The sequence below is a fragment of the Dermacentor andersoni genome, chromosome 10, assembly GCF_023375885.2.
Source record: "Dermacentor andersoni chromosome 10, qqDerAnde1_hic_scaffold, whole genome shotgun sequence".
Taxonomy (NCBI): domain Eukaryota; kingdom Metazoa; phylum Arthropoda; class Arachnida; order Ixodida; family Ixodidae; genus Dermacentor; species Dermacentor andersoni.
The window spans coordinates 132,355,063-132,470,498 of NC_092823.1; the positions used below are offsets into that span (position 1 = coordinate 132,355,063).

General features: G+C 44.1%; 2 protein-coding genes and 1 long non-coding RNA gene across 5 annotated transcripts; all 3 read right to left on the reverse strand.

Annotated features, from left to right (window-relative positions):
- Positions 1 to 28,335: 28,335 nt before the first annotated feature.
- On the reverse strand, positions 28,336 to 105,083 carry LOC126545089 (venom metalloproteinase antarease TserMP_A-like). 3 transcript variants are annotated; one of them, XM_055078214.2, is made up of 14 exons: positions 105,009 to 105,083; positions 104,730 to 104,896; positions 102,979 to 103,071; positions 102,193 to 102,349; positions 100,102 to 100,158; positions 96,812 to 96,969; positions 96,068 to 96,139; positions 95,624 to 95,748; positions 95,396 to 95,445; positions 91,566 to 91,674; positions 91,405 to 91,494; positions 81,587 to 81,752; positions 76,790 to 76,900; positions 28,336 to 28,406 (listed from the first exon to the last, which is right to left on the reverse strand). In XM_055078214.2, the coding sequence occupies exons 1-14, from the start codon at positions 105,055 to 105,057 to the stop codon at positions 28,359 to 28,361; spliced, it is 1,452 nt and encodes a 483-aa protein (XP_054934189.1). In that variant the 5' UTR covers positions 105,058 to 105,083; the 3' UTR covers positions 28,336 to 28,358. The 3 variants fall into 3 exon arrangements, with proteins under 3 accessions (XP_054934189.1, XP_054934188.1, XP_050048748.2); XM_055078213.2 differs by having other exon boundaries at positions 91,357 to 91,494; XM_050192791.3 differs by lacking the exon at positions 100,102 to 100,158 and having other exon boundaries at positions 91,357 to 91,494.
- LOC129388119 (uncharacterized) lies at positions 30,697 to 41,167 on the reverse strand. The gene is made up of 3 exons (XR_008615148.2): positions 40,828 to 41,167; positions 39,590 to 39,695; positions 30,697 to 33,628 (listed from the first exon to the last, which is right to left on the reverse strand). It is a non-coding gene; the product is annotated as an uncharacterized lncRNA (long non-coding RNA).
- Positions 50,422 to 68,777, reverse strand: LOC126545090 (venom metalloproteinase antarease-like TtrivMP_A). The gene is made up of 10 exons (XM_072284933.1): positions 68,628 to 68,777; positions 68,356 to 68,522; positions 66,238 to 66,330; positions 65,087 to 65,243; positions 59,125 to 59,181; positions 56,900 to 57,048; positions 55,870 to 55,941; positions 55,249 to 55,373; positions 54,643 to 54,701; positions 50,422 to 50,600 (listed from the first exon to the last, which is right to left on the reverse strand). Exons 1-10 carry the CDS (start codon positions 68,743 to 68,745, stop codon positions 50,422 to 50,424), a joined length of 1,176 nt encoding a protein of 391 aa, XP_072141034.1. The 5' UTR covers positions 68,746 to 68,777.
- Positions 105,084 to 115,436: the final 10,353 nt, after the last annotated feature.

The window sequence follows — 115,436 nt, forward strand, 5'->3', positions numbered from 1 at the left end:
TTAACACCACTCCACGAGCACGCACGCGTTTGGTGTTACGGAAAGCAGATGATATTTGTTCTTTGCATAAAACTTCGGCAGCGTGTTACACTCCTGTAACACGTGAAGGTGAAAGCCTGCAGCTGCACATCCGCTAATATGCGGCGTCTCGTATCGTCGCGTTCGCAGTTCGGCTTCTTCGGTTCGTTTTCGACTCTTATCTGCGGCTTCGCGCTCTCGTATAATCGGGGTCGGAATCGCGCCAACGAAGTTTCTCTTAAACTTTACGTTGCATCCTCTCAGCAGGGGATTGAAACACATGCTCTTCTGTGTGTTGTACAGGTGATTTCAATGAATGTATGCACTGTTCGCTTCACTTTGTTGAGCGGTTGCAGCCTCAGCCTTAAGGGGGTATGAGTCATTGCATTTTTTTGCTTGCTTACGCGGGGTATGAGCCATTGAGAAGCTCACGCGGTTTTCTTCTTGTACCACTCGACTAGACGCTAGGTTTCTGTGCATTGTATGCATGATTTCCAATGAACGTATGCTACTCTACTTTGATGAGTGCTTTCAGCCTCTGCATTACGAGAAGGATGAACCATTGCATTTTTGCTTGCTTAGGGGGGCTTGGAGCCATTGTTGTTGATGATAGTTTTTGTACCGTTGGACCAGACGACGCGTTTTTTTCAGGGCTATCGGGGGTATGAGCCACGTAATGCTCTGGCCTTAATATTTTCCCGACAGCTCGATTGAAGAAAGTCCAGTGGAATTTTATGTCGCATTAGGATGGCCTTCGACGGATTTAGAGCTGCTTTTAGTCAACACTTAAACAAATATAACCATTTAGCAAGGAAACCTTCTATTTCTTTTGGTCAAGCTGTCCCCGAAAATAGTTGGTAATAAAGTGTGCTCTATTGTACACCATGTCCGCATAGTAATAGAAAGAGCTCTTGCAAGATTATAAACGTCGTAAATGTATCTGCAGGAGCAATTTATTGTTGTTTGAGATAAGTATACGACTACTTCGATGATGGTCAAGACTCCAAGGCTTCCTACATCGACGGGTTCCAATACCACGAATTTGGTGATACTCGAAAACGTTTCATGACGCATGTTTCTTTTTATTTTGTTCAGGTAAAGCCGAAAGGTTAGGTTCTATATAATTATGTGTTCCTCGAAGCGATCCGGCATTGTAGTAGTGTTCTATATACATTTGTTGGTTACTTTATAAATTGAAAATATTTTTTTGCGTCTCAGTTGAAGTACAACAGATGTTTGTGAGAAGTAAACCAATGCTAAGTAGTCGTTGTGCATCTATTTTTATGGTTCGCTTTATTTGCAAACAAGGCAATCTCGGAGGCTTATTCCTTGGCACCCGAGATTTATGACTCCATGCTCAAGGAAGTGTCGATGCGCACATCCTCGAAACATTACGACCGCCTGCTGCCTGATAAATACGCCACATTGGACAAGCGACATTGCTTGTAAATTACAATATAAACTGTATGTGCGTTCCTCGAAGCCACAAAATATTTGCCGTGTTAATTTCTGTCTTTTTGCTATTGTATTTCTCCAAAATTATTTTTGATGTGAATTGTATGAAGAATACTTTATTTATTTTTGATCAAAGGATCAATTCATCTGAAATGACTACTCAATCGAATTATATCCTTCGGTTCCATGTTTCAAATTTCCTGGCTCTTCGGTTCATCCTTGTAGTTACTATTGTTTGTTCCTTTCCTAGACGCACCCGATGCTTGGCCATTCCTAAATATTGGTTAAGGGCATGTTTAAAGTTCATTGTTGCTGTGATAATCATCGTCATCCCATGATAGGTCACATCACAGCGCATTGCTGGCGTCGCTACGTCATGCGATTGGGTTCTTGGCACCGGAGCTGCTTAGCGCAGACTTTGACTAGGGCTGCGCCCTCTCTGTTATAATATATCCACGCTCACATAGATAACATCCTCACATTGACGATATACTCACGCGTAAAGCAGGAACGTGCGGAGCATAGAAACAAAATTATGGCAATCATTACTCTCTGAACGAGACTGCATGATCACGCTCGCTAGCTAAGTTCGTCTCAATTTCTAACTTTTTATGTTGATATGCAAATGCCTCACTTAAATGTTGCGGCGCTAAAAAGTTCAAGTGAAGGTGGAAGGCACGATAGCAGAAGGAAACAAAATTTAATAGCATCCCAGCATCTGCTTATGACTACGTGCTCTTCGTGATTTTAAGGTCGCTCATTTTACTTATTTCAGCATGGATATGTAGTGCTCTCCGTCTTACCGAGCCAAATGTTCCCTTCGACAGCTCTACAGTGCATATGTTCATTGTCCACTAGAAGATCGCTCAACTTATACTGCGGTCTATGTTCAGAGCTGTTATGTTATTTATTAGTTTGTTTAAAGGGGAAAAAATGTCCTTTTAAACCATTGTCTGCATAAAAGCAGAAAAAGTGTACAATGACCTGCGATCGAGAACGCATGCATACTATTCTCGCGAAGTAACAGCAGACGCATTTGTGTGACTCAGGTGATGTTAAGTGGCCTTACTTTGCAGTTAAATGTCCTTGCGAAAAATTAAGGCCGTGCAGTGCTACTTCGATAGAACGCTGCATAAAGAACAGCAGTAGTAGGAAGTGCAAATGGCAAATTAAAGAACGAAAGGTTGTGCAATATTTGTGCTATTTGCAGAAAAATATTTGCTTAAACACAACGATCTTTGTCGTTACGAAGGGCTAGCGGTTTAATAATACGACGAAAATTACCGGTGAAATGTTACTGGTATGTACGTTGCCGTCTCCTATTATTTTTTGTGCAATTCTCTAATGTTTGCATAGAATGCTGTGCATACATCTTTATACTGTCTATTATTCATGTATGTATACTATGTTCTGTAATATACCCCTTATATACACTCTTTCAGTCATTCTGTGACGCCCCCGCCTCCCTTACCCAATGCCTCACTCGAGGCCTGTAAGGAAATGTTAAATAAATAAATGTTTAGCTGGCGTCATTGGGCTCTGGTGGCAATGATTTCTTATGGCGCTTGGAATGATCTGTTTGCGTGCAATCTGTTCATAGAATGAGGGAGAAGCGGCTGTGAGGCCGTGTAGGGTAAGACTATTCTTTTCGGCATTTATTCCAATCTCCTCGCGTCAAATTTACGTAACCGCCGACACAAGCGCCGGGCGGTGACCCGCGTCTTTGCTGCTCTCCTCGTTTATAGGAGGTCACATTTGTTTGCGTTAATAGCAAATAGCATGGTCTCCTTGGCAGATTTTTCTGATATGATTGGCTGACAAGAGGCGAGGAGCGCTCAGAAGTGGAGAGGCTCCTGGTGGGTCAGAGATAGCGCAGCGAACGCATACAGAACCAGTCGAGAAGGGCAGCGCCAGCGTCTTTGACTGATCCACTTAGGCGCGTCTAGTTTACTGCGTGCGTGGTGGCTGGTCAGAAATTGCGGCGGCGCGTGCAATGAAAGGTTAACAATGCCGCTAAAACGGATCCTCAGCAAATAAAAGTTAGCAAAGCGATGTCGTGTACGTGCCGACAGGGCTCGAAAACGTTATATCTTTGAGAAATAATTTTATTATACGCAGAGAAATTAATTCTCCCTGGCAGCAGCGAGTAACTGGCGCCAGAGCACTGGGTGGTCAGCCATTTGTTATTCCTTTTGGAAAGGGGGAGTTGCCGGCTATCCACCCTCCCACAAAATTTCAGCCTTGTTCGGTAGATTAATGCATCTTTTGTGCATACACGTCACTTTCACGTAGTGAGTTTTTGCGGTTTTGTCACGTCGCGTAACAGACTGGCTATGTGGACGCAGTAAGAAAAAGATTGATCATCCATGGAACGCTAATGACGAAAACGGCACAGAAAGGGAAATAACAATAATTTTTTTGTTCGGCCCAATCATGCCGAAGCAGCGTCTTTACGTCATATCGAATAGGAACTTTCACGGTATTCGTGACGCCGCGTGTGAGGCAGGCGAAATAGGTTGTGTCCTGGAAAACGTTTCGCCAATCGTGGAAGGCTGATTGCAGACTTGGAATAGAAACAGTATAGAATAGCTTTGCATTATAGCACCCCCAGTTAACGTGCGTCATTGTAGCCTAATGTTTGCACAGGCGCACTATGGAACTACGTAGAAGGCACAGCATGACGAAAGTCTTCCAGAAAACTGCGATCTTCCCGCTGTTGCTGATTGGGTAATAAAGTTTTTCTTTGTTCAATATTAAAAAAAGAAGTTTTCCAATGAAGTTCTCTGTTGGCAGTAGGAAGGCTGCCAATGTGGCCATTTGATGAATACTATGATAGAAGTAAAAACAAGATTACCTGACAGATGGCTCCGCTTGCAGACGTACAAAGATAAATGAGGACGTAGTTAGCCTACCCGAAGTCTTGAGCGTCTTTCATTTTAGCGGAAATGTGAATAAATGTAGGAGAAGAATTTTAGAAGACGGCATCAACATTAGTAACGCAATGGCACGGAGTCCGCAATTTTAGAAGACACATTTTTAGGGCAATAAATTGTTACAAGCTTGATGGTTACGAATTATGTCTGCTAAGGTGCGAAAATAAACGCCGAAGAAAGTGAAAAATATTGAGCTTGATGACATCATTAACACCCTGTTCCAAAGGGGGCACTCATAATATTTATACATGCATTACCTTACGCTGCAGGAAAATGAAACTAATAATGTTATTCTATATTTCAGTGCGCATAAGATACGAGAGCACGAAAGGGAGGATCACACAGACTGAATCATTGACCCGCAACTCACTTTCTATTTCAAAGAAATCACAATGCTCAAATGAATTTGTTGCGTGTTGCATACAGTTTGCCTCTTTATTTCTTTGCACTTCCTCCTATTCTTTGTGTGATTTCCTTGAAATAAGTATGATATCAGATAGGGTGCTTCTGCTTCCGTGTTCCCTCCTGTCATGCTTTCGTCACTTGAAGTCCTACACGAACATCAATCTACACTAAGAGCCCACCTTTCCGTTCCACTGCAGAATGGAAAGAAGAACGCACTTTATTTTTGTACACGGGCATTTGTAAGCTTATGCAGTAAACAGCCTGCCCGTGAATAATTTTCCTGCGTCTAAAATAGCAAGCTTGAGTTAACCTGGTATACCTGCATTGTCAAACAGCAACGCTCAGCTGCGCTAAAATCGCACAGCCATCCTCCCAAAGACAGTAAAATCCACGCCCTTCTATGCTTTGAGAGTGCTTCCTATGCAGCGGTATCGAGACGCCATCATACGTGCCTTTGTCGGGTGAGAAAGCGAGCACGTTTTTCGAAAAGGAAGCAGGTGACTCCTTAAAGGAGTCCGCTCTCAAAGCAATAGAGTGTCCGTAAAGCAGCAGTTACAGCGGCTGCGGCGGCGGCATTTCCGCCCAATTACACAATCATGTGGCATTTATAATATGGATATTAGCATTTTGCTATGAAAAACAGGCGTATATATAGCGAACACAGCAATGCTGACAGCGATGTTGTCCGTCCTATGCTTTACTTTGGTTGAGACAGATGAACCAAAATGACGCTATAAACAATAGTTTGAACGCTACAGCTTTGTAACACTGTTTGTCACTTCATGAGCTCTCACTCTTAAAACAGTTGCACCCTTTGGGGTGTATATCTGCCCTACAACGATAATCCTCATCTGCCTTGCTTGCGACTCCATTTTTGAAAACCCTGCGCTCGCTGCTTTCTTGTAGAGAAGGCTATGGCACGCTGGTAACGCGCATGCCGTTCGTGACCTAGAAATACCAGGCTCGCAGCGCTAAAGAAAGGAAGTACAGGCAAGTAAGAGGACGATTATCGTTCTGGGGCAAAATACGCATCAAAAGGAGTAAATTTTTAAGAGTGCTTTACTATGCTCCCGACAGCAAATAGAAAACTTGTCTCCTGTGTACACCGCTTAAGTTCCGCATCGCCTTTCTGACGGGGCGATAGGGGCCATATACGAGCGTGAATTCGTAGCAGGGATATTTCAGGCCATATTATCTAAAGATATGCTGGTCAGTGCCATCACAACAGTGATATGCGCCAGCGTTCTCACTGGTGTGCACCGGTGAATGGGCGTTCATGGTTTTATCGGAAGACTGCGTGGGAGGGCGCGCTTGCATTATTTGGCCAAGATAAAACGAATCATAGAATTTTACACCAATAGCTGATCGAAGCGTTTCTTTCAGCATATGTGACGTGCGTAGAAGATGCACTCTTAATTTCGTTACACATAAGAGACACTAAGTAAGTGGAACATTAAAAAAAATACGTTCCACCATCCTAACAACCTTCTCACACTGCTGTCACCTTGCCGTCATCTATGTTGTTGACGTCATCGTCATGGTGTCCTGGCCGTCGTTGTAGTCGCTGTGCCATTGTTCTTGTGGTCGTCTCCTGTTGAATTACACTAAATACAGCGGTGAGCTCCCGTTGTATTTAGTGGCAATTAGGGCTTTCCTGGCAGCTACCGGTTGGTTTATGTGTTCCAGTAAGATGTGGCTCAAATACACGAAGCGCGCTGCCGAAATCTCTCATCATAAGGCGCCTTTTCCGCTTGCCGGTTCATCGAAGCTTCACCTAAGCGAAATTATATCCCTGCCAGAGATCTGTATAATTTTTCAGAAAGAAATATTCTGGGAAAGTTTTTTCCACTGTTGTAAAAAAAAAAAGCAGTATACCCTGAAGAAAGCTTCACAATATAGTGCTGGCCTCAGTATCCACAGTATTACATGGTATATTGTCACATTCCTAATGTTATAAATGTGTTCAGTAACCTCCACAGCGCAGCCATCACCATGATGATGTAATCCACAAACTGAAACATTTTTTTTCACTGAAACAGTCGCAGATCGCGAAATAAAAACTCCGTTTGCCCTTAATTTCTTCTGTGTTCAGTAGCTCTAGACGAAGCACAGCTCATATAGATGCTGCAGCATGACATTTGCCTCATGTCAATGTATGTAGCTAGAACGAATGAAACTGAGCTAGTTGGTAAGGATTCATTATGCAAAAAAGGGTGAGGCGTGCAGACAGGACACAAGAGAAGAGAAGTGCACAACACGAACGCCGGCGTTCGTGTTGTCCACTTCTCTTCTCTTGTGTCCTGTCTGCACGTCTCACGCGATCTTGCAGTATGTAGGTAGCCACGCCGCTTCATAAATGCCCCATGAACACGGCAGAATATATGCGGTTGAATGATTCCCTGTCCATAACCTGCTCTTCCTATGTAGGGGCGGGCGGCGACAGCTATCGAGATTTAACGCGACAAGCTCTGATACGACGTCTGTGGTCTGATGTGCTTTTATAGCCCGCTTAGCTGCTTCAAGGGTATTTTGCTTAGCCGTTTTTTCTTCCTTGTGATTTTCATGCGAAACGCAGAGAAAGAAATAAGGTTCTCAGTGCGTTTGGGAGAACTTCGGTCAGTCTTTGATATCGTGTATTTGTTGCCTAACATTTATAAAGGGCTAGTCATGCGCTTTGTGCGCCAAGTCGCCGATAATAGCCGGACGCCAGGCATAGTTCTATTTTCCTAGACAATGTAGAATAAATTTTAAACTGGACTTCTGGTGATCAAGATCCAGATCCAAGTCCAGAACTAGGCCATCCTCTTCATTAAACAAGCCAAACTCGGTGAGCTGGGCAGACGTGGTCGATGGCGCGCGCCCAGGTGCTGGTGGGGACAATCTTATCCATAACGAGATAAAGGACCAACGCCTCCTAGCTATACCAGTCGTGGTGTACCTCAAGGAGGAGTACTCAGCCCTACCCTTTTCAACCTGGTGCTCGTTGGCCTCGCTGATTCGTTACCGCAAACCGTTCAGCTCTCCGTATATGCAGACGACATTTGCATGTTGGCTTCAGGCGTGACACGTGTACAAGTCCGCGCACGACTTCAGAAAGCCTCAACGGCTGTGTCAACATACCTAAGAAGACAACGCCTGGAGCTTTGCGCTGAGAAATGTGAACTCGTTGCTTTTGCTCGCAAAGCGATGGCCCCGTATGCTTTGCGGATTAATGACCAAATTATACGATATAGACGAACGCACCGGTTTCTTGGCGTCATAATTGACAGAGACTTGTCTTGGAGCCCTCACATCTCGTACATGACAAAGCGTTTGGCCGCCATTGTGGACCTTCTTGCGTTTCTCGGCGGGAAGTCCTGGGGCGCAACAGTACCGTCAATGTTGCAACTATATAAAGCACTGTTTTTGGGTTTCCTGCGGTACGGCTTACTTGTACTAGAAAATACTTGCACTACGAATATCCGCAAACTCCAGAGCGTGCAAGCCCAAGCACTCAGGACTTGTCTCGGTCTTCCCAAAACTACGTCATCGATTGCGACAGTGGCCATAGCCAGAGACGCTCCTTTGACAGTCTACATTGATACAGATGTCCTGAGAGCACACATCCGACACCTGACTCGGATTCCCTCACACCATCTTGCTTGCTTGCCAGCAAAAAGGCCATTTTCAACTTTTGCGAAAACAATTGTAAGACATCAGTCCTACTTGCCATCAGAATTTACGCCCACTACACGATCGTCAGATCCATTGTGGTGTCTGCACCGGCCGCAAGTGCAACTGACAATTCCAGGAATCAGAAAGAAAGCCCTCTTCACCCGGACAACTGTATATTGTCTAAATTTCAATAAAGTCAAAGTCAAAGTCAAAGCTGGAGCGCCATTGCAAGCTTTGAAACAAGCAACTTTGGAGCACATTCACAACGTGCGCAGATTCCGGCAACATGTATACACAGATGGTTCAGTAAAACTCAACAGACGCCGCGCCTGGGCTGCGATTGATGTCCCGTGATTGAACTTTGCCCCTGTGGGACTCAAATGTTTTCACCATGTGTCGGTTGCGTTCATTGTCTCCGGACATACGGATGCACCTACCGCTTGAGTTACCACGACGGGAACAGACCATGCTCTACCGTCTGTGGCTAGGCGTTGCCTTTACGAACTCATATGCTTTCATCATTGGAATGGCCAACAACCCCACGTGCGGCACATGTAACATCCACGAGACGCTCGCACATATTATCTGTGTCTGCCCGCGATACAATGCTCAGAGACAAATGATGTGCAGAGTACTGGACCAGTTTGACAATGGTCCACTATCAGAACTAAAAGCTTTAGGCCAATGCTCCGAAAGAACATCCGCGTTGAAGGCCTTACTCGCGTTATTAAGGTTCCTGCGGTCTACGGGGCTTCACGACATACTCTAAGAATGCCGCCCCCTACCGCTTTGTAGCGTACGCGCTTTGTTCGTGCTTGTCTCTCTTTTTATCTACCCCTACCGCTCTGTTTCTCTTTTTATCCCCCTTAACCCTTCCCCCTGCGCAGGGTAGCCAACCGGAACTTCCTGCGGTTAACCTCCCTGCCTTTCTCTGCATTATTTTCTTTATTTCTCTCTAGAACACGAGAACACAAAGTTGAGAATTATGCTAGCACGCATGAGCGATGAAATAAAATAAAATTTCAACGAAGGATAAAGCCAAATAAATCGGGTAACTCCCGCTCCACACGCGAGAACTAAAGAGCCGACTGAAATCCCGGACAATAAGATGGACGAAGGGGATGACCCCCTCCGCTCAAACGCAAGGCCCAAACCGGAAGTTATAAGATAATACGGTGGTAGTTAAAGCATTTGCCGGTATCCAAAAGGCTCTTGTAGAGATACAAAAGTCAAATGAAAAACGGGACGAAATGATGAACCAAATGGCTAAGGCAAAAGCAGCAATTATGAGTAGATTAGACATCCTAGAAGCAAACCAGTCACCAGGTAATGGACTCCCCTCTGGTGCATCAGAAGCACCACAATCCTTACCCACTTCACGATCACATAATTATTTAAGGTCAGCTTCTCTCCAACTTCCCGTCGCCCACCCTTCCCCCCCCCCCCCCTCCTATGGTCGCACCTGAAATGAGGAGCGCTAAGAGGGCTCAGGATATGGCAGTCGAACTGTATAAGTTACAAAAGCAAAAAGTTAGTTTTGGAGCAGTATTTAAAAGAAGAGAATACACCAGAAGTCATAGTTCTGCAGGACACACATGGAATCGCAAACCTAGCAGGATAGATATCTTTTGGCTATGCCGAAGGGGAGACGAGAACACTAACCACGCTTGTAAAACGAAACATAACGTGCGTGAACACAATGCACGCATAGCGCACATTGACAATATTTTATTGGCACGCATCCTGCAAAAGGAGACAGGACGTAGCTTAATTATTTTCACCATTTATAACAACCCCGCGCTACATAAGCACAAATTCACGAACCTATTCCAAACACATTAAAGCCCGCTGGAGAAAATCCTGTAGTTATAGGAGGAGACTTTAAGCCCCACAGACCATGTGGCGATATCTATATACCAGACCAAAAGGGAGGGACTTATGGAACGACTCGCAAGAATTAGGCTTCGGACTCGTCACAGACCCCGGCATAGGCACGGCGCTAAGGCCGGACACAAACCCAGACCTAACCTTTACCAAGAACATTGAAAAGGCGGCGGGGCGCAACACGCTGGGAGATTTGGGTAGCGACTACCGCATATCGGAGTTACAGGTCAGAGAAGAACCGAATAGACCCAAGGACTCACAGATCAAACTACTTCGTAGAACGTGAGAGACGACACAGCAGCGATCCATCACAGGTATAGAACAATGGACTAAGGAGCTCAGTGATGACGTCAAAGCTGCCAGAAAAATAACACCACCTGAGTCTAACTTGGAGAAATGCGACAGCAGACTTCTCCACATGCGGGAAGCTAAGCAGTCGCTTCAAGTTAGACTTAAAGGTCATATAAGCACAATACAAAGTTAAGGAAGCGCATATAGCGCTCTTAAAAAAAGTAACATATGCTAAACAGTTGACAAAACAAGAATGGGACATGTAATTCCATGGATGGGCAATTAAGCACCGCCAAAACCTGGCACATGCTCAGGTTCCTGCTTGACACAGAGAATAACAAGAAAAACCACAGGCAAGCCATTAATAAGTTGATACACGCATATGAGGGCAGCGACGAGGAATTTCTCAACGAATTAGAGGCAGAAATACATAACACAGGCACCCCTTTGCAGCTATCCTAGCTACAACGGGGAATATAAACGCAATATATGACGAATATGACGTATGCCGCAAGGCGCTGTCATCTCCCTGATGATGTTCAATCTCGTCTTGATGGGACTCCTCGAAAAACTAAATTACATACAGTACTGAATCACATAATCTACGCGGACGATATTACTATCTGAGTGTTTGATGGTAGAGACGGATGAATAGAACAACGACTCCAGACCGCAATAAAAATAGTAGAGGAACACCTCATAGAAACAGGCCTCACAGGTTCTATAGAAAAATCAAAGCTTCTCTTATACCGCCCCACACTTAGGGGCAGGCCTCCCAAAGAATACGACAGAAACATGGCTCATGAGGAAATCAAGCTACACACCAATAACAGGTGGAATATCCCAATAGTCAACCAGCTCAAAGTGCTGGGTCTAGTAATCGAGAAGAAATGTACAAACGGGAAAACCATAAAGAAGTTAGACACAAAGGGAACAAACACCATGAGATTAATCAAACGAATTACTAACAAGCACCAGGGATCGCAGGAAGAAAGTATCATGCGGCTGATACAGTCATCAGTAATCAGTCAGATCACATAAATAGTAGCCTTCCACATTTGGTTTGCAGCTGAAACGACCAAAATTAACAACCTGATAAGAAAGGCACACAAACTAGCACTAGGGATTCTCATTAGTAGGAGCACAGATCTCTTGCTAAAATTAGGACTCCACAACACAATGGATGAACTTAGAGAAGCACAACAAACATCTCAGGCGGAACGACTAACCAAAACCAAAACGGGACGGCATATACTACGCAAGCTAAAAATGAATTACCACAATCTATACGGGGAAAGAGGACGGTAACGAGAGAAATTTGTGACATACTCCTAGTACCAAATGCACCTAAGAGCATGCATCCAGGTTACAAAGGCAGATGCACGAGTAGAGCAGAGAAAATGACCTGAAGCTATGGGTCAGACGACAGAGCAACCTTCATAGACAGTGGCTGAATACCAACACAGAAATAGCTACGTAACAGTAGTCTTAGATAACATCAGAAAATCCCTTACAAGAGTGTCAGTTAATATACTAGACATCTGAGGCAGCAGAGGAGGTAGCCATTGCACTAGCATTGGTCTCCACGAATCCTCAATACAGCGTTAGCGATTCTCAGGAGGTCATTAGAAATTATGCTAAGGGTAGGATCTCTGCCGAAGCGTGGTACATCATCACAGTCAACGGAGCAATATTCTCCAACGCAGAGAAGAACGGCAGGCAATTGCTCTGGTATCCAGCGCATACGACTCCAGGCATTCCCACAATCAACCCCAACGAGGTAGCACGTGAAGATAGAGGTCTTACTCGCCGAGCTAAGCAAGAACTGACTTCCATTGGTCACGAGAACGCGGAGGAGATTTGGAGAGAAAAATACAGATTAACAAGGTTTAGCAATATTACCAAATTCTATAAAATCGGAGACGAATATTACCACTGCCTCACACTAAACTGAACAGAGCTGAATCCGTTACTTAGAGGCGATTACAACCAGAAACCTATACGAGTCCCGTGCAACTAAAGACTTTCTACCCGCAGGTTTACGAGAGCGATATATACAAGCTATGCAACTATGCTAGAGCCACCCTTCAACACATATTGTGGGGATGTAAAATATGTCAAGATAAAATGGCAGCCTCCCAGGAAAATCTACGGGCGCGGTGGTCGGCCGCACTGCTCAGCTCACGACTCCAAGACGCCAACTTTGAGTCGTCCAGCAAGCCATGGAGGCCGCACGGGAGCAACAGCTCCCAGTGGCCATCTAAGCGGCCTCAGGCCCGAGCCTCCAATCCCCGGATTCCAAATAAAGTTGTCTCACTCACTTGGAAGACAATCTGAGAGAAAGCCTTAAAGAGCGAGTGACTCATGTTATAATATTCGCAAAAAAAATCGCAGATCGTGTCGTGTGTGACAAACACGAGAGAGTCTACAAGTTTTCTATTGTGCCATTAAATCTGCAATGCCATTACGGTTCAGGCGCTATTATTTTGCTGGTAGAAATGGGTTGATCAAGAGGAGGCGTAATTTAAGGTGGAGCATTGAGCCTTCGTTGATCCTGATGCTTCGCAAAGGTAAATCCAAATCTTTATATTTAATTATCCCTGTAATGACGAAACGCGAAAAAGAAACGCATTCCCCCCCCCCCCCCCCCCCCTCCCATCAGCGATGTCTATTTGGTCACCTGTTATTGGGTCGCAGGACAGCAGTTTTCACTACTGGGCTAATATGCGATCCTTTATTAACGGAAATATGTATGAAACAGGCAAAAATGTTCCGTGAGTCATATGACTTCCGACATCCGAACAACAGACTGATCGGTGATTGCGCCTGACATATTAAAACAAAAAAATGTGGGGAGAAAGTACCCGTCATTGCGACATATGCAGAGTTCTTCGCACATTCATCTACAAAGTACTAAAACAGAACAAAAAATGCGACAAGTGCCATAGGTACGCCTAATTGTATAGTTTGCGCTATTGCTTCCTTATTTCCTTATGTTTTTAAAGTGTTGTTCTCGAACTGGTGTTCTCACGTCACGACTGCTAAATATGCATAGGCTAGAATTGAGCTTAAGAGTTCAAGCTTAAGAGCTTGAACGTCGACGCAGGAAGGCTGTGTCTAGGCGTCTATGCACTGAAAGGGTAAAAATTATGTGCACCAAATATTTAGCTATTGAACGTGACACCATTAAATAATGAATCGCAAGCGAAAGGAACTCGTTTAATGGGGTGCACTAAAAAGCGTCTATGTTAAAATGCTCAGAACAACGGCAGAGGAGAGCTGGCTTCCAGTTTAGTGTATTTATTCATGCTATTCAGCCTATTAGCATTAAAATAAGAAAGAATGAGCTCTGTTTCTTAGTTTATTAATTACCATGCCAGAATCGCGACGTGTGAAATGAATTATGCCACATTAATATTACATGCGCGAAAAGCTGGATGGTTATCAGAGCAAAACTGCTTAGAAGCTATATAAGGGAATATTCATTTCCAGGCTCCCTTTGATATGCGTGGGAATTTCCTCTTAATAAATTTTCTTGGTCATGTGTGGTTTACACTAATAGCTTCTACGGTATTCTGCATGTCTGGAAAGGCATGCGTGAAACGCATGTTATTTGGTCAGCCTATGAAAGCGCGTATACCGGCTAAGTGAGAATGAGCTGTTTTTCAGTTCTAATGGCGACAAACACGCGACAGCCAATTTACGCATTCTACCGTATTGTTCAATTAACGCACCAGTGCACCGCTGCTTATTTTCCCCGTTATTCAGCTAGGTGACCAATTTCTGGCTGCTGCCAATATTTTTTCACGTCCTGGCATGGCTTTACGCTGTTTTATTTTCTCCTCTGTCTAACGCAGTTTAGAATGAGAATGTCTTTAGTTGATAGTTCTCAGCGCTACGCGAGTTACTAATGAACGGCGTGAAATATGCCCTTTTCTTTGAAGGTGGTGTACCCTAGCATCGCCGTGTAGTTTGATTGAAACACACTTAAAACAAACGAAGTGCTAGCGAATTTTTTTCGCAAGTACAGTTAAATATCAATATAAGGGACTTCAATATAATGAAATTCTGGACATATCAAAGTTTTTACATTATTATCACTTCTTGCTTCTGTAAACACCATGTATTTTAAACCTCAATATAAGAAATATACTGTTTCAATATAAAAAATTTCGTTGCCGCCGCGAAGGATTATCGAAGCCATAAAGAAGTCGGAGGACGCTTAAGCTTGGTCTTTAACAGTGGAACGCAATAGCATTCGAAGACCACTGACTGCTTTTCATGCTTCCCGGCAACTGTAGCTTATCTAACCGTAAGGTTTACCGGGAAAAGCTTCCTGGTAGAAACGCGGCCTTTTACGTGGGTCAAACTCTTGTTATGGTGTCGCACTTCTAATACTTCAATCTGAGAATACCTAACATAAAAGACACGCACTGTCGCTGTGTTTTTTTTCCTATTACATTTGTTTGGGGGCTGCCGTTCTCAAAATTCCAAGGAATAACTTTGTAGAGAATGAAAGACAAGGTACGATCAACTTTAGTGGTGGAAGAGTCGTGGTTCGGAATTCGGTTAGAAAATAGTTTTGTCGAAGCGACGTCTGACGCTGGACGCCGGATTCAATCCGACACGGGGTCCTTAACGCTATCACGTTAATACAAACGTCTGCGGGAGCAGCTGGGCAAATGGTTGAATTACGTGCGGCTGCTTGCGAACTTGTCTCTTAGATTACGCGCCGCGCGACCAAGAGCGACCGCCGTGGCGTAGGAACGTTATGTTCCGTATAAGTCTAATGAGCAAAACGAGAAGAAGGTAAAAAGTTTCTACAAAGTAGAAAGTCCACTTGCAGAAGCGTTGGCTCCCACTTTTACTTTGTTCTCGTTTTGCTCATCGTCTTGAATTGCCATCTCGCGCCTTCCCCGTGTTTTCTCTGTATAAAGTCCAAGTGCGATAAAATTCGAGGATATCGTCGACATGGTATGAAGTAGTGCCTTTCGTCGCCGACTCTCCAATCCAATAAAATATTTTTTGCTCATTCAGATTTGCTTATTACTGTTGCCTGATAATACTGAAGATGTTGCGGCCCTTTCCGTGTAAGAAAAAAAAAACAGAACGCGCAGAGATGGGTTAGCGGCTATGGCGTTGCGCTCCTAAGCACCAGGTCGCGGGATCAACTCCCGGTAGCGGCTGCTGAATTTCGATGGGGGTGAAATACAAAAACACCCGTGTCCCATGTATTGGGGGCACGTCGAAGATCTCCCGGTGGTCAAGATTAATCCGGAGTCCACCAATACGGCGTGTCTCATAATGAAATCGTGGTTTTGGCACGTAAAACCCTAGAGTTCATTCATTCATTCCGTGCAAGAAATATTCATTGGGGAAGGTACTTATTTCAATAAAACGCTGAGTTTCAATATAACAAAATTTTGATATAACGAAGCAAATTGCCTTGTTTAGCGACTTCGCTATATTGAGGTTTAACTGTATCTGCCTTATCCATATTTGTGTCCGTTTAAGCGCCTTGCTGTCATATGACCCTGGGTGAGCGAACAGATGCACACTCCATGGCTGCCTTGGCTGGGCAGGGTTCCACCGTTGCTCAAACACAGTGCGGCATGTCGCGCAACGTTCACCAACAATAGGCACTGCATTGCATTGGTTATAATAATCACAGGGTGTCATTTTTTAGACTATACAGATTACTTAAAAAATGGCACGAGCGTAGTGGAAGTGGTGTTCTTGCAAGAATTCTTAGGTAAAGCGGGCTTACTTTGTCGTTAGTAACGAGAGTGTGAGAAGACTAATAAAGAACTTGTAATTTAGATTTTTTTATTGAAAACTTGAGTGTTGTTGATTATAAGGCAAATTTTGAGGCAGCCACATTTTATTGCACCCCATTTTTTAAGATCTTGGGCATTTAAGCTCAATAAAGGTATTCATCGTCGAATTTAAATGCTCAATTCAGACAGTATCGAGATTTAACGCGCCAGGAGTGCAGAGTTAAGGCTGCCCGCTTCATAGCAGAGGGGGATGGCCCGTAAAGAAAAGCACCCCGAATTTTGAAACCGAACTTAGCGGCCAGTTGCTTAAAATGTCCATAAGGCATGTTTTGCCTGGCTGTCATCTGCCGAGACGTGTCGTAGCAGTATCTGCCGCAGCGGCATGCGATCATTCAAGCTTCATGACAAACAACTTTGTCGAGCAGCTTTTACGTCTGACGAAGCAGCGAGGCTATAATATATATATATATATATATATATATATATATATATATATATACATATATGCACAGCTAATACATGCATATACATATGGTGCTTGGAAACTTAATGTTTGAATGTACAAAGCGAAGAAACACACTAAAAATGAAGCACGACAGGCAATTACCAGGGGACCGCACAGGAAGTCACCAAATAGATTCTATATTACCAAACAAAAACAAAACAAAAATAGTTACGTGCTAGTAAAAAGAAGGAAAACGAAGGAAGATGTGACCGGGTTGTACCAAGACAGGCAACTCAATTCTCCTATACTCATTCATACTAGACGCGACGGTGTCAAACTTATAGAAAAGAAAGCATTCACGGGCTTCTCAATTATAATTTGAACGAAATGCAGATTCAAGTAACATGACTTTCATCTTATCAAATGAGTGGTCATGGAGGTGCACGTGTTTTTAGATGGGTAGGTTGGCCAACGTGTTAGCGCGGGATTTATTATTGTTAAAGCGCAATCTAAAAGACCCTTTTGTTTGTTCAATGTACTGTTTTTTGATAGCGTACATCCAAGCATATATATTACGCTTTTATTGCTGCAGTCGAAATGGCATTTGATCTTAAAATAAAACTTTAAAGCCCTACTAGTCCACTGCTGCAATGCGCACATGTGGGCGCATAATTTACAACGCAGTTTTTGGCAAAGATGGCATCTGATGGCATCAGGACAGTCAGTTTTAGATGATGATGATAGTATATCGCGAATATTGCTAGCTTTACGATATGCTACTGTACGAGGTTCAGCGAAAGTGTTTTTGAGGCGTTGACTTTGCATTAAAATATCATGGTATTTCTTTAGCCCATCCGAAACTCGCGGGACTGGCGAAAAATGGGTTAGCACAAGATTTGTCTAAGCTGAGGGATTCAGGTTTTTTTGTAGTTTTATTTGAGTAAAGCGTTTTTTTAGTGTTGCACAACTTTTTTAGAAATCCTAATTGCTCAGAACAAATGCCTTTGAAACGTAAGGCCTGACTATAAGAAATGCTTGTCTTGCAACGTTTAACGTGGCTACTTACTATTGAAGTGTAGATATTGATGTTGGTCTGTCGTCTTTTTGTATAGGGCCGTAGATAGTTTATTATTTAGCACTGAAACGCTGACATCAAGGAAGTTAACAATATATGCAGAGAACGTGTGATAAACTGATATGGATGGATTGATGGATGGATGGATGGATGTGCATTGGTAAGGTCAGATATGAAGGAAAGCAGCTCCTGTTCACTATGCTACCAAATCACAAAAACAACATCGTCAATGTAACCTTTGTAATAAAAAGGCTTTAGCGCCTGCGTTAGCAAAGATTTATTTTCTAACTGATTCGTAAATATTTTCGCACAGTTATGGCCAATCCGCGTAATCATTGACGTTCCACAAGAATGGACATAGTGTTATCTTTAGAATTGGAAGTTGTTTAGATTTAAAATAAGATTTAGCAATGTAGCCAATGGGTTGCTATAGATTAGTTTCTCATGTATTGTCTGGAATTGCATGACGGTAACTGTAATTAAGACCATTTGCTTGCGGGTAGTATGTTGAACCATAAGGGTGCTCCATTCCTGCTTGAACGAGGTAGGTGAAGAGCATGGAACTGGTGAAAGTGCGTGTCCGATCCAGAATTTTTCCTCTGAAGGCCCCTCGCCTAAGTTGAAATCAGTCTTTCGAAAATACTGTCATGTAGCTGGGTACCAGGGAAGGCACGGCAGCTACCTAAAAAAATTGGATAGGTGTCAACAGCAATCAGGATGCCGTGGTTGGCAGCCGCTCTCATGGCTAGAGGGCAAACAGGGTCGACGCAATCCATGTGAACGATAGTAGCGAGAGACGTAATGGCTGTGAGACGTCCTGGTTGGCAACCTGGAATCCGCTGGTGTCACAGGCTTATACCGCAGCTAGCGACATAAGAGCGAACACTCGTACCCATTTCTAGCCATCAAAAGTGCTCATATACTTTTTCAGCGTCGCTCGCTAATAAGTGGCCACCCTGAGTTGTGTCGTGAATGGCGTGAAGAATGTCAGACCACAACGAAGCAGGGATGACCGGAAGGCTTTCTTTATCTTGGCTCCTAATTTTTCAAGAGATCACGCTATAGCGTCGCGTTGGGCATGCCAGCTTTGCTTGTATGTTGCGCGTCCTGAGATTGAGCTGCGATAGCTGTAACATCAGCGTCTTAGCATTGAACCTCGGTGAGGTCCTTCTGAGAAAACCATTGTCAGGCTTCTTTGATTCCAGACAAGTCATCCCCATTCAAAAGGCGAAGCGCTACTGGGACGGAGACAAAGAAACACAAACCACAACACAAGCGCTGACAGCAATCAGGTTTGCACAGGTCAAGGCTAAACTCTATGGCTGGATCAGTGCGAAAAGTTCCAGAGAGAAAAAGGCCCAATGTAGAAGAAATATGTTGCAGTAAAAATTTGATTTGGGCGAATTGGTTCATAGCTCTTCAAAAGGCGCAGCGCGACTGGGACGGAGAAAAAGATACACAAACTACAACCTTGGCCTGTGCAAACCTGATTGCTGTCAGCGCTTGCGTTGTGGTTTGTGTTTCTTTGTCTCCGTCCCAGTCGCGCTACGCCTTTTCAATAGCCATGAACCGACTCACCCAAATCAAGGTTTTACTGCAACATATTTCTTCTACATTGGGCCCCTTTCTCTCTGGAACTTTTCGCACTGATCCAGCCTTGGCCAGTTGAAACCTCATTGCTGTCAGCGCTTGCGTTGTGGTTTGTGTTTCTTTGTCTCCGTCCCAGTCGCGCTGCACCTTTTCAATAGACATGAACCGACACACCCAAATAAAAGTTTTACTGCAACAGATTTCCTTTACATTGGGCCCTTTTCTCTCTGGAACTTTTCGCACTGATTCGGCCTTGGCCTGTGGAAACCTGATTACTGTCAGCGCTTGTGTTGTGGTTTGTGTTTCTTTGGCTCCGTCCTAGTCGCGCTGCACCTTTTCAATAGCCATGAACCGACTCACCCAAATAAAAGTTTTACTGCAACAGATTTCCTTTACATTGGGCCCTTTTCTCTCTGGAACTTTTCGCACTGATTCGGCCTTGGCCTGTGGAAACCTGATTACTGTCAGCGCTTGTGTTGTGGTTTGTGTTTCTTTGGCTCCGTCCTAGTCGCGCTGCACCTTTTCAATAGCCATGAACCGACTCACCCAAATAAAAGTTTTACTGCAACAGATTTCCTTTACATTGGGCCCTTTTCTCTCTGGAACTTTTCGCACTGATTCGGCCTTGGCCTGTTGAAACCTAATTGCTGTCAGCGCTTGTGTTGTGGTTTGTGTTTCTTTGGCTCCGTCCTAGTCGCGCTGCACCTTTTCAATAGCCATGAACCAACTCACCGAAATAAAAGTCTTACTGCAACAGATTTCTTTTATATTGGGCCCTTTTCTCTCTGGAACTTTTCGCACTGATTCGGCCTTGGCCTGTTGAAACCTAATTGCTGTCAGCGCTTGTGTTGTGGTTTGTGTTTCTTTGGCTCCGTCCTAGTCGCGCTGCACCTTTTCAATAGCCATGAACCAACTCACCGAAATAAAAGTCTTACTGCAACAGATTTCTTTTATATTGGGCCCTTTCCTCTCTGGAACTTTTCGCACTGATTCGGCCTTGGCCTGTTGAAACCTAATTGCTGTCAGCGCTTGTGGTGTGGTTTGTGTTTCTTTGTCTCCGTCCCAGTCGCGCTGCACCTTTTTAATAGCCATGAACCGACTGACCCAAATAAAAGTTTTACTGCAACAGATTTCCTTTACATTGGGCCCTTTTCTCTCTGGAACTTTTCGCACTGATTCGGCCTTGGCCTGTTGAAACCTAATTGCTGTCAGCGCTTGTGTTGTGGTTTGTGTTTCTTTGGCTCCGTCCTAGTCGCGCTGCACCTTTTCAATAGCCATGAACCGACTCACCCAAATAAAAGTTTTACTGCAACAGATTTCCTTTACATTGGGCCCTTTTCTCTCTGGAACTTTTCGCACTGATTCGGCCTTGGCCTGTTGAAACCTAATTGCTGTCAGCGCTTGTGTTGTGGTTTGTGTTTCCTTGGCTCCGTCCTAGTCGCGCTGCACCTTTTCAATAGCCATGAACCAACTCACCGAAATAAAAGTCTTACTGCAACAGATTTCTTTTATATTGGGCCCTTTTCTCTCTGGAACTTTTCGCACTGATTCGGCCTTGGCCTGTTGAAACCTAATTGCTGTCAGCGCTTGTGTTGTGGTTTGTGTTTCTTTGGCTCCGTCCTAGTCGCGCTGCACCTTTTCAATAGCCATGAACCGACTCACCCAAATAAAAGCTTTACTGCAACAGATTTCCTTTACATTGGGCCCTTTTCTCTCTGGAACTTTTCGCACTGATTCGGCCTTGGCCTGTTGAAACCTAATTGCTGTCAGCGCTTGTGTTGTGGTTTGTGTTTCTTTGGCTCCGTCCTAGTCGCGCTGCACCTTTTCAATAGCCATGAACCAACTCACCGAAATAAAAGTCTTACTGCAACAGATTTCTTTTATATTGGGCCCTTTTCTCTCTGGAACTTTTCGCACTGATTCGGCCTTGGCCTGTTGAAACCTAATTGCTGTCAGCGCTTGTGTTGTGGTTTGTGTTTCTTTGGCTCCGTCCTAGTCGCGCTGCACCTTTTCAATAGCCATGAACCAACTCACCGAAATAAAAGTCTTACTGCAACAGATTTCTTTTATATTGGGCCCTTTTCTCTCTGGAACTTTTCGCACTGATCCAACCTTGGCCTGTTGAAACCTGATTGCTGTCAGCGCTTGTGGTGTGGTTTGTGTTTCTTTGTCTCCGTCCCAGTCGCGCTGCACCTTTTCAATAGACATGAACCGACACACCCAAATAAAAGTTTTACTGCAACAGATTTCCTTTACATTGGGCCCTTTTCTCTCTGGAACTTTTCGCACTGATTCGGCCTTGGCCTGTGGAAACCTGATTACTGTCAGCGCTTGTGTTGTGGTTTGTGTTTCTTTGGCTCCGTCCTAGTCGCGCTGCACCTTTTCAATAGCCATGAACCAACTCACCGAAATAAAAGTCTTACTGCAACAGATTTCCTTTACATTGGGCCCTTTTCTCTCTGGAACTTTTCGCACTGATTCGGCCTTGGCCTGTGGAAACCTGATTGCTGTCAGCGCTTGTGTTGTGGTTTGTGTTTCTTTGGCTCCGTCCTAGTCGCGCTGCACCTTTTCAATAGCCATGAACCAACTCACCGAAATAAAAGTCTTACTGCAACAGATTTCTTTTATATTGGGCCCTTTTCTGTGGAACTTTTCGCACTGATTCGGCCTTGGCCTGTTGAAACCTAATTGCTGTCAGCGCTTGTGTTGTGGTTTGTGTTTCTTTGGCTCCGTCCTAGTCGCGCTGCACCTTTTTAATAGCCATGAACCGACTCACCCAAATAAAAGTTTTACTGCAACAGATTTCCTTTACATTGGGCCCTTTTCTCTCTGGAACTTTTCGCACTGATTCGGCCTTGGCCTGTGGAAACCTGATTACTGTCAGCACTTGTGTTGTGGTTTGTGTTTCTTTGGCTCCGTCCTAGTCGCGCTGCACCTTTTCAATAGCCATGAACCGACTCACCCAAATAAAAGTTTTACTGCAACAGATTTCCTTTACATTGGGCCCTTTTCTCTCTGGAACTTTTCGCACTGATTCGGCCTTGGCCTGTGGAAACCTGATTACTGTCAGCGCTTGTGTTGTGGTTTGTGTTTCTTTGGCTCCGTCCTAGTCGCGCTGCACCTTTTCAATAGCCATGAACCGACTCACCCAAATAAAAGTTTTACTGCAACAGATTTCCTTTACATTGGGCCCTTTTCTCTCTGGAACTTTTCGCACTGATTCGGCCTTGGCCTGTTGAAACCTAATTGCTGTCAGCGCTTGTGTTGTGGTTTGTGTTTCTTTGGCTCCGTCCTAGTCGCGCTGCACCTTTTCAATAGCCATGAACCAACTCACCGAAATAAAAGTCTTACTGCAACAGATTTCTTTTATATTGGGCCCTTTTCTCTCTGGAACTTTTCGCACTGATTCGGCCTTGGCCTGTTGAAACCTAATTGCTGTCAGCGCTTGTGTTGTGGTTTGTGTTTCTTTGGCTCCGTCCTAGTCGCGCTGCACCTTTTCAATAGCCATGAACCAACTCACCGAAATAAAAGTCTTACTGCAACAGATTTCCTTTACATTGGGCCCTTTTCTCTCTGGAACTTTTCGCACTGATTCGGCCTTGGCCTGTGGAAACCTGATTACTGTCAGCGCTTGTGTTGTGGTTTGTGTTTCTTTGGCTCCGTCCTAGTCGCGCTGCACCTTTTCAATAGCCATGAACCAACTCACCGAAATAAAAGTCTTACTGCAACAGATTTCTTTTATATTGGGCCCTTTTCTCTCTGGAACTTTTCGCACTGATTCGGCCTTGGCCTGTTGAAACCTAATTGCTGTCAGCGCTTGTGTTGTGGTTTGTGTTTCTTTGGCTCCGTCCTAGTCGCGCTGCACCTTTTTAATAGCCATGAACCGACTCACCCAAATAAAAGTTTTACTGCAACAGATTTCCTTTACATTGGGCCCTTTTCTCTCTGGAACTTTTCGCACTGATTCGGCCTTGGCCTGTGGAAACCTGATTACTGTCAGCACTTGTGTTGTGGTTTGTGTTTCTTTGGCTCCGTCCTAGTCGCGCTGCACCTTTTCAATAGCCATGAACCGACTCACCCAAATAAAAGTTTTACTGCAACAGATTTCCTTTACATTGGGCCCTTTTCTCTCTGGAACTTTTCGCACTGATTCGGCCTTGGCCTGTGGAAACCTGATTACTGTCAGCGCTTGTGTTGTGGTTTGTGTTTCTTTGGCTCCGTCCTAGTCGCGCTGCACCTTTTCAATAGCCATGAACCGACTCACCCAAATAAAAGTTTTACTGCAACAGATTTCCTTTACATTGGGCCCTTTTCTCTCTGGAACTTTTCGCACTGATTCGGCCTTGGCCTGTTGAAACCTAATTGCTGTCAGCGCTTGTGTTGTGGTTTGTGTTTCTTTGGCTCCGTCCTAGTCGCGCTGCACCTTTTCAATAGCCATGAACCGACTCACCCAAATAAAAGTTTTACTGTAACAGATTTCCTTTACATTGGGCCCTTTTCTCTCTGGAACTTTTCGCACTGATTCGGCCTTGGCCTGTTGAAACCTAATTGCTGTCAGCGCTTGTGTTGTGGTTTGTGTTTCTTTGGCTCCGTCCTAGTCGCGCTGCACCTTTTCAATAGCCATGAACCGACTCACCCAAATAAAAGTTTTACTGCAACAGATTTCCTTTACATTGGGCCCTTTTCTCTCTGGAACTTTTCGCACTGATTCGGCCTTGGCCTGTTGAAACCTAATTGCTGTCAGCGCTTGTGTTGTGGTTTGTGTTTCTTTGGCTCCGTCCTAGTCGCGCTGCACCTTTTCAATAGCCATGAACCAACTCACCGAAATAAAAGTCTTACTGCAACAGATTTCCTTTACATTGGGCCCTTTTCTCTCTGGAACTTTTCGCACTGATTCGGCCTTGGCCTGTGGAAACCTGATTGCTGTCAGCGCTTGTGTTGTGGTTTGTGTTTCTTTGGCTCCGTCCTAGTCGCGCTGCACCTTTTCAATAGCCATGAACCAACTCACCGAAATAAAAGTCTTACTGCAACAGATTTCTTTTATATTGGGCCCTTTTCTGTGGAACTTTTCGCACTGATTCGGCCTTGGCCTGTTGAAACCTAATTGCTGTCAGCGCTTGTGTTGTGGTTTGTGTTTCTTTGGCTCCGTCCTAGTCGCGCTGCACCTTTTTAATAGCCATGAACCGACTCACCCAAATAAAAGTTTTACTGCAACAGATTTCCTTTACATTGGGCCCTTTTCTCTCTGGAACTTTTCGCACTGATTCGGCCTTGGCCTGTGGAAACCTGATTACTGTCAGCACTTGTGTTGTGGTTTGTGTTTCTTTGGCTCCGTCCTAGTCGCGCTGCACCTTTTCAATAGCCATGAACCGACTCACCCAAATAAAAGTTTTACTGCAACAGATTTCCTTTACATTGGGCCCTTTTCTCTCTGGAACTTTTCGCACTGATTCGGCCTTGGCCTGTGGAAACCTGATTACTGTCAGCGCTTGTGTTGTGGTTTGTGTTTCTTTGGCTCCGTCCTAGTCGCGCTGCACCTTTTCAATAGCCATGAACCGACTCACCCAAATAAAAGTTTTACTGCAACAGATTTCCTTTACATTGGGCCCTTTTCTCTCTGGAACTTTTCGCACTGATTCGGCCTTGGCCTGTTGAAACCTAATTGCTGTCAGCGCTTGTGTTGTGGTTTGTGTTTCTTTGGCTCCGTCCTAGTCGCGCTGCACCTTTTCAATAGCCATGAACCAACTCACCGAAATAAAAGTCTTACTGCAACAGATTTCTTTTATATTGGGCCCTTTTCTCTCTGGAACTTTTCGCACTGATTCGGCCTTGGCCTGTTGAAACCTAATTGCTGTCAGCGCTTGTGTTGTGGTTTGTGTTTCTTTGGCTCCGTCCTAGTCGCGCTGCACCTTTTCAATAGCCATGAACCAACTCACCGAAATAAAAGTCTTACTGCAACAGATTTCCTTTACATTGGGCCCTTTTCTCTCTGGAACTTTTCGCACTGATTCGGCCTTGGCCTGTGGAAACCTGATTACTGTCAGCGCTTGTGTTGTGGTTTGTGTTTCTTTGGCTCCGTCCTAGTCGCGCTGCACCTTTTCAATAGCCATGAACCAACTCACCGAAATAAAAGTCTTACTGCAACAGATTTCTTTTATATTGGGCCCTTTTCTCTCTGGAACTTTTCGCACTGATTCGGCCTTGGCCTGTTGAAACCTAATTGCTGTCAGCGCTTGTGTTGTGGTTTGTGTTTCTTTGGCTCCGTCCTAGTCGCGCTGCACCTTTTTAATAGCCATGAACCGACTCACCCAAATAAAAGTTTTACTGCAACAGATTTCCTTTACATTGGGCCCTTTTCTCTCTGGAACTTTTCGCACTGATTCGGCCTTGGCCTGTGGAAACCTGATTACTGTCAGCACTTGTGTTGTGGTTTGTGTTTCTTTGGCTCCGTCCTAGTCGCGCTGCACCTTTTCAATAGCCATGAACCGACTCACCCAAATAAAAGTTTTACTGCAACAGATTTCCTTTACATTGGGCCCTTTTCTCTCTGGAACTTTTCGCACTGATTCGGCCTTGGCCTGTGGAAACCTGATTACTGTCAGCGCTTGTGTTGTGGTTTGTGTTTCTTTGGCTCCGTCCTAGTCGCGCTGCACCTTTTCAATAGCCATGAACCGACTCACCCAAATAAAAGTTTTACTGCAACAGATTTCCTTTACATTGGGCCCTTTTCTCTCTGGAACTTTTCGCACTGATTCGGCCTTGGCCTGTTGAAACCTAATTGCTGTCAGCGCTTGTGTTGTGGTTTGTGTTTCTTTGGCTCCGTCCTAGTCGCGCTGCACCTTTTCAATAGCCATGAACCGACTCACCCAAATAAAAGTTTTACTGCAACAGATTTCCTTTACATTGGGCCCTTTTCTCTCTGGAACTTTTCGCACTGATTCGGCCTTGGCCTGTTGAAACCTAATTGCTGTCAGCGCTTGTGTTGTGGTTTGTGTTTCTTTGGCTCCGTCCTAGTCGCGCTGCACCTTTTCAATAGCCATGAACCGACTCACCCAAATAAAAGTTTTACTGCAACAGATTTCCTTTACATTGGGCCCTTTTCTCTCTGGAACTTTTCGCACTGATTCGGCCTTGGCCTGTTGAAACCTAATTGCTGTCAGCGCTTGTGTTGTGGTTTGTGTTTCTTTGGCTCCGTCCTAGTCGCGCTGCACCTTTTCAATAGCCATGAACCAACTCACCGAAATAAAAGTCTTACTGCAACAGATTTCTTTTATATTGGGCCCTTTTCTCTCTGGAACTTTTCGCACTGATCCAACCTTGGCCTGTTGAAACCTGATTGCTGTCAGCGCTTGTGGTGTGGTTTGTGTTTCTTTGTCTCCGTCCCAGTCGCGCTGCACCTTTTCAATAGACATGAACCGACACATCCAAATAAAAGTTTTACTGCAACAGATTTCCTTTACATTGGGCCCTTTTCTCTCTGGAACTTTTCGCACTGATTCGGCCTTGGCCTGTGGAAACCTGATTACTGTCAGCGCTTGTGTTGTGGTTTGTGTTTCTTTGGCTTCGTCCCAGTCGCGCTGCACCTTTTCAATAGCCACGAATAGACTCGCCCAAATCAAAGTTTTACTGCAACATTCTTACTTTGGGCCCCTTTCCCTCTGGAACTTTTCGCACTGATCCAGCCTTGGCCTGTGCAAACCTGATTGCTGTCAGAGCTTGTGTTGTGGTTTGTGTTTCTTTGTCTCCGTCCCAGTCGCGCTGCGACTTTTGAATAGCCATTAACCGACTCGCCCAAATCTAAGATTTGCTGAGTCCGGCCCAGTTGGATTTCGCAACAATGAGTCCGGCACGTGGTTCAAAGCAGAGATGCGACGCCGGATGCGATAGTTTTACTGTTGTAATCGTATTCTGCCGCACGCGAACTTACCCTTGTTGTGTTGGATTTCTAATACCCCAAAAATTGCTGCATCATTTGTTACAACTGTAAACTGGACCCGCCGTGGTAGCGTACTGTCTTTGGGGGTTAAAATAAATACATTTTGGGGTTCGTAATTGCTTCCTTAAACCACTATTTGATTATGAGACACGCCATAGTGACGGACTTCGGATTCATTTTGACCACCTGGGGAGCTTTAACAGTCACCCAATGCACGATACAAGGGCGTTGTATTTTCCCCTAATCGAACTGGAGCCGCCGCGGCCGGGATTCGATCCCACGCCCTCGGCTTAGAAACGCAACGCCATATCCACTTCGCCACCACCGCGGGTAGGCCGGGGTGGAGAAGTGAACTTAATGTGCCTTAGGTGGGCCCATTGAAGAATTGCATCATCACAAGTGTTCATGATAAGATGTTGAGATCGACTACACGGGAGAGCCCGCTTGAGCTTTTATAGTGTTTATTCATACTGTTCAGATGGTTTGTATAATAGCAAAAAATTCCAGCTTATTTAAACATTTCATTAATGAGAACATTCCATTTGTGGCGTTCAACTTAAAATACCGTAGAATCTCCCATGTAAGGCGCTTTGTTTTCTGCGGTATTATAAAGGTGCTGGTCCTCTGAAGTGTTTACGTACTGTATGATGCAAATATCACCAAAAATAAAATGTTGTTTTTTCTATTGCGCATTCGCATTTTCCTTTCGCCATGCCCAGAATTGACGCTTGCATTTCATTTGATTCTGTATTGCCGTGTGACTTCGGTACATTATACTATTAACCAAACAGGGAACGTTGTTGGCCGCCAACGAAAGATGTTCAGAAGCAACATCAGCAGAGAACCTGCTTCCATAAGTTTTCTGCCGAGAGCACTGGACAATTTATTTTATTGACTATTTTTCTGCCCAGGTGTGGTTTCCACAAACGCCCTTTCTGCATGTCTGGAAAAGTAGGAAACAAGTCTGTATGAGTGAAGTTTATGTAAATACATGTGCGGCTGAGCCAAAATTAACTTTTCTATCGAATGAAAATCGCAGGCCCATCTAGGGACAAGGAATGCACCATGCAGCACTGTTTACTTAACTGCAGCAGGGCACAATTAAGCTACCGGATCTTGTTAGGAAATGAAATCGAGAATAGGTTTAGCAGTACTATACGCAAGTAAAGTGGACTATATTTAAGCTTTGTTTACAAATTTCTCTGACAGTGAATAACGGGAAGTAAATAATCAGACACTGATCAGCTATGCAGCTTCGAACGCATCTTGTAACATACTTTTCATGTACTTTAAGTTACGTTAGCAAAACAGCGAACGCATTTGTGTGGTTGTGCATTTATTGGCAGGATTTTGAAATAGTATATAGATAAGCATCTTTAGGGGGCGACAGCCTAGGTTTGATTGTAGCTAACTTCAGCTCATTTTGCAGTTAGTTTAGTTACGTACGCCGTTTATTCTACACACTAAACAAAAATAACGCGAAACGGGAGTAAACCGCTCGTCCTGTATCGCATTCCCGTTTCTGGGTTTTTTTTACTACGTACCAGTCGAGGTAAAAATTTACTACCATGCTGACCAAGTTTTTTGCATGTAGAAACGAGAGTAATTTTTTAATCTGTGGGAAGGTTTTTAGGGACGATAGTGCGACTATATTTTTACTCCCATCACGAAGTTCTAGCGGCTATTCCTGAGAGTTATTTTTCAAGCCCATTCGCGAGTTTCTTGGGTCTGATGTGAGAGTATTTTTTTACCTCCTTCATTAACTTTTCTCAGCTTTATCTGATAGTAATTTTTCAAGCCCATTCTGGAGTTTTTTGGAGGTGATGTGGGATTACTTTTTTACATCATTCATCCAGTTTTCTAGGCTATTCCTGGGAGTTATTTTCAGGCCTATTCTCGAGTTTGTTGGTACTGATGTCGGGGTATTTTCTTACCTCGTTATCAAGGTTTCGTAGCTCTACCTGAGAGAAATTTTCAAGCCCATTCTGTGGTTTCTTGGAGCTGATCTCGGAGTATTTTTTTACCTCATTCATCAGGTTTTCTCGGTTCTTTCCGAGAGTAATTCTTCAAGCGCGTTCTGGAGTTTCTTGGGCCTGATGTGGAAGTAGTTCGAAGACAATTGAAAGATTACAAGGATGATTTCATGGATCCCAAGCATGAGTGATTGTTTATTAGTTGTGACATGTTTCTCATAAAAAAGTCAGGCATGAGTTAATCATCACAAAACTATAGCCTTACAAAATGCTGTGATAAGCATAATAAATATTTGTACTAATACAAAGACCGGGGGCTGGTAACTGCCCATTAGATCTCTCATAGCAAAATAAAATACATCCCAACACATTCAATGTGCAATCCCACTAAAGTACAGTGAAAAAAAAAATTAAATTATAGGGTTTTACGTGCCAAAACCACTTTCTGATTATGAGGCACGCCGTAGTGGAGGACTCCGGAAATTTCGACCACCTGGGGATCTTTAACGTGCACCTAAATCTAAGTACACGGGTGTTTTCGTATTTCGCCTCCATCGAAATGCGGCCGCCGCGGCCGGGATTCGATCCCGCGACCTCGTGCTCAGCAGCCTACAGTGAAAACAAGCAACATACAATATAAAACCTAACTGATAAATATACAGTCAGTACTAGAGACGTTCACATTAAACCCACTGAATATGCAGGTCATTCCTTCAAACAGGCAGTTGTCCAGAACATGGGTGTGCTGTGCATCCAATGGATTAGTATGAACATAACTATGCAACATAAAAATATTGCACTTAAGGCCAAATGGCATCTGCTGCTAACGGCTATTACTGCGCCAGACAAAATGAAACAACCATGTGGTAAATACAGCAAGCATTCGTACTATCACATTAGTGCCGGCCACTGCCCATCATATCTCTCACTGCAAAAGGAAAACTATCAACCCATTCACGATGTAGTGAAACTAAAGCACAGCGAAAACAAAATGACACACAATACAAAATCTAACTCACAAATACACAGGCAGTACTAGAGATGTTCACATTAGACACACTGAATATGCAGATCATTCCTTCAAACAGGCAGTTGTCCAGAACATGGGTCTGCAGTGCATTCAATGGATGATTATGGACAAAACTATGCAACATAAAAATATTGCACTTAAGGCCAAATGACATCTGCTGCTAACGGCCACTACTGCCTCAGACGAAATGAAACAACCATGTGGTAAATACAGCAAGCATTCGTATTATCACATTAGTGCCGGCAACTGCCCACCACATCTGTCACGGCAAAATAAAAACTATCACAACACATTCAAGATGTAGTGAAGCTAAGTCAGTAGTAGAGATGTTCACATTAGACCCACTGAATATGCAGATAATTTCTTCAAACAGGCAGTTGTCCACAACATGTGCGTGCAGTGCATTCAATGGATCATGAACAATACTATGCAACATAAAAACATTGCACTTAAGGGCAGCTAGCATCTGCTGCTAATGACCATTACTGCCCAGCGAAACATTAGTGTCGGCAACTGCCCACCATATCTTTCATTGCAAAAGAAAAACTATCACAACACATTCAAGATGTAGTGAAACTAAAGTACAGTGAAAATAAACCAGTGACACAATATACAAAATCTAACTCTTAAGTATTGCAACAAGCAAATGAGAGGGCACTAGAGATTATCATTAGACCCATCGATAGCATGCTGACCTTCAAACAGCTAGTTGCCCAAGACATGGGTGCACAGTGCAATGAATGGATAGTTAGGAAGAAAACTGCAACAACCATGAGCAACATGTTCTATAAACTTTCAAACTTTCTAAAAAATGACCTCACTCAGATAAGGAAAGTGGTGATTGCTAATACACACGACAAAACATATATGTGAAAACAGCCATTAACTGATACTAAAGCCCCTCCATACACGTTTCCGCCGACCAGGTTAAGTACCGCCAACCTACCCTCTTCCTCCACGTTCCTCTGCCACTCGCCCCCTTAGCTTCCGGCGTCAAGCGGAACTTCCGTAGCTGCAGCTTCCTGTTCCGAGTGGAAGTAACGCTATGTTTTTCTTAACGTTGTTTACTTTCGCGTCGATGGAGAGGCTTTAATTGCACCAGCTGCGGTTTAAACTGTGAATGCGATTCCATCCAAGTACCACCGCCTATTGTAACCAGCGATCTGATCGTGTTCGCTGTTTCGCGTCAACCTGCGACGGGTTGTGCCACGAGACAACGTACAGTGGAATGTAGTGCCTGGGCGCTTGGAGACCACTGCCATTTTTCGTGCATTTAGAAAACAGCGACCGAGAATTACTACTTCAGCGGAATACAACAGCTTGTCGCCTTTGCATTCTTCTCATGGTGACTACCACAGCTCTGCTAAGCACGCGTGGGCATCTCACCATCGGCAGTCAAAGCGGAAATTCCCGCAGCACAACTCCAGGAAGCGGTAACGCCGGAACCGGAAACTTTGAAACTGGAAATGCTGGAACCGGATTTGATGTCAGGGGAAAAGGCGGCGTACAACAAAGGTTGTCGCTACTTAAGAAAGCGGCAGTGGCGCGTGGATGGAGGGGCTTCTTTAACTGATACCACCCCCCCTTGTGCTCAAAGAAAACGTATGCAGCCCTTTTTCCACACAAGAGGAACATGTTATACAACTGTATTGCAGTACTTATGGGTACAAGCCAGATGTCAATTTCGTTGCCTAAATATTGTAGTGCTTCTTAGATAGAATAAAAGGTAATTGAGTGTGTTGCCCTTGTCTTTTTCTAGGCATGCAGTTGTGATGGATGCCATATGCTTGTGTGACAAATTGAACATAGTGCTATAGGTACGACTACAAGGATGTATATTCGTAGCTGCCCTCAAACCCCTTCATGTTGCCAGTCAGCATCTATGGTGTATCTTTGTATTGCTCATCTAACACTGTTTACACACAGAAGGCATGTCTGAATACCAAACCACCTTATTCTCCAGTTACTTTAAAGTGAATGCGTTGTGACAAAGTGTAATGTGAGAAGTCCATGATAAAGAAAAAAAAAATAAACAGCTAATTCAACTCCCCCCTGAATTACCAATTTCTGGGCCATTAAGTTTTGCATAATACACTTGTGGTGATTAACACAGAGCCATGTTGGCCTAACCCTAGTGGCACAGGACATCCTTCAAATTATCAGTTGGTACAGAATCACTGAGCATGCTGCTGGTGCTCTTGCCCCCGCTGAGAATACCTGTCGCAAACTAACACACATTTTGTTGCTAAAGGTCCATTACAGAGATACTAAAGAGAAACAATAAATGATTTTAGACTGATAAAACAATCTTTCAGAACTGTATTCATGAACATTGTAGCAATAAGCGGATTAATAGATGAGAAAATGAAGATTTAACTTTCAAGTTTTATGCAGTGCCCGCACATCAGTGTGGAGTCATACTTCAACTAAGTATATTCTTTGACACCTTTACAACAGAATTCATCAATATTGGCCAGTAGAACATTAGCTAGACCCGAACAGACACCGTCAAATTCCATATCACAGCGAGCTGGTGCAGGAATTATAAGGTGGTGGTGGCGACACCAGTTTTCGTTTTTGCAAGTTATCTGGCTTATCAAGCCAATTCTCTTAGAGGGAGTTGTTTTTTCGGTGTTGTAGAAAAATGATTTAATAACGCTCAAATAAATTTTCCCTTTCGTGTCCCTTTAAAGCAAGCACTGTGCTACATGGCTTGGGCAAGCTGCCAGCCACAGAACCCACGAGTGCTTTTGTTAGGCAAAATAATTTTTACAGAAACTTTCTTGAGGATATGCATCTGAAAATTTTTTTGCCTAGCAATAGTTCTAGTAAATATTGACTAAATCCAATGCTTTCACCTGCAGCTTTGTGTAGCTCAAATCCAGAAAGCAGTGCTCAATAAATGTCAAAACCCTGTGGGCGTTTTCGAGTAGATAACGTGGAAGACCCAGAACGAAGCGAAAAGGCAGGCCAGGCCTGCCAGCAGTGACGATGTCACAAACAATCGCTGCGCATCCATGTGTAGCGCCTCCCTTCAACCTCTTCTTTTGTAAAAGGAGCCTTAAGGAGGCCCCCCGCGAACTGAAAGCCTGAGTTGTTAGCATCCAGGCGCAGCCTCTTCAGCAGGCACTTTTCAACATATACACCGTCGCCGATGTCTACCTGTGAAACAATAGAACAAGCACAGATTAATTTTCTACACTTTTGATCAAGGAAAGGTTAGGAAATAGGGTAAGGTGTGCAAAAACGGAAGTAGCTGCTTCGTGTTGATATGGTTTAAAGAACAAAGTACTCTTACGTATACCATACGTGCGTTGTGCTGAGCTGTGTACTTTCACCTAAGACTAGAAAGTATTGGGAACTTCAATGCGAAAGAAAGACATTCATTTGCCTAGCTCTAAGCGAATGCGTTCCACCCCTTGGCACAGAATGAGATCTGGTGCTGTTCTAGCGATTAGCAGACATTGAAAGCTTCAAGCCTGATTTAGTATTAGGCCAAGGGTCAAGCTGTGCTCGATTATAGTCGGATACAACTTTAGAAAAACAGAGGCGTTTACTCCTCCGAGGCGGATGCACACGAGCATCCACTAATGGTTGCGCACTCTGAACTGATGTCACGCGCCGGACGGCCGGTGGCCCGCCGTCGGAGAAGATGGCCGCCCGGGCTTCGAACTAGGCCAAGTCGCGTCAGCTGTGTGCGTCAATGCCTCGTCACAGTGAATTCCCAAACAGTTTGTCATTGTCTATCATGCCGGAAATATTACTGCGAGCTTACGATGCGGCATCTGTGCTGCGTGCGTGTATTCTAAGCCGTGATCCGGCGAAGAAACATTGCAGCGAGCATTTGATGCTGCGCTATGCTTTGCCTGAAAACAGGATGTCTCGGTGACTGCTGCATACACACATCCTGCCTGTTTGTTCCATGTTTTTTATTTCGCTCCCGAGTGAAGTTAGGACAAGAAAAGTTTGCCAAAGTCTGGTGCCTGCTGTCAGCTGCGGGTGAGTTCGTGTACCGTGTCGCTGCATTTTCCGTCGGACGGGGTAAAGTGATGGAGCAAAACCATTCTGAGGAGAAATTAGAAAAGCGTGCGTGCGTGAAACAAACCTACGAGCGTCTCAACAGAAAATATTTGCAAAAGAAGCCTCCAATGCAAAGATTTGTCGCCGTCAACTTAGCGTGAATGATTGTTGTCAACAGTGAGATAGCCGAGCGTCTAACAGCGGTGTTCGAGCGTTGTGTATAGCACCGTCGATTGATTTCTTTCCACCAGTGCTCACCGCGCACGCAAGCTGTAGAATGCGTGCTGTGGCACAGTCACGCATAAGTTGTGTTGCCAGCGTTCCTGCTTCCATGCGTGTTTGCACTTACTCATATTTGTCCTTTTATTTTATATTAGCATTTGTTTTTGCTAGTTTTCTTTCAGCAAAGTCTTTACACATTTTCATTAGCCAATCTCATTCAAAGCACTAACTCTTGTACACTGCACAACTGGCCTCTTCCATCTCATTAAAACCTTTCTCGCTGGTGTACCTCGTCTTCTCAATCTGCCTACTCGCTGCGTTTTCTGTCCTTGTTTCTTGTGCTGTTGCTGCAATGTGACTAACCAACTTGCTCAAAACAAATTTTGATCGCCTATCAAAACAGAAAGGTTTAGAGATACATTTTCTTAAAAGCGTCATGTGGGTTGCACAGTAACTTTGCCTCTTACCTCTGTTCATGTTTATGCGTCAGTGCATGTGGCAGCTAGCCAGAAGTGCACATGAAAGGCTGCATATTGTGAAACACCTTGCTATGCTGTTGAATTTTTCATGCATGCAGTCTTAGTAAACAAACGGTTTCACTGCCTATCACATATGATGGTGAAAATTTTCAGCATGAATAACAATGTGCAGTGGGGTGTGATTTCTGTCTGACGCTTTCGCCGTTGCAAAGACATTATTCAGTGAATGGAGCCCAGCAAAGCAGTGCACTAAGAGCTTTTGCAACGTTCACCCTTTATTACTTCACAAATGACATTGTCTGAACCTGGCCGTTGATCGACATGCCGATGGCTTGTGAATTAAATAATTGCCTCAATAAAACACATTCAACTTCACTCAGCATTTTTTAGCACAATGCTAGCAGAGCTATTCAGGGTGAATAATTGTGCTTACATTGGTGTTACTTGCCCGGTCAGATAAACAAATACAACAATGGCTGCGGTATGACTGTGATTTGACATGCAGACTGCTAATGGTGCCTTTTGAGCGTGCCCTTGACTACTGCTATTAATAGCTACCCGCCTGGGTATATTGGGCCTAACTAAGCTAATGTTTGATAATTGTTCTCTTATTCGCATTACTTGCCTGGGCCAGGTAACCAAAATAAACAATGCCACCACATGAATGTGTGTTTGCATGCAAGCTGCCAACAGTGGCTGTCATTCTCCATTGATTGCTGCCATTTCACCAAAAGTGGCGACGGATTGACTGCGCTTTGACGTGCAGACTGCTAATGGTGCCTTTCAAGCGTGCCCTTGACTACTGCTATTAATAGCTACCCGACTGAGTATATTGGGCCTAGCTAAGCTAATGATGTTTGATAATTGTTGTCATATTCGCATTACTTGCCTAGGCCAGGTAACCAAAATAAACAATGCCACCACATGAATGTGTGTTTGCATGCAAGCTGCCAACAGTGGCTGTCATTCTCGCATTGATTGCTGCCGTTTCACCAACAGTGGTGACGGCTTGACTGGGCTTTGACGTGCAGACTGCTAAAGGTGCCTTTGAAGCGTGCCCTGATGACTGTTATTTCATCACAGGGCCCGTCATGCTCATAGGTGGCTGCCCAATAGAGTATTGGGCCTTCTGACATTGGCATTATTCATCTCAACGGTCTGGAAAAAACAGTAGGGGCAGCACAACTGCACGCAAAGCACAATGTGCTTTGGCGTGCAGGCTGCTAAGAGTGGCTGTCAATTTCATTCACGTTGACTACTGCTTTTTCGTGTGAAGCTGGACAGTGGATGCCCAAATGAGCATTTCGGACCCCACATAGTTATTCAGGATTAATAACTGCATTTGCATTCAGATTTTCCGGCATTTCAGCACGTTTCCATGCCAACGCTTATATTGAGCATGATCTGTGCAGGACGTTGCTTTTTCAAAATTGGGCTTCCATTAAAAGGAATATATCATCAAATGAACTGCTTATTTATTTGAGAGGCCACGGGAGAATGCTTGGCTGCTGTGCTTGACACACAGTACACCGCTTCAGTGATGGGAGATCCATTGTTGCGTTTGCCGAGGTATGTGTGGCTGGCAGGAGGTCTGGACCTCGCTTCACGCAGAGTCAGAGACGAGGAGAGTTTTCTCTGCGAATAATTCTTTATACAATGTTTACATGTTGTCGTCGTTATCAGGACAGAGACCAACAGAGCAGCTGCAAGCTGCTTAAATAACACCCCTCAGTCCAAAGATCCCCCAGACAGTCCCCAAGGACGAAACAAGGTCGAGAGAGAGAGGGTCCGGGCAGCCTCCGGTGTCCTAATGCCGCTCTCGGTGGCCGGCGCTTCCTTGAACCGCGCTGCGGCGTCGGGACGATTTGGCGGTCGGTCAGAATGGTGCGCCGGTCAAGTTTTATGGCCCGCATAGGACAAAGGGAACCAACTGCAAGGCACTGGGTCGAAACACAGCCCTCCTTTGGAAACTGTCCCCAACACAGCGGGAGTCGTTTGTGGTGCGGGCGCCGCCGGACAAACGAGGGGGAGGGGGGTTGCATTGCTGCCGGGACGGGGAGGGGCCGAAAAGCAGTCCGTGATCCGGTGGCTGCTTCCGTCGTGGACGCCGTGCAGCCGCGAGAAAACCCGAGCCGTGCACGTAGTCGTGTCCGAAGCAGGCAGGCACCATGCAGGGATGAATGCTGCCTCCACGGTCGACAAACCATAGCACTGGCCTTCCGTCAGGCAAATCCCAGGGCACAAACATAACACCACATACGCTTCGAGAACTCGTTAGTGATCTTCTCGATCGTCGGTATCTCGTTGTGGTGAAAGAAATCGTGCACACGACCTCAGCGCACATGTGTCCTACTTCGTGCCGCTTCTTCTTTTCTCCACATTTTGTGGGCGTTTTCACGAGGGTGTCGACAGTTTGCCACCCGAAATATGCGAAGCTTTGACCTCCCTCCTCACCTTTAACCCGGTGCTTTCGCTGACACTGAGCATCTTGGGTTTGTAATGGTTGCGATAAATGCATTGTTTTATATAAGTACTTGTTCAGTAGCAACTGATTCATTTGAAGCTCGGAACAGGAGTAGTAAATTTGCCGTGTACATGTAAACAAGCACAAATGCCATGCAGAGTTGCTCTTTCTACTTTTGCCACTTGCAATGAAGCTAAAGAGCAGACGACGGGCAGCGTTGTGGAAGGCACGGGGTTATTTTTCTGTCGCGATCTGGCATGTGCTGTAGCACATGAGAGCTCTACTAATCCAGTCATCAAAGTCTTTATTTATACCGAGAATTGCGCGTTTCCGAAGCACGATTTTTTGAGCGGGATTATTTTAGTCGCGGAAGCAATCGGACGTCGCGCTTCAGTCATCTGGGCGGGGCCTCCCCTTTTTTCTAAAGTTGTATCCGACTATAGTGACGCACAAGTGCTCGAGAACTATTGAACAAGACGCAATTGTTTTCGATTTACTGACTGCACTTGGGTGTAAAGCTTTTGTCTGAGAAATGAATAAACCACATACACAAGCAGCATTTTCATAGTTAGCACAGTCTTTAATAGGTACTGATACCTTCAATTTAGAAAGCCCTGTATATTGGGCCTCATCAAACTAATTTCATAAAAGGTTTGGCAAGGTAGAAGCATAGAATTTTAGAGTCATTAGAAGACAGGTGAAATGAGTTATTTATTGCAATTACTACTCAAATTTAAAATTTAGACCACTCGTCCAGTTTGTACATGCCACATAAGCATGTAGATATCAAAAATGGGGATTAGAGAAAATCTTCCCTTGGAGGTTCATTATTGGAAGCAGTCATGCCCTCGAGGAGAAATAACTTCTTTTTCTGTAGGCAGAAATGAGGCTTGGGTATTTTGTTGACACATATATATGCCCATGCATATATGTTATCTCTGCTGTAAACCTTTTTTTCATGTATATGCAAGGTGTGTAACATCTCATTGTGCACAAAATCAAATCCATAAGAACCCGACAAGAAGCTAAACAAACAAGAGAGCAATCCCAGTGACAAGCCATGCTAAACCAACGAGGTAGCCATCCCAGTAACAACCCGTATCAAAAATTTTACTGACATGAATTCTGACCTTTGAAACATAACATGTGTATATGAATACTATCTACATTAGGGCAATGGGCAACTTTAAACAATGGCTACGCCAACATCAGAACTACGTGGATGAGAAAAGAGTGGCATCAAATGCTTTGGCAGAGCATGCAGCAATGACTAAACACAATAGTGACTGGATAGTGTCTAGCATAATCGGCCAGGAAAGAAATTGGAAGCCATGCCTGTACCCGGATTCCCTGGAGATGCAATCAACAGGACACACGTTTATCTGAAACCAAGGAGCCCACGCCCATCTTATGCTAAAACTTACTTAATTAAATATGCACTTCCACTTTTTTTTAGCCTTATTGTGAACAAGGCTTCCATATGGAAGCCAAAATGTATTGCTTTTAATGTTGTATTTGGTTGGTCTATGTCTTTCTTTGTCATGTTTCATACCGACCACACAGGCTTCTATGAAACTATTGATGATACAACTTTTGTGCGAAAGCATTGCTTAAGGCACTTTTGCCTAAACCATGTCTTTAGGCGGTACAACGCATTTTTCGAGACACGAAACCTCAATTCATGGTTCTTAAAAAGGCATTTTGGCTAGATTAATATAGTCTATATGGAGTATATAAGGCATAATTACTCAAGCGTCCAATTATATTTAACTCAGATGAGGCTACTTTAGGTAAACTCATTAAACTGAGAGCACTCCACCAAAACATAAAATTCATGATCAGCCACTAGAAATCCTGAAAATGGCAATACAGTAAAATGATTGCATATTACACAAATGTGTCCTACAACTCGAAAGGCAGCGCCAGTTTTGTACGCACCTTTGAGAAAGCACACAGATCACATGCTTTATTGTCGTGCTGTCCAGCTTCCAGCAGTGCAGCAGGTTCCTGCTTGATGTAGGGATGCCTCCAGAATCCGCATAGCCTTCAAAAGTAAGAAATGTTTAATTTATTGTGTTGTGAACCTGGGAATTTGTGATTTACCAGTGTCATGTGGAATTGCAAAGAGAGCCTCACACAGCCAGCTGCATGAATTTGCGTCTGGTTGCACAAATGTCTCTTTGTTATATCTAAGGAGGTTACACTGATATTTTGTAACAAGCGAAGTTTCAGGAAGGAACGAAATCAGCAACAACAGGCTACCAGGACAATCAAAAACAAAACTCAAATATGCAGTAAAACGTGGCGCATTGGATTAAACAAAAATATTAAGCACATGAAAAGCATTCTGAAAGCTAGATCGCGATTTTGTAGCGATGCTATTCCTTTTCGTTATTCGTTAGTGGTTTGACCGTCGCCCCGGCCCGTGCTACGTACTGGAACAGCCGGCCGTTTGCGGTGGGCGACAAGAGTGGTATAGAATCGAGGGGTAAGTATCGCTACAAAATCGCAGTCCTTACTTTATTACGCACTGCCGTATAACCTACGATTGCAAGAGCTGGCATCCCGTTCGTAAGAATTGGTTGGTCTATGTCTTTCTTAAAGGCCGGTCTCTGAAATGTCTCGATTAAAAATAAACTTCGTTACTGTGATATCGGCCTATGTCGGGTCTGCAACATAGAAGACAAATACGCGAAGACACTCAAGAACATAAACAATACACAGGTTCTCGCGACGTGGTCATCCAAACCAAACTGTATACATAGAAAAATCTTCATACAAGCTTCTATCTGCTTAAGCGTCAAACATAGGAATCGTGTGCCAACGCGCGAAGCCCATGATACATCGACGGATACATTACACATGTACTGTACTTGCGGGAATGAATATATAACGAATAACTTCTTGCCAGAAAACTACCGAACGAACAGCAACTTTCAGTGTTTTCATAATTGTGTGCCCATTCAGGCATAGCAATCAAGGCGGGTAGCATATATTTTACAGCAGAATGCAAGTACGCTGTAACATCAGAGGAAGGCTTCGTGAAATTGTTTGCTAAATGTGCACAGCAAGACGGCCAACCTACGATCAGAAAGCGCGTTGCTCTAGCTAGTTACACAACGTTCATTACGTAAATCATAAGTTCAAGAATGCGCGCAAGGGCCAAACTTGCTTACCTTTCAAAAAGACTTGGCCAACGCTCCTTCGTCTCAAAGGTACCGAGGCACCGACGTTTTTCTGGCGCAAGCACTGTAGAACTTCCGATGAACTCCAGCTCCACAAAAGCACAACCTTCAACAGTCTTCCATACACTACGATTCGAAGCTCCAGTACCAGACTTTTCACGAGAGCGCGGGCAGGCAGCTCGGCAGAACAAAGGCAGCTCGGACGGGCGCTGTAGTAAGACACTCACTGTCGACACTGGTAGATCGCACGAAACACACGGCGAACTAACGGCGTTACACAAGTCCGGAGGGTTTGCGATGGTTACTGCACACGACAAGGAGCAGATTTTGTCTAGGCAATTCTAAAATATAACTCAAATACCGCCTTACTGCAAGGTGCATTCACTACAACCAACGTGGTATGTCGACCAAACAAATACTGCAGTGGCGCCACTCTACGGTTTTTAGAAAAATGTATCGTAAATGAGAAAATTACGTGTTTTTTCCTAACAACAATCGGTAGGGACACTTTAACAAATTTCTTGGGTCAAAAAGTGTTAACTTTGTATAAATATGCACTTTTTTATACGAAGTTTAAGAAAATGTACTGTATATATTAAAAAAAAAAAATGAAGCGGATGTCGCCTTCAAGATTCGCAACCGCTTCAGTGGCATGCAGTTTACAAAAGCACGGCCTTCGAAATCGGACTTTGTCGCTCAAACGAAGCCGCAGCAGGGAGGAGGGCAGGCATTTAGGCCCCAATTGTTGGGTTTACAGTGCCTAGGTAGGCTTCCTTATTTATAAAGAATATACAGGGACTTACGCCGAACCATGAGCGAGCTTTAAGCAGGGGACACACGGTACGATTTGGCGTCCGATCCAACGTGCGTGTATCCGAACGGTCGAGCGGCGCGTAAGCTCCGGCCAGGTCCAGCCCCCCCCCCCCCCCCCCCCCCCCCGCTTGAGTACATATTCACGGCGAGAAACGCAATATAATCAACTCTGCACAACACTGCTTCGCTTTACGTGAACACTGTCAATAAAATTATGCCCCTGCAAATGACAGAACACTTCACGACGGCGCGTTGTCCACTGACGGCTCCGGTGACAGCCAGCGATACGGCCGGCAGGCATAGCTAGGCGGACGCTGCGGCCGACGGCGCTTGATTCAGCCCGAGCTCGATGAAGAGGGCTTATTTTTGCCAAAACAATTAACGCTGTGCACTTAGGTAGCCCGTAATTAAATACAATTGGTTTACTCGACGCAGTCGTTGCGAAGGGCAAACGTGCAAGCGAAGCGAGCAGCCTCGCTCAGACGGTCGGTGTGTGCTGTTTGCCCACGGAAAGGCCCTCGCGTCGCGGCTCCCGATTTCGACGGTAGCTTAGTGCTAGTGTACTAGGCGCTGTTTTGCATAATAAGCACACGTTCGAGATAACTTTATTGAACTGGTAACTATTTCGTGTCGGCAACAAACTGCAGCAGGCAAGGAAAAAAAAAGACGGCGAGAAACCGGCCTGCCAGCGCCGCCTCCGTGGAGGGAACGTCAGAGAACGTCACATTAGCTGCGGCCAAACGACGGTGCGGTCAGTGCGGTTGTCGGACACATCAGACGATGAAAATTTGCCCGGTTTGTCGCACGCCGGACGTCCGATCCGGCGGTTCGGCACGGCAAAACACCTCGATTCCGGCTGCCGTTCAGGCGCGTCGGACGCCGGATCGGACACCGAATCGGGCCGTGTGTCTCCCGCTTTAGCTGGCGAACACGAGCCCATCAGCGCGCCGTCCGTGCAGCTCCGTCTGCTTGCAATAGTGGATGGCCTACGGGCTTCTTTGACGCCTACTGAGCACAAATTCATGATCACCGCTCGTATACACGCTTCCTACAGCGCTAGCTGTCGTGTTTACGAGATTATATGCCCTCATCTTGAATTGGTGAGACCGCTCGACATGATCGCATCTATTTCTAGTGCGTGAGGCTTTCCATTGACTGTCACTACAACTTACCAACGTTTTGTTTATTTTGTGCTACAGTGGGTCGTGACGATTCCGTTCACAGCTTCAAAGTGGACAAGAGACAGTCGTTTTCTAGCTCGTAGAAGCATGAAAAAGTGGGCTTGTGCTTGGCAATGAACTTTGACCGACACGCTTGCTTCCGGCCGGAGCAGCAGACGCGACAACTCGCCGTTTGTAGGCTGCCGGCCGATGGCGGTATCCCTCGCGAACGGCAAGATATTTACCTGCCGTAGAGAGGATCGGTCGAGGAACGATTCTTGAGGCGATTTTTGTCGCTGAATGCGAGCATGGCCACGCCGGTTCGCCGTGCAGAGCGGAATCGGAACATTATTTTTCGATGAGTTCGCACTGACGCAATGCAGTCGATTGGCTCGTCGGTCGTGCAACGGGCGGCGCGCCGGCAGGAAGCCGCGTCCACTTGAGGCACCTCTTACGCGACGTACATACGTTCCAAGTTTCCAACGTTCTGCCGTTCCGCTGGTGGATGCACCGCCACGGCATCGATCTTTGCTATTTCTGCCGCGGCCGTGCCTGTCGCCGAGCATAGGCTTAACTGGATTGGGCGGAGCTTGCAATGATCGAGACCTTAGGGAGTAAAGTGGTAGTATTTAATCACGTGATCTTCAGGTTGGTTCCAGATCACGTGGTTTTAAACTCTCAATAGATGGTTTTTGGTCACGTGATCTAAAACTCCGTACGTCGTAAAGCCGGCTCATGACATCCTTTTACTACGTTTCTCAGAGATGGTAGTAAAACGATGTAATGTAACGCATTTTACTGCCTCATGCCAGAGTAATTTTCTGGTGCAAGGTAGTCTTCAAAGCTCATGAGCCGCAAAAACCCCAATGTCGGCTAACTTTTGTTTACAGTGTAACGGCAGTCAATCAATTAAAAAGAAAATTGTTTACGCTTGATGCGTCCTGCCAAAATCATGTCTGCGCCTGTAGAGTAAGTTTATTTGCATTTTTATTGTACATTTGGTATCTCTTGAATTAACTCAATTCTCGAGCTTTTGTAACTGCTCTGGTTATAGTTCCTAATAGAATTTATGCCTGTTATCGCTACGAGCTTGAATGGGCGCTTTCTGAGATTTCCGCTCTTTTTTTTCTGTCCCTATGGTCCAAGGTTACCTATAGAAAATTCTGTGGAGTCCAAAGACGCATCAAGACATCAAATCACATCGGACTAAATGGGACCGCTATATATATATATATATATATATATATATATATATATATATATATATATATAGTCATATCATAAGAAGCCAACAAACACTGACACCAAGGACAACATAGGGGAAATTACTTGTTCTTAATAAACGAAATAAAGAAACGATAAATTAATGGAAATTGAAGTAGATTAAAAATGTTTTTTCAGCCACTTTAATTTCCAATAATTTATCGTTCATTTATTTCATTAATTAAGAACAAGTAGTTTCCCCTATGTTGTCCATGGTGTCAGTGTTTGTTGGCTTCTCATGATATGACTAAAAAAAATCGGACCCCTCGGTTAACCCCCTTTCTACTCGTTGATTATATATATATATATATATATATATATATATATATATATATATATATATATATATATATATATATACACATAGTATACGCATGAGAATACACAAGCGCACGAAACTGCAAATAGTCAGTTTCGGGTGACAGGCGAATTATTGATTGCGATAGCAAATAATTACACAGCCATACGAAGTAAGGTTAGTCGTTTTATGAGCTGCATAAACTGCTGTAAACAGCCGTTTACTGTCTAAATTAGCGAGCATGCTGTCACGCAGGCACAGGCAAACACGAACACATCTCATTCCATGGCGGTGGACACGCTGTCAGAACGCTGCGGTGATGAAAATTGGCTGCTGCAGTGAGCGAATTCCCTTTCGTGCTGCCTTTCACTTCGACGCGAACTAGGCGAGCGAGAACACAGCGTGAATTCGATGGAGACGAAATGCGAAAACATCCGTGGGTACTTAGATTTAGGTGCACGTTAAAGAACCCCAGGTGGTCAAAATTTCCGGAGTCCGCCACTACGGCGTGCCTTATAATCAGAAAGTGGTCTTGGCACCTAAACCCCATAATTTAATTTTTAACACAGCGTAAAAGAAGCCATCAGCTATCTCAGGTCGGCTAGCCTTCGAACTCAGAGCAGATTGCCTCAAAGGTAGGACGCTCACACTAATCTGCCCCCTTTCTCTCTCCCCTCTTGGTGCGCGCACCTCGCCCTGCTACGCCCTCCCCCCCTATCGCGCGCGGAAGATTCCGAGCACCCTCCCGACCTTCTTTGCGAGCGCGAGAAGACGTCGCCGCATCAGGCCACTACCTTTGCAAGCATTCGCTCGCACCTAAAGCATATGTCGCGCCTTCGCGATGTTTTCTCACCTGGACATTTAACGGGACATCACAGACATTTCACGCCATTTATACGGACATTAAAGTCGCCTGGTGTGTCACACGACTGCTATCGCGATAAAAGTTAACTCCAGATTGGAATCGAACGACCGCAGTTTCCTAAAATTAATGGTAATTCACATCCTCTTTATGGCTATCGAAAGTGATAAAATAATGAAGGCAAGAGGGACTGACAACGCAAACTACATCTTATCAAGTTTTTGTGCTTCAGCAATCAATACTGCAAAATTTTTCTTATTATAGTGCATAGTATATGTAACATAAGCCACCGATGCGAATTGGAAAAAAAAATTGTGGTTTGGAATCGGTGCTTGTCTTGTCTCTCTTTTTACTTGTGCATTTGTATTGGCGATTTTCCCCTCTCGTAGCTTGGACATATTTTCTAAACATATCAGTAGCCTCTGCGGGATAAAGGCATCCATGACGTCTACACATGTTACATGGCGACAAATTTATTCTCCTTTTTCCTTTCACTATGGCTTCCCTTGACAGTGTTATATAGCCTATGGTCGATATATGCAAAGTTATTCCACAATTTGCAACATCGCATTCAGGTTGTTAGGTGACCCGCCAGAATTGGCTGTTTCGTAGTCATCATGCACTTGCCGCTTTCCAACTACTTTATGAAATAGAAGAACAGTTACTTACTTGGTTTCCCGTGCATACCATGCCTTCCATAAGATCGACTGTTTGGCACCATGTTTGAGTCCGCACGTTGTAGCAGCATTTCATCTTACACACAATGGCTAAATCAGGGGGCTGAGGGCGGAAAGCGTATGATGTAACAAACATGCCTCTTTGAATGATAATCATGATACTTTGATCGTTTATGCGATAAAGAACGACTACGGCGAAGAGATGTGAATAATGCACAAAATTGGGAAAAGTACGAACACTAAGCTATTGAAAAGAGCGCCTGAGATTTCAAGGGCCCCACAAAGTGAAGAAAAAAAAAACACTGTTGCTCATTATACATAAACGCTTAATAGTGCTGGCTACATCACATGCGGAGAGTGATGATGGGAAGGGTGGCGATCGTTTAAATCAGGCCGTATTTAAAGACAGGGAAAAGATAAGCCCGAAAGCAATTTAGATTGATCAATCATTATTTCATAACTTTAATTCTGCTAATTTCGTAATAACAGGTTAATTGCTAAAAGAGCAAATGATGGCTGAACTACCACCCGTTATCATTTTGCAAGAAAACTTCAGCTCTGTTACGTCAATGTGACTTCACGCTTGTGAATATATTCTTACAACAAAATGTTGGTTTGGGATTGCTTCTTTACTCATTAAGTATAGGCAGAGGCCTGCGCGCGAAAGAAGAAGAAAACGAGAACAGGGACAAGGAAAATACAAGCAACACAGGAGGAGCATAGAATTACGATTACATTTCAGAAACTGAAAACACGCACAACATAAATATAGATCTATCTGGCATGTGCCCCACGAATGTCGATAAATGCGGAGTTAAAATGCAATCATATCTACGGATATGTCATGAACTCTGTCGCTAGTACATATGTCGCGCCTAGCACTTGGGCTGTTGTGACATTGAAAATGTCCCCAAGAGGTTCCTAAATTCGGTTCTTGGCTCCTTCAGAATATGATGCAGTTTATTTTTACCGATAACGAAAATTAGCTTGGTTCGAACAGAATCAGTAAAAATCCATCATGTCAACGCGACCCTGGATCTGACACTTTGACGACGTCGCCACCCGTCATTTGTGATTGCGTCTTTTCTAGCGCAACCGGTCTCTAACGATAAGGGTCTCTTTCTTTCTTTCTTGGTGTAGTATAAAAAGAGGTAATTTACAAATAGAGCTCTACCTATTTTTCTTGTCCATGTTCCTCTACGTACGCCCCTGGAACATACTTGAATCCCTCAAGAAGAAAACGTTTTGCTGCTCCGCATGAAAATACGGACGAACATAAGCACAAGTGAAATAGCAGCAGCCAAAAACGCGTATTCTCTTAATAAATGCAGTTCACTGAGGTTTTCACTTTATATCACGGTCATTAGTACGTTCTAAACATGGTAACATTTATAAAGATGCTCATTTTATTATTTCTTAGTTAACCACACTCTTTATCGTAAATGAGGGCAACAGTCGAAGGGTCTTGGATGTTTTCAGACCCTGTTCTGAATGTAGCATAGATGTTCCAGAAATATACCTCGAATATATGCACTTCAATGCCAGCTGCCACGTTACATGGGCGGTTGTATTGCGCTATGTACCAAATTTAGCTATGGGCAGCTCCTGAAAATTTTACTCGAAGGGATGTCAGCTTTGAACCTGAACAAAAAATGTTCTTTTTTCGATTTGAAGGGTGAATCAGTGACAGCGATATCGAAGTATTAGACTTGCTCGAAGTAACGCTCGTAGATATATTGGCAGTACAAATGCTAGTACTTAAACATTCACATACAACACAAGCGTGGTGTCACGCCGTGCCCTAAGATACAGGCATGAAATGAGTTTGCTCGATGATCGTGAGCACACGAACATGATCGGTAGCACTGGCAACTGTGAGTGCCCATATCGGTCCCTAAGCGAATGTTCCTTGCTGCCGCTCCTGTGGTCATTTCGTCTGCGCAACCCCTCCAGAGTTCCACGCATCACGTGATCCCCAAAATTAGGCACTCGGGAGGACAGCGTGCGGCTAAGCAATAGCTTTCTCAGTTCAAGTTCACGTGCTCAACTTCGCACCCACACTGGATCATGCTCGCGGGCCATGCCTACGCTTGGCCATGCCGTCCGAGTGGTTTCTGCAGCCTGGGCCATGCGTGCGCCATCCCACTCTGGATAACACTGTGACAACAACGGCGACCGAGTGAACAGGTGACCGTGCGTTGAGCGCCCGTGTAATCGCTACCATAATAAATTTTCTAGACGCACAAAGTATGCCGGATATAAAAATTATTTAAGGTGAAACCCTCCCGGGTACATATAAGGCACCAGTTGTAAAAAATATGCCCTTTTAATAACACTGCCGCGTTTACAGTATTTCCCGGCATGGCGCATCAAACAGCCCATCCAATGTTTTCCTGAAACGATTCTCATATAAAAAAAAAACTATATTCGTCCTGACCCATTTGTTTTGCCTATTAAGCGGCTTTCAATCTTGCTAAGAGGCGCGGAAAGCGCGACTTCAGTGGGTGTTCCTGAGCATGATCCCCGCAACATTTAAAATACAGGCTATAGCGACATAACCTATGCCCTAAAACGAATGTTTAAAATTATGCATACACAAATCTAACTAATCAGCTAACAAATCGCACTTCAAGAATTGTCTCGGTAATTCATAGTTTGGATGTAAGCACGTAAAACACGTGGTAGAGTAGAGTGGGGCGCGGCACAGGCGTCTTATCATATTATGACACGAAGATTTCTCACCATTGCTGCGTAGGCCGTGCTCCTGATTCTTCTGATCCTCAATTCCCTCCTATTTATCAACTCGCAGTGCTTATCTGGAGATATTTTTTGCCCTGGCATGACACCGGGGTTGGGTACGAATAGCACAGTCACGCTTGCTCGTTCCAGTACGCAGCTGAATGGGAGGCGCCTGCACGTAGTTACACAACATTTGTTCGCTCATTGTATTCAACGGGGAAAGGCGCGGGTATTCTGTATATAAACCGCGGGCGACAACGGGCGTCTGAATACAGACTGGAGTGTTTATAGACGTCAATAAAGAAATTGGAACTAGAAAATATTTGCACATAGAACGAAATCTAGTAGTTTGCAATAGAACTGGGAGCTCCTCTGCGTGAGAGCTAGAATAATGTAAATAAATAAGAGTGAGTAAACATTAATCTCGCAAGTATAAAATTCTTGAGGGAAACGTGGCCACTCAAAAATACTGTCTTTTATCGTTTATGTTTGCGGTTGATCGGGAGTTCTGCTTTAGCGATGTATGTTTGGCAGCATGAATTTTACATTCGTAGTATTTCGGGTAGCGAACTCGTATTATCTGAACCTGGCGAAGCATTTATTTACAAATTATATTTTACCGTAACACATGGCAGTTCATCCGTCTATTTATACTCACCATGACGGGTCAGAGACCACCGCTTTGCGCTGCTGGCTGTATGGCCAATGATCAGAAATCGCAGAGCGTAGGTCTGTCGTTATTTTAAAGCAAAGTTTCTTTCAAGACCTCCAAAACTATTCTGCAGTCATACAAGTTTTCCTGCTCGGCTGAAGAAAAAAATTTATATCTTTCTTGAGTTTGTGCACGACCAAGAGTCCCCACTCTGACTATACTTCAATATATTTCAAACGATTCCTGTGCACATTGTTTACGAAGTTGCACGCGTGATTCTTCTTTTTTGTGGCTCTAAGCAATCACACCAGACATGTTGCAGAATGTGCGGCAAGATATTGAGCACCGGCTTGATATTTTGCATGTTACAGTAGTGCACATGTTGAAGTGATTTAAGTGTTGAAATGTATTACCTGCATTAAATATTTATGTAAGGTTCAAAAGTTAATGAGTAGAGGCATATGTGGTATAACGCATGTTTCATTTACTGTATCCAATTTCATTTACTGATGCATTGATTTGTTATCAGGGTAAACATTTATTGGCGCCCTTTACTTGGTACTACTCAGTTTCTTTATATTCTAATGGATGTAGTTACAAAATAAAGCGTTTTTCTCTTGCATTGAGTATGTGATGCTCGAGTGGAGCATAGTGCCGCGCATCGCCTCGAGCAGTCGAGGCACTGTTGGAGAAACGCACCGTCGCTTGGCTGAATGCGAACAAACACCGAAAGTGTTTCGTGACAAGAATTCTTGGCCCGGAAATCGCCATGAAGCGTTATTGCATGGTCTCCGACATAGAGTGGTACGTGATATACCCAACTCGCAGCGTCCGATCTCAGATGACATGGCCATTGAAGCCCGGAGACAACTTAGAGGAGAGGTGGCACTTCCATCTACATTCATTGGCATATTTTTCATCACCCTGTTTCAAAGGTAATGCTAATAGATCATCACCGTCATTATCATCATCGCCATGTTAGAGCACCGAGTGGAGGAACCTTATGGATAGTATTCGGCGTTTTCGGTTCAGATCTGATAAGGTACCCCGAATATTTATTTGGGAATACGATTGCAATTGCTAAGGATCCACGATAGCAAATTTAACGGAGAGCTAAGACATCAGTCGGAGTGCAGCTGCGACCACGTGCATTCACTCAGATGCGTAGAGCCTAGCGAGGTCAGGGTCGCACTGGAGTCCTGAGCTCCGAAGCAATCATTACATTTTTTAATTACGCCGATGGGGAAGGCTGGGCATAGTGTCCAGGGGAAGCCTGGCTCTAGGCTGCGCAGCCTTGAGGCTGCGAGTACAGCGATGAATGAACAGAACAAGTTAACTGATTCTATATAACGCGGGTTCGTATCTGCATCACCACCTTTGAAAGCGAAGCTTTTTTTGCCTCTTCGCCCCATTCGCATACTGGCTGCTGCTGTCTGGTCGAGTATAGAACTCGTGCCGCTGGGTGTACGTCCGAACAGAGAACTTGGGTGTCTGGGCATGGGAGTGCAACTTAGCATGTGGCACTCGTTATGATAACATTTTTGACCAATCCGAGAGAATGCTTACGCGCCACTGAGTATGTGCCTGAACTGACAGGCAGAAGTGGATGGAAGTGAAGAATACGACAACAAAAGCAGCCCAGTTTGATGAACTAAGAGAGATAAAATGGGACCAAAACCTGCCCGAGCAAGGACCGCTGATATATAGGGCTGTGAAGTCTGTGACGAAGTAGGCAACAGAATATTTAAAACAGGTTGGTGAAAAAAGGAATAAGTGAACAAAATGGGAGCAAGGCATGCTTTATGCAGCCACGTTTAACTGCAAAAAGTGAAACAGGAGAAGTGAAGACATTTCAGCAAACATGAAAGGAAGCTTCGGTTATCACAGATTCTCTGATATTAGCGGAATCCGTAAATGTCTTTTTGTATAGTTTGTCGGTGCCCTGTTCCCGGGCTTCATGTTACTAATGAAGTATGATATGAAAAGCATTCAATTAACTTCAGTATAGTCACATCGACTTATGGCGCTCTGACCTTGCTGTAGACTGCATCATTCCCGAAACTTTTATTTAAATGTATTGGATAGGACTGACCATGTTGAAGTGCAGGATGATCAGGTATACAGTAGACTTCAGCGACAACAAAATTAACGAACAAGATATCCCCCTAAAAAAAGAAGTATTTATTTTCTATTATTTACCAGAGTACCCACAAGGCCTTCATAGGTATTACAGAGGGGGAGGGAGAATTACATAAACAAGATACATAATACAGGCAAAATAGGTTAAAACACCACAACATGTTCGTGTCTACTCTATTACATCATGAAGCGACTGTATGAGCACATAATTTCAAGCTACTTTCACAATATCACTCGGTAACTGATTCCAATCTCGAGTTGCATTGAGGAAAAAGGACTTAGTAAACACGTTAGTTCGACATAAAGTTTCTTCCACTTTGAGTCCGTGATCAACTCTCATAGACACGCCATTGGGGTACATGTATATAGTTCATGTTATCGATACCTGTTCTTGAATGAAAAATGTCGTGGAAGAGTGTTAATCTATGAATTAAACGTCGTTTTTTCAGCATGTCCCACCCAATTTTCTTTTTGGCCTTTGTTACAGTAGACTTTCTTGTGTAATTTTTAAATAGGATGTACACAGCCTTGCTCTCTACTCTTTCCAGTTTGTCTGTGTTCGTTCGCGTCCAAGGATCTCAGACCGTGATGGCATATTGAAGTATTGATTGTACACCGGAAATATAGAGTGATATTTTGCTTTGATTGGCAATTGTATTGTGTTTGTTTTCATGAAACATAGAACCCGAGATGATATGGCAGTAATATGATCAATGTGACGAGTGCAAGATAAATCAGGGGTGAAAAACACTCCCAAATATATAAATTCTGACACAATGAACAGTTGCATACCATTAATATTGTAATTAGACTGAAAGTATTTTATTTTCTTTTTAGAGAAACATATGTGCACTGTTTTTTATGTTAAGGTTTTTATGCCATGTTGAACACCACTGTGTAATCCTGTGAATGTCACCTTGCAATGTTGCACAATTGTTTAAATATTAATACCACTGTACAATACGCAGTTACCTGCGAACATGCGCACAGAAGAGTTAGTATTATCAACGATATTATTCACATAAATCATAAAGAGCAGTGGGCGAAGCACCAATCCTTCTGGTACTCCTAACGTCACGCCAACCTCACCCGATTTCTCTCCGTTTATAAGAACCCTCAGACGTCTAACCTGCGAATAATTTTTATCCATTTAATTACTGTATTGTCAAGACCACACCATGGCAACTTCTCTATTAAGAAGTCATGCTGCACAAATATCAAACACTTTCTTGAAATCAGGAAGTGTACACTGAATCGTTCTGATTTTATCCAATGCACTTGTCAAAGTGTAAGTGCGTTAAAGATTATCCGTAAAAAAATGGCTGTGAGAATTCGAAAATATGTTCACCGCAAAACCAATTTTCGGGTGAAAATAAAAATAGAAAAGCTACGCTGACAGCTATGGGCTCACTCCCCTAGTCGTTCTGATAGTAGCAGGTGTTCGTCATTGAAATCCCAGACTGCTTTCCCAGAATTTTATTAACTTGAATATGAGTACTCCTGAACAACAGATTGCCAGTTCACGATTCGGTATGTCAGACAATACAGCGACGTTGCATTAAAGAATACTGCGTCATGACAATATTGTGCCTGACCTCTTGAACGTTTAATAAAACAATTGACTTACAGTACGCTGTGATGTTCAGTCGCCTTCTATGCTGTTAATCGGCGGCTGAGTGAGTGTCGTAACGACAAAATATTTGGTTTTCGCGTGATCACCTATGTCATGATGTCAGGACCCATATACATCACATGGGAAGCGAAAATCAAGACTGACTTGCAGAAGCGCTGCCATGGTAAATTACTTGGTGCTCTCTGATACGCGCCAGTTCATTTTTTAGGGTTTCAAAATTTAAGTCCTTCACTTAAAGCAATAAATAAGCATTCGGAAATGTCATAACAGTACTTCTTCAAAAACTTAGGAAGCAATTAGTTTCAGTTCTTACGCTACAGTAGCCCTTATGCTGGCCATGCTGCACGATGAGAGCCGGTACTTGTTTGTGCCGCCATCTTCATAGCTCATGAGAAATCCAGCTTTCCACGGGCACTGATTGGACACCATCGGGTCATGTGGGGCTCCGAGCCTGTGTGACAAAATTTGCGAAATTTTGGTTGCACGCCCCGAGTAGGTTGTGGGAACGTAGGCGTTGTTGATCACTTACGAGTGGGCAACCTCATGAGCCATTGCGAAGACGCCCTGGTAGGAAAGAGCAACGTCCTCGCCTATAGCCACTCTACGATTAGTACAGACCCCAGCGACGTTTGCGAGCCCTGAAAAGGACGTGACCGACGCAGTTTGTTTTACTTTCACATGCGTGTTTTCCGAACGCAAATTAGAATGCTACAAATAGAATCCGAGTTTCTCCGACTCCAGACTCCGCCTTGTGAGTGAGTAAATTTCTGCTCACTGTTTCATTGGGCATCACTCCATCTGTCGGTAGTACGTACGTTTCGAAGAGAGCACATGGTTAGTCTCTGATAGTGTAGTATACGCGCAACTTTGCCTATTTTGTCTGTGTGTTGCTAACCACGAGCAGAAATAGTTGGTAGAATTAGCCAAAGGCGGGTCAATTATCGCTCATTCATGGCTAAAAATTGGCAGTGCAAAGCAATGGAGGCTATAGGAAAATTTAAACAAAACTAAAAAGTGCTATATGTACTCCAAACGAGAAGAAATATTTTCAAGCCAACCATCTATATGCGCAGATGAAAAATGAAAAGGCTAAAAAAGTATTTTGAAATAGCAATTGTTGCGAAAATACATATGCTTTGATGAAGTCAGAGTATGACCTAATCAGGTGTAAGCGGGCAAAGAATATTATTCAAAAGATTAGCTCATAGGAAGATAGACATTTGATGTGGCCAATATTTTGACGAGAAGACTGACGATGACAAGTGCTCTTGTGGAAACGTTGGCCCCTGTCTCAGACATCTCTTGTTCGATTACTGTCGATCAATATAACATATACAAGAAACTTCAGCAATGTGAAAAAAAAAGGAAACTGTTATTTCAATGTGTAATCTAGTCAAGTACGGTTAATTTTGTTGCTCTTGCCATGAAACTTCGGCTCATGGAATGAGTGCCCATTTCAAAACTCATAGTGTACTTTCTCTGTTTTTTGTGAGTTCCCTTGAGTTCCAATTTTCAACCCATTCCAATTTTCTCAGTATATTAGATTGCGACTCAGAGCGCAGACGCTAACAACCCTTAACTGCTATGCCCTTCTCGAGAGATCCTGTCTTAAGGGTGGACATGTCTCGACTGCGAAAAATGAGAGAAATGGCCCACAAACGTGAAGAAAGTAGCGTTGCACGAATTGCTTATAGATTATGCCGAAAGATTGTAGATTATAGACGAAAGTCACCAGTACGGTGTGTAGGTGTCTTTCTTCGGTGAATATGCCTTTGCGCACACTTTCGTAGACTCCACTAAACTAACTCAAGCTCACACTCACTTGAACTCGTCAAGGATGACTCAGATCTATGGGTAGCTCTAAATCAGTGTCCTGTTTGAGTTTGCAGACCCGTGATATGCGCGACCTCTTTAGAGTAAAAAGCAAGCAAAAAAAAAAAAACTGTCTGCCATCATTACTCACTTGGTTATATTTGGTTTATCCATCACGGGCACACCTAGTTGGACTCATATTAGACTAAGATCTACGCTCATTAGACAATCGCCAAGGTTTACTCAGACCTACGAGTTGCTTTGAGTTTGTGTGAGGCTGAGTGAGATTGTAGTCTTAAGATCATGCGCTGCCTTGTTATTGTAAAGAAAAATACGGAAAGAAATGTTTGCTGTTGTTACTTACTTGGTTATAAGGTATATTAAGTCTGGGTTTCCTGGAATGTTGCCTTCCTTGTAATATTGTTCCAATTTATCAAGCGTTTCATACGCCTCTAAGGTACCTACAATGAGACTGGCGAATACGTCCGCCTGCCATTGATAAGGCTTGCTTTAGATATTGTCTGTGCACATGAGAACAAACGCTCTCTTGCTGACGCTACGCAAGAAAATGAAACTATAACTTAAGCCTCTGCAATGTAAGAGTAATGCGCACCCGGGCTCGTCTTGCTGGAATATTTCTTTTCCAAATTTATGGATATATTAAGCAAATCAAACATGCAGTAGTAAAAAAACCAAAGTTGATTCATAGTAAGGTTTTTTACAGCGCAACAGAAGACAAGGACAAAAGAAGGAATGAAACAACGACACAGCGCTGTGGGACAGAGTTTCATTCCTTCTTTTGTCCTTGTCTTGTGTTGCGCTGTTACAAACCTTACTATGAATCCCAACCAACTGGTCCAACTTCAGGTTTTGACAAAGTTTATTCATTGTGCTTTTTTTGTTTAAAAGAAGGAACGATAACGCGACCAAGAATTATCACTGCGTAAACAACCTCATGCAAATTTTGCTGTTTTATATGACTTACCTTACTCATTGTTACTCCAACAAGCTTGAATTTAATGGCAGGCATCGTCATCTCTAGATATCTTAGGCCAACCTGCAAGTAATGCGTTCGGAAGCTGTTAATGCAACAGGGGAAAAAAGCGACCAAAAGATAAGCTCCTCCAGGTTGCCGATATGATTTATAGTGAGCGCTTACTGAGCGTGTGTGCGGTATCTTCCCATATCTCAAACCTACGAGTACAGTGCACTCGAAGCAAATGCCCAACGCTGAACGTACGACGAAAAACAACGTGAGGAGAGTGCACGCCTGACAGTAGCTGTCGTTTTGCTGCGTGTAGCCAACGCGGTGCAAGGCAACCCGGAGCCATTACTCCACGCCACAGAAACGACGAGCAGTACAGCACGTAACTCAGTCGTTCGTTTCTTTTTTTGTGGTTCATAGCCGCTGAGTGTTAAGCGTAAATCAACTTAGCAGCAGAAGCATGCGTGCAGACGTAAAGCAGCTGCCCCCATGGCGGTGCGCAAAGTGAAAGCAGTAATGAGACATGCTATAATGAGGCATGCTGTACAAAAATGTATCTGAACCCGATGCGTCGACTGTGTGACTGTGGCGTTGTGCGGTTGAGCAAGAGGTTTTGGGTTCGATTCTCAGCCACGGCGGCCGTATCACGGCGGTGGCGGAACCCAAGAGCGCTAGGGTACCGTGCTTCCAGTGCCTCGAAATTAGCCCCAGGAGGTTAAAAGTAACGCAGAACCATCCAAGTAAAACAGTTTTCCTCATAAGCTACTGTGCAGTTTTGGCTAGGTAAATCTATTATTATGATTTGTATTGGTTCTGTCAGGTATTAATAGAAATTACAGGATAAAAATTGATACGAAGAGTCAGAAAGAACCGAATACGTCAAAAGAAGGAATAAGGATGTGGGGAGGTAGGATTGACATTGTATTTGTCATTTACGTTAATGCCCTTAAATCATTTAACTCAAATAAGCAGAAATGCCATAAGAACACAGAAAAGCTGAAACTCCAGAAAGAGAGGAACCAAATCTCACCGCGTTTAGCATGATTCCCAAATAAGTGATCAAGTCCATTTTAGATTTAAAATGTTCGCTGTGCGCTTCGTCAGATATTATGTGAACTTCAACCACAAATGTTGACACTGGTCGCCTGGTGGTCGTTGTAGATGTCGTAGTCTGGAAGACTAAAATGAGCCAGAATTAAATGTTTGTGAGTGTGACTTTCTTATGCTCATTGAGTGCTTTGTTGTGAACCTTGTCCGCTCACGTCCCAAGCAATGTACGCACAACCGACGTCACTTTGTGTTCTCAAATATGGATCCTTGAGACAACGTTAGGTTGTTCCATGAATTCGCACACACTATGACAAGGTTGCAAGGCAGCAGTGAATTCCGTCTTTATTCAATAAGTTGCCAGAACGTGCGTTTTAACTCGAGGCCCGTATAGGGAACTACGCAATGCTTTGTATGACTTGGAAAAGTGTTAAGCTATTAGGTAAATCTATGCCAAATAATTAATCCCTTTATAGCATACTTTATGGTTAAATAGAAATTAATGATAATATAATAACTGTAATAATGATAACTGTTCATCTTTATCCTACAGTAGTTATCTTTTCCTGCCTTAGATGTCTAATTTTTGGAAACCGTAGAGCTATAATGATAGACGGGGCTACCTCTGCAGCCATGGCTTACGTAACAAAGTAGGGTTGAACACTTTCACAGGCTGGGAGTACAAACTGCTCGGAAAATTAAAACTTTTCCGTAGAACCCTCACACTGTCTACCGTTGCGGCTTAGGGTGGCGTTAGGGCAAGTAATCCACTAAACCCATCGATGGCTACGCCAGGTTGTAGAAATGAAGGAAAAATGGTTTATCGGCTTAGTTAAACGCCTTCAGTTACGGAAGCCCACTCCATGTGGGAGCAAGTTAAGCGTCCGAGTTCACATCAGAACCCTCTGTCCACTGCACCTCATCTAGTCATTTTACATTGTTCTGTAGTTTGGTGATTTGTATTGATTGGATGTGTTAACTATAGTACTGTATGGTACATTATATAACTCCCTGTATAAGTGTATCTTTTCACAGAAATGTTTTTTTTCCCACTCCACTCTGTAATGCTTCGGCCCTGAGGGTACAATAAATAAATAAATAAATAAATAAATAAATAAATAAATAAATAAATAAATAAATAAACATTTCCACAGCATCAATGTTGGTGCGTGCCATTAACAGTGCTGCAAGATCGAAGATCCCTCTAATCTGTCATTATCAATCTTCTCTTTTTCCCTTTCTCCTTTTACTCCTTGTGCAGAGACGCAGGCTAGAGCAGTCTAGCTCGGGCCGACTTTTATGCCTTTCATACCATATCTCTCACTCTCTTCGATTGTAGCCAGTGTAGTGGAGAGTCGACTCGCGAGCATGCTCAATACTTTTTGTTTACGCAAAGAATAGATTACTAGAATGATCACGTGTGAGCATGCGCTGCATTGAAGCATTCCCAATACAGTCCGGGCACATTACACTTTCTAACCCTGTAATATTTACAGAATTATTAACGATGAGCGTGAAATTTGTATTGTTTTGGTGCGAAGTGCACGACACAACTGCATATATATGGAACTACCAGAGAGCATGGAAAACATTCAGCAAAACATTCCTGTTACGATCAGCCCATACGCCATCCGCTAGAATTGCAGAACACTTAGATGACTGGTGTTAAGCAATAAACAACCGCTATTTCGATACAATACAAACAAAAAAACCAAGCCATTTGGCATACAATAAAGCATTTTTTTTTCAAATATGACGGTGCTATTTGTTGTACAGCTGGATCCACTTGCACCACACGATTTGAAGCATCCCTCGTAAGATTTTTGCTCCTGATTGGAACGATTATTTCATGTGAGTGCTCTGAGTAAGTCGCCAGAATGTTAACTGCTTGAATGATTGGCTGTTGTCTACCAGCGCAACAGGCAGATGCCTTGGTTACGCTGTTGCTGGATATCGTAATCAATAAAGTGTCACAGCTATAAGCACTCAGAGCTACTTTAGCTTGCTGGCCGATTTGTAGGCCCTCTTCATACAAGCGCGCGCACCAAATTTGCCAATGGTGAATATTAGCAAGGATAACTCGAGAAACATGTGTATTTAAGCTGTAAAATGTGCTCTCTAAGGAAAGTTGTAAGAACTGTAACAATTGTATTTAAGCTGTAACATGTGCTCTCTCCATAAGGAAAGCACTACAGGCGGGAAACTAACCGTGATGTATTCCAGGATAAATCACTTGAGGCCTCCGATATGCCAATTGCGTCCGTGCTGAAAAAAACGGGGTGAAGTTTATACATATGAATGAACGGATACTCAGCTGCGTCAGTCAGTATATTTTTTAATTACAACTATAGGGTAATAAAAGACGTACCCCCGACACAAGGAAACAGAAAGCTTTCCGAACAGCTAATGTTCGTATGTTAATTTTGTTCCCTTTGATCTTTGCCAAAATGTTTCTATTGTTCTCTAACAAAATCTATAAGCACTTTTTTCTTATTCTATCCCACTTTTGACAAATCATTCAAAATGAATGCACCCGCAGCCATCCGTAGAAGGAAATTAAGCCAAAACTTATTCGCATGTGTTTCTTTTCCTTATACCGCATCAGCTTCCGCAATCAATAGTATTTAGGCTGAAAAAGCTTCATCGAAAATGTAATCCATCAGTGCTTGCAGGATGTAAGTCACTGCTTCTTAATCAGTTTTTGCCTGACGGAGGCAGGAAGCTATCCTTAAAACACGTCCTCCTTCCGCCACCCCACTGCAATCTTAGACGAAATAAAGAAAAAAAAAATGCAGATCGAATGCGTAAAACGGAATTTATGTGAAGCGAAGCTTTAGTAAAGAAGTTATTGAAATGCTGTACGACTAATGGTAATATGTGCAATTTTGTTTACTTTCATACTATGCAAGGTGTAAATGTCATCCAATGTTTTGTTGTTGTGTGAATGAAGTTGTGTTCGCTTCAATGTTTATGTTGTTGCGTGAATGAAGTTATAGTCGCTTCGTTCTCATACAGTATTTATCTTCATTCACTGCGTCACTCACAAATTATGCCTAAATGCAAATGCCAATTCAGGCAAATGCACAGTGCGAGATCTATAGGTAATGATGTGACGAGGACGAAGGTGGTGTATGATGCCTGTCGAGGGAAGAATGGTGATGATATTTAGTTTTATTCGGCCATTCGCTATGTGTGACTGGGTGTGTTACCATTCTTGGCCAATCCTCCAGAATGTGCATTGCCCACTCGGACACAAGCGATCCCCATTCCATAAGTGTTGATTGATACGTCTCGTGCTTTTCTGTGCATACACCCATGGCAACACTTAGGGATTGTGAACCGCTTATGTCACGGTGGGCCATGCACATCCTGGAGGATTGGCCAAGAATGGGAACACAGCCAGTCACACATAGCCAATGGCTGAATAAAATTAAATGCAAACGAAGCAACCAAATAAATATTCATGTCTGCTATATGTAGGAGACAAAGGCACTAATTATGCACCAACTCGCAATGCAAACCACTCTACCTGCCAAAGACAACCACAGAAGCTTTAGCAGACTCCGTCCATAGTGTGGAATATTCGAAAACGAAGACGGTTCTACGCTTGATTCTTGATTGTAACCTCTTTTATGATTCACCTTTCGGTTAGTCTGACTGCTCGCTCGCATACTAGTCTAGTTATTGCAAAAATCTCCTTTTGTTTATATTTTTATTTCATTTATTTATTTATTTATATTTGTAAAATTCCTTACAAGGCCCCTACATGGGGCATTGAGTAAGAGGGACATAGAACCAAGTAAGCACATACAATTTCGTGACAATATGAAGGTATAGAAAAAAAGAACACCAGCCAAGTGCACACTCTAAAAATTAGAGAAATATTTTAGCTACATACAGCTGTGTATGTACTTTACTTCGAATTTCTTGTTTTCAAGTAAGAGTATCCTTTATCTACCTCATGCCGCCCGATTCCTGGCTTATCGCCATTAGAGGGTTCGAGCCATGACAGAGGTTCATCATCATCATGATCCCCATTTTAAACAAGGTTAGGGTAGGAGCCAGTGTTAGGAAACGTAAACAAGAACAAGCTGTTTTTGTGATACATGTCCTCGCGTCTTATTTGCGGAGCACAACGATACTATAATTCACCATTGTATTAGCATGTCAGCGTGCTTTAGAGGTACCTCGAAGCCGACATTATGTGTTCAGGATTTTGTAGGAATAAATTTATTTTGCTACGCAGACAGAGGTGCGCATATCTGCACGTCATATAGAGCCCGTTTGCTGGTTTTTTAATCAAGCGCACATATAAGCTTTGTGTATATGCATATATATTCAGAAGAAGCTCTACCAAGATACTGAGAGACCCCGTCAGGAGCCACGCCAAACCCGGAAGGAGAGGCAAAAAGAAAAACTAAATACTCGCTTTGAAAGAAAACAGTTGCTGTGTTAGGTTGCGAAGGTATCAGAACCAGGAAAAACTATTTAAAAGTTCTCGTGGTTAGGTTGAATGCACAAACCTTGAAAAACAACCTGTCTTTTTGAAAAAAATACTCGGTGTGAAAGAAGATTTGTTTCTCACACTAAATAGGATAAGCTATGGGACAGTACTAAACATAACTTTCATCGAGAAGCTCAGAAAGTGAGTAAATTTTTACATTGATTTGTGGAAATGAAGTTCCTAACTAACATTCACAATTACTATATCAAGGAAAGCCAGTTCGTACAACGCATTAACGAATATTGACGTCCTCCAACCGGTGATTCACTTCAGCGCATTCGTTACAATTGATTTGTAACAAAAAGGCAGTATTTTGTTATTTTTCTCACTTCAGTAGGCACAAATAATATGTGCCAATGTGTAAGCTATGAAAAGTGACACACAAACTCATGATATATAGTCTCGTGCAACGCATACAACGGCGAGATGTGGCGAAAAAAAAAAACTAACTGAGGGAGAAGGTGGGGCCGTTCTTTAGTCTGATTGCGCCCTCTTCTCTCCAATCTTGCTTTTTTTTAATTGATGAGTTCCTCTAAATTTCATATGAAGTCAGTCCGCGTGCTGATACCCGTATTGCTGAAATTTACCCATGGACTAGCCTGTGCCACGGCAGTAGTAGAGCGTATCATGACAGAGCAACGTATGTCGGATTGCATGACTAGAGCTCGTCGTCAGCAAGTGTGCCGACCTGATCGTAGTTACGCTGAGAATGCGGTGCCTTGATACGTTTTTTTATTTGCATCATTGTTTTAGACAGAACTTGTTTTTGGATGGCAAGGCAGAATGCAGATAATGACTGATTCACAGAGGTCATGCGACCCGTACACTGCTCATGTGGCAATGGCACATAGATGCATACGATACTTTATACAACCTTTACAACTTCACGCGGTAGTTTATTCTCTTTATGGCACGCCTCCTTATTAGTTTCAGACTCAAACTGTGTCAGCTGTAAGAAATCCGAACATAAGCTTGGGCAGGTCGTGATAGCAGCCACTTGAACCATAGGGAGCCGCGGGTCACCTTGCCTTGCCGAAAACATGGACTAATGGGTGACTTACGCCAAATATGCCGACAACGAACAACCGACTCGGTAGCAGCAGTTCGTGCCATTTCGGAACATCTCGTCTTGTGCGGGGGACGTGGCAGCGCAATTTTGCCGGTTTGTTTAACCGACAGCACTAGCTGTTTTGCTTATTGAGGCAGTTGTCGAGGGGAGGATAGTGGGAGACACTGCTACATCTCGCACAGGACCGAATCACATAGGGACTGGGACAGCACAGGGACGGGTAAATTGCCTGTAAATTCGCATCGATGCACCCAGTGTCGACAATCCTGTTGCAGTTTACACCGTCGTAAATATGTGGAATAAGCTTGCCCGAGCAAGCGGGTCAGGTCTCGAACCTAGAACCCCAGTGACTTACTCACCTTACCTACAAGGTGATGACGCTTCTACACGGTCTAGGCAACTATGCTTCCAGTTGTTATACGTTAAATGTGTGTCGCACTCAGGGATCATTCTAAGAATCTTGGTGTGCGTATCTTGGTGTGAATACGTGCGTATGTATTTATTAGTGGCACGAGCATCGAGTGACACTTTTGTTTCTTGCGCAGCACTTCCGGTTCATCTCCTGAGTCGACCGGGGACGAAATTCATAATAAATAAGAAAAAAATAGAAAGGAATACAGTACAAGATTCGTAAGTTTCATTATCGTTATGATATCAGAAATTAAGTTTAGATACAAGTTGAGTTACTGAAGTGTCTGGAAGGATTAAAATCAATTAGAAATCACTGATTACCACAGACCAAAGCACAGAATCGTACACTTTAAACACCCGACACGTGATCACGACTTTGGAGAAACTGATGGAAATCCGGAAGTAAAAAGCGGAAGTAATTACGTCACTAATGAACTCACGCACAGGAAGGTGGCATGATAGTTAACCGGCTAATTAATAAAAAACAGCTGCCTAGCACAGACTGAACATATGCTTAGAAGAGTGGATGTGAAGTCACACCCTGCTTTCTCGCTTCTCTCTAGCGAGCGTAGCCAGCCAGGGAGCGTAGCCCCCTAGCTGGCTCGCTAGGGGGCTACGCTCCGCCAGCTGGCGCGCGCTGCACTGCCTCCTCGCCCGCGTATCGTGCCAGCGGAAAGACGTTCACTCGCTTAACGTAATGAACACCAGCGTCGAGGTGCGAGTGCCACTGAGAGACACCTGAGTGAAAGATTAGGGTCGCCTACCATTTTTCTTAAAGCGCAGCTTTCTTTGCCTCTTCCTTCGACTTTCCCACTGTTGCTGTTGCTGCTGTAGGCTGCTGCTGTCACGCACACCACGTCGGGGGTAGTTCAGAGCTTGTATATAGATGACAGGCGCGAGTAAGAGAGGAAAGGCGACGGGAGAAACTCGTTTTCACCCCGCCGCGCCGAATGTGCACAATACCCTGGGGAGCTCCCTTGCCATCGCCACATTAGCCGCTTGACAGCTGTAATTATCCGTGACTCCCCTCAGAAGCATTGCAGAAATTGCAGCACTTCTCTTTCTGCTAACGTGCGAGGCCAGAGCGGAAGCAGATAGAACTGTAGAGAGGAGAACAGGAGAAGGACAGGGAGAAGAGGCAGCTGCCATACAAGAGAGGGGGAAATGACGTTAGAGGGCAAGGAAACCCCCCCCTATACCACAGCGGTTCAAGGTACGGGACAGTACGTTGCTGCTATTTCTGAAAAATAAACGCCATGCAAATATGTCAAGTGGGCAACTTATGCAGGACGCGTAGAAGCAGAGCCGCATTAATTAAAGCGCACCGCAGGGTCCAGGAGACACTACAGAAGCGGGCGATCGTCAAACCAACACTTCTGTGCCCGCCGCGTCAGCTTTGCGGCTATGGCATTGCTAGAGGTCGTGGATTCGATCCCAATCGCGGCAGCCACATTTCGACAGGGCGAAATAGAAAACGCATGTGCACCTAGATTTCGGGACATGTTAAAGGACATCACGGCGTCAAAATTTATCCGGACGCGGCCTCTACGGCGTGCCTCATATTCCGAATGTGGTTTTGGCACGTACAGCCACATAATCGAATTCAAGTTTAATACTTGTGCCACAATGTGATGTGTGATGTGAGGCAACGACAACGCTCAACCCTCTCAGAGGTTATGAAATATGGCGCACAACAACGCCTCAAGCAAACACCTCCCCTTTGTGTTCTGTATAATATGCAGACAAAGGGCAGCGGTGCACGCAAAGTAACGTTTAGCGTCAACTCACCCCTCTCGTGTTAGCCTAAACGTTGAAGATTTAGCGGTCAACATCGTCACTAATTATCGTCAGTCAAGGCATCCAGCACGCAAAGCTTCGCTTACATAGATTCGCACAGTGGGTGGGATCTGCATAATTTTTTTTATATACATACCCATTTACTCATTTATTTATTTACAGTAATGCATCTCTTTAGATAAAAGCCAAGCAGGTGGGCATTAGGTCAGGGTTGATCGAACATTTCTTTTTCTTCAAAAGCTTCTGACAGCGAAATCAAAATAGACAACCGACGATATGTTTCCATCATGGTAAGAAACATTGTCGCATTTGGGACGGGCATGTGTCCTTATGAGAAAGAGTTTTTAACCCTAATTGGTAATTTAGTTATTGTTACGCTGGCGTCTTACCATGTGTCTGCGGGTAATACCGCGAGTGGGCACCCATCTTCGCCAACTCTTCGCCTATTTCTTGTACTTCGTATAAACTGTGAAGCATGCGACCTTGCGCCGAACGCTCTCCTTCGGGTATTGGCTTGATTCTGAGCTTTCTATTCACTATACCTTCCTACCAAAAAGAAGTAAAAAACAACAACAATGAGCACAAATATAATGGCTTGTTCCAGTTCAAATTCGATCACAGTAGCAACAGACCCGACTAACGGCTGCTAAAAGCACGCCATTTACGCAGGCGAGGTTTAAAATAAAGCTTTATGAAAGGACTGTGTTCTTAAATAATATTACTGAGAAATGTTTTCGATGATCGTTGCTAACGTCCGCATATTGCTAATATTGGTAGCCATTTTCCAGGATTCGGTAGCAGCAAACGATAACATAACCTCTAACAATACATAATTTCTACGCACTGCGGGGACGATATCAAAGCGTTATAAAATCAATATAAAAGACATTTTGCAGATAATACGTCATTTTTATTATTTACATTGTATTATTATTATTATGCAGTTATACAGTAGAAGGTAATAAGTACAATTATTATACATTATTTCTAAGCTAATACTATTATTTATTTGTAATTTACCTAACCCCCGCCATGGTTGCTTAGTGGCTATGGTGTTAGGCTGTTAATCACGACGTCGCGGGATCAAATCCCGGCTACGGCGGCCGCATTTCGATGGGGGCGAAATGCGAAAACACCCGTGGGGTACTTAGATTTAGGTGCACGCCAAAGAACCTCAGCTGGTCCAAATTATTCCGGAGTACTCCACTACAGCGTGCCTCATAATCAGATCGTGGTTTTGGCGCGTAAAACCCCATAATTTGAAAATTATTTAAACGTTCGTGTTACCTCTTAGGCTTAATAATACATACGACGTCTAAAATGTTCATAACTGTTTATTTTGAACAACACAGCATAGCAGCAGTCCTAAACAAAATACTTGATAAATTTTGTTAAGGTTAGAAGGCAAAATGAAGCACGGAACAGTACGTTTTTTTCGAATACATAACGTATGAATGCCACCATTGCTTCCCGTTGGCGTTTTACGCATTTTGAATGTTAAAGCATTTTGAATGTTAAAGTTTTATGCTAGATAACTTACAACGTGAAGAGTTCCATCTATTTGTTGCACCAGGAGGGATGACCGCTCATTGAGGTCGTGATGCAGCTTCTCTTGAATAGAACTTGTGTTGACCTGTCGAAGTTAGCTGATATTTCTTAGTCAGAAGTCACTTCCGAAATGCCCTTAGAAGCACATACGGTTATTCAACTATAAAATGTACAGGACATATATGTCAGCAATACGTGGTGGTGTGCAAAACATCTTTAGAACGTCACAACAAGAAGGCCGAATGGCAGCACTGGTCAAGTTGTTTAGCACAATTGACCATGAGTAGGGAGATAGTTTGCCTTTTGCTTGGATGCAACCTTTCCGGCAGCATTTTACTTCCTGGAAATGATTAAGCGTTGTTGCAAGCAACTTCAGCACATAAGCACGCGTGGAAGGTAAGAAACGTTTAACCATATTAATGAGTGAAAAAAATGAAACACTATCTGCAGCATTCAAACGTACTATCATCCATTGGGTTGAGTAATAATTAAACAATTGTCTTAATTTTTTTATTTACATAATTAGAGAAGACAGTTGGGATAGTTGGGGCTTATTACAGACTTCAGACAAGATTAACCAGCGCGAGAAAGACAACGGACGACAGCAAGAAGCACACAAGACGGAACGCTAGCGTTGTGTCCTATGCGCATTTTGCTCTCGTCCGTTGTCCTTTTCGCGCTAGTAAGGGATGTAACAAGTACGTATTTACAGAAAAAAGACTTTTTCTTCTGAAAGCTAGGGTCGCATTAATAAAATTGGGGCAGATCCTGTGGAGACTTAAACTATGGTAATTATTTAAAACGAATACTTATCCGTGAACTGACAGAGGCATATGCAAACGATGCATAACACAGCAAGTCAGCAAAGTGGAAAATTCTGACAGAAGGACGACATATGGGGCTGAAGGTTCAGACACGGATACCTTTGAAGGTGACAACACGTGTCCCTCACAAATCACCCATATCTGACATTTCTAAATTATCAAGTAATTTCAGATCGCGACAACTAGAGTTGCAAATTCTCAGTTATACCAGATTACATCATTGATGCTATTTCAGGTTGTTAGCAGTACTCCCAATCACTGCGAAAAATATGGCAAACACAGCACACGTGTTAGAATCAACGTTAAGCGAACATTGAAACGTCGATGGAAACGCTACAACTGAATGGCATGGAAAGACAGCTTCCACCAGAGAACGCAAGTTTTCTCTGTTTTTCGCCAGCCGAGCCTATTATTTCCCTATGTCACCACACCACCTAATCCTCTACCGCCCCGGACAGCGTTCCGCTTCCCTTAGCTGTCCCTAGTTACCCTCACACACGCCGGCTGTCTCTTCGGCGCGTTTTTTGATCTAGCCCAATTCTCTCGTTCATATTGAGGGAAATATCGGATCCCAACTGACGCCTTTTTATTACCGTATGCTTATGCAACTAAAGACAAGAGGTGTCGCTACAATTTCTACCTGTGAGACATTTTTGTTTCTGCATAAGATCTCCTATATATATTTACAACTAATGCAACAATCAAATTGAATCCAACATAATTAAATATTAAATATTATCTCCGCGTCCTCGCTACTTAACCACACGGCTGTACTTTTGTGCCTTTATGGTAAGCATGGCTTGTTATTTTCCATCACTCACTGCACATTTCTTCATTTATTTTCACATTTCCGTCTTTTCCTCCAAGTTGTTTGTCCCGATTCGTTAGCATCGTATAAGCACAATTTTGCATCTTTTACGAATATTTGTAAACTGCCGTTTAGGAATTGAAAGTGCGTCTCATACGCGTTCGAACATAGTATTACTTGTCCGGATATTTTCTCCTCCCTATCCGGATCTCCGATCGCGATCAAGGAACCTACATATTTTAGCATACTTTAAGGTAGCAAATGAGTTGCAACCTCGCCAACCTCACGGCCTTTGCTTTTCTTTCTTTTTCACTGCTTCAAGAGGCCGCTACCATTCGTGCACGCTTGTTCTTTCGGGAGACTAGTGAACCTAACATTTCTTTTCCGCATATTCGTTTTCAATCACTAGCAGTAGCTTCTCTGCATCACCCAATGCTTTCATGAACATGCAGGAAACAGTTACTGTTTCTTTACTTACTGTTTCAATTTCATGTCCTTTTCGGGTGGCGGTAACGAATATCAGGCTTTCTGCCAATACTTCACTTTTTTCAAGGTTCAGAGTGATATCGTCGTTAAGCCGAAGAACGAGATTGCTTGTAGTCGACCGCTCCTCCACAACTGTAGGGTACACGAAATATTCCTTTCCTGCATTCGTGTTTTAATGTGGAGAAAACTCGGTTAAAACACAAGACACGTGCTGACTGTAGCCAAGTGATATGAACGTATCTTTGTAGTTGGATAAGGACTTACGGGCATAGGAACACAGAGGGAGACTTAAGAAAAAAGTGAGAGCAATCATATCGCTCGCTGTCCACAGCATATTCTGCGCACCTATGCTATAGGCAAACATGGGCTTTGATCGTGACATTTGTTCGGAGATACCCTGAAAATGGCATTGGGAAATTGCTGTCTACAAGTGTGGGTTTAGGCATATGGTACTGGGAAAGTTCACTCACGTTCCACCGCTGGACAGAGGACTTCCTCTACTTTGGTGCGAGTGTAATGACTTTTGAGTATTAAATTCGAGAAGGTCCGACTCTGCCGATCGGGAGGACATATATTGATGGCGTCCAGAACATCTAAAACGATGAATGCGGTGCTGATCTTGCGGAATATGCCCCACTGAAAAATTCCTTTGGCAAAATAGAGAAGGATAAAAGATACAAAGGAATACGAGAATGTCTCATTTCTTTCGATGGATACGTTCTTTGTTTTACTTCTGATGTCGCAAAAAAATACATTGCTCAATATAACGAAGATGAATTAATGTTGCAAACAAGCGCACTGAAAAACTGAAACCTTCTTTTGCGATAAGCAAGAAGACATTAGCAAAAAATGATGTATATTAAAGTGCACGCAAAGCAGAGGTAACTGGGAATGAGCTGCATTTTAAGGACGAGTTTGACTTCCTTTACACTCCCCGTCAAGACGGGTGATAACAAACTGGTTCTTGCGTGAAAAACTCTTCCGTCTAGTCAGTCGAGATATCCTAGCCGGGGTACATAACTGGCATGTATTCAGAGCTTGCTATACGCGAAAGAACAAAGGTACGCGACAGCGCTGAAAATGCTCATGGTGACCTGAATTTACCTGAAGTACATCTAAGTAACGCAACATCCCTGTAGGATCTCGCTGTCTATCGGGTTATGCATTGTGTTGAGTCCTCTCCGGGCTCCCACAAACGTGCACAAACCAGAGCATGCTCAGACAATGTCAAGAGACAAACAAACAAACAAACAAACAAACAAACAAACAAACAAACAAACAAACAAACAAACAAACATGATGTTGCATGGGGTTTTGTGGCTCATGTACGTATTAATTATCACATTTCTATATATGCGATGTCCAACTCGTTTTACGAGATGTATTTTGCATGAATATCTCTAAGAAGGTTTCAGCGTTCGATGTAAAGCATAGTTTACTGTACCAAGTTTGTTATAGTCGGGTTTAGCTGTTAGTAGTCAGGAATTTCTATGGGAGGGGGGGGGGATCACGCAGTTGTCTGAGGACTGGGAGGCTGAGAGGGGAGAGGGGGGCTGTACGGGCGGCAAACTAACACACAAGTTTATGGAGGGCGGTACGAACCCGGTGTGCTACCCCCTATTGTGCTACCCCCGTAGCCAATGGCAAGCCCCGGCTATGCTCTTGCCCACTGGTGTACAGTTGAGGAACCTTGTTGGGAGAGCCAGTGATGCCTTCTGCAACACTATTCGAAGCCATACAAGCTGCAGTAACATATTACGCAGTTGAGGAAAAAGCTAGCTCTGGAAAAATGCTCGCTGGGTGAAGAAAATGTTGTAAAGCATCTGTTGCAAAACAGGAAACTGTTTCTGCAAATGAAAATAGTATACAGCGCAATAGTCCTCTCATAAAAACATTTTCAGATGTTCTGACAAAATAGTGAGACAGATTAACAGATTTCGAGTATGGTCAGATTCGGAGAAAACGTTTATGGCGAAGGAAATTATCCGAACGCTGCTAAGTGCTTTGTGGGACTTCTGTTTTATGGATATTTCGGCAGAGTTGTTGAATAGAGCTGAATCTTGGAAAAGGGGCAGCACTGTTGGTTTTCGAATTAAGTGCCTGAAACAGTATGAAAATAGCGCTAGTAATTTCATACCGACAAGTGCTTGTCTCCTCGACGAAATTTCCAAGAACTCTGCCATCAGGTTACTGAGAAGCACCTCAGTATTCAGAGACCTGTGCTACAGGTGTCGCGGGGCATCAACCTTCAGAACGCAGCAGGTTACTTCGGCTTTATTTTTATTTTTTGGAAGAACATGTTAAGCTGACAATTCTTTTAGCCTGCTGAGCTGCGGTCATCACGTATAACATGAATAAATCTGCCGCATGGTTAGAATGTACCTTTAGAGGATAAATGACGTATAAAATACTTATTTTATGGGAAAATGGGACTGGGAAGCGCGAAGACGTGTTTCTTGTGACGTCCGCCACGAGCGTGTCGTCTGACTTAGCATCACGTGTTGTGTTCGTGACTGAAATAAATATTGCTCTTAGTTTTTAGCGTCGAAATTTAGGACAATGACGAAACACATAAACCGAAAGGCACAGGCGCTATCTTCATACTAAAGTTTAAAGTTCGAACAACTATACAGACGAACGCCAGGAAAAATGAACAAAAAAGGAAACAACCAACCACATGGAAGAGGTGCACGTGTACAGCGTAATTGAGAAAAGCAGTTTCTGTTTTAGAAAATGAAACTGATGGTGAGCTCACGGACTCGTAATTGTCACTTATCATGGCTGCTACAGCGACAACCTCGCACGTGCGGCGATCTCGGTCCCGGCTGAGCAGAAAGAACAGCGCACCTGGCAGCTACCAGACACCTCATAACACTGGCGTGATGAGTGGATGGGCATGGGGTGTTACAGGCGTTGCACCTCGAAACAAGATGGCAAAACCTCAGAATTAACACAACCAGTGAAATCACACTCATACCGCAACCCAACAGCATTAAAGTTGTAGGCCTCAATGCGCAGGAAGATGGAAATCCAGCCACCAAAGTGCAGCATACACTTGTACAGGTTGAGCAGACTTTGCATCTGATACATCGAATACGTAACCATGACCGTGACCTCAAGAACGCAGATATGTTCCGCCTTCGCGATGCCCTCCTAAAGTCAAGGTACGGATATATCTCGTGTTCTGTACCAACCTACGCAGCCAAGACATCACTCGTCTAGATGTACTCGTCCGCAAAGCGACCACGCTAGTCACCGAGTTTTCCCAGTGCGCTAAAGCTGCTCATGGGCACGAGATGCCACAACACTGGAACCGAACTCATCACCATCTAGCCCAACATCCATCTAGGTGGATGTTGCACTAATTTATTTAGGGCTTTCCTTGCTCACATGTATTTGGTGGCATACGTACGTACTTTATTAGCGATGGTTTAGTTCTAGACGCAGCGCACGAGTAGCTACAGCAAAGTTGGAACAGCCGAGACGTTCAAGCAGCGAATGCCTCTTTATATAAGCCTTTCGGTCACTTTGCTGTAGCACATTTCACCCGTTTCAGGAACTTGCATGAGTCACCTTCCTCGAAGCAAGTGCCCCTCTTGCATCTTTTCACCATAGAAAAATTTCCAACGGGAAGCTGTGAGACCGATGAGCTGAACTTTTTCGTGAACGGCATTTTTCCTTGAAGCATCATGCAACATTCGTAAAATCGTAAAACGAGTCCACAATCGTTAAACTTACAATAAATTCGAGAGAGTTGTCAGGAATGTGTTTATTACCATGGGTATCCAATTACAATTGTTCTCCGCGGAATGCCTCACCGTAACTGAGTTCGTTAGCATTTAGCATCATGGCAGTGCTCTGGAGATACTATTGCGCTTGTCTTCAGAAGTGAAGGAGCCTAATTTTTGCTCCATTTTTGGCGTTTCAGAAGCGACTAACTAGGTTCAAAGGATTGTGCAAGCCACATTTTTTAACCGGAAGAGAGCCGTGGTGAACCATCTCCTCGGCATCATCAGTTAGTTTTGTTAGGTGCCGTAGACTTGTGTTATATTGTGGGCATAACACCATTAGTAAATTAGGTCATTGTCAGGGCCCCGATGAAGGAAAGTGTCGTGTGAAAACGCTTGCTCCAACTTGAAACTTTCCTCATTAACATACTCGTGATCCCTAGATATCAGGCTTGAGTTTTGAAAATTCACCTACATATTTTACTGTTTCAAGTGCTTTCATTCCTAACCGTCTTTAGCCTGCATACTTCTGCAGATGAGTTCTGCGGAAATGTCCGGAAAGTTCACGTTTCATAAAAGCGAATATTGGTTGACATGCAGCTGACAGATTGCACATAAGAAACCGGCTTTATTTTGTTGGGCTGCTGTGAGGTAAATGCATTGGTGGAGATTTAATGTCTAACTGCAACAAAATTTTTAACTGCGTAAAAAGCCAGGTTTCAGATAGTATAGCCACAGAGGCGCATCCGTGAAAAGTTATATGCTTGAGACAGCACTGGATACGTCACCAAAAGCTCGTGAAATAAACTATTTTGATACTGAAACTTAAAAAAGAACAATACGCCAGCACTGCCACTCGCCAGAAATGACGCAAAGCATATAATAATAAGAACCAGCGCAGCTCTTTGGCATGACTTCTGAGATTAAGTAGCACCCGCAGTCTGCTGAAAATCTCGGATGCCATCATCGGGTGTTCTGTATCATATACGCTAACCACCAGGTGCACACGTCAGTCAGCTTCGGTGTTATTGAAATGTATTCGCAAGAAGATGAAAGAATTACTAGTCTCACAGCTTTGCCAAGATAATTTTATATGTATATAATACTGATTCGCAGCTAATTTAGTCAAAGAGAAATTTTGTTCCGGTTGGCTTTGGTAATCCATACATTATTTTTTCTTTAAATGTGGCAGCACAGTGGGCATCCGCCACTAAAGTTTGTGCTAAACTTTATTACGGAAGTGTGTTGCAAGAAAGAAGTGATTTGACAAAGAGGTTTGCTTTAATATCGTTTTCGTTGCAGCTAAGTGCTTGAAATGCTAAACCTTGTCTATCTTTGAAAACATACTTCAAACACTGTGCTCAACATGCTTTCGACCAGCTGAGTGATGTTCAGGATGGCAAGGACGACTTCATAAGCAATATATATATGAATGTTTATTCCGTAATTGTCACAAATCTGATAATAGGCGTTGTTACATTATCGCCCAGAGAAAGCTATTCTTTTAATTACAGCCTGCGAAAAATACTGAGCACCAGATTAACTGCTACAGGTACAGAAACAAAAATATTTCAAGTAGCCCAAGTGTTAAGGCACTGAGAACAAGAGAACACAAAATTTGTCACGAATGTTCTTGTATTTATTTGTGTTGTTCACACAATTCGCATGATAGTCATACAGATCCGCTTAGATATTCATTTTATTAATGAGAAAGTCATATTTCTCGTGTATTGCATGACATAACGTACCACTTCGAGCATAATACGACGTTTTTTTCATGTATTGCAGTACTAAAGTTTTTAGGGGTGAAGATGTTCCGTAGTTCGACATAGACAAAAAAAAACAAATTATTTTTGTCGTATTGGCTGCATACAGTTCATTTCAAAATTGACACTTCTTTTGTATTATATGCACGACTATCGTGTATTATGCTAATTCTCAAGCAAGGGAACATTGGTTGCCGTTAGAAGGATGCTTGGGGAAACAGCACCAAAAATTGAGCTCCAACCTCGGTCCAAAAACTCCAGACCTCTTCTCTTAATAGTTATTTTTCTGCCCTGGTATGCTTTCCACAAACGCCTTTTCTCTGCATGTCTGGAAAGAAAATCATGGCCCGTACATTCGTTTAGTTATATTAAAACACATGCAAATGAATCCAGAATTAACTGTTCTTTGCAATACCTCCCAGATACAAGCATAAGACAAAGAATCTATTATGTCATTTACAGTTATATTCAAATAAATGCGACAGTGTAGGTGCACATTATTGTTAGAAGTTAGGTAAGTGGTCATGTTTAGAAGCCTCATGGTGAATAAGTGCAAAAGTTTGACCTTCATTTTAAAATACATTTACTGTAGTATTCACACCGTTCTTTTTAATGGCAATGATCATTAACTGCGCCAGTAAATCTAAACTGAGAAGGGGCTAGTTTACAATATTGATCACGGATTCGCTTTTGGCACGATATCTGAAATTCTTCCACTAATTCTAACAATATATAATTGTTTTTTGTTGTTGCTGCATTTGTTGCGTACATTATTAGCTCGTATACTGGGACAAAACTCTAAAGCAAGGCTTGCCGCATCGCTTATTGTGACATTATGAGATAACCGTATGTTTAGTTGCTCTTGCGTTTCAGAGCTTTAGCATTATTGGAGCGTGTGTTATTTAATTTAATTTTTACCCCTTCCCTCCCCTAATAATCTACTCAGCTTCTGCACTACTCTGTCGACGTATCAGCTTGAGACCGAATAAGGTACGTTTAGGTGGGCATTCTTCCAATTTAATTAATTAATTTTTTTGATGTCACAATCGTGTGAGAGGCCCAACAAAAGATTTTTTTGTGGTTATATTGCACACCGGGGCAAGAAAAAAGTGACTTGCGAAGTAAGTGCGGTATTCTAAAACAATATGTGCTCGGAAACTGCAAGCAATATATGTATACTGCATTTATCATACGCTCAAAGCAATAATAATAAAAAAACTGCACTTGAAGAAAAAGAAACAATGGAATCCATCTCACGGTGACTGTCAGTGGTAATGCGCTTAGCATTGAACCAACTAGTGACACAACGTATTGCCACCGTCGAAACGAGTTACGTATGAGGCGCGTACTGTAGCGGGACTCCTTTTTCACGCTTCCCTAAGAATATTCGGCGCCATCTAGTGGCGCCGCCGCGAAACCTGCGCCTGGCCTCCGAAATGCATGGCGCGCCACTGTGTGCGAACGCTTAGAAAGGCGTATGCGGCAACCGGAATCCTATCTCGCGTTTCTTTCTGAACACACTGCACCACCTAGTGGCGATGCCAAGAAGTCCGCGCATGGCCTCCGAGATGAGAAGCATGGCGTGGCAGTGCCTGCGAACACTGAGAATCGTTCCCTCGCTCTCCGCACGCCCAGTGGCACATACTCAGTGACCCAAGTTGGCGACAGGTTCATTGAAGAGCGGCACATAGCCAGCGCGTCACGGCGCCGCATGCTAAAGCGTTGAGTGAAAGACGTTCATTGAAAGGCCGACAGTACCCAGTGAATTCGTGACACAGCCTGCTGAAGGGTAGGGTTGCTGTCCCTGAGGAACATTTGTGGCGTAGGCTTGATTCCGCTCAACACGGGAGAAATTTAAAGGATATTTCGCGCAAATCTAGCAGATGACACTGCATCATTTTGTTTGCGCATCAACCAAAGAAGTTACGGTTTCCGAGGTCGATGATTCCCAACCCGGGCCTTGAAAACAGCTCACCGCGGCTAAAAGGCCAGAATAATTAAAGCAGCAACTACTGACTAGGTGCCGACGTATCACACACGCTACGAAGACGGCAACGACTCCATTGGAATGGGAGATTTAACTTTCGATATAGATAGAGCCCCGCTGAAAGTGATAGCATCAATGTATCATGCGCCGTGCGCATAGCAGGAAGATTGCTGCTTGCCAATGTGTATGCATCACCAAAAGCATCCGTCGACTACACCAAGCTGTTTCTTCTAAGCACATACACACATGAAGAGAATCGCTGATCAGTGGTGACCCAAACATTGATTTAAAGAAGCACACTCATTTGAGAGCATGGTGTGTGGAACCTTTGAACTTGAAGTTTATTTCAAATACAGTGCTGTTGACCCATCGAACAGGTGGGTGTCCGGGCATTGTCATTCTAAATGTCGGAGTCACAAAATAGGACTGTTTCACTTGGCGTATAGCAACTTATTACACCCCAAAGGTCACCTCATTGAACCTCGTAGCAAAGCAAAATTAAATATGTTTCTCTAAAATTATCGGAATAATTATTCTTTTTTGTTGAAAGATTGCACCATTTTGTGCATAAGAAAATCACAAGACACCAATTTTAGCGCTGTTATCTTCTTATTTTCACTGTGGAAGAATGCTGCTGTCGCAGTAAATGAATTCATAACCGAAGGAATCGCTGCAGTCGGCTGTGTGATTTTATGTAGCCTCCGCATAGTTCACGTATATGTTCACGTATATAGCTTGCACATAGCGTTGTATAGGTGGAAATATTCCTTTTTTTTTAAAGGTAAAGCTTCCCTTGACGCGAATACACTATAGCTCTATGATATAGACGGAGTGAATTGATTCGTGCGACACAGTCAGCGTGCCTTTTAACTTTGGCAGTTGCAGTCGTAATAAAATTGTTGCTTAGAAAACATTGTCATGGGAGAATAACACTGAGATACTTACGTTTCCCTCTGTGCATACCATACCTTCTAAAATATCCACTTTTAGGCACCACCTTTGACGGCCTACCCTGTAGCAGCACTTCATCTTACACTCGCGTGCAAGATCTGGCAGCTGGGAGAAAGAAGTGTACAATTGCATAAAGAACAGCTCTAGCCGTAAAAAATGATATATTCAAAATCCAAGAAGGAAGAGTAAAGCGCGCAACAGGGATAAAGCTGAACAATAGGCAAAATTAATATTAGCATTGTTAGTTCTTTAGGCAGCACACAAAACATCACTGCATATTGGCGCATACAGATATCTCAGTGGCGTCCCAGAAAAACTTTGCTTGAAAATTTTCAAGATTATTTCTTTCTGTTCTTTATCAAAAAACTGCCTGTTTGTGACAGACAAAAATAGTCGGAACTTCTTAAGGCGGATCACCAATCCACTGTGGAAGCCGCACGTGGTAGGCGCAACGGTTCTTGTTTTCGACAAGTGCATTGCCTCTTCTAAGCAATCAATAATCTGAAATCGTATTCGCTCTGATACAAGGTACGCTACCAAAAACACATGATAGTTTTGCAATCTTTACTTTCAACGTTGTTCGTTAATTACCTCTATGTGAATAATATAATGCGTGATGCTGCGAATTTCTTACAAAAGCGGCGCACAGGCATTTTTCAGGTCAGATCAGCGTGCTAGTAATTACAGATGAGTGCAACACGGTTCAGGCTACCGGTTTTGATTATGCAACAATGAAGTCGCCTGCAGCTAGAATGGTATTAGTAGGTTGGTAAAATTTTGATTTCTGCCATTTTTTCTAAATTCGACGTTGACATTCTAAAGCAATCGTCAGCTTAGATCACTCACTGCCTGCTGAAGCAAATGTGTAGAGCCAGAACGAGAGCGTGTTAAGATAGTTAATTAATAGCTCCCCAAAGAAAAGCTTGCGCAACTTTGTACAAGGTGTCCCACGTAATCTGTGCCAGAATTAACGAAAAATATGCGAGTGCCACGTAGCTGGGCAGAACCAAGATAATGTTGTTTGCCGTCGCTCGGAGCAAGTTAGATTAAATTAGGATTTCGCCTAATTACAGAATTAGTTATTTGTACCTAAGATTTCAAATATTATATACACCTCGAAACTGTCAATCAGGAAATTGTTGGCTATCATAAAAAATTCCCTATGTTATTGTTGCCTATATATGGGCTCAATAAGACTTTTTTTTCCAAGACTGAAAGAAGGCGACCAAAGCACCCGTAAAGTGCTTCTTCGTGTGTTGCGGGCTTTATTTAACGCCAGGAAAAGAACTTTTATGTAGCACGTATTGAGTACCAGAAAGAAGGATACGGAATATTTCATGATGTCCTACAATTTTCTTATCGACAATTTTGCTCTCATTATAATATTTGCGAAGTTAACTAATCATAGTAGCTAATTATGTGGTTAGGCAATATATAAAAATTATGGCAAACAACATTACTTTGGTTTTTCCGGCTACGTGACATTGATATATTTTTCAATTATGACATAGGTTACGTGGGACACCCTCTATGTGCTGCGTGTCAGGGCCTTAAATTATGGGGTTTGTACGTGTGAAAACCACGATCTGATTATGAGGCACGCCGTAATGGGCGACTCGGGAAGTTTGTGCCACCTGGGTTTCCTTAACGTGCACCGAAGTCTACGTACGCGGGTGTTTTCGCATCTCGCCCCGATCGAAATGCGGCCGCCGTGGCCGAAATTGGATTCAGCGACCTCGTGCTTAGCAGCCACTAAGCAACCACGGCGGGTTAAATGTGTTAGGGCCTATACAGTGTTTCGGCAAATGTTTTATTACGAAAATAGCAACTTAAGCCTATGCGGTTTAGCCGCCACTTTGCAAATAGAGACGCATGACTAGCATAAACATCAAGGAATCGTTGCAGAAGCTTATGTTCGAGCTCTGGAAATATAAAAACGTAAGCGCAGAAACTTTACAAATTGTATAAGTGCTTAATCGCAACCCGCAACATTTTCTTACTTTGTTTTGGCGTTAATAATGATTTAGCCTTTATTATTAGCAGACTATCAGCAATTTTTAAGTAAAGCTAACACATTGAAAAGCAGTTTACAATCTTTTCGACAAATATCCTAATAACTACGCGAAAATAGGAAGCAACGATAATAAAAGACGAGAAATGTCTCCACCGACTTTATCCAGCACGTAAAATGGGCTAAGTTAATGTACGGGTCTAACTTCTAGAAGGAAAAGGATCACGATAGAAAATAGGAACAAGACGAAGCTGAACTGCATTAGGTACCACTCAGTTTTGAATAGAGTTGCAGAGTTCCACAAGTTAGTTTAGACTAGTCTTGTCTCACCATTGGAACACTACTCTATGAACTTATACCCGCTTTGTCTCTGTCGGCTTGCGCCACATTTCAATAGTAGACAAACACCAAATCTCTAAATTTTCGCTATTGAGGATTTATTTTTTATTCAGTATAGTGTTCCTGATAGAGGTAATGTTATTAATGATAGCGGTTATGTTTGTAAGATAATGCGCCTATGTTAGTTCTCTATACTTCCCCTTTTCATGAGTGACATTTTAACTACACGAAATCTATATGCCTATTTCAAGAGAGAACTGAATTTAATAAATAGATGGCTACAAATTTTCATTTTTGCCGTTAACGTCCGTTTGACCCATTATGTAACAACGTGACCGATACGGTCTTGATTCACGCATTATCCATTGTGATTCATTGTTATTTCGAAGTGTGCTCGAGTTGGTAAATTTATCACAATTATTGAATCCTGAGTTAGATTATAGAAAGATATGACAAGATATGTTGACCTGCGTGTTGGACTTTAAGATATGTTGAAAAAAATGGGAAAAAGCCGCTCCAAATGCCTTCAATGGCAGACTTTATTTATTTATTTATTTGTTTATTTATTTATTTATTTATTTATTTATACCTCACAGGCTCCGGTCGGAGCATTGACTGATGGAGGAGGAAATGCAACAAAATTACATGGTGCATAAACACGAACAAAAGAACGATATTAATGACAGCGAAAGTATTGTAGACAATATTAAACAGAACTTTACAAGAAGTGAGGGTATAAACTCTGGTGGAATGTTTCACGATTAGGGATGGAAACAAGGCTGTCAGGAAGATCATTCTTGAGGGCAATGGCTCGTAGCAACGCAGAGGAATTAAGAGCTTTGGTTCTACTGAATATTCATGTGAGGCCGAAATGATTGTGAAGACGTCTAGAAGGTAGTGGTGGGTTTACAAGGGACAACTTGTGTTGCGTACTGCCATGAATGTATTTGTTTATCAGATCAAACAGAGTGATTGTTCTACGGGTACATAATGCTTGAAGGGATGAGCCTACTTTTATTCGAGTATCGCTGGAATGGCGGTCATAGTTGGATGAAATGAATTTGGCGGCTCTGTTTTGTACTGCTCTTAACATTGAAATTAAATAATCTTGATGAGGTGACCACACTGATGAGGCGAATTCAAACTGCGGAGGAACGGAGGTTATATAAGCTAATTTGAATGTGCTTGCAGATGAGTGACGAATGTTTCGGCGTAAATAACCGAGCGTTTGGGATGCCTTTGCACATATGCTCATGACATGGGTTTTCCATCAAAGATTAGACGTGAGATTTAAGCCCAAGTACTTATACGACGGACGTCCCGAAAGTAAGTTTCGTCATTAATTTTCCCACGGAAAGTTTATTCCCCCCCTCCGAAAAAAGAAAAATACGCCATGAGATAAAAAAATATACACCCTGCACTATTTTTCTACATAGTCGACGTCAGCAACATTGAGACATTTGTCGTAGCGTGCAATCAGTTTGAAGAAACCACTGTGGTAAAACTAAGTTCTTTACGATGCAAAAAATTGTCGCACAGCCTGCTCCACTTGAACATTGCTTCGTAAGTTACTTCTCGAGAGTGCTGCTTTCAATGCAGGGAACAGGGGAAAGTACGATGGGGCAAGATCGGGGCTAAAGGCCCGGTGATCCCAATCGCTCCCATTATCCTCCACACTCTGCCTTCCTTCACTGAAAATGCAACACCAGGGACCAACCATTTGACGATACATGACCTCTTCACCATACACAATCGTAGCCGTTCATGAATGGGGAGCACACAAGTCCTACGTGCCCTTTCATACCGGATAACAGCACGCACTTCCATTGGTGACCATGTTCTCAGCACATGTCTGTCTGCCATCGTGATTTGTAGTCGAATGACGTTGAGCACGCCAGTCTGCTGCTATCTCTTCGGCGCTCTGCGCAAGCTTCATTGGTCCTCCGCTGACGCTCCTTCCTTCGTTGAGCCAGCAACGGGCGTGGACTCTCATGCCGATTGTTTGTTTCCCCTGGTGTACCATTTTCTCTTTCAACAAAAAAAGGAAAATGAGGAAACTTACTTTCGGAACGTCCCTAGTGCGCCCGAGTCACTGGAGAGTTGTTTATTGAGTAGGAAAAATTAGAATTTGGCTGTTTACGAGTAAATGGGACTATTTTTTACTTTGACAAGCTGAGATTAACATAATTTGCGGCCTAATGATTTATAAATATTTGTTTTGTATTCATGCATTACCTCTACTGCTGTCAGACACCTATTGCGGAATCATTATCATAGATACGTCTAGATACTCGTTTCCGCTTGATATGCAAAGCAAGAATTAAGCCAGTCGATCGATGGGGCTTTCAGTGCCTGAATTGGCGCATTGATTGGCTAATTTGGGCTGACGTCTTGTCTAGTGTATGTGGGCAGACTTGAATTATGCCATGGAGACCTCCTACCGTTTCTGCGTAAGCTTCGCTTCTGATCCTCTTCTGCTTCAAGCTTCTCACCATGATCAATCTGCAATGTTCATTTGCAGATATTTTTTGGCCCGGCATGACATTGGGTTTCGTCATATAGTGCGTTATGATTGGGGATTCTCTTATGCAGGTATCCGGGAGCTTCCTGCAAATAATTATGCGAAAGTTGTATTCTCGTATTTCAGGCCGAGGAATATGACGCCGTAGTAAGCGCTTGTCTATGCACCGTGACCTAGAAGGGGGTAGGCAGCCAATAAAGATTTGGATAAAGTAAGGAGCTTTCCTATATATTTTAGCCAACTTTCGGTAAATGCGAGGTTTCAGGGGCCTACACTAGGCAGCGTAAATTTATCAATGGTAATGTTTACTATTACAGTTCGTATGTGCCTCCTGTTCGGGAGTGTGGTATGTACGATATCTAGGCTAACTTGCGACAAAATTTATTTATAAACCTAGACATCCGGGATATTATAAAGGAAGTGTCTACGCACTCTTCTGTGGAGAAGTAGTTAGACAGTGATTAAGCGAAACAATTATTGCATGAAATTGACCCACAAAGAGAATTTAACATAATAGCAAGTTTCCCACGGCAGTTACATAAATTATTCACTGGCTTCAATTGCAAATTTCATGTGCAAATAGATTTCCGTACAGGTTACGCCGCTCTATTTCTCTTGAGTGCTGCAGTGATCACGAAATTGGGAACGTTTGCCACGGTCTTATTGGGTGCTCAAATTACGCAAAAGAAAGAAGAACGTTAGCGAAAAAACTAGGAAGTTTGGAGAAGCGCCCGTTCGCGATGCAAAAATTTCTTGGACCGTGGTCAGCAAGTAATCTCGATAAAAGGCAAGCATATGTTTAAAGTACTTTTCATGCGAAAGCCTCAGATGGCCCACTGAGCGAAAAAGCCGGCGTCTGTTGTTTGTAGCAGCGAAAGGGCAGGTAAATTTCCATTGGCTGCGACGCCACGTCAGGAGCGCGCCTCGACGGAGCAGAGTGGGCGAAGGGGAACGCCTGCTGGCCGCGATAGCGCGCCAGATATTGCGTGAGGGAAGAGGGCATCAGCGGTACGCCAACGCCCTCGCTCTCGGAAGCCCGCGCGCGGTCCGTATCTCTCTCTCTCTCTCTCTCTCTCTCCACTGGGTTATTTGCTGCGCGTGCCTGCCAGCCTTGGTGGCCGCTGCTGCTTCCTCGTACTGTTGTCGCGCAGAGCGTCGGTGACATGCGGCGTCGGCACCGCAAGCTGCTGCTGTTTGCTGCCTCGGGCAGCACGCACCGCTGTGGTACATTACTCGCAGCGCAGAAGTCGAAGGACCGCGCAGCGCCGTGCAATTGGACATGAATGATTTCGCAGTCGCAACTCATAAAAAGTGCTTAGGTGTCCTCGGAGTTTTTTTTAGAGCACACACAGATAAGTGCTTATGGTAAGTAGTCCTGTTCACTTATACAGCGCTTATGCTCTGTGCTGTGGACGGTACTTTATCGGAGGTATGTGCTAGGACATACCATCCCTTTAGTACATGCAGGAGTCTTGCACCAATGAATGAGGACCACAAAGTGCTGTTACGTTTCGCCTACAACGCGCGGTAATGCCGGCGCGGATGCAACGGACGCCGGGGCTTTGTTCAAAGCGGCGGACATTTTGGCCCGTCCGACGCCGCCGCAACGCCTACCCGCCAAGCGTGTCCAGGCGTGTTTCAGTGCCACGTGTCTTCGTGTGTGTGTGTGTGTGTGTGTGTGCCCACGCTTGTCAAAGCGCGGCATCAGGGGAGCGGAGCTCCCCAAGTGAAGGTTGGCGATGCGTCACTACACTCGGTTCAGCAGGTCTCTCGGCTCGACAGTTCGCGCCGTCGTGGGGTCATGCTCCGCCGTCCCGTGACCTTCATCCCGTGACCTTCATCCCGTGACCTTCTCTTTTGGACCGCGACGCCGAGGGTATAAGAGCAGCTGCCCCCGGACGCCAGGAGAGAGGCTCCGATTTGTACTGTTGAGTTACGTGCTCTCCCGTCTCTCCACTTCGGTCGACCTGACCGGCCGCTCTTTTGCTATGTTAGAATAAACAAGTTGTTCTGTTACCAGTCTTCTCTTGCTTTGCCGGGACCTTCGGATGCTTCCAGTGCCCCAGGCCGCCAGGCCAACGCTACCCTTGGGGCTTGCGACCCATTGGCAATAACGGGCGTCAGCACCGAGACCCCAACAACTCATGCCAGCGGTGCGATTACAACATCTGGTTGCCAGCGGTGAGATCGCGACAACGGAGGCCAGCAGCGAAGAGATGCGGTTGACTGTATGCTGAGCAGCACAACGACCATCCGGGAGCAGTGCAACGAGCCCTGTGTGATGACTGGTTGCCTGCAGCGGAACGACTGCGCTGAAGTCTTGGCTGCGAGGTTTGGTGAGTGCGGGACTTTCTTCTTCTGAGTTTTGCCAGGCTTTTGTTAGTGTTAGAAACAGAGCTGGTAATTGGGGTTGTCGTTGCTGCCGGGTTAGTTTGCGGCAAGACAATAGTAGGCAGTAGAGAAAGCAGCATTCAGAGCAGCCATGGATTTGAAGTCGTTGCGCAAACCGATATTGCTGGAGCTTGCAAGAGAGTTGGGTCTGGATGTCTCAGACAAACTCAGAAAACCAGAACTGCTAAGGGCTATTCTTGAGTTAGAAGCTGAGGATGACGAGCTGTCGGATTGCCTTGAGACCATTGAGGAGCGGGCAAAAAGACATGAGCGCGAACTTATAGAACAGAAAGAAAAAGAAGAGCGTGAACACGCTTTGGAAATGAAGCGTCTCGAGTTAGAGATGGAACGCGCTCGTAATGGAAGTCAGGCACACGGTGCAGGAGAACGAGTATTGTTCAAAATGACTGACCTGATGCGGCCGTTTAAGCTTGGAGAGGACATTGGTTTGTTCCTGGTTAACTTTGAGCGAACGTGCGAGAAGCAGGGGTTCTCTCGGGAAACGTGGCCACAGCGCTTGCTCACTTTGCTACCCGGCGAGGCGGCCGACGTAGTCGCTCGCTTGGAGAGAGAGGAGGCAGAGGATTTCGACAAAGTGAAATCGAGTCTGCTAAAAAAGTACCGGCTGTCAGCGGAGGCGTTCCGTCGGAAGTTTCGGGAAAATGAGAAAGGCAAAAGTGAGTCATATACAGAGTTTGCCTACAGGCTTATGTCAAACATGCAGGAGTGGCTCAAAGAAGAGAAAGCGTTTGGTGACCACGAGAAAGTTCTGCAGTGTTTCGGGCTAGAACAGTTTTATAGTCGGTTACCTGAGAACGTGCGGTACTGGGTCTTGGATAGGCCAGACGTTAGTACGGTGGCTAGAGCCGCTGAGTTAGCCGAGGAGTTTGTGACGCGTCGGGCTCGTGGAGCTAAGGACGGTCAAAAGGGTGAATTTGGCTCCAAGTTTGAGAGGCCAAAGTTCACGCCCATGAGAGCAAAGGGGGACACACGTAGTTCGGATGCGAGTGAAAGCAGTCCGACCGAACGTAAGGAGACGGCGGCAACCGAAGCCGAACGCAGAAAGCGGTTCGAGATGAGGCAAGCGCGCGTTTGTTATACGTGCCAGAAGCCGGGTCACTTTTCGGCGCAGTGTCCAGAAACAAAAACACAAGTCGTGTTTTTGTCTATATGCAGCACTGACGAGAACATGAAGCTTCTCGAGCCTTACATGCGAGACCTCCTCGTGAACGGGAAAGAGTGCCGAGTGCTTCGCGATTCCGCAGCTACAATGGATGTAGTTCACCCCTCTTACGTAGAACCCGATATGTTCACGGGCGAGTGCGCATGGATCAAGCAAGCAGTGGAAGCTCATAGCGTGTGTCTGCCGGTAGCAAAAGTGCTTATTGAAGGACCTTTCGGAGCACTTGAGACGGAGGCCGCAGTGTCATCTATGCTGCCCCCCCAGTACCCGTACCTATTTTCGAACAGGTCCGATCACCTCCTGCGCGAGAAGGGGCTTTTGTTTGGTGAGGCTAGCGTTCAGGCCTTAACCAGATCGAAGGTTCGGGAGCTCGCTGCAAAGGCGGTAGTTGCGGGGCCGACGTTGTTGAACGATGAGAAAGGGTCAGAGGCGCAGCAAGCTGGTATTCAGAGCACGCCCGAACAGAATAAAATTGAGCCTGTAGCGTTAAAGGCAGCAGATACTGGAGAGGAAATTCCCGACACGGGAAAGTTAGAAGAGCTGTCTCCAGATTTGCTCATCGCGCCTACGTCAGACGGACTTAACAGGTTGCTAAAAGTCAGCCAGCCGCTCGGCTTTGATAGCCGAGCAAAAGAAGGATGGCAGCCTAGAAAACATACGCTGCATTATCAAGGAAGGTATCGCCAAGAAAAATGCTCGCTTTGTGGAAAGAGGTGGGGTCCTGTACCGGAAGTATCTAGACCGCAGAGGAGTGGAGTTCGATCAGCTGATCGTGCCTCAATGCTATCGTCAGGATCTGTTGCGCTTGTCGCATGGGGGTTCGTGGTCCGGACACCTAGGAGTTAAGAAAACTAAGGACCGTCTCTTGCAGGAGTACTATTGGCCAGGGTGTTTTCGGGACGCAGACCACTTTGTGAAGACATGCGACACCTGTCAGCGGGTGGGCAAGCCAGGGGACAAATCGAGGGCGCCGTTGAAGTTGGTACCTATCATTACGGAGCCTTTTAGACGGCTCGTTATTGATACAGTGGGACCTCTGCCGGTAACAGCCACGGGGTACCGACACATTTTGACTGTGATCTGCCCAGCGACAAAGTTCCCTGAAGCAGTGCCGCTTAAAGAACTCAGCTCAGTTGAGATAGTCAATGCACTACTGTCCATATTTGCGCGAGTTGGTTTTCCTGCAGAAATCCAGTCAGATCAGGGTACAGTGTTTACTAGCGCTTTGACGACAGCCTTTCTCGAAAGGTGCGGGGTAAGGCTGTTACACAGCTCAGTGCACCACCCCCAGTCGAATTCCGTTGAGAAGCTCCACTCCGTCATGAAGCGCGTGTTGAGAGCATTGTGTTTTGAACATCAAACTGACTGGGAGCTGTGTCTGCCTGGAGTGATGTTTGCTTTAAGAACCGCGCCGCATGCGGCTACGGGGTTCTCGCCAGCTGAGCTGGTGTACGGTCGCTCGCTGCGATCTCCGCTTCGCATGCTTCGAGAATCATGGGAAGGCAGGGGCGACGACCCAGTCGTGGTAGAGTACGTGCTTAAGCTCCTCGAACGCTTAAGAAGGGCACAGGAGTTGTCAGGTGAAGCAATGGCAGAGGCCCAGCAGAGGGCCAAGGTTTATTATGATCGGACAGCCAGGGCCCGTCGTTTTGAGGTGGGCGATGAGGTCATGATATTGCGCACATCGCTAAAGAACAAACTCGACGTGCAGTGGGAGGGCCCAGCACGGATTGTTCAAAAACTGTCGGACGTTAACTACGTGGTGAGTCTGCCAGGAAAGCGGAAAGCACAGCAGGTTTACCACTGTAATCTGCTCAAACCCTATAAGCAACGGGAAGCAGTGGTGTGCATGATGGTAAACGTGCCCGAAGAGCTTCCGGTCGAGCTTCCGGGACTAGGCTCAGTGACAAACAGGAAAGACGCCGATCAAGTCATTAGTGACTTAATAAGTAAAGCATCGCTGTCGCCTGAGCAGAAAACAGAACTACACCAGCTCTTACAAGAGTTTCAAGGTCTGTTCTCTGAGAGGCCTGGTAGGACTTCTGTCCTTACTCATGACATAGAACTTACCTCCCCAGAGCCAGTACGATCCAAGGCGTACCGGGTGTCACCCCGCCAGAGCGATATTATGGAGGCTGAGGTAAAGAAAATGCTACAGCTCGGTGTTATTGAAGCGGGTGAGAGTGATTATACCTCCCCTTTGATTTTAGTTGAGGTACCGGGCAAGGAACCTCGTCCTTGCGTCGACTACCGCAGGCTTAATTCCATCACTAAGGATCAAATTTATCCGATCCCTAACATCGAGGAGCGCCTTGAGAGAGTGAGTAGCGCTCAGTTTATTTCCACCCTAGATCTTGTCAGGGGTTATTGGCAGGTTCCACTTACAGAAGAGGCTAGTAGGTATGCGGCGTTCATTTCACCAATGGGGACATTCCGTCCTAAAGTTTTGAGTTTTGGTTTGAAGAACGCGCCATACTGCTTTTCAAGCCTCATGGATAAAGTGTTGCGGGGACAGCAAGAATTCGCTTTACCGTATCTAGACGACGTAGCGATATTCTCCGCATCCTGGCCTGAGCATATGGCCCACTTGCGGGCAGTGCTAACCCGCCTGCGCGATGCGGGCTTGACAGTCAAAGCTCCCAAGTGCCAGTTAGCACAGGCCGAGGTTGTCTACCTCGGACACGTGATTGGTCGGGGTCGTCGCCGCCCCTCTGAAATAAAGGTGGCCGCTGTGCGAGACTTCCCGCAACCGCGCACGAAGACCGATATTCGGTCGTTCTTAGGTGTCGCCGGCTACTATCAGAGGTACATCCCCAGGTACTCTGATATCGCGGCTCCCTTGACGGATGCTCTAAGAAAGACAGAGCCGCAAACAGTCGTCTGGGATGAGACAAAGGAAAGAGCTTTTAGCGCCCTAAAGAGCGCCCTAACAAGCCAGCCTGTGCTACGATCGCCCGACTACACAAAAGGGTTCGTTGTTCAGTGTGATGCTAGTGAGCGAGGCATGGGCGTTGTACTGTGCCAACGGGAAAATGGAGAAGTAGAACACCCCGTCCTGTATGCTAGTCGTAAGCTGACGAGTCGTGAGCAGGCGTATAGCGCCACCGAGAAAGAGTGTGCGTGTATCGTGTGGGCCGTTCAGAAATTGTCATGTTACCTAGCCGGCTCGAGGTTTATCATTGAAACGGATCACTGCCCTCTCCAATGGCTGCAGACCATCTCTCCCAAAAATGGCCGCCTCCTGCGCTGGAGCCTCGCTTTGCAACAATATTCCTTTGAGGTGCGTTACAAAAAGGGGAGTCTCAACGGTAACGCCGATGGCTTAAGTCGAAGCCCCTAACGTGGGAATCAGCCTCAAAATTGCTTGTTACTGATGTTTTTCTTCCTGAGGCAGGATTTTTAACCTATTGCTTTTGTGTAGTGTTTCAAAGTGATGATGTGCTTTTTAGTGCAATTTTTCCGATTTGTGGACGCGTTCTGAGTGCTGCTAAACTACTGTAAGGAACTAGGCAGCAGTATAAAAGGGGGAAGAGCCTGGCAGGGCTTAGTGAGGGTTGTGCCGTGCTTGCTGACTGAGCGGTTGACTTTTGGCGTGGTTCTAACGCTTGCCGGAAACGAGAACAAAAATGTCAACTCTCCCGAAGTCACTTTGCAGTGTCCTGTGTGCACCTGAACGTGAGAACGAGGCCTTCTCTGTGCGCTGCGCTCAAGAAACGCCCAAGGACGCCCAACTTCGGTTATGAGCATCATCGAGCGACATCCCTCCGGACAGCGGATGCAGTCCCCTGACCATCGGGATCTCCTTCCCCCGGCGGGGCGGTCTGTTACGTTTCGCCTACAACGCGCGGTAATGCCGGTGCGGATGCAACGGACGCCGGGGCTTTGTTCAAAGCGGCGGACATTTTGGCCCGTCCGACGCCGCCGCAACGCCTACCCGCCAAGCGTGTCCAGGCGTGTTTCAGTGCCACGTGTCTTCGTGTGTGTGTGTGTGTGTGTGTGTGCCCACGCTTGTCAAAGCGCGGCATCAGGGGAGCGGAGCTCCCCAAGTGAAGGTTGGCGATGCGTCACTACACTCGGTTCAGCAGGTCTCTCGGCTCGACAGTTCGCGCCGTCGTGGGGTCATGCTCCGCCGTCCCGTGACCTTCATCCCGTGACCTTCATCCCGTGACCTTCTCTTTTGGACCGCGACGCCGAGGGTATAAGAGCAGCTGCCCCCGGACGCCAGGAGAGAGGCTCCGATTTGTACTGTTGAGTTACGTGCTCTCCCGTCTCTCCACTTCGGTCGACCTGACCGGCCGCTCTTTTGCTATGTTAGAATAAACAAGTTGTTCTGTTACCAGTCTTCTCTCGCTTTGCCGGGACCTTCGGATGCTTCCAGTGCCCCAGGCCGCCAGGCCAACGCTACCCTTGGGGCTTGCGACCCATTGGCAATAACGGGCGTCAGCACCGAGACCCCAACAACTCATGCCAGCGGTGCGATTCCAACAGTGCATATACTATTCGGTTAGAGGCACGGATAGACATTCCGTGAACTCTTTTTTGTGGCGTTTTCTGAATAATTGCAATACCATTAATTAATTAATTATTTCAGCTTAATCATTTATTCCTTAACTTTTTGCTGCATAACGTAAAGAAATGGGGTAGCCGAGGTACTCTTTACCTCAATATTTCCGCAGCAATCCTGGTATCACAGAATAGAAGAAAGAACCCTACGTCTAACGGTGCCTAAAACTGAACGGGAGCAACAGCGAACATCACCTTTCTCCAATTCATTGAAGGCCATCTAAACATGACCACAATTTGACATGCCCAAGACATGTGTGCCCCGCAGGTTTTCGGATAGGTTGCCCCATCGTCAGTGATCACGTGGCTGTCACACTAAAATTTGCAACACGTCGCCGAGGACCACATAGCCGCGAACGCCCTGGCGGAACATCGCCAATTAACCGGACACAGCATTGACTGGGACTCGGCAGCCATCATCGCAAACGAGAAACACTACCTGTCCGTTTGCTTTGAGAATCTTACTACAGCCAGTCAAATAGAAGCATGATAAACAGTACACGGGGTAATATTTCCAAGATATACACCAGCACGCTGCGCCACTTCACCCATAAGTAGCCGCGCGCCCATGCTTATATCTTCATTGTGACGGCCCCTTGATTGAAACGTCCTGTTCTTTATTTTTCTTTTATGCTTGGTGAGTGCATGTTTCTTTAGCACCAGTATGTTTCTTCACCAGATGAGTTTTCGTGTAACAGTTGAATATAAAATTTAGGCATGCTTCTCTGGTCTCAAAGCCTGTGTCATTGTAATTAATAATGGCAAAAAGGGATGGCAGTGGCAATCCACATAGATAGCGTTTTGTGTTTATTATGAAAGAAGATTGCTAGAAATGATTAAAACTCAAAAAACTGTTTCCTAATTTTTTTTAAGGCTTGCGCGCGGTATCGGAACGTGAGCATGAATTTACCAAGCATGTTCACTGCGACATCGGCCATGGGCAGATCGCATTGGTTATTCACCTTGTGCGACTTCGCAGGGCTTTCTTATAAAACGCAAGTGACATCTTTCCTGCAAATCAGCGAAGGAGGGAAAGTCTTAGCGCTTTTTCCCCTCACGATCTGATTGAACGCGTGGTGGCATCCTCACTCTGAAACTCGAGAAAGTAACAAAGGAGCATGACTCACCCGTGACCCACCGGTGGACAAGGGGAATACTGCACATTGGATCGCGGTAACAAACTCGCCGCTTTAGTGTACGTCACCAGAAAGCACTAAACTAGCGTGTCCAGGAAAGTCACTTGAATTCGGTTTCAATGACTTTAGTGTCGCGCTGATAGAACGGTAAGGCATGAGCTTGCTGCTCGACAATTAATTTCGCCGTAATTGGGCCCAGCTTATTCCAGTGTCGGCGTTATCAACACAGCTGCCAAAAACGACCTCAATGCATAATCATGAGTAAATCACCGAATGTATGCAATAGTTGAATAGCTTATGCGTCATCACTGCAGCTATGATTGTTCTGCTGTCTGCTCTCTGGGATGTGTAGCGGCTTAAAGTCGCCGGTATTACTGCATGTAATTCTGCTCAAAGAAAATTAGTTTCTGGCCTTACTCTACGGTAATCCTTATCTGATCCATGCTGCATGTGGAAAGCCGGTACTTATTCGTGCCGCCTTCTTTGTAACTCATCAGGAAGCCATGTCTCCACGAGCACTCTGATGTTCCCCGCGGGTCATGCCGTGCTCCTAGCCTGCGTCGCAAAAGCATAATTGTTCGCTGCTTGCACATGTTCTCTGGAGATAATAGCAGCAAAATACTCACGAATGGCCAAGCTCGTGAGCCATTGTGAGGACGCCCTCGAAGGATGGAGCGGTGTCTTCTCCCATAGCCACTCTTTGATTAGTACACACCCCAGCCACGTGTGCAAGTCCTGCGGCAGATGTGTCAAATTCGTTTCCTCAGACATGTTTCAAGTGGAGAGCACAGTATAGGCACTAGGGCGAAGGAAGGCAAAAACATTCTAAAACAGAAGAGGATTAGAGAGTATGTTGGAGGTTAAGAAATCTGCAGGTACAGAGTGGTTACAGCTTAAGCAGGAGCGCGTTAATTGGAAGTATCTCAGTCTTCGTTAAACACCTTCTTCCTGCTGCTGACTTGAAGGGTGAAGAAGATGGCAATTACACTCGTTGTAACATATATTTCTACGCGTGGAGGTGTCATCCTTCCTGTGCCTCTTTCTTTGTTATGCTTGTGCCATAAACGTTCAGCCTTGTTATATTAAATAGCCCAATATTACGTATCATTGCCACAACGTGGCATAGTAGATATGATGCTCTGCTGAAAACCGCAGGATTCCTGGTCCCTGCCACCGTCTTCATTTAGAGATGGAGTATATAGAAATGCCTGCGTGCCTAGATAGAAATGAAAGTGAGATAGAAATGGGTGGGTACCGTCGAATATGACTGCCAATGTAACGAAAGAACGAACGAGGGCGAGATATTGAGCGGGCGAACGAGTGCGTGAAAGAGCTCAAGAAAGAGCGAGAGAACAAACGCTTTCCTTGCGGAGTCCGACCACCGACCAACCACAATAGCGACGGAAAGAGCTGACGGAAGCTAGTCGTTTTAAAAACCACAGGTGGTAAAGAAATAATTCAGAGCCAACCGCTACTACTATATTAAACCTACCCGATATATCGATACGACGGTTGGCTAATGTGATTTAAAGTTCTATGTGAAAAATCTGCAACGTGAAGGTGTCGTGAGCAAAGCTGCTGAAACTAAGTTCGTGTTTGTTTTCTTAGTTCGCGGCTTCGCTGAAGACACCAGAAACACAAATTCGACAGTTGGGTATTGCAGGTGGGAAAACAAAAGTTCTGCAACTTTAGTAGCCCGTGCACCAGCAAAACCCTGCGAAGTCACTGGATGACAACTTGAAGTTCAAATTTTGAAGTTTGAAAAGAATTGAACCTCTTTCAGTTTTGGCTCTCTTCATCTGGTATTGAAGTGAACTCAGATGACAAAAAGTAAGACATAAGAAGTGTTCGTTTCGCTGCTTTTTGAGTGGGTGAAAAAATAAAAATTTATCGATGAGTGGCATAATGGTAAAGTAGTAAAACAGCGCATTGTGGTGCCGTCTCCCTTCTGTCCTTGTTTGCTGGCGCTAAATATGCTTTTCAAAGCAGTTGTACCACGTAACTTGAACCAAACTTTAATAATATGCAAATGCTATGTAGATAGACCGAACCAAGGTAATGTTGCTTGCCGTCACTTGAGGATAGCCAGATTATTTTTTTGAATTCCACAGAATTACATAGTTAGCATTAATTAATTAATAAATTTATCAAGCGTGTGACGCAATAGCTCTTCGAAAACCTGCAAGGTGGACAGAAGTAATTAACAAAAAGAAGATGAGACATCCACCCAAATGTAGCTAAGTGATACAAAGGAAACTCATACGGGTTCTTCGAAAGAAAAGCGTCGCAGTTGAAGAAAAATTCGTCCTGGTCCGGGACACGAACCCAGGCCGACCGGCTTTCTGGGGCAGCCGCTCTACCATCTGAGCCAATGAGGCGACAAGCAGATGGCAGGGCGAACTCGAATTTGTCAACAAATCGAAGCAAAGACAAGAATTTGACGTAATAGTTCTGCGGAAACCCGTAAGGTTGACTTCAATACCGGATGAAGGAAACCAAAATTGAAAGAGCTTTAATTGTTTTAAAACCTCAAAACTTGAACTTCAAGTTGTCATCCAGTGATTTCGCAGGGTCTTGCTGTTGCACGTGCTACTGAAGTTGCAGAACTTTTGTTTTCCCACCTGCAAAACCTAACTGTCGAATCTGTGTTTCTGGTGTCTTTGGCGAAGCTGCGAACTTGGAAACCAAACACAAACTTAGCTTCAGCAGCTTCGCTCACGACACCTTCACGTTGCAGATTTTTCACATAGGACTTCAAGTCACATTAGCCGACCGTTGTGTCGATATAGCGGATGAGTTCAGGATAGTATAGTAGCTGACGCCTCTGCATTGCTTGTTTACCGCCTGTGGTTTTTAAAACGACTAGCCTTATTTGGATCTTTCGGTCGCTTTCGAGGTTTATCGGTGGTCGGACTCAGCAAGGAAAGTGTTCGTCCCGGACTAGGACAAATTTTTCTTGAACTGTGAGGCTTTTCTTTCGATGAACCCGTATGGGTTTCCTTTGCAGCACTTAGCTACGTTTGGGTGGATGTCTAATTTTTGCTTTATTAATTCTCAGTTGTTATTATTAAATGAAAAATGGGAATGAGAAAATTGTAGAGCCCCATGAAGAGCTTACGTTCCAGCTTCCTGTTGCTTAATACGTGTTACATAAAAGTGTTTTTCCGAGTGTTCTTCGACACCGCTCGCGGCAGTCTGCGTGTTTTCGCGTGCTTCTCTCATACTTGGAAAAGCACTTTTATGCAGTACCTATTAAGCAACATAAAGCTGGATCAGGAGTTTTTCATGTTGCCCTAAAATTTTCTCATTGACACTTTTAACACTTCTAATTTATTTATAGCACTTGAGAAGTTGAATAATTAATACTTATTATCTAAAAAATGGTATTAAAATACTTTGGGTGACTCCAAGCGACGGCAAACAACGTTACGGTGGTTCTGTCCAGATACGTGGCATTTTCATAGCTTTAAAGTTGTGTTCAAGTTACGTGGGGCAACGACTATAAGCAATCCATGGTATATTCACGTACATACGTGTACCGCAGCCAAGAACACAGGTGCTGTGAGGACAGGTCGTTCCCACATTTCAAAGATTGATGGAAAGCTAAATGAAATGAACCAAAAGATTATTCCTTCTCCCACTTGTAGCTAGGGTTGACGTCCTCGCTTGAGGCAACGAAAACGGTGAATCGAATTGAAGAGTCGATTAAGCTTCTCTCTGAACACGACATCATTCTAGTTAAAGTAGGTAAATAAAACAGAGATGGGCTGACATTGAAGAAACGAGTCGAAGTCATCGATTCAGATTCAGCCATCGGTAGCAATGAAATAAAGTTCAAATTTAGTAAAGTGGAGCAGTGCAGTCGGCGACTGAACATTGAAGTGCGCCATCGAGAGGAAAATTGAAGCCTTCTTGAGCAAATGAAAGTTGACCGACACTTTAGCCTATGCTAAGTAGGACGAAGGCGAAAGCCTGTCCGCTCACAAGACATTCATTAAACTGCTTGACATTCTCACTGGTACGCATTGTTGCTTCCCCTTACTTGCTTTCTCCCACTAACGGTCGTTGGTTTGAGAGCCCTAATTAAGTATATCTTTCTTAACCGTGCCGTAATAACTTCACTCCAATTAACACCAAAGGTCGTGGGTTCGAGTGCCTTAATTAACTATGTCTTAATTAAATGTGCCTTTAGGTATGTTTGTTTTTGTATTGTGATTTTGGCTGGCTATCGTAAAGCTGTCAGGTACACATCACAAGGATTTATTTTGCTATTCGCAGTGTGTAGTTGAATCAATAAATTGAGCCCGCAAAACATGTATTCTGTAGGAAGAGCCTGTCGTCAACCCTACTTGATGTTGAACAAACTTTCGCGGATGTTGGTCAAGACTGACCCATTTTGGCTTGCTCAAATCGCTGCCCTTTGAGACACAACTGATAGTTAAGGGACTCTTCTTACCTGCTATATCCTTATCGAAAAGTCCACTCTGAGTTGAGGACATGTCCCGACTGCAAAGAACGGCGACAACGACTCAGAAATGGGAATGGAGCAAACGCGCATTAGTTCAGTAAGCACCATGCTAGTCAGAGATCTTATTAACGTACAGACCACACGGAATTAAAAGAAAACTTGGCATATGTGATCCTGTGGATATAAGGTAAAAAATATGTTATCCGTAGTACTCACTTGCTTATGAGGTACACTACGTCGGGGTTTCCTGGAACGTTCCCTTCGTCGTAGTATCTTCCCAATTTTTCTAGGGTTTCATGCGCTTCTATGGTACCTAGAAGATGACTGGCAAACACATCGGCCTGCCGTTGAGCAGACGCACGTCAAGCATTTCCTTCAGTTTCTATTAAACCCCTCTTGTACTTGACATAAAATACGCTGGAACATGCATCGGAAGTTCAGTAGTCAAGTACGTTTAGAGCTTCTTGCGCCAATTTTCGTGGCTAAAGTGACGTTTTGCAAGACGAAAGGATAGATAACTACTGAATCAGAGAAAAGCGCTACCTAATTGTGTTCAGTTCATTCTCTAAAGAGCATTCATGAATAAATTACGATAGCTACTAAGCTGACTGCTTGAATATTTTCAGAAGGTTCGCATCTTTGCAATTTCATACGACTTACCCTGCTCATAGTCACTCCAATAAGCTTGAAGATAATGCTAGGCATCCTCATCTCAAGATATCTGAGATTCATCTGGAATAATGCGCACAAAAGTTTTAGGCGCTGCAGGAAGACCTCGGAAGGAAGAAAAACTGTAACTGATATTATATTTGCTCGTGCACACTAAGCAAACGCGTGTACCTTCTCCGCACCACGGGCTCGTGCCACAATCGAGGCCTCTGCCTAACGCTAAATGTGCAAACAGATATGTGACGAAGTGAAAAAAAAAAGAATGGTGACACTAGCTGATTTGATTTCGGTGCGCGTGTCTAGCAGCCGGAAGGTGGGACAAAAGATCACCACAACTTTTCAAAAAAAAAAAAAAAAAATGAAAACGTCACACATGCCCTCAGTTGAAAAAATATGGTAGCTGAGTATTACTGTAATTTATTTGTATATGCAGCCAAGCACCGACCCAGAAGTAGCTGCGCGTAGTCATAGTTCAGAGTACGAGACCAATCCGATGGCTAAAAAAAATTGTGAACTAATACGCGCGCCGCTTAGAACGTCCCGTGTATGAACAGAATTTACATGCTTATAAGCAGCATGCATGCACGCAAAGACGAACAAAAAAAACAGGGGGCTTAAGAAAAACAGTCGGAACGTATTTAAAATGCAGAGTAATTTTAATTGTTCATGCGTCTTTGCATCAAATTTAAGATGGATGAGATAAGACAAAAACAAAAAAGATGCATGCGTTCTCACCGCATTGACAATGATTCCCAAATATTCGACCAAGTCCGTTTTGGATCGGAAATTCTGGTTGTGCTCTTGGTCAGAAATTATAAAAAGCTCAACCACAAATTTTTCTACCGGTCGTCTGACGGTCATTGTAGATACCGTTGTTGTCGCAGTCTGGGGGGCTAACAGAATTCATAATTAAGAGTTTGTAACGAAAGGTCCTTAAGCAGATTAATCCAGTGCTTTGTTCTTACTGAATATTTAAAATCTCAATCAATGAAAGGAAACCATGGGCAGTTATGCGCCCTAGGCACATGTGCACACATGATCGAGGCTCTGTCGACTCACTTCTTGTTTGCTGTTCTTGTTGTTCTGATCATATATTTGGTTGTTTATATCATGCGTCTAAAAGCTAAAGATAACTCACTATGCCGAAAACGAGGTGTGGGCCGCTGGCCCATGCAGTGATTGGTCTCCCGGTTTGAAGTTTCATTTTTTTTGGTTAATTCTAAAAGGTTGAAGGAGGCCCAGCAGAAACCTACAAATGTAGCTCAAACCCACTCTACCACCTGAGTTGTTACGTGATTTGGCGGCGCAGACGTGCTGCGTGTAATCTAAATAAATTCAGAAAACACATAACGTAGCGAAGGAAAAAACAATACTAAAAGCACGCAACATATAATAGTTTGCAAAACATGACTAATAAAAACAATGCCAAATTTTACAATTTTATATTATATTACACATGGCACATTACACACAACAAAATATGACATGTTAAAACAATGCCACTTAATTCGACAAACCATCTATAGAAGCTGGTCCACTGATGCATATTCATTACCTGTTAAATGCCATATTAAACTGTCAGTCTTACTGACATACAAGAGAAAACTCTGAAGGCGAAAGGTTACATAAATGAACAACTGATGCGCAGTAGGAATTTAACACCCTTGATAAATAAATTATTTCTTAACATTTGTAAGGTATAGTTTGTTCCAAAACGATATATTCCCCAAAGTTGTGTGTATACTGCGAGGAGTAAAAGTGCACTTTATCTAAACATGCTGGTTCCACAAGGAATTGATCAGGCGAGTGAATATATCGCTCTTAAACGATTCAGCGAAATAATACGTAGCGATGCCTGTGATATCTCTTAGGAATTGAATATTGTTCAATTGGACTTCTTGGAGCCATCCTACCTAAAGACAAACCGCAGTTACTGATTATTCTCTTAAATTGATATTCTCACTACTACATAATGAGATAAGAAAAAATTCGTTGCCAAGGTACCGCCTATACAAATATTGTACGTTCCTTTCTTGAAGCTCTACTTATTTTCGGAGGCTCTCTATGAAGACGCCACTTAATGTGAAGAGTGGTGATGATGGCTTACATTTAGCTTTTGGGTAATAGCAGGAGTCACTATTTTAAAGTTTCGTCATCACTGAGCGTCAAAACACTTCATGTGCGGCTTACCACATGAAGGCCATTAGTTTTCTTATTATCATTGACGTAGTCACACAAGCGTCCTAAGCTCGCAATGTTCAAGTAGTCCTACCGATTTGAGCGCTGTGTAATTTACATTAATCCGTGAAAGAGCCTAACAAGAACTGATTTTAACCAGCTCTTCTCGCATTTCTGGTACTTTAGTTATTCTTTCCATACTGTCGGTGTGCGAGATAAAAGTAACAGAATATTTTAGACACACACGCACACTAAAACACCATCTCAAAAAAACAGGAAAGACTATCACCTCCATGAACTCGTACCCGCTGTAATTTCAAAAATACATTCAAAATTCTTGGCAAGGCCTCCATGCTGCCGACGTGTGCGCGTGCACACTAGCAGCATGCTTCACGCCGAGCGCAATTTAATTCAGAAGACGCCCCCTTGTGTCGGAGCTCTGTACCTTTGGCCCACATGTATTCGTCGGCTCCACTGGCCGCCTCAACTTGCGTAGTGCCAAATATGGCAAAGTTATCGTGCATGTATGCCTTCATAACTGGTGTCCTTGGTATGATGTTGCACCATGCTCTCAGAACGAATTCACCGAAATCTGTAGTGACCTCATTTATCTGCCTGCCAGGGAAGATTTATGCACATTTTTTTCTAATCCAGACTTGTTATTGATGGTTTGTGATAACAAATAACTCAGCTTTATGCATAATATTTCTATAATAATTATCTGTTTTCTTGTATTGATTGTTTCTTTTTTATCTTATTATGCACAGAAAGTGCTCCCTATGCATATGTTTCTCTCTAAAACGGAGCGGTGATCGTATATGCAAGTACATGTCCACTGATATATTAATGAGCCTCCTCAAGCTGCTTACCAAGGTATCTTCTAGCGCCTGCACCATAAACACTGTTTTAGAATGAAAAGAAAATTCTTTGCTGCAGTCATATTCGGTCAGTGCACCGCACTGAAGCAGTGCCGGGCGTAGCCACAGCCAGTTAAATATTTTCACCTTGAACTATTTAGAGAATTCACAAAGCTCTAGTGTAAAATTAATTTCGGTTATGAATTGTAAGGCAAATGCACATAAGCGAAACTACTGAGATGTAGAGGAAAATAGGCAGTTGATAGGTCGTCCGTACCAGGAAATTAGCGTTGTGGTCGCTGTCAATAGAATCGGCTGGAGCGGGGGAACTTTAAGATAACTTAACATCAGAGGTAAAGCTTTACGATTTCTCTGGAATATGAATGGCAAAACTATATTTGGTAAAGAACCTATTGATTTGATACAGAAATGGCGAACATAGTACTTCAACAACACCATGTATTATTGGTAGTCTTTGATGTCAAACATGACTCCTAGGATTTGGGCCCGTATTGGGAACAATTTTCTTATGGGAGTACTGCTTGGAAGTGACCAGAATCTTTACTGGGGTGTGTGTTTTTTTTTTTCAGTGGGGTCTTGTTAAATGCCTAGCGCAGATCTTTTTCGTCTTCTCTTTCCCTTTTTCCTTGCCCCCAGTGCTTCATAACAAATCGGATGCTCGCCTAGTTGACTTCCCTGTCCTTCCTCACTTTGTTTTCCGCACTCACGTCTTCGCTGTTATCTTCGAGAGAAATAGTCAGCCGCATTGATTTACTGTTTTTGGATATTACAATCGCTCAAACACTAGAGCTAACCAATGCTAACTGCTTTTGTTTGTCCCCAGATCAGCTCAGTCCACCTGCTAGTGGGCATAACGACCTCGACGAGAGCGAAAATTGCAAAGAGTGACACAACAAGTAATGATACGCAAGCTATGTTCTTTCAAACACGCAATTTCTGTTAGGAAAGCACTGCAGGCGTGAAACTAACCGTGATTTCTTCCAGGACGGACTACATGAGTTCTCCGAGATGGGGAATGCACCATCTCTGAAAGACGTGGTAGCACACATAAGCATGAAAAGAAGAATAAAGACACAAGCCAGAGGCTACATTTTTATCTTTACCTACTTCACAATCAAAGGTGAAAAAGTAGGAAGATACATGCAGACCTCGTATGAGTGTTTTTTCCTTGTACAGTGAACTAATACAAATGAAGCAGGGAAAGGCTCATTCGACACCACAATTCGCCACTTCTGGCGTTCTGAGAATTGCAGCTTTTCTATAAACGCCACTCTATTCGATGAAAATAATGTATATCCTGAAAATGTTGACACCTCCCTCATTTCCTTTCCTCTACGGAACAGTTAGACTACTACAACCTACGCGACCTTCTTGCCTATCGTCTTTCATGTTTACTGAAACACCACTGATATCTGGCTTACTCCTCACTTGATTACATTGTCCTTAAAGGTCACGGAGTGACATAAACGCTGAATAGTAAACTTCGAAGCTCAAGTTCATACAGGCCCGTCATGAGCAACGCACCGAGCTGACTCTACTCTTTTTTGAGTCCTCTAGGTGGAAAAAGCGTTGTGCGCGTGTCGCTCTCTCGTGTCCTTGTCTTTATTTTGCGCTGTGTCCTTTTTCCACTGAATCACCAGCAAGCCCAAGCTTCCACGTTAAGTCCCTAGGTGGGTCCCACGGAGCATGCAGCATATTTCAACGCACCATGGTGGTGTTTGTTGATCGGCGTGCGAAATTACGTCAGTATGCATCTACACGGGCACAGGCAGGTCACATGTTAATTGAGTTATTAAACCGGCACAACCCAAGTGCGCGTGCGAGAAACAGCGGCTCTATGAACCACAGTGAATCGTAGCCTATGTTATCATGTGGAATGACATAGCGCAAGAAATTATGTGTAACAAGTTCGAGATGCCCCGGAAAGGAACGTCAGACTCGGTTGCTGGCGGGCGCGCCATTTTAGAACGTCTATTTTATGACGACGACACGACAGCCCCGTTTTTCTCGCTTGCTTAACCGTAAGCCTGACATGGCTCAGTTCGTTAATTATGTATCAGGGTTCTCTTTCGGAGGATATTGTGAGACACTGTTATTGTGCATCGCACATGATCGAAGCCTCTAGCTACTATGGTAGCTCAAGCATCTGTGAGTTTGTCTCAAATTGCGAAGTACTGGCAGTCTGTTATGGTTCTCAGCTTGACAAACGAGCGGGCCCGGTGTCAAACGCGGAATCTGAGTTCTTACAGGCCACTACTACTGCAGTCCTGGTGCTTGCACGCGAACTTGCACTGCTTTTCGTCGTCGTTATATGCTGTATACTGCAAAAAGAAACAGTTTTAATAGTCACGATGTAGGCTCACGGTTTAGCCGTAGCAGTTGTGGGTGCAAGGATTTTCCGCATGTTAACAAGTCCCCGTTGATGGAAAATATTTTGCTGCTTCGAAAGAGCTCGTCAGAGCCAATTCGAATAGCACCACAGATGCTATGCTGTTATTACGGCAGAAAATGTTGTCGAATTTTTAGACGCACATCTGTCCTGAAGAGAAGTGTTTCAGAATCCCTATCTGCCGTCGCGTTTTTCACAAAATATTTATACTGTCGAAGCGACAACGGAATCTGTCGTAAGCAGTGTGTCGTGCACTAGCAAGGCCATTTCTGTCGTATCAACGAAAATTATTGCCACAGTGAGCCGACGTCATGCTAGCCGAATATATTTGCCATTGTTTGTAACACTTGCTGCTTGTTATACGAGATATGTACACTCACCAGCAAAAGCCATCAAAGTGTTGAATTTTTTTTTATTCCCACGCTGCACATCCTGACTGAACTCAGGAAATGCAGCCTACATGTGTGTATTCACTCACTGCAACGCACTGAAGCAATTCGACGTTACGAAGCTATGCTAAAAGAAATATATTTTTTTTTCTCATTCCATGGTGCCCAATTTTGCGACTGCGCATGCCCAAGACATGGCGATGGCTAGTAAGAAATTTTGAAGCCCGGTGTTCTGAAAGTAGCTGTAAATAGATGGCTTGGAAGAACTTATTGCAGCCTTACCATGTGTTCGCGGATAGTACCGCGTGTACGCAGCCATCTTCGTCGGCTCTTCGCGTCTTTCTTGTACTTCATATAAACTGTGAAGCATGTACCCGTGTACTGAACGTTGTCCTTCGGGTATAGGCTTGATTCTTAGCTCTCTATTCACAATGCCTTCCTACCGCAAACAAGAGAACAAAACCACATCGAGAACAAATTAGTGATTTGCCTCAGCTCAACTTTACTCGCGGTGGCAAAAAACATAGAACACATTCCTGAAAGGGTCCATTTACTCCGACAGAATTTGAACTAAAGCTAGGGAACGGCTTGTTACTGAAGGATAAAACTAAAGGATAATGTTGACGATCTTCGGTTTTTTTTTGTACATCGAAGTATTATCAAATAAGGCCGCGAATTCTGGAATTACAAAAATTGTACGCACTGCACGCATTACGCCGCACAAGCATCACTTAACACACTTAAAAAAATTTATAGGGTTTTACGTGCCAAAGCCACGATCTGATTTTAAGGCACGCCGTCCTTTAACATCACCTAAGACACTTGTATATGTAGAAGGCAGTTTATACACAGATGCTTTTTCTTTCACTTCATAACCTCGCTAAAAAACCCAGGACATTGTGTGCTTAATTTTTATTTACGACGACTACATGGTAACTATTGGGAATAGACGAAATGAGAAACAATAGAAAGCGAACTGTACATAACCCGCAAATGCCTTCGCTGACGCTAGCACGTCTTTCGCACTTTTCATCTGAAAGCAAACAACTTTTATGGTGGAAAACTTACAACACGAGTAGACCCATCTGTTTGCTGTACCATGAGGGATGATCGCTCATTGATGTCGTAATAGAGCTTCTCTTGAATAGCAGATGTGTTCACCTGCGAAGTTTATTAATACCTCGGAGTCAGGAATCACTTTCGATCGAGGCAACCTTAGACTCGTATAAATGTACAAGAGGTACAACACAGATATGTGAGCAATACGTGAAGCTGTGCAAAAGGTATTTCGAATAAGTCACGACAAAGTTTGCTTTTTGCTTGACAGCAGTGTTCTGAGTTTCTTTAGGGCAGCATTTATTGTCGACACGCACCTACTTTATGTTTATGTACAAAGACAAGAAGAGAAAACTAAAATAACCGGAAAGAAGCGTAGGAGCAGCATTCATGTGAATCCTAATGCGCCATGCTCTAAACTCATTGCACGATAAATGCTGTATTAAGAACTCGCTGCCCAGAAAGCTAATACCCTTAAGCTCTTACGGCTATATTCAAGATCTAACGGATGGGCATAACGTGTTGAGGAGCATACTAGTGGCAAATGAACCATTATTTATTTATCAACCGGGGAAGTTATATGCTACTATACAGAGTACAGAAGACAGAGTAGTAGAGTACTTTAGAGCGAACTCTGACAGGTCTGCACGTTCAAGCCCAGATATTCTTGCAGCCAGTAATGCATATCAATCACGAGTAACTGATGCCTTACACGCCCTAGAGCACTAATATTAATGTGACATCGCTGCAACTGGGGTAATAGATACATTACAGATGACATTCTCAGCTATTTGGAACGTTCGTAATCATGGTCTTCAGCCAATATAACCCACCTAGTCCGGAGGCTTCCGCTTTTTCCTACAGTGTGCCAGCTAGACCAATTGCATGCCGTGAAATTGTCATATATAATTAAAATTCGTTGTTGTAATTTTTCATGCAACAGATTGGGGAAAGTGCCACATAATAATATCTACAAAAGTGTAGCTAGAATGTCGCATTAGGCTGAGCATAAATAAATAGATGGCAGAGCAGCAAAAACGCATTGAGCAGTCAAAGTAGTAGCATAATATATTCATAAAAAATCGCATTGTGTTGAAATAACAATAGCGAAAATAAACATTCTTATACACAGGTTTCAAATGTTTTAGCGCATGAAAACAGCATAACAATTACGCCACCGTATTCTAGGCCATCTCGTACTGTGTTTTTCTTCACTTAATACTCATTCTGTTAACTCTAACACGCGTAGATTATATCTTCGGCTTTTATAGCTGTTGTCCCACTCTGTTTGTTAACCACGAGTAAAATATACCCGCGAAGTTGCTTTTTAACCAATACAGCAGTCTTCCTGTGTTTTACGTTAAGCACATCAGTCCTCTCTCTCGTTCGTTGCACTGTCTCTTAGTTTACTTTCACAGTTCCTGCCTATCACCCAATCCTATCCCATAGTTTAGTAGCGGTGCGACCAAAACAAACTAATTATGTAATTTTGTAGATGTCTATGCATTGCCGCCGATGAAATGAGAGGACGTACCTGTCATACGGGCTTGAATACATCATTATTTTGCCTGCATGCCTTCTTCTCATGATTAGGGTTTCTCATGAGCGCATAAACACTCTCTTTCCACGTTTTGGGGGGTTGGCTACCAGTCGTCAACTTGTGTTCTCCAGCCCATTGATATAAAATCTCATACTCTTGACTATGTCGGTTGAACAATAGCCTTCATAATATTGACGGCAACGATGACTGTGCGTATACTTACTATTTCGACTTCATGTCGTTCCAGCGTGGCAGTAACGAAGAACAGGTTTTCCGAGAGCACGTGACTTTTTTCGAGCTTCAGAGTAATTTCATCGTTAATTCGAAGAACGAGCTTTCTTGCCGTCGACCGCCCTTCCACGATAACAGGGTAAACAAGATGTTCTTTACCTGCACTCGATTTTCAATAACAAGAATATTGTTACTACCAGTTAAAACACGAGATCGGGCCGACTGTAGTCAAATAATATGAACGCGTCTTTGCAATTCAGTAATGACTTACGGGCACAGTAACACAACGGTAGACTTAAAAGTAGGGTGAGAGCTATCATATCGCTCTGTCCACTTCGTAACTTGTGCGCCTGTGCTAGGCGAACATAGGCTCTGTTCGAGGCATTTCTTCTAAGGTATTTAGACGCTGCCATTTGGAAATTGCTGTTTACATGTATAAGTCAAGATGTCCAGCAGAGGTAAAGTTCACTCACATTTCCACTCCTGGCAAGTGGGCTTCGTGCACTTTCGTGAAAGCAATGACCTTTGGGTTAAATATTTGAGAAGGCCCCAAGCTGTTGCAAACAAATTTGCCAGAAGATGGAAGACCTTTTGCAAAAGGTGGAAGACGTGATAACAGCGAGTAATTATATATATGTTAAGGGCGGAGAACTCATGCCATGACAACGAAATATGTTCTGCTCATCAGTGGTGGTGAACGGCTACAATTGCTGTACAAGTAGTGCTTTCGGGCTACGCAAACGCATTCCGGGAAGTCGAGCTGGAAGCAATAATGACGCATGCTGCTTTGCTATGACAGGAATTTCCAGATGCCGCAGTGACTCACATGGATATACGTGGCCACTTTGTCAAAAAACAAGCCGATTAAAGAAAACGCAATAATTCACCTATTCCGAAAGAAAAACTGATTCTACAAGTGAAAAAAGGAGAGTTCTGGAAAAGTTGTCCTGTGAGAAATAAAGAAGTTTTAGATCATGCAGAATACAAAAATAATACAGTGGGGTCGGGCTGAGGAAACGAAATTTTTGCCCCTACTCTTCTCAGAGAAAGACGAATTTCTTGACACATTGATTCATTTTGATTATCCAACTTCCGTTGTACGGTTTTCTCTTGGCGGGGTCGTTGAACAAATCTAACCTTCGCAAAAGTCGCAACATGGTTGTTTGCTGAATCTGCTAGGGAGAATAGTAGAAAATAGAACGAGTTTTTTTGAGCCAACAGAAGCAAGATACCCTTAAGAACAGTGTAACTTCACACGGAAAGCCGACGGGACCGTAGGGGTAGCTCCGTTTCTTCTTTGTTTCTTTTTTGATGAATTAGTCAGGTGTGTCGCCTATTTAATGTTCCGAGTTGAAGCCATCGTAGATTAATATGAAAATCAGCGACAGCTTTTTTTTGTGTGTGGTACAGCTGCCTATCTCAATGTCATTCCCTGCTCTCCGGCGAACATCATGGACCCATGAGCCTACACACTGAGCAGCAATGCGATATACGCTGAGTTCAAGACGCGGGATTGGTTGCGTTAATTTGAAGCACGATCTGGCGCATGTCACATAGACTCGCTGAGCACGAGCTTTTATGACATTGTGGTACTAAACCAAGGTGAACTGGCTTTGAGACGTGATCTGCCACACGCCATGCGCGTGCCTTGTGCACGTGTTGGCGATGACGACGTGGCGCATAATTATGTAATAATAGATATCAGTAAAAAAAAATAACACCATAATATGCGAACGCCTGCTGCTCTGAAACTGTTGAGAAGTCGAGTCTTTGGAGCGAATAGGTAGCATGGTGAGTAACTTCGTATATGGTGAAAAAATAGCCGTCATTGACCTAGTCAAGGTAAAAAATAACAGAGACCTTTTGGGGCTCGTACGCGTTCCTTGATCGGTGACAGAAATTTCTTCATCATCATGTTACACGACAAGACGAACTTTCGTCGAACTCTTGACTAACTTCTTGCATGTTGACTTGTGAGTGGGTAAAAAAAAGGAAACAGCATTGTAACAGAATAACAGAATAGATAACTGGGATAGTTGGTTTACTTGCACCTTGAAGAGTCTTCGTGCGCTTTTACCGTTTCGAGATGAAAACAGCATTGTCATACAAGCTGCATCGTCTCCTTTATTTTCTTAATTTATTCTCTGTGTTCGATTCAAGATTTATTCTCTAAAGTAATTTTAAAATCATCTTCAAGCTAAAGTGACTAATATCACTGCAACGGACCATGACACTACATTTTTATTTCATTATCGCGAGTTGCGGACCAAACAAGTATGATCTTGTTTGCCGGGATTCTTTATTATTGCCGTTTTGGTGCGATTGACCAATCTGCAAAGTTCTCCCGTCATTTATTCCGTTTCGAACATTTGGTGAAATCAAACTTCCAATGCATTGTCTGCTTGTTTACACATTATAAACTTTCTGGTCATTTAATAAAGCGAGTTCTGGGCTATATGCTGGCTTTTACATCTTGTTTTTGTATACAAACTTATTGTCAGACCGGAGCGACAATGGCAGGCAGTATATCATTCTGTTTGCTATCTGAGGGGCCATAACTGGAAGCGAAAATGTCTGCAGACATTTCGACTTGAAGTAACGGCACCGGAGGTATCGTTCATGGCGCAAACCACCGAGCGGCTCCTGAGTGGCTAATATCAGAGTTCTCGACATTCGCTTTGCCATACAATGCATTCCACGCGATGCGCTTTCAACGTATGCTGTCAAGCTAATCGAGGGCTTCCCTCTGCTTTTGAAGTTCATCTTTAACGGAAATGTTGCATTGTACGTGGTAATAACTTTTTTTCAAGCAACACAGATGCTAGGCACTCAAAAATTTGCCTAGCATCTTTTTTTTTCTTTTTTTGCCACCCTGTTCAAGTTTCCTATTTATCATAGGGCACATGATATACAATTTGCGGGAGGACGAGAAAACTGTATTGACGTCATATCTATTGGAAAAAAAAGAAAAAATGATTGCGGCGTTAGACATGTGTCCCCTTTTGTGCCTTGTAATACTGGCATAGTTTATCAGATTCCACTTAAGTGCGGGAAATCTTACATTGGACAGAGCGGCAGGTGTATTAATATTAGACTAAAAGAACGCAGACAATCACTTAACAACCCTAATGCTTCGCATCTAGCATCGCATTGTTTCAATTGCAGCTGTAAACCTTTGTTTGAAGACACAAAAATTCTTTCAAGACACAAATGCCGAACGACACGCGAAATAATCGACGCATTTCACATCAAAAGATTAGGAGAGACTTGCGTTGGCCACGCATCATTGTCTCTATTAGAATGCGTATTTCAATATCTACAGAGCACGTGTGTTAATCTCGAGTAGTGTCTTTTCGTTGTTTGCTTTTGGCTTCCCTACCTCTTCATATGTTTAACTGATGTCTTTAGACCTTGTCATGTCCATATGCTACGGTATTGCAATCACATATACATGTGTTGTTTCAATAAAAATGTAGTTGAAAGCGCTCGTCCTGTCTGCTTCTAGTCTCTGTCCATGTCACTTCAGGCTACAATCCAATATCATGTTAACGTACCAACTCGCCCAACTTTCTATTCTTTTGCAGCTATCAGCCTTGAAAGAAAATTTTTTCCAAATCTTTACTTGTTTCTTCAACGAAGAGAATCACCTTGCAACACTTCATGCCACTTTATGTATAATGAAAGCAACTTCTGTCGCGGTAATCGGTCACACTGATATTGATATGTTTCGTAGCCTCTGCCAAGCTATGGTCTGAAACCACATGCTGTGTATTTTGGACACTGAAGTCCAGATCAGCGTGCTGCTCACAAGTATGCAAAACTTGGGAAGAAGCGCAATATGAAGACTGGTTGTTAGCTACATCTGTCTGTCTATCGTGTAAATTAGGAGCGCGATTGCGATTGACATAAGCGATAAGCGATAACACTTTCAATAACACTAACACACGAATAACACACGATAAGCGATAACACTAACACACGAATAAGCGATAACACTTTCAAATCCTTACATTTAGTGAGACCTTGGGTGCGTTCTAGTCGCGACTCATTATGGTAAGGCTCATAATTCAAAACTATTACCGCCAGCGCCAACTGTCTGGTCTCAGCCTCAGAAATTATTCTTCCAGCACGCATTTCTTTCGAGCGCACTTGTGGTTGCAAGTAGCGGGCTCTAACTCGAGCCTCCGTGTTGTAGCCTCACACGCTTTGCGGTGGGCGTCAAGCGCTTTGCGTTCCACTTCACCTGCTTGCGCCCTTGTTCTCACGAGCTTTCTTTCCATTGTCGTCTGCCCGTGCTTCATGTTTTTCAAGCCAATTTTCTCAGTGGCCTCAACTAACGTCACGGTTTCCATTCGGTTTCCAACCTTCGATTTGCAAATGACATTGTCCGGTTCAGCAACACTGGGGACGAGTTACAGCAAATGATTTAGGAATTTAGCAAACTTGTCCAGCCAGTCTTCAATGTCTTCGAAGACTGCACCGCGATAGCGATCGGGAACCAGCGGATGCAGAACGGTTACCTGTTGTGTACTGGGAAACCGACTGCTTTGAGGTACTTGTGGTGGACTGGTTTCGGCCATTGCGAGATGTGTGCAGCTCCTGGAGAGAGGCGGTTGAAAAGCGGAGAACTCCGGGGCAAGGCCTAGCAGTCGACGACTAAAGCGATGCACGGGTATCGTAACTGGTGACAGTGCGTCCGGGCTAGATGCACGACCCCCAGAAGGACTCTGACGCACCAGACGCGGTCAGTACTCCTCACCTCCACCAGTGTCGCGGTACAACGCGGACAGAACACAGGGAGGCGTTCTTCACGAACAACAGGAGAATCTGTTCAAAAACAAACAGAGCAGAGACATGTCTTCTTCGTCATCATCCAATCTCACTCTGACCCACTAGGCGGAGTCCGTTAGTTCTCCCATCGTGGTCGTCGCGTGCATAGAATACACGCGTCAATATAATCGACGGTATGACCAGAGACACCAGGGGCATACTGGCCCTGGACCTAAGGAAAGCGTTCGACACGATAGAACACAGATTTCTAATGGAAACGATCTCGGTGATGGGGCTCGGCCGGTAAATCCACTCTTACATACGCTCCTTCCTCAGAGACAGGAAGGCCACGATCAAAATAGGACAGGCCATGTCGGATTGGTACACGCTGGGCTCGAGGGGCACCCCACAAGGGGCGGTGCTCTCCCTACTATTATTCAATCTAGCAATGAAAGGGCTCTCGGACCGGCTGACGAGTGTGACCGACGTCAATCACGCCCTGTACGCAGACGATATTACGGTGTGGTGCCCGGGACGGTCCGACGCAGAAGTCGAGCGGGCTCTTCAAGTGGCGCTGGACACAACGGAAGAGTACCTGAAGGAAACGGAACTTCGCCTGTCACCCATCACATCGAAACAGTTGCTGTACAGGCCCTTGACACAAGGCATGAGGAATTTGACGCCGATCGACCAAATACCGATCAAATTACACACGAGCGACGGCCAGCCGATCCCCAGAGTGGACACTATAAGAATCCTGGGGCTGCTAATTGAGGCTAAAGGCGGTAACACGCAAACGGTCCTAAAGCTGACGTCCAAAACGGAGAACATGCTCCGACTGATCCTCAGGGTGACCAACCACAAGGTAGGGCTCAGCGAGAGCAATCTCCTCAGACTTTACCACGCCTTCCTCATGAGTCACTTAAATTACGTTGCCTCGGAGCTAAAATGGACTAAGAGAGACGCGGCCAAGATAGAGACACATGCGCAAGAGCATCAAAAGAGTGCGAGATCTTCCGATCACTACAAGCACGAAGCAGCTAGATTGATTAGAGGTCCACAATTCGCTAACAGAAATCATCGAAGCACATACCAAGGTACAGGTCGTGCGGCTGTCGAGCACCAGGGCGGGCAGACGCATCCTAGAAGAAGCAGGCATAAATGCAGAGGCAGTGTGCAACACACTCAAGGTCGCGCTCAGCACGGCGGTCAGGGGCACTTTCAAGGTAGAACCGCTTCCGAGAAACGTCCACCCGCAATTCAACGAGGGGCGCCGAAAGGCGAGGGCCCGAGCACTGCTGAAATCGGCCGCCAACTGCCCGGGACTGGCGGCATTTGTAGATGCGGCCCAGTACGGGCGCAGCGACCGGTACGCGGCCGTCTCGATACGCTTGGATGGGAGGATCATTAACGCGTCATCGGTCAAGGGGGTAATGTCCGAAGTGGCCGAGCAGGTGGCAATAGCCATGACAATGAGGGATCCCGAACGTCCTTACGTGAACACAGATTCGCGATCGGCGGCCAGAGCATTCACCTCGGGCTCGATATCGCGGCAAGCGGCGGCCGTCCTCGGCAATGAGGGCGTCGCGGGTCATCACTTCGTCAAATGGTTTCCGGCCCACATGGGCGCAGACGTGCACCCCGACTTTCCCAGCGCCAACGAGCTGGCGCACGGCTGCGCGCGAGGACTCACGCACCGCAGCGATCGTGGCGAACGAAGCGGCGGGGAGGGAGGGGAGCACCGAGACCCGTTGCTCACCTTCAACGAAATAACAACGCACTATCAGCTGTCGAGGAGGACCTTCCCGCTCCCCCTCGCTAAGCTCACTAGACCACAGTCATCGATATTCCGAATGCTTCAGACAAGGTCGTTCCCCTCGAGAGGCAGACTGAGCCTTTATTCACCAGAGGTAGAACCGCAATTTTCGGATTGTGGCGAATCGCACTGTTTGCTAGCGCACATGCTCTGGCAGTGCTCCGCGTTAAGCGGCACCGTGTTCAGTAAAGAAGAAGATTGGATGGACGCCCTCCGAAGCGACGACCACCAGACCCAGCTCCGGGCAGTCCAGAGGGCTCACGAAAGGGCGGAGGCTCACGGGCTTCCCGTCCCAACGTGAGTGCGGCCCGCGACCCCTGACGACCACTAAACCAAGAGTGGGTGGGGAGGGGTCTCTCAGGACTCAATAAAGTTATTTCCTTCCTTCCGAATTAGATTATTTCACCACCCAGTTCATAAATCAATATTTATTGCGCACTGTTGAGCAGAATTGGGATTTATTCAAGCGTAGTTTTAATAAACTTGTTGATGACTTCGTTCCACTTATGACCATCCGGTATAGCAGCAGTGCACCGTGGTTTAATCAGAAGTTGCGACGTATGAATAATCAGAAAAAGCGATTTTACCGGCAGGCACTAAAAAATGGTCTTCTAAGCACGTTGGACAAGTATATGAAATGCGACAAGGACTACCAGTCACTCCTAAAATCCACTCGACGCCAGTTCTTCAATCACGACCTATCATCTCTGCTAACCAACAGCCCTCGTAAGTTCTGGCGCATCATAAATCCTAGCTTTCATCCTGACATTTTGCTTAATGACAGTAACGGCGTCATAATTAATGAGTATGAATTTGCTCAGTTCTTCAATGACACCTTTTCATTAGTATTCCACAAAAAAGACATTAGCTCATCCCCTGACTTAAATGCAATCCATGACATTTGCATGCCTGAAATTGTGATTAATGAAACAGGTATCTTAGCTTTATTAAACAATCTTAATATTACTAGTAGTTCGGATCCCCTCGGCTTTAACAATAAGATATTTAAGAGTACATCTCAAAGCATTTGCGCTGTGCTGTCCTGTTTGTTTTCGCAATCATTATCACACAGACTAATTCCTAATGATTGGCGGATAGCCCAAGTAATACCTATATTTAAATCAGGTGAGCGTTCCTCTCCACTGAACTATCGACCCATCTCGTTAACCAGCACCGTTTGCAAACTCCTTGAGCATATCATTCACAGCCAAGTCATTAAGTACCTCGAAGATCACAACATTATTTTCTGTTATCAGCACGGTTTCCGCAAGGAATTTTCATGTGACACTCAACTAGCTGGCTTCGTTAATGACTTACAATTATCACTTGACGCGGGCTTTCAGGTCGACGCAGTGTTTCTAGATTTTCCAAAAACTTTTGATCGGGTTCCTCATCAGAGATTTTTATTGAAACTAGCACAGCTTAATATCCACCCTATCGTGCTCGCTTGGATCAAGGACTTTCTGTCATCTAGAACACAGTTCACCTCGGTTAATAATTTTAACTCCTCCTCTGCTTATGTGACATCTGGTGTACCACAAGGAAGTGTGCTCGGACCTTTGCTTTTTCTCATCTATATTAATGGTTTACCTGCCTGTGTAACATCTAGATTTCAAGTTTTCGCTGATGACTGCGTCATTTACCGTAACATTACTAGTGACAGTGGCCGCTAATCCCTACAATATGATCTAAACGCAGTAAGCTTATGGTGCTCATCCTGGTTAATGTCACTAAACGTCTCTAAAACAAAACAGATATATTTCACTCGTCGCACAGATCGCGTTCCAACCACTTATATTCTTAACGACAATACTGTAGAACTAACAACAGCATACAAGTACCTTGGTGTGCATCTTCAGTTTGACCTATCATGGATGGACGGATGGATGGATGGATAGATGTTATGAGCGTCCCCTTTGGAACGTGGCGGTGGGTTGTGCCACCAAGCTCTTGCTATTATACTGCCTAGTGTCCTACCTAGGTTATACAATAAAAAAGAGAAAAAGAACACCATGAACTACCCCACCCAAATTTTCTGACTCCTATTTCGAACTGTGCTTTTGTACGTCTCCGTTTTTTGTCGTTTCCCTACTTTTCTTTCACCAATCCTCCAATCACCTCTTACTAATTCCTATTGCGGACATGTTTACTTTTCCACTGCTCTCGCTGAATCCAAGTGCTTCAAGGAGGCCAGTGGCGCCTAAATCGACCGCTGCGTAGACGTGTTCACATTCCGATAAAACATGCTCCATAGTCTCCTTAGCATTACGGCAGCAAGCACATGCTTCTTCTTCCGTCTTAGATCTCACTTTATAGGTAGCGTGTTCTAAGGCATTCCTATCTCGCTTCGAAAAGTAATGAGCTTCCCTTTGAGTTATCATAGATTGTTTCTTTCCTGATTTCGTTTTTTGCTCTTAAGTAGTTACTCATGGCAGGTTTGTTTTCCATTGCCGCCACCCATGAGATTATTTCAGCCTCTCTGACTTTCCGCTTGACCTTCTTTGTTGCTGTGTTACCCACCCTATAGGCCGCATACTTGCTGGTAAGCTTCCTAGTTGTTTTCCTCCACTGTGAATCAATGTTTTTCATGTACAGATACCTGAACACTCTCCCCGCCCATTTACTTTCTTCTATATTCCTCAGCCGTTCTTCATACTCAATTTCACTGCGAGCTTCCCTCACTTCAAAACTAGTCCAGCCCATATCACCCTGCACAGCTTCATTTGTATATAGTCTTCTCGTGAGCGCCCAATGCGAGGCGACCCACTTACCTTTGGTTCCCGTCGAGTCCTGATTGTAACCCTAATTTAAAGCAAACAACAGCATTTCCAAAAGCAAGTCCTGGAACCATTACACCTTTCCACATACCTCGGAGGACCTCGTACCTATTGTATCCCCATAGCGCTCTGTGCTTCATTATGGCTGCAATTCTCTTCCCCTTCACTGTTATTGTTTTTTACTGTGTTTCCATATATCTATTGCCTTCGTTTATCCATATACCAAGATATTTATATTCGGTTACCCGAGGTATTTCCTGGTCCTGTATCTCCCCTGTCTGTTTACTGTTTTCATTGAATACCATAACACCTGATTTTCTAACACTAAATTTCAAACCTAAATTGTTTCCTTCATGCCCACAGATATTAACCAGACGTTGCAAATAATTGTGCTTGTTAGCTAGCAACACAATGTCGTCCGAATAAAATAAACCTGAGAGCTGCTGCTCTATTACTGTACCCGCCTGTTTGTATCCTAGATTAAACCCGGCATTACTTCCTTCTAGCGCCTTCTCCATCCTCACCATGTACATCATAAACAGCAGCGGGGATAAAGGGCACCCCTGCCTCAGTTCCTTGTTGCATCACCATATCGGCCTCACCCTAGCGTCTGCTAACCGCTCACTTGGTCTTCTTAAACGTAATCTCAGACACTCCCCTATGAATGTTAAAAAACTGGCTTATAGAACTCTAATACGCCCTCAAATCGAATATGCTGCTGCCATCTGGGACCCTGAGCAAGCCTACGTTATCAATAACATCGAATCCTTGCAGAAGCGTGCTGTTCGCCTCACATTTTCAGACTACTCACCCTTCACAAGTGCTACAGCACTAAAAAAAACGTGCCGAACTGGAAGATTTGTCATATCGCCGCAAACTTGCTCGTTTAACACTTTTCCATGAGGTGTATCACCACCCCTCCCTTCGAAGTGATTTGTGTCAGGTACCTCATGCCATTTTTCCACGCCGTGATCATCCTTTCAAAATTAAACGTGTGTAGTGTCATTCCTCGTCTTACGCCAGTTCAGTCATTCCCCGTACTATCATCGAATGGAATAATTACCGTCAGCTATCTTCACAGAAACTGACATCATAAAATTCCAAGAGTTTCTTCGCTGTGACGGAAAGGTGTAAAATTTGGGGTTTTTGTTTGTAGTCATTTTTCCTTTTTGTGTTATGCCTTATGTTTTACTGCACTTGTTACTGAAAAGTATCACTTTTATTAATAGCTGTATCGCCCCCCCCCCCCTTATGTGATGATGGCCTTTGGGGTAGGGCCCTTGAGGGCCTTTAGGGGTAACGTGAATAAATAAATAAATAAATAGACCTACAATAA

Coding starts and splice junctions, on each gene's coding strand:
- LOC126545090 (XM_072284933.1), bottom strand. CDS start 68,745: ATGTCACGATCAAAGCCCATGTTTGCCTATAGCATAGGTGCGCAGAAT. Junction 65,244..66,237: donor TAGATGGAACTCTTCACGTT/GTAAGTTATCTA, acceptor TCTTTTTGGTAG/GAAGGTATAGTGAATAGAAA. Junction 55,374..55,869: donor TTGGAGTAACAATGAGTAAG/GTAAGTCATATA, acceptor TATCAATGGCAG/GCGGACGTATTCGCCAGTCT.
- LOC126545089 (XM_055078213.2), bottom strand. CDS start 105,057: ATGATAGCTCTCACCCTACTTTTAAGTCTACCGTTGTGTTACTGTGCC. Junction 96,140..96,811: donor TGGGAATCATTGTCAATGCG/GTGAGAACGCAT, acceptor GCATTATTCCAG/ATGAATCTCAGATATCTTGA. Junction 95,446..95,623: donor GTAGTGTACCTCATAAGCAA/GTGAGTACTACG, acceptor CGTTCTTTGCAG/TCGGGACATGTCCTCAACTC.